We start from the raw sequence: 121896 nt of genomic DNA, 5'->3' as shown, positions 1-121896 counted from the left end.
CCTCTCATGGGAAAGGGAGTGATGTTCTAAAAGTAACCAAGATGGAAAGAGCTAAATGCAGGAAAAGGTGGGACCCACCACCATGCCATGTGGACAACGATTTCCTTGGAGGACCCATGTCCCACGGGAAAAGTGGCCCCTTTCCCGCAGGAAAGGTGGCATTTCCCGTGAAACAAATGGTCTACCTGATCATTCACTTTAAACTCGTGTCCCATGGGAAATTCTGGGTTTCCAAACCGAAATATACAGGGAAAGCAACTATGGATACAGAAAATTCAGTCAGGTTCAAAAAGCTGCATTCAGATACTCTCTTGATTAAAGCATGGTCCAAAAAATTCCAGTCCATGAGCCACTGTACACCTTGCTTATAGACAAATATACAGCACACGAGGAAATGCAGAAAATGGACAGAACATCATCATGACCACAAGCCAAGCAACTTCCATAAAAGGCACATATAAGTAGACTTGTCTGTCTGATGACAGGTGCAACGAAAAGTTGCCTGAAACCATGGAAAACTCTAAACAGAAAAACGAGAAGTTGCCTATAGAGTCGTACAAAAAGCCTATTTCTGCCGCCTTCCTGCTCGTGGTCCCCTTCTAAGTCTTTTCAGGATAGGATTCTCCACGGTTTCTGATGAATCACCAAACAAACAATTTTACAATGGAAACCTTTCTACGTGCAGAAATAGACTGTTTTCCATCAGAAAGAAAATGCAAACCACGAAATATGAACCTTATCTGAAGAGAACACACAAAATTTGTTATAAACACACCTATGGAAATCGCTTCTGGATCTTGTAGCTGCAGATCTTCCCCACCACAGGTGCGCTTTTGATCCACTGTGACTTCACCAGGTTCAACCTTTTCCTCAGGCATGCTGCATAACCCATTATATGGTTCCATATTGCAGAACCTGCAGGTAAGCAGACAACTGCAGATTTCAATAACGTGAATATATGAACACTGAATTTTACATGCATGGGAACAATAATGCACCCATCCATCAAACAAACATCACAGAAATGACGTGTACTAGCTTTATTCTAAGGATACATTAAATATATGTAATTATTAAGAAAATTATAAATTCGGATCTGGCAAGGAAGGAAGCAAACTTCATTGGCTAACCTTTTAGGTATCTGATGTGTAAGACACATCTACATGGGTGCAACCTTCAGCATGCATTAGCAAGTTCACCAACTTCTTTTGCCAATAACAAAATTTGAAACTTCACATGCATTTTTACATTAATTTTCAGCACTAGACATATTTCAGAAATTTTTAGAAGTCCACTAGAAATATGTCTCACATATACAACTTTGAGTTCAACTAAAAAAACCTGATTGCCCATGGTATATGTCAAGATAACTGGGTCAAGTCTTCAAAGTCCTGAATCAGAAGGTAATGAGGAGATCCATATCAACACTCTAGAAAGACTCAACTTTGAGTTGTTCAACTAAAATAACCTGATTGGCTGATTGCCCATGGTATATGTCAAGATAACTGGGTCAAGTCTTCAAGGTCCTGAATCAGAAGGTAATTTGGAGATCCTTATCCACAGTCTAGAAAGACACATATACAACTTTGAATTGTTCAACTAAAATAACCTGATTGCCCATGGTATATGTCAAGATAACTGGGTCAAGTCTTCAAGGTCCCGAATCAGAAGGTAATGAGGAGATCCATATCCGCACTCTAGAAAGACTCCAGCAGGCCCCAAGAGGATAAGGAGATTGCAAATGAAGGAAAGGTGAAAACAGATCAGCATGAAGATCAGTTGCATATCCAGGAAAATATGAAATCTCTTCCATCGCTATAGCAATCAAAATAGAAAGGAACTCTTGAATCTAGCAACTTGTAAATATGGATACCATAACACTGTAAATAATATACAGACACTTCCATCGTCAATATAGAAAGGTAGAGTGAGTAATCCATTTATCTTGGACAAAGGCAAGGAGCAGCCGAACAATGTAAAATTGTTTTCTGTTGTTGTTTGTGTGCTGATAGGCTCTATACCATTTTTTACATGGTATCAGAGCCAGTGAGCTCTCACAGAAAGTTAACAATCTGATCTTTTGTTTTGAGTGCTCCTACATTGATTGTTGTTATGATGTCCTCATCAAACACGAGCTGAGTTGGTCTTGCTCCTAATCTGGCTGTGCAGTGGAACGCCAGCTGTGGAATGCATTTTTGTCTTTGGTATCCATCAAGCTCAACAGCAGCAATTATTTTCTGTGGGGATTAAATATGTAGACGAAACCTATCCTGCTCCTGAACAGTCTATCAAAAAAGGTGATCAAATGAAACCAAATCCAGATTTTTGTCTGGAAATATGCAGATCAGATAGCCTTAAGTTGGACCCAGGATACAGTCACAGTCATTGTTGGAGCAGATTATTCGCATTCCTACGGCTTGAGGAATGCTTGCTCTTGAACATGCCTATGCTCCAAATCCAGTCTTTGAATCATGCAAATGAAAAAGGAGGCTGCAGGATGTCAAGAAAGAAAACAAAGCATGGTTGAGTAACTCAACCATGTCAAACTCTTATCTGACTCGAGTGCTGCAAATGAATCGGTGTTGGAAGAGGACTTGGTACATTATACTTTGAATGGACGGTCTAGTGAGTACAAAAGCTTTATTACCACCATAACAACCTTGAAAAAGCTTCCGACGTACATAAAAATATATGATCTCTTAATTCAAGAGAAGAGGATAGATTTGCTGAAACCTAATCATCCATCATCACAAGTGAAAACTCCTCCACTGCCTTCTTTTCTCAAGAGGCAGAGGTGGTCTTGGTTTTCAAAATTTCTTTCAGAGTAGTTCAGGTAACAAAGATGGTCAGTCTCAAACTTCGCGCCCCAACAACCAAGTTGTTTGTCGATTATGCAGCAGAAAAAATCATACTACATGCACCTGTTATAACATACCTAAGGACTTCGTAGCCATGGCCTTGAACACTATGTAGGACTCATCATGGTACCCCGACACGGGTGCCACTCATCACATCAATGTTGATGATCAGGGCATGACAAGTAAAACCGATTATCAAGGGCTGAAAATGGAGATGGTTGGAAATGGCTCTAAGCTTCCCATTGCTAATATTGGTAATGTTTCCTTGTGTTAAAATGTAAAACTGTACATATATGTATATATAATAATATTATATTATTATATATATATATAAATACATTTTTAATTTCTTTCTTTTCTGTATTTTTTTTCCTTTATTTTTATTTTTTGTCTTTATGTCATCTAGTTCAGTTTGAACTAGAATGACTGTTGCTAGTCAAGTCCTGTCCAGACTTGACTAGCAATAGAGCTGTTGGACTGACACAGTCCAACAGCTCTTAATAGAGCTGTTGGACTGACACATTCCAACAGCTCTAAATAGAGCTGTTGGACTGTGCCCAACAGCTCTATTGAGTCCTCTTTCAGCTGTGTATATAAAGGGGTGCAGCCCCTCTTGTATTTCACTCCAATGCTTCTTAAGCAATTGGTTTTTCATATCAATAAAGAATACATTTTTATTTTTATTTTGTTTCCAGTTATACCCTTTTTAAGGGTTATGCTTTAGTGTCATTCTTGACACTTGCTCTTGTTAATCAAAGCTCGTGTTTCGAAGATCCCCATTTCATTTCATGGTATCAAAGCCGCGGAAGTACTAAATCTTGAGGAAAAGCTGCCTCGGTTTCCGTGCCCGTTTGCAAAAGTGTTCGCCACTTGAAGAGAAGTGTTTTATCACTTCATTGGAGAAGATTTCACATCTTGTTGTATTGTTTTTTTTTCTTTCTTTCTCATTTTCCTTCTTGTTTCTCTTCTATCCCTATTCTTTCTCTCCTTGTAATCGATGGATGACAATGATAAAGTCACCATCATGCCTATGAAACTAAGCGATACGAACTATGTAACATGGGCTTCAATCATGAAGCACCATATATGGGGAAAAGGCTTATGGGGGATTGTGGATGGTTCCGATTCGGAACCTAAGCTATCTCTTACTAAAAAGGAGGGAGATAAAGACGTCCCTCTATCGGAAGAAGAGAAAATCAAGGCTATTGCCTCATACGAGAAGAAATGGAAAGAATGGAGAATATCTCATGTGAAGATAATGTCATGGCTTATCAATAGCGTTGACATTAAAAAATGCTCAAGTCTTGCCAAATTTGATCATGCCGATAAGGCATGGGAATACCTTAAGAATATGTATTCCCTTAAAGATATTGCACACGTGTGCAACCTCCAAGAAAAAGTTCGAATGATGACACAAGGAGACAAAACTATTCGTGAATATTACAATGGGTTGTCCGAACTTTGGGAAGAACTTTCCCTTTTAGAACCAAAGTGGCATTGTGCCGAAGACATCGAGCTTCGTTAGAAACAACTCGATGTTGAACATTTTTACCAGTTTATCACTGGATTAAGGCCGGAATTTGAAACCACTAAATCGGCCCTACTTCACCGGGGAAAAATTCCTTCTATTGTTGAAACTATTGAAGAGTTAACAATGAAAGAAAATCGTCTCCGGAAAGGTTCTTTAAAAATTGAAGATGATTTCGTTTTAGCCGTGTCTAGACCAGGGAATCATGTTCGATCATATAGGCCTCCTCACTTTAACCGACAAAATGGTGACTATGATAAGAAGAAAGTTATTTGTCATCACTGTCATGAACCGGGACACTACAGGCCACAATGTCCCAAACTTAAGGAGCTGAGAGAAAAAAGAGCTGCAATTGCTAGATCGGAGCCTAAAGATCAGGATGCACTAGTTTCCCTGGCCCAACTAATGGAGATCCTTCAGCCTCTCATCAAAGGTACCTCTTCTTCATCTGAAGCTTCAACCGGCGCAGCAGCCTCATCTTTTTCTGATTTAGGTAAAATTTCTTGGCTTCTTGACTCTGGTGCATCTTTTCATATGACCCCAAATAATCAAAGTCTATCCAAATGTGTTAAAAATAAAACAAGTGTGTCAAAGGTCTTTACTGCTGATGGGACTTCTCTTGAAATAGAATAGGAGATTTTGAAAAAATTTATAAAACAATTTTTTTTATTCCAGAAATTAGACATGTTCCCAAATTAAATTTAAATCTTTTATCTGTATCTCAAATTTCTGATTATGGGTGTAATATTTCTTTTTCTTCTCATGGTTGTTGGGTACAGGATCGCCAGTCAGGCAAGCTGATTGGGGAAGGCCATAGAGAAGGAGGACTCTATTACATGGATTTTTTGGAAAAGCCGAAGAAAGCTTTTTGTTATAATATTCAAAAAATAGAGTTGGAACTGTGGCATAAGAGACTTGGTCACCCACATATAGCCAAAATCCAACATTTTCCAAATCTAGGGAAATTTTGTAACTCTGAATCATTTGATTGTAAAGATTGTATTCTCGGCAAAATGAAAAGATTACCATTTCAGAACAGAACCTTTTTCTCTTCAAGACCACTTGAATTAATACACTCGGATGTTTGGGGTCCTGCACCAGTAATTTCTAAAGGAGGATTTGTTTACTATGTTATTTTTGTCGATGATTTCTCCCGACATACGTGGATGTACTTTCTCAAACATAAGTCTGAAGTATTTTCATACTTTCAAACTTTTCATAATATGGTTAAAAACAAATTTCAAAATGATATTACTATTTTTCGCACAGATTCAGGGGGAGAGTTTTTATCCACAGATTTTCAAAATTATCTTAAATTGCATGGCATCACACATCAAAGATCTTGTCCTTATACACCTCAACAAAATGGACTGGCAGAACGAAAACATCACCATATTATAGAAACCACTAGAACTTTATTAATAGCAAATCAAGTCCCTAAAGACTTTTGGGCAGAAGCTGCCTTAACTGCCACCTATCTCATTAATAGGATGTCATCTTCTTCGTTACAAAATATCACTCCCATTGAAAAACTTATGAACATTTCTCCAGACTACTCTAGATTAAGAATATTTGGGTGCAAATGTTTCATATTTACTGACAAAAATGATAAACTTTCCCCTCGTGCGATTCCCTGTGCCTTTTTAGGATATGCTGAAAACCAGAAAGGTTATAGATGTTTTGACTTCAAAAATAATAAACTATATGTGTCTAGAAATGTTTCCTTTCTTGAAAAGGAGAGCTTCTTTGATTTTAGAAAATTAAAAGACGTCACTGAGTACTCCTTTTTGCTAGATCTAACATCAACATCTGATGAATATGACCTTGATTGTAACTTTGATGATGATCCAAGAATTATTGATCTTAATGTTGAAAATGAAGAAGTTCATAGAGATACTAGTATTCAATATTCCAGGCGACAAGAGTCTAATACTCCATGTGCACTTGAGAAATATTCTAACATTCCAACTAGACAATCATCCCGGATCTCGAGGCCTCCAGAAAAGTTTGTATCATACGAGTCTTTCTCACCCACATATAGGGCAGTTATTGCATTAATTCACTCATATGAAGAACCATCCACATATTTTCAAGCAAAAAATGATATCAAATGGATAGAAGCCATGAAAGTTGAATTAGATGCACTTGAAAAGGCTTCTACATGGAATATTCAAGATCTTCCTCCAGGGAAGAAAACTATAGGATGTCGATGGGTTTATAAAATTAAAACCAAGAGTGATGGTACTCTTGAAAGATATAAAGCCCGTTTAGTAGCCAAAGGTTATGCCCAAGAATATGGGATTGATTATGAAGAAACCTTTGCTCCGGTGGCTCGTATGACTACTGTCCGAACCTTAATTGCCTTAGCTTCTATCAAAAAATGGTCTATTTTTCAAATGGATGTCAAAAATGCTTTTTTAAATGGAAAGCTAGTTGAAGAAGTATATATGGAACCCCCTCCTGGTCTAAGTATTCCTAAGGGTAAAGTCCTTCGCTTAGAAAAAGCTCTTTATGGACTTAAACAAGCACCAAAAGCTTGGTATGATAGGTTTAGTCGTGTTATGATTGATATTGGTTTTCAATTCTGTTTAACTGACACTGCTTTGTTTATTAAGAATTCTGATGCAGGGATCATTGTGCTTCTTCTCTATGTGGATGATATGATCATCACCGGAAGCGATAAACAGGGAGTTGAAACAATCAAAACACTTCTTAAATCTCATTTTGAAATGACTGATTTGGGCTTGTTGAGATATTTTTTAGGCATTGAAGTTGCTTATTCTCCTAGAGGATATTTATTATCTCAGACTAAATTTGCTTTTGATATTGTTTTCAGGTCTGGTATTACTGATGATAAGAAAGTTGACACTCCAGAAGTTGTTAATGTTAAAATGAAGATTGATGATGGAGAACTTCTTGCAGACCCTACTCCTTACAGACAGCTTGTCGGGGCACTTTCCTATCTATCCATTACCAGACCAGATATAGCACATGCTGTTCATACAGCAAGTCAATTTCAACATGCTCCTACTTCTGTTCATATGGGAGCAGTCATGCGTATTATCAGATACATCAAGTCCTCTCTTTCACGAGGACTTTTCTTATCTTCCTCCTCTTCTCTTGATTTAATTGCATATACTGATGCTGATTGGGGAGGTGATCCCAATAACAGACACTCAACCACTGGCTTTTGTGTCTTTTTAGGGGAATCATTAATCTCGTGGAGGTGTAAAAAGCAGCAGAAGGTATCTCTCTCATCCACCGAAGCTGAATACAGAGCCATGGCAACCACGACCATGGAAGTAGTTTGGCTCCGACGACTGCTTGCTGACATGGGAGTTGAAGCAACAAAGGCTTCACAAATGTGTTGTGACAACAAAAGTGCGATCTACATTGCCAGTAACAGAACATTCCACGAACGCACCAAACACATCGAAATGGATTGTCACTACGTCAGAGAGGAATATCTACACGGGATAATTGATCTGCCATATGTCACTTCAGAATATCAGTTAGCAGACTTCTTTACAAAGCCTCTCGCTGCTCCCCGATTTCACTTTCTCTTAGACAAACTTTCGCTCATTGTACCGTAAGTTTGAGGGGGAGTGTTAAAATGTAAAACTGTACATATATGTATATATAATAATATTATATTATTATTATATATATATATATAAATACATTTTTAATTTCTTTCTTTTCTGTATTTTTTTTCCTTTGTTTTTATTTTTTGTCTTTATGTCATCTAGTTCAGTTTGAACTAGAATGACTGTTGCTAGTCAAGTCCTGTCCAGACTTGACTAGCAATAGAGCTGTTGGACTGACACAGTCCAACAGCTCTTAATAGAGATGTTGGACTGACACATTCCAACAGCTCTAAATAGAGCTGTTGGACTGTGCCCAACAGCTCTATTGAGTCCTCTTTCAGCTGTGTATATAAAGGGGTGCAGCCCCTCTTGTATTTCACTCCAATGCTTCTTAAGCAATTGGTTTTTCATATCAATAAAGAATACATTTTTATTTTTATTTTGTTTCCAGTTATACCCTTTTTAAGGGTTATGCTTTAGTGTCATTCTTGACACTTGCTCTTGTTAATCAAAGCTCGTGTTTCGAAGATCCCCATTTCATTTCACCTTGAACTCAACTGGAAACTCTTTTATTTTGAAGAATATTCTTCATGTCCCTAAGATTAAGTGAAACTTACTTTCAGTTGCTAGATTTACTAAAGACAATAACTCTTTCTTTGAATTTCACTCACGGTTTTTGTGTCAGGGATCAACAGGGGCGAGATTATTTGCCAAAGAGGACCGAATAAAATGGTGTATACCTTTGTGCTGATGGAAAAGGTAACAGTTCAAATAAGTTTGCTGAAGCAAACATTGTCTATGGTTGTCCTAAAATAACTGTGGAGACTTGGCACTATCGTTTGGGTCATCCTGGATTCAAAGTTATTAATTCTATGATGAAAATGGTGATATGTCAAATAGATTATGTTCAGCTTGTGTAGTTAGTAAGATGCAATTTCCCTTTGATAAGTCAAATTTTGTCGCTCGGTCTCCCTTAGAAATTATTCATGCTGATCTATGGGGGCCAACACCCTTTATGTCAACAGAGGGGTATCAATATAATCTGCTTCTTGTTGACCATTTTCTCTCGATTTTCTTGGTTGTTCCCATTGAAAAGAAAATCTGATGCTCTATCTTGTTTTACAACTTTTAGAAGCATTGTTGAAAAACAAATTGGGCATGACATCAAGGTCTTCCATAGTGATGGAGGGAGCAAATTCATAAATGATGAATTTTGTCTTTCGCGATCAACATGGTATCAAAAGGCAGTCCAACGACTAGTTGGACTGTCTCCCAACAGTCACATTGTGACAAAAGAAAAATAATAAAAATAAAAGGTAAAAAGTACATTTCAGTCCCTAGTGGACTGTACTAAATACAGGTTTACAAAAAAACTAAAATGCCCTTGGCAGAATACCCTTGACAGGTATTTGTATACACCTAATTTTAACATCCGGATGTCGAGCTATACTATTGGTATAGTTTTCAATCCCAACCATGGTGCACGTAAGCTTAGAAAAGCAGGACAAAGCCGGTGGTTAGGTAGACGCCCAGTTGTTCGTGCAATGAATCCAGTGGATCATCCTCCTTGTTCTCCTTCTTCGCACCTAGAGAGAGAAGCGGTGGGGATGGGGTCGGCTCTTTCTTCTTCATCTTCTCCTCCTTGTTCTCCTTCGTGGAGAGAGAGAGAGAGAGAGAGAGAGAGAGAGAGAGAGATTGGGGCTGGGATCAGTTCCTTCGTCTTCTCCTCGTTCTCCTTCATGGAGAGAGAGAGAGAGACGGTGGGGAAGGGGGTTACGAGATACCCCTTCCCCTTTTATAATAAAAAATTCATTCCCCCCTTTTTCAAAAATTATACTTACATATATTTTTTTCAATTGTTAATATGAACCCTAATATAGATATCCATATATGATCCATACCCAAACTCTCTCTCTCTCTCTCTCTCTCTCTCCATATATATATATATATATACATATATATATATATATATATGTGTGTGTGTGTGTGTGTGTGTGTGTGTGAGGACGTATTATCGGATGCCTTTGGCATCAAACCAGGTCAGATGCGCCAGAGGCATCTAATTCTCTTTTTTTTGTGCCTTTTGGACCCTTTAGAGCCAGTCCAGGACCGCTGCTAAAAGTCCATAAAAACGAAAAAAAGTGCAACATTGATCGTGCGTGATCAACAGTGGTGCTTTCGTCTGAACTGTTTGATGATACACTCTACTCTCTATATATATAGCCATGTCCCTGTACCCTCATTTTTTAAAATTGTTGTGTCGTACCCTCTGTACTCTATATATATAGCCATGTCCTTGTAACTGTACCCGCAGCCGTACCCGTACCCATGTGACATAGGTGATTAGCTTACCATGGAGGTAGGCAAAGAGCAACTGAACCACGTAAAATCATTTACTGTTCTTGTTTGTGTGTGTGCCCATCAATTCTATACCATTTTTATAGTATAGAGCATCATTGTGGAACATTATACTATGGCCTTTGGCGGACTATAATAAGCTCACCAAATATTCTTCCCCTAACAGTTATGAAACCCAATCTATTTTCACCAATAGGCACCATCTGGTTGAGTCTAGCAAACTTAAATAAGAGGCATCCCGACCATCTCAAATTCCGGTTCACATCTATGCATGCTTATTCTCAAAATATATAAAAAATGGCTTTGTTATTTCAGTACATTATTGCTACAAATCAAGCAAAGGACATGGGGAATTTGGTCAGTAACAATAAGTTGAGGCAAACTGAGTCCTTGCAAAGACAGACAAACACGTCCATTTATGAAATAAAGCCATGAAAAACGAGAAAGAAGGGCAATAAGAAGGTGATATGTATAAATGTATCCTCAGAGGGAAAAGCCCAAAAAACAATTAAGAACAATGCAATGAGAAAGAGAGCACCAACCATTCATTAGGCAAGACCATGTTGTCAAAATGATTATCTAGCCTCCTCCACTTTAGACATTTGTTGCATTGGACCCACTTGTAATCAGGCTTTAATTTGGCATTGCTTTTCACCTAAAATAGCAAAAAATGATCCATTACATTAGCAGAAATAGCACACGAGAATGAATATGCTGTGAAAATGTCTATGAAGAGACAATACGTATACAAGCACAAATACTTTACAAAAGATATGCACGAAGGCACTCACACAACACTTGAACAACTACGCACAAATGCGTAAAAATAGCAAACATGCATTAAGGCATGTGTTTCAATAAAAAAAGAGAATGCTTGAGACTCTCAAGTTGTTAGTTACAAAGGGGGAACACCCCTATTTATACAAGCAAAAGGGACCACATGGGGGGCTCCCAAAGGAGTCGTTGGGGAGCCCCCAATGGTCACATTTGTGACCGTTGGGGACCCCCAACGACTCTATTGGGAGGCCCCCAATGTGACATGACACTTAAAAAGAAGAAAATAAAAATAGAAAAAATAAAAAGAATAGAAAATAAAATAAAGAAGAAATTACAAGCATTATTCCAAGTGGAATATGCGTAAAAGGTAAAATTACAGAAATACCCTTTCGGTTATTATGGACAAATAAAATATATATATATATATATATATATATATATATATATACTTACAATGTTGGTTTGCAATTACATTTTAACACCCCCCCTCAAACTTACGGTGCGATAACCGCAAGTTTGCCAAGAAGGAAGTGAAATCTGGGCGAGCAAAGAGCCTTAGTGAAGAAGTCCGCCAGTTGATACTCAGACGTCACGTATGAAAGATCAATGACCTTCTTTAAGTATTCTTCCCTGACATAGTGGCAGTCCATTTCTATATGCTTTGTTCGCTCATAAAAAGTGTGATTCTTGGCAATATAAATTGCACTCTTGTTGTCGCAGCATAACGTGGTTGGTCCTCTAATGAAAACGTCCATATCTTCTAGAAGACGCCAAATTTATACAATTTCCATGGTGGTGGACGTCATGGCTCTATATTCTGCTTCGGTGGAGGACAGAGAGACCTTCTGTTGCTTTTTACATCGCCAAGAAATCAGAGACTCACCTAAGAAGACACAAAAACTAGTGGTGGAATGACGATTATTAGGGTCACCTCCCCAATCTGAGTCAGTAATAACAATTAGCTTTAATTCAGAGAAGAAGACAAGAATACTCCCTTATTTACAGTTTTCTTTAAATACCTGATGATGCGAAGCACATCACTCATGTGAACGGTTGTGGGAGCATGCTGAAACTGACTGGCAATGTGAATTGCATGAGACAAATCAGGCCGAGTGATGCTAAGGTACATCAACGAGCCTACCAATTGCCGGTAAGGAGTAGGATCAGTTAGAAGGATCCCGTCATCCATCGTCATTTTTTAGCCAACTATTTTAAAAGTTTCGCAAACTTTGTCATCAGAAATTCTTGACCTGTCATTAATCTCACATGCAAGTTTAGATTAAGATAAAAAATAACCACATTGAGAATAAGCAACCTCAATTCCAAGAAAGTATGTTAGAAAACCTAAATCTGACATCTCAAATTTCGAAGTCAAGACAGACTTAATACCCTTGACACCTTGAACATCATCACCTGTAATTAACATATCATCAATATAGAACAATAATATCATAATCCCTGCATCAGATATTCTAGTAAATAATGTAGTATCAGTATAACAAGAAGAAAATCCATTTTCTAGCATTACACTGTTAAATCTATCATACCATGCTTTGGGAGTCTGTTTCAAACCATAGAGGGCTTTTAGAAGGCGAAGAATTTTATCTTTAGGAATCTTCATGCCTGGTGGGGCATCCATATAAACTTCTTCGTTAAGATCACCATTTAAAAAAGCATTTTTCACATCCATTTGAAAAATATTCCAGTTTTTGATAGACGCAATAGTAATAAGACATCTAACTGTAATCATTTGGGCTACAGGAGCAAAAGTTTCTTCATAATCAATACCATATTTTTTGCCATACCCCTTTGCGACTAAGCGAGCTTTGTATCTCTCCAGAGATCCATCGCTCTTAGTTTTAACCTTAAATACCCAACGACAACCTATAGTTTTCTTTCCAATAGGTAGAGTTTGGAATTCCCATGTCTCAGCTTTTCTAAGAGCATTGAGTTCATTTTACATAGCTTCTTGTCATTCTATACATTTTTTAGCTTCTTCAAAATTTCTTGGTTCAAAGTAAGAATGAATAACATTAAGACAAGCCCTATATCTGGGTGAAAACGAATCAAAAGCGACAAATCGAGTTAGAGGTCTCCTATTTCTTTCAGATCTTCTGTGATCAGGAGTGGGAACAGACTCACTATATTGATCAATAGCACTTCTGAAAGTATCTTAATTTCTACGAGAATAGGTTATTGGGTCACTTGAAATTCTGCCTTCTTAGATATTGGGTGAGTTAAGTTCATCAATATCTACCCCATTTTCCCCATGATGATTTGATGATACTTCATCTCACTAGACATATCATCGTTACTAGACAATAAGTCAAATAAGAAAGAATAATCAATATTTTTCTGGCGGGAAACATTTCTTTCAAATCCGCTCTCATTTTCTAAGAAAGTCACATTTCTTGAGACATATAACTTATCAATTTTAGGGTCATAACATCGAAACCCTTTTTGAGTTTTGGAATATCCAAGAAAGACGTAGGGAATAGCCTTGGGAGAGAGTTTATCATTCTTATCAGTAAGTATAAAACACTTACAACCAAAGACTCTTAACCTATTATAATCAGGTTCCATCTTATGTAAAACTTCAAAAGGTAAGCGATTATGAGATATAATAAAGCAATGGCTACTTCAGCCCAAAAGTTTTTAGGAATATTTTGGGATATAAGAAGGGTTCTAGTGGTCTCAATGATGTCTATGTTTCCTTTCGGCCAACCCATTTTGTTGAGGGGTTTTAGGACAAGACCTTTGGTGAACAATACCACTATCCTCAAGATATTTTTTGAATTCATTGGAGAGATATTCTCCTCCAGAATCACTTCTAAATATCTTTATGTTGTTGAATTGATTCATGATCATTACATGAAAGGATTTGAAGCATTGTAAAGTCATCCACAAAGATTACATAGTAAGAAAAACCCCCTTTTGAAACAATTGGTGCAGGTCCCCAAACATCTGAATGAACAATTTTGAAAGGTAAAGAATAGAACATAGTTCTTTGCTTAAGAGGTAAACTTCGCATTTTCCCAAGAATACAATCATTACAAGAAAATGAACTTTTAGAGAGATCTTTTGCAAAATGTAAATAAGACAACTTGGTGATGTTAGGATGACCAAGACTTTTGTGCCACACATTTACATCTTTGTGTCGAGCAATATTACAATTTTTTTTTGGAATTTGAAGAAAGTCCATATAGTATGAGTCTCCCTTCCTAAAGCTTTCTCCAATCAATTTTCCGGATCGGCGATCCTGTATTGAACATTTATCAAAAGAAAATTTAATATCGCAACCATGGTCCGAGAGTTGAGAAACAGAGAGAAGGTTTAAGTTTAGCTTAGGTATAAATCTGATTTTTAGAATAAAAAAATCTTGAGTTTCAAAATTTCCTATGCCTTTAATTTCAAGAGAGGTTCCATCCGTAGTGAAAACAAAAGATGGTGAAATATTTTTTGAATAATCGGAAAGAGAATATATGTTTGGGGACATATGAAAAGATGCATCGGAGTCCAAAAGCCAAGAAACTTTACCTGGAGGGGAAGAGGTAGATACAGTGGCACCGGAGGTAGCTCCCTTGAGGAGAGGTTGAAGAGCTTCCACTATTTGATTTAGTGAAAGAGATCAACTTGAAGATGCCTTCTTCGTTTGCGGTATACCGGTGGTGGCCATGGCTAGAAGTCTCTTCCATTTAGGGCATATAGGTTTGATATGCCCCGGTTCTTTACAAAAATGGTAAATTTTTTTGCTATAGTCCTTTTTTCCCCCTTGCCCACTATTTCTTCCTTGATTTTGTGGTTTAAAATGAGGTCGATAGGCTTTTACATTGTTTCTAGGTCTTGATACGACATTGACCCCATTATTTTCTTCATAATTAGAATGAACGGCAAGAACATTTGATCCTTGTTTACTTATACTCATACGGGTCTCTTCACCACTTAATTTGGTGAGAACATCCTCAAGAGAGGGGGGAGTAAATGAGGATAAAAGAGACGACCTTATTTGCTCAAATTCGGGCCTTAGCCCATTCAAAAAGTTGAAGAACCAGTCTTCTTCAAGACTTCAAGTTGCTTCTGACGGAGTTCAATTGCTTCTCCACTCCATTTTGGTTCAAGCATAGCAAGCTTATCCCAAATAGAAGAAAGGTCGGCGAAATATTCTCTAATAGTCATGTCGCCTTGTTGAAGAGTAAGAGCCTTCTTTTGAAGGTAGTATTTATGGGAAAGATTCCTTGAGGTATACATTTTTTCAAGATAATGTCATGCTTCCGAAGCTTTCTTGAACTTAATAATATTGGCATTAATCTTGGTTTCAACCGACGAAAAAATCCAAGAAAGAATCTTAAAATTCTCCATTTCCCATTCGTCATGTTTCTTGGAATAATCCTCAAGTGCTTTTGTTCTTTCATCCCCTTCAAGAATCTTGATTTCTCCATCTTTAACAATAGTAATTTTCGGTTCGGGTTCCGGGATTGTGCCTTGCACATAACCCCATAAACCCTTCTCTTTTACGTGAGCCTCCATATTCCCGGCCCAAACATGATAGTTGGAGCCATTTAGTTTAAAGCCGAGAACAAAGGAGGACTCTTTTTCGCCCATTAGAGAGTAAAGATAGAGGGAGAAATACGTACCAAAAGGATATCTTTAAGTCTTACTTGCACAAGATTCTTCTAAAATATTGGAGAAGCAAGATCCACCACTTCAATCTTCAAAACACCGAAGGCACGCTTTTTGAGGCACTCAAAAAACAAAGAATCCCACGATCTTCTATTACCAACTTGGCTCTGATACCATGTGAAAATGTCTATAAAGAGACAATATGTATACAAGCACAAATACTTTACAAAAGATGTGCACAAAGGCACTCACACAACACTTGAACAACTACGCACAAATGCGTAAAAATAGCAAACATGCATTAAGGCATGTGTTTCAATAAAAAAGGAGAATGCTTGAGACTCTCAAGCTATTAGTTACAAAGGGGGAACACCCCTATTTATACAAGCAAAAGGGACCACATGGGGGGCTCCCAAAGGAGTCGTTGGGGAGCCCCCAATGTGACACGACACTTAAAAAGAAGAAAATAAAAATAGAAAAAATAAAAAGAATAAAAAATAAAAAATAAAAAATAAAATAAAGAAGAAATTACAAGCATTATTCCAAGTGAACTATGCGTAAAAGGCAAAATTACAGAAATACCCTTTCGGGTATATATATATATATATATATACACACACACACACACATAGAGATACGTATACATACATACATAGTATATATGTATCTCTCTCTATATATATATAAATATATATACTTACAATGTTGGTTTGCAATTACATTTTAACATATGCATCCACGCATGAATACGAGAGAGAGAGATGAAAAAGGAGCAGAAATACAGATTTATCCTTTATCATTAAAATGACACGAAAATATTTGATGCAGGTATAAAAACATAACCCACAGATTGAAGTTGAAATGTAAGCTGATTGATACATTTTTTTATCAAACTTTACAAAAAATCTAGTGAAAAGAAAACTTTATCATTCTTGAGAAGAATCCTATTCTTGGACATTATCAGCTTACTCCTAATGGAAGAGGATAAAATGCAATTTGACAGGCTTCAATATCAATATGGAATTAAAAGCCCCTAGTGCAAAAGTTAATCCAACTCCATGCTTGAAAGAACTAGGAAGCAAAGGAGGTGGATGTATGATGGTGGGGATGAGAAGCATAACATTATGGAAGACTTTTTATGTTAACTACATCAAACAGTTTCTAAAATTTCAAATATAGAGGTGCACCTGAAATGGGAGACTTTGTAGTTGTGGAACTCAATGTTTGTTATGCCTCAACATCATTATCATACTTTTTAGGTTTGATTATGTAATGTGAGAAAAGTACTCCTGCCAATATGTAGTCCTTCCCACATGAGGGCGCCCCCTTTTCTTATTTTTTTGATTCATGGTTATAATTTTTCTTTCTGATAGAATTAGATTGTTTTGGTCATTTCTATTCTATTATAACATGCATCATTTGTATATGTGACTAGTGAATGTATCATATCTTGCTTTTTGCATTTCCAAAGGAACAAAAATATGCTCAATCTTCTTTTCTCATACTTCATATGGTACCAAACATTGGGAGAGGGAGAGGGAGAGGAAAATACAATATCTGCCAAGTGTAGTATAATTAGGGAGCCATTGGAATCCACTGGAGTTCTAGTAATTGCAGCTTGTATAAAACTTAGTGCACGATGAAAGGCCTTATATAGGTTTTTGGTCTTTCATTTATGATTCTTCTATATGCTCGAATAAGAACTGTTAAATTCCATGAAGGTTCTTTTACCAAGATAATTCATGTCCTAGATGTGCATTGAAACAAAAGATGGATAAAGTCGCTAAATGCTAAACCTATAGGAGAAACTCTAGCAGCCACAACACTGACTTTGTGGGAAGGTGGATCATGAACTATGTGTACGCTCATCTTGCATCAACAAAAGCATCATAACATGCAATTACTACAAGGAATTAAAACATATGGATTAAACTTGTCAAAACATGAAGAAGAAACCATTGACTGTTTCCCTGTAAAGACCGTTGATCAATTTCATCAATAAATTCAGCAGTTTTTATAGCAGTTTTCTATATGCCTCTACCCATACATATAGAAGCATGGCATTCTTATGTATCTCACATAATTTCTCCAGTTGGTTGATAGTTTGATACTCTCAAGACCTTCATGCCATATGCTAGTGACTTTCACGGACAGAACCTGTAGTGCAGCCTTTTATACTGCAAGTGGTGCTATTATGCCAGTCTCAAAAGTTAGTTCTAATACTCCTTTATTTAGTTCATCTAGCAAGCAAGTTATTTCAAGTATGTTGCACATTTTCTTTTACTAACAATCAGATTTGGGTTGGTCAAATAATCACATGTGAATTTTGTATGTCATCCTTCCTATTGGTTGCTAATATAGAATCAACAATTTGAGAGGACAAGCAGCTGTCAAAAGGGAGGGTGTAAATGCTACTTAAACCCATTAGAGTTGAGATACAACTTTCTTTAGCCAAAGGTGCAACCAGAACTTTCAGATCCTTAAGTTTTGTAACATCAGCGGCCGGCTCATAACTCTGGTTGGGGTTGTAGCATGTTTCTTCATTTGGAGCAATTAACAAGCTAACATGTTTCTTTACATGCTAGATATTAGTTACGTGAAGACCATAAGTGTTAAATTGTACCATGTTTATGTATGGTCATATATATATATATACATGTTTGTATATATGCATACAAGTATGTATCTTCATATTGTTGTAATAGGTAATACCCATTAGGGGTATTTTGATCTTTTCACAAGTACGTAATAGGCTGTGCCCATTAGGGACATGTGTCATTGTACACTTTTCTTTTTCTTTATTTTTTCTACTTTGTAATTTCAATCTTTGTAATAGGCATTATTGTAAAATGCCCAATATAGTCGTTGGGAGCTCCCAACGACTAATTTTATAGCCATTGGGATGCTCCCAACAGCTCCATAAAGGCTCTCATGTGTATATAAAAGGGGTCCTCCCCTTGTGTTGGGTTATGCTTTCTCAAGCACCCACTCTCTCAATAATATTCTTTATTTTCTACTTGTGTTTTAGCCCATACGTGGCTTATTTGTGTATGCTCTTGACCCATAAGTGGTTATTGTGTTCTTGTAAGTCCATAATATTAGAATATAGATTGGATATGGATCCAGTACTGGATCCATATCCATATAGAATAGGCTCACGTGGTTTGATACATCATAATGTATTTTACATTACTAACCAAGGGCAATCTTGCCATTGTAAAATTATTATAAACCTATTCTATATTAATGATGTTTTAGTGCAGCACGCTCGATTGAAGAGGCTGCCGACTCCAAGGAAATCCCCTCTCCTCTCTCCTCTCTTCCCACTCCTTCTTCTCGGTATTCACGATAGAACTGCCAATCCAAGCAGTTTTAACATGGTATCAGAGCAGCTGATTAATCTGGGCATAACAGTGCTCTCGTGAGGGATCGTGATACCATCTGCCAAGCCTTCAACCGACGTGATACCATCTGCCAAGCCTTCAGCCGAGCCTTTTCCTGCCAAGCCTTCAGCCGAGTCTTTTCCCTCATCAGCGATCGTGAACAGTCCCTCATCAGCCGAGCCTTTTCCTGCCAAGCCTTCAGCAGAGTCTTTTCCCTCATCAGCGATCGTGAAAAGGACAAGCCTTCAGCCGAGTTTTTTTTTTTTCTCATCAGCGATCGTGAAAGTGCCAAGCCTTCAGCCGAGATTTTTTTTTTCCCTCATCAGCGATTGTGAACAGTCCCTCATCAGCCGAGATTTACCGTGCCTAACCTTCAGTCCAGTTCACAGACGAGCTGAGTCTTCTAATCCTCTTCTTCAGAACAGCCGATTTCCTCTACTTCAGCCGAGTTTGAAACAGGTCACGCCTGATTCATTTCTTTCTCCCTTTTCAGCGAGTTTTTTTTTTCGCTCTCTTCCTTTTACTACTGAAATACTTCTTTTCTATCAACTGTTTCTTCTATTTTACTTCGCTGAGTTTCCTTTCAGCTTCATTCCCATTCATCGCCTGAAAACTGTTTCTTTTCTTTCCCACGCTGTCGTTATTTTCTGTTTTTCTTCTCCATCAATTCTGAACATCACGTTACTGCTGGTCTAAAATCTGTTTTGTCACGACTGCTTTATTCTCTTCTACTTAACCTTTTATCTTGAAATTGCTCTGTCGCTTTATTGCTTCAGCCACTAGAGTTTTCATTTCAGTTTCAGTCACTAATACTTCAGGCAAGCCGTATCTTCTCCTTGTCAACCAGCTACCAATGGATACTTCAGGCAATTCGGGTCTTTCTTCCAACTTCCTTGGACAACTAGTTTCAGAAAAATTGACTACCAACAACTACCTGACTTGGAAAAGGCAAATTGCTCCTTTTATTCGTAGTCAAGACCTTTCAGGCCACTTGGATGGATCTACTCCTATACCTCCAGAATTTATCATAACCGAAACCAAAGAAGATGGAGGATTGCCGAATACTATTCGCAATCCTGCATTTGTTTCCTGGATGAAGCGCGATCAAGCTCTTGTTGCATACATCACTTCCACATTATCTCAAGAGATATTGATTTCCATTCCTGATGATTGCACATCCAAAGTTTTGTGGAAGGTTTTAGCTCAGACATATTCTCAGATATCAGAGGCTAAAGTGTTGTTTCTCAAACGCGAATTTCAGATGTTAAGAAAGGGGACAATGAGCATTATTGAATTCTTAAATCAAGTTAAAAGCATTACGGACCAGTTAGCCATGGTTGGATATCCAGTATCAGATAAAGAAAAGGTGCAACAAACATTGAATGCCTTGGGATCAGAATATCATGTCCTTGTGACCTCCTTATTGTGCTTACCTACATTACTCAATTTTGAGGAATTACGCGCCAAACTGCTTCAATACGAAATGACTCTGAAGAGCATGTCTGATACTTCAGCTGGACAATCATCTACGCATGAGGTTCTTGCCACAGGAATGATAGTTGATCGAGCACGAGGAGGACGTGGCAGAGGCAGGGGAACTGCCATCCAGGGTGGACGCGTATTGTTACCCACACCAAATTTCATAGCCAGTTTTTCAAGGAATGTTCCCACATGCTATCAGTGTAATAAACGGGGTCACATCAAAGCCAACTGTTGGTTCAACCCGCAAAATCGAAACAGAGCGCAAAATAATAAAAATATTGCTACACCAGGAACTGCAGGTACCTTTCGGGTCAGTGATAGCATTAAGGATCTTCTTTTATCTGCAATGGCCAACTTGAACTTGAAACAGAATGATGATGGAATATGGTATGTTGACTCCGGGGCAGCGACTCATGTTACTGGCAATGCAGGTAAATTCTCTACTTTGTTTCCCTATTCTGGAAAATCTAATATTGTAACTGGAGATGAGACTCACCACCCTATTTCAAACATAGGCAATGTCCTTATTCCTTTGTCTGAGTCATCTATTTCTTTATCTGATGTCGTTCATGCACCAAATATAAAGAAAAACATTGTCTCTGTATCTAAACTTGTTGACTCTACCAATTCATCTGTGGAATTTACTCCTACTTCTGTCTTTGTCAAGGATCTTCAAACGAAGGAGATGTTCGTTAAAGGAGAACGACGTGGAAACATGTATATCTTCAATGAAGATCCAGCCTCCAGTGTCTTGAAGCCCAAGTCTGATCATGTCTCTGAAAACGTCCTAAGTTTATCCAAATGTAATAAGCCAGATCTCTGGCATTCTCGTCTTGGTCATTGTAGTCAAGTCTTTATTGAAAAGTTAGTGTCCAATGGTTTTCTTTCAGAGTCTGTTTCATTTTCATTAAAGAATAAAATGTGTTCCAGTTGTCAAGTTTGCAAGAGTCATGTACTTCCTTTTCATCAAATAAATAAAAGATCTTCTATTCCTTTTGAGATAATATGTTTTGATGTTTGGGGTCCAGCTCCCAATGCTTCTTCTTCTGGAAGTAAATATTATGTATCCTTTATTGACAATTTCTCTCGTTTTACCTGGATATTCTTCATGAAACACAAATCAGAGGTTTTTCTTATTTTTCGTCACTTTCATGCCTATGTTAAAAATCAATTCTCCCAAAATATTCAAATTCTCCAATGTGATGGAGGTGGTGAGTATTCCTCCAAAGAGTTTTTAGACTTCCTCCAAGATAATGGGATACATCGTAGAGTTTCTTGCCCGTATACTCCACAACAAAATGAAATTGCTGAACGTAAACACAGACATATTGTGGAGAGTGCAATGAGTATGATGCATGGTTGTAATTTGCCCATTAACCTTTGGACAGAAGCTTTTCATACTGCCACTCATGTGATAAATCGTCTTCCTATGCCTATTCTTGAAACTCAGTCTCCCTATTATGTTCTCTTTGGTATACAGCCTAATTATGATGAGTTACGAGTTTTTGGATGCACATGTTATGTACATGTTGACAAATCCATGAGAAATAAATTTCAGGACAAAGCCTCTATATGCCAATTTGTAGGTTATGCAGATGAACATAAAGGATACAGGTGTTATGACCCTATCAATAAGAAGATCAGAATTTCCAGAAATGTTGTCTTTGATGAAAATAGCTTTCCAGAAAATAAAGCCAACTATGGTCGTGAACATGGTGATATGGCTAATAATTGGTATAATCCATGGCTCAGTGCTGAACTTATCTCACATGCTGCTGAATGTATCGCTTTGGCTCCTGAAAACATACATGATGAGATGGTTTCAGATAAGGTGTCGGAAACAGAATGTCAGAGATACAAAGGGAATGTCTACACAAGAAGACCCAAAGCGCAAACAGATGCACCTGTTGGAGAACTCATGACATTCCCCAATAATGTGGAGGCACCAAGAAAATCAAGCAGGATAAGGCATCCAATTGAAAAATGGGTAAGTTACGATAACTTTTCTATGGATTTTCAGATTTTCCTATCCAAGGTTGAAAAACATGAAGAACCACTTGGATTTTGTCAAGCTGTTCAATTTGACAAATGGATTGAGGCGATGAATGAGGAAATAGAGGCACTTCATGAGTGTCGAACATGGGAGATAGTTGGTCGCCCCCCCGATAAAAATGTTGTTGGCTCAAAATGGGTGTATAAGATTAAATATAAACCGGATGGAAGCATTGAACGATACAAGGCACGTCTTGTTGCCAAAGGGTTCACCCAAGAATATGGTGAAGATTACGATGAGACCTTCAGTCCAGTAGTGAAAATGGGAACCATTCGCATTATCCTCGGCCTGGCCATTGAGCATGGGTGGAGCCTTAGTCAGCTTGATGTCAAAAATGCATTTCTTCATGGGGACTTAAAAGAAGAGGTATATATGGAGCAACCTCAAGGTTATGCAGAGGGAGACCGAAAAGCATATGTATGTAAAATAACCAGAGCATTGTATGGTTTAAAGCAAGCCTCCCGGTCATGGTTTGAAAGCTTCTCCTCAGAGATTCAGAACCATGGTTTTATTCGTTCCCAACTAGACCATTCTTTATTCATATACAGGGATGGAACCACTGTAGTTTTCTTACTTATATATGTTGATGATATAGTGGTCACTGGTAATGCTCCAGAGCGTATTCAACAAATTAAAGCTTTGCTGAGTATGCGATTTAAGATGAAAGATCTTGGAAAGCTAAAGTATTTTCTTGGTATAGAGGTGGACAGACAGGATGGAGAAATGTCATTAACTCAACACAAATACACTCTTGATCTTTTGGCCAAAGCAGGAATGACAGATTGCAAACCTGTGCCTACACCCAGTGTTGTCAATCAAAAGCTCAGCATTTGTGATGGCGAGTTGTATCCTGATGCAACCAAGTATCGCAGTTTAGTGGGCATGTTACAGTATCTTACTTTTACTAGACCAGATATTGTATATTCTGTAAATCAAGTATCTCAGTTTATGCATGAACCAAAGACTGGTCATATGCATGCCGTCAAGCGTATTCTCCGATATCTAAAAGACACGGTGGGTGATGGACTCAAATATGCTCAATCTTCATGGACAACATCGAAACATGACATATTGGCCTATACAGATGCAGACTGGGCAGGAGACCCAGATGAAAGAAGGTCGGTTTCAGGATACTGTGTTTTCATTGGAAGCAATCTTATCTCATGGAGTAGCAGAAAACAGAAAGTTGTGGCAAGGTCTAGCACGGAGGCAGAATATAGATCTATGGCAGCTACCACAGCAGAAGTAACCTGGGTTAGGCATCTCCTTACAGAAATGGGAGAGAGTATCTCAAGTTCAACCCTCATGTGTGATAATAGAAGTGCTGTACAAATTGCTTTCAATCCTGTTCATCACGGTCGGACCAAACATATTGAGATTGACCAACATTTCATCAGACAAAAGATAGCAGACAAAGAGATTGAACCGGTCTATGTGCCTTCAGAAGACCAAGTTGTTAATATGTTCACAAAAGGTCTCACAAGTAACCGCTTTTGGTATCTGAAGAACAAGTTGCACATGGTTCAATCCCATGTACAACTTGAGGGAGGGTATTAGAATATAGATTGGATATGGATCCAGTACTGGATCCAGTACTGGATCCATATCCATATAGAATAGGCTCACGTGGTTTGATACATCATAATGTATTTTACATTACTAACCAAGGGCAATCTTGCCATTGTAAAATTATTATAAACCTATTCTATATTAATGATGTTTTAGTGCAGCACGCTCGATTGAAGAGGCTGCCGACTCCAAGGAAATCCCCTCTCCTCTCTCCTCTCTTCCCACTCCTCCTTCTCGGTATTCACGATAGAACTGCCAATCCAAGCAGTTTTAACACATAAGAGGTATTTTTCCTCTTTCATTACATGGTATCGGAGCCTTGGAGCTCCTTGATTGTAATTTGTAATTGAAGACCGCATGGTGGACCGTGAGAACGGAGGAGCATTGGATCATTGCTTCAAAAAGTGTGCCATCATTCGACTTCATCTTCTTTTGCCATCTTCCTCTCTTATTTTTTTATCTTTCTCTTTACTTCCATGGCTGACAAAGAGGTTATGACGGTTATTCCTGTTAAAATGTACACTCAAAATCAATATTGTAAGTATAAATATATATACTTATATACATAGAGATACGTATACATATTCTATATGTATACGTATCTCTATATATAAGTATATATATTTATATATTTTTTTATCTTTTTTACCCGAAAGGGTATTTTTGTCATTTTACATTTTGCGCATATTCCATTTGGAATATGCTGTAATTTTTCCATTATTTTTTGCAATTCTTTTAATTTTATTTTTTCTTTTTTGCACTTTCAAAAAGTGCATTGGGGGTCTCCCCAATAGAGTCGTTGGGGAGCCCCCAACGGTCACAATTGTGACCGTTGGGAGCTCCCCAACGACTCCTTTGGGGAGCCCCCTCTTGCCTCCTTCCTTCTTGTATAAATAGGGGTGTTCCCCCTTTGTATTTTCTCAAGCTTGAGAGTCTCAAGCATTTGCTTTTATATATTGAAATACATGCATTATTGCATGTTTATTATTTATACACTTTTTGTGTATTTTGTTCAAGTGTTGTGAGAGTGCTTTCGTGCACTTCTTTTATAAGGTTTTTATGCTTGTTTATGTATTGTCTCTTCGTAGACAATTTCACATGGTATCAGAGCTCGGTTGTTGATTGGAGATCGTGAGATCCGCCTTTGTTCGAGTGCCTCGAAAACCGTGCCTTCGGATTTTTTGAGATTGAAGTGGTGGATCTTGTTTCTCAAATATTTTAGAAGGATCTTGTGCTAAGAAGTGGAAACATCGTATTGGTACGTTTTTTTTCTTCTTCTCTCTACGTCTTAATGGGTGAGAAAGAGTCTCACTTTGCCCTTGGCTTCAAGTTGAATGGGTCCAACTATCATATTTGGGCCGGGAATATGGAGGCCCACATAAAAGGAAAAGGATTGTGGGGTTATGTGCAAGGAACAATTCCGGAACCGGAACCCAAGATAACCATAATGGACGGAAGTGAAATCAAGATTCTTGAGGGAGAGGAAAGGATCAAAGCTCTTGAAGAATACTCAAAGAAACACGACGAATGGGAAATGAAGAATTTCAAGATTCTTTCTTGGTTCTTCGCATCCGTCGAAACGAAGATTAATGCCAACATTATCAAATTCAAAAAGGCATCGGAAGCTTGGCATTATCTCGAGAAGATGTATACATCAAGAGACCTATCTCATAAGTATTACCTTCAAAAGAAGGCCCTCTCCCTTACTCAAGGTGAAATGTCTATTAGGGAATATTTTGCCGATCTTTCCTCTATTTGGGATGAGCTCTCTATGCTTGAACCAAAATGGAGTGGAGAGGCAATTGAACTCCGCCACAAGCAACTTGAAGAAGATCGTTTCTTCAATTTTTTGAATGGGTTGAGACCGGAATTTGAGCAAATAAGGTCATCACTTCTATCCTCATTTACTCCTCCCTCTCTTGAAGATGTTCTCACCAAATTAAGTGGTGAGGAGACTCGTATGAATTTATGTAAACAAGGACCAAGTGTTCTTATGGTTCCTTGTAATTATGAAGAAAATAATGAGGTTAATGCCGTATCAAGACCCGGAAATAATGTAAAGACCTATCGTCCTCCTCACTTTAAATTCCAAAATCAAGGAGGAGATGGTGGACAAAGAGGGAAGCGGGACTATAGCAAGACTATATGTCACTTTTGTAAAGAACCGGGGCATATCAAGCCGGTATGTCCCAAATGGAAGAAGCTCCTTGCTATGGCCACCACCGGCGCACCACAAAAGGAAGAGGCATCATCAAGTGGGTCACTCTCGTTGAACCAAATAATGGAAGCCCTTCAACCTCTTCTCAAGGGAGCTACATCCGGTGCCGCCGTGTCTACTTCTTCCATTCCAGGTAAAGTCCCTTGGCTTTTGGACTCAGGTGCATCCTTTCATATGTCCCCAAACATGTTTTCACTTTCCGATTATTCAAAAAATACTTCTCCATCCTTTGTTTCCACTGCGGATGGAACTTCTCTTGAAATTAAAGGAATAGGTAATTTTGAAACTCAAGACTTTTTTATTCCAAAAATTAGATTTATACCTAAACTTAATTTAAATCTTCTTTCTGTTTCTCAACTCTCGGATCATGGTTGTGATATTAAATTTTCATGTGATAAATGTTTAATACAGGATCGCCTGTCCGGGAAATTGATTGGGGAAGGCTTTAGAAAAGGCGATTTATACTACATGGAATCTCTTCGAGTTCCAAAATCTTTTTGTAATGTTGCCCGAAACAAAGATATAAACATGTGGCACAAAAGACTTGGTCATCCTAATATCACCAAGTTGTCTTACTTACATTTTGCAAAAGACCTATGTAAAAGTTCCTTTTCTTGTAATGACTGTATTCTCGGAAAAATGAAAAGTTTACCTTTTGAGCAAAGAACTATGTTCTCATCAAAACCCTTTGAAATTGTTCATTCCGATGTTTGGGGACCGGCACCTGTTGTCTCAAAAGGAGGTTTTTCTTATTATGTTATTTTTGTGGATGATTTCTCTAGATATTCATGGATCTTTTTTCTTAAATTCAAACATGAAGTCTTTTCATGCTTTAGAACTTTCCATTCGATGATCAAGAATCAATTTAATAGTAACATAAAGATTTTTAGAAGTGATTCTGGAGGAGAATATCTCTCCAACCAATTTAAAATATATCTTGAACATCAAGGAATCATTCACCAAAGATCTTGTCCTAAAACCCCCCAACAGAATGGGTTGGCCGAAAGAAAACATAGACATATTATTGAGACCACTAGAACCCTTCTTATTTCCCAAAACATACCAAAAAAATTTTGGGCTGAAGCTGCTCTTGCTTCTGTTTATCTGATAAATCGTTTGCCTTCTAGATTATTAGGAAAAATATCCCCTTTTGAGATTTTATATAAACTTGAACCAGATTATAATAGATTACGAGTCTTCGGGTGTAAGTGTTTCATACTTACGGATAAGAATGACAAACTCTCTCCCAAGGCTATCCCCTGCGCTTTTCTTGGCTATTCTGAAACTCAAAAGGGATTTCGGTGTTATGATCTTCGAGAAGATAAGTTATATGTCTCTAGAAATGTAACTTTTTTGGAAAATGAAAGTGGATTTGAAAAAAATGTTTTGCAACAAGAAAATTTTGATTATTCCTTCCTTTTTGACTTATTGTCTAGTAATGATGATGTATCATCAAACCATGATGAGGACATTGAGGGTAATGTCGAAGAGCATAACCAACAAGAAGGCAGGAGTTCAAGTGATCCAATAACATACTCACGTAGAAACCAAGACACCTTTAGAAGTGCTATTGATCAATATAGTGAACTTGTTCCTGTTCTCGATCACCGTAGATCCGAGAGAAATAGGAGACCTCCAACTCGTTTTGTCTCCTTTGATTCCTTTTCACCCCGATATAGGACTTGTCTTAGTGCCATTCATTCTTATTTTGAACCTAGAAACTTTGAAGAAGCTAAAAAATGTATAGAATGGCAAGAAGCTATGCAAAATGAACTTAATGCTCTTAAAAGGGCTGAAACTTGGGATTTCGAAACTCTACCCATAGGAAAGAAAACTATAGGTTGTCGATGGGTTTTTAAGGTTAAAACTAAGAGTGACGGATCCCTTGAAAGGTATAAGGCTCGCTTAGTTGCAAAAGGGTATGGGCAAGAGTATGGAATTGATTATGAAGAAACTTTTGCTCCTGTAGCCCGAATGGTTACAGTTAGATGTCTCATTACTATTGCATCTATTAAAAATTGGAACATTTTTCAAATGGATGTGAAAAATGCTTTTTTAAATGGTGATCTTAACGAAGAAGTATATATGGATGCCCCACCAGGCATGAAGATTCCTGAAAATAAAGTTCTTCGTCTTCGAAAGGCTCTTTATGGATTGAAACAGGCTCCCAAAGCCTGGTATGATAGATTTACCAGTGTAATGTTGGAAAATGGTTTCTTCTCATGCTATACTGACACTGCTCTATTTACTAAGAAATCTAAAGCAGGGATTGTAATATTATTGCTCTATGTTGATGATATGTTAATTACAGGTGATGATGTTCAAGGAGTCAAGGGTATTAAGTCCGTCTTGACTTCAAAATTTGAGATGTCAGACTTGGGTTTTCTGACATATTTTCTTGGAATTGAGGTTGCTTATTCGCAACGTGGTTATTTTTTATCTCAGTCTAAACTTGCTTGTGAGATTATTGACAGATCCGGGATTTCTGATGACAAAGTATGCGAAACTCCTGAAGTTGTGGGAGCAAAAATGAAAATTGACGATGGTGTTCCTTTAACCGATCCTACCCCTTACAGGCAGCTGGTAGGTTCGTTAATGTATCTTAGTATTACTAGACCTGACTTATCACATGCTATACACATCGCCAGTCAGTTTCAGCACGCTCCCACAACCGTTCATATGAGTGCTGTTCTTCGCATCGTCAGATACTTGAAGGGCACAATAAATAAGGGAGTATTTCTATCTTCTTCTTCTGATTTAAAATTACTTGCTTATACTGACTCAGATTGGGGAGGTGACCCTAGTAACCGTCACTCCACCACTGGTTTTTGTGTTTTTCTAGGTGAATCTTTGATTTCATGGCGATGTAAAAAGCAACAGAAAGTCTCTTTGTCATCCACTGAAGCCGAATACAGAGCCATGGCATCCACTACCATGGAAATTGTATGGATTCGACAACTTTTGGAAGATATGGGAGTACCTATCCGAGAACCAACAAAGCTGTGTTGTGACAATAAAAGTGCAATCTATATTGCCAAAAATCACACCTTTCACGAGCGAACAAAGCATATAGAGATGGACTGCCATTATGTCAGAGAAGAATACTTGAAGAAGGTCATTGATCTACCATACGTGACGTCTGAGTATCAACTTGCGGACTTCTTCACAAAGGCTCTTTGTTCGCCTAGATTTCATTTCCTTCTGGACAAACTTGCGGTTATCACACCGTAAGTTTGAGGGGGGGTGTTAAAATGTACACTCAAAATCAATATTGTAAGTATAAATATATATACTTATATACATAGAGATACGTATACATATTCTATATGTATACGTATCTCTATATATAAGTATATATATTTATATATTTTTTTATCTTTTTTACCCGAAAGGGTATTTTTGTCATTTTACATTTTGCGCATATTCCATTTGGAATATGCTGTAATTTTTCCATTATTTTTTGCAATTCTTTTAATTTTATTTTTTCTTTTTTGCACTTTCAAAAAGTGCATTGGGGGTCTCCCCAATAGAGTCGTTGGGGAGCCCCCAACGGTCACAATTGTGACCGTTGGGAGCTCCCCAACGACTCCTTTGGGGAGCCCCCTCTTGCCTCCTTCCTTCTTGTATAAATAGGGGTGTTCCCCCTTTGTATTTTCTCAAGCTTGAGAGTCTCAAGCATTTGCTTTTATATATTGAAATACATGCATTATTGCATGTTTATTATTTATACACTTTTTGTGTATTTTGTTCAAGTGTTGTGAGAGTGCTTTCGTGCACTTCTTTTATAAGGTTTTTATGCTTGTTTATGTATTGTCTCTTCGTAGACAATTTCACAATTCCCATCAAATTGATGGACCAACTACAACATGTGGGCCATCGCAATGAAGAGAATTTTAGTAGGGAAAGAATTATGGCATTTGGTTGATGGTTTCAGTCCGGAACCTCAACCTATTCCCACTAAAGTTGTTGAGGGAGAAGATGGTGTATCTAAAGAGGAGACAAAGGAAAAGAGAGAGAGATAAAGCGCTCTTGGAATACAAAATAACTATGAAGCATGGGAAGTAGGCCATGTTAAAGTACTATATCTCTTTATGGGTAGCATGTGCAAAGAGCCATGCGAAAATATCTTAGAGTTTAAAAGAGAAATACAAAATAACTATAAAGCATGAGAAGTAGGCCATGTTAAAGTACTATATCTCTTTATGGGTATCATGTGCAAAGAGCCATGCAAAAATATCTTAGAGTTTAAAAGAGTGGATGAGGCTTGGATGTTTATCAAACAAACATATACTAAAAAAGATGTTGCTCAAAAATGGAAAATACGTAACAAAATTCATAAGTCTACGCAAGGTGACAAAAGTGTGCGAGAGTATTATGAATCTTTAAAGAGACTTTGGGACCAAATGACTACATTTGAGCCTATTTGGGATACCCCTAATGATGTTCGTCTAAGGAAGAAACAAATCTTGGAAGAACAATTTTTCCAATTTATGCAAGGATTTAGACCTCAATTCAAAAATGTGAGGGTCACCATTACTCATTGTGAGAAGGATGAACCTCCACCACTTCATGAAGTATTGGCCGAGGTGTGTATAGAGGAAACTAGGTTGAAGTCCATGACAAAACTTAACGAACCCAAAGACAATGTGTTAGCTCTATCAAGACTCGGAGCCAACACCAACAAGCCTCCTCATTTTACCAAGTCCAATTTCGAGAGGCAACGTAGTGATGAAGGGAGAAAGAAGATTGTTTGTCACAATTTTGGAGAACTAGGGCACATAAATCCTTATTACCTCATATTCAAGAGAAAGGATGAGCGAAGAGTGGCGAGTGTAGATGCAGCACAAGGGGATAAGAATAAGATCAATGGGTATTCAAAATCCATTGAAAACATGTCATTGTCCCAACTAGTGGAGGCCTTACAACCACTTCTCAAGGGTTCATCCTCCATCACGAGTATCGCAATCTCCTCTTCTTCTCCTTCAGATAAAATTTCTTGGCTTTTGGACTCCGGTGCTTTTTTTCACATGACCCCCAATATCTTTTACTCTCCGAATGTAGAAATAATTCAAGCAGATCTAATGTTTTTACTGCGGATGGCTTTTCTCTTGATATCAAAGGGATTGATAATTTGAAAATTCTTCAAAAATTTTTATACCCAAAATTAGATTTGTTCCAAAACTCAATTTAAACTTTTTTTTGTTTCTCAATTAGTCAATCATGGTTGTAAAATCTCCTTTTCATCGAACCAATGTTTTGTGCAAGATTTTCAGTTCATGATGCAGGGGAAGGTCATAGAGAAGGAGATCTTTACTACATGGATCGGTTGATCATTCTTCAAAATACCTTTTGTTGCAATATATAAGATTTGGATATTTCTTTATCGCATCAAAGGCTAGATCATCTTAGCATATCAAAATTATCCAATGTACCATATTTGAGAAAATTTTGCAATGAAATTTTTTATTGCATGGTAAAACGAAGGTTATTCCTTTTGAAGAAAGAACTTTTTTTGCTTTTAAACCACTTGAATTGGTAATTTGAATGTAGGGGGTCTGACACCAATTGTTTCTAAGGGTGGTTATGCTTATTATATGATCTTCATTGATGATTATTCTCCTTATACTTGGATTTATTTTCTTAGGCATAAAAACGAAGTGTTTGAAAATTTTAAATTTTTTCATAATTTAGTTAAAAATTTATTTAAAACTAATATTGTTGTTTTCACTCCAATTATCTCCTAGAGCTATTATGTGCAGTGTTGTACGTATTGTATCATATTATACGATACATATCATTACTTTTGGCTTTTACAATACAATACACACTTGCATCGCGATACGAGTGTGTATTGTACTCATATCGGGTGTATCGTATGATACACCCTTGTATCATGTTGTATCGTACGATACAGGGTGTATTATACGATACGGGTCTAGCGCACTTTATATTCTTTATTTTTTACTTGTGTTTTAGCCCATAAGTGGCTTACTTATATATGCTCTTGTATTGACCCATAAGAGGCATATACCTGTATTTTTCCCCTTTGCATAACTCAAGCTGACCAAGACCAAGAGTCATTCACTACCATTTGCTTGTAATCATAGTCACAAATATCGAAATCGACTATTTCTCGCAATATTATAGGTTTGGTGATAAATCTTGGGAAAATCTCAGGGCTTCAAAAATAAAAATATATAAAATGACAAAATAAGAAAATATCATGTTTTGATAATAAAATGCATATATAATAAAAGAAATAAGTAAAAAATGCAACATAAAGAAAAAAAACACATTTAAGATGTAGAAAGTAAATAAAAACAGTAACAATAATTGATAATATCGTGAATATCATGATATTATCAAATTGGCAGTATTTTCAAAATATTGCGATATTATACCTATAATATCGTTTGCTGAAAAAACAGTGATAAAATCATGATATTTTGAAAATAACACCGATATCTGTGATATGCTTAGAATAATGTACAATCTTGATATTTGATGTGCTCTTCAGTTGCTTTAAAACTGAAGCCACACATTTTGTTAAATTTGTCATGAACAAATATAATGAACTGCCTGACATTGCTTGTCATCTACATAGTACAATTGCAACTCAACTCTCAACCAAATTAAGCCTCCTTTTCCCAGGTTAGGGGGAGTATAAGTTGTCAATTTCAAACTTTTTGTAAAACAAGGAACCCCCATCAAGAGTCCCCTTCCAACATTACACAGGGATGGAAACTAAGTCACACGGACTCGGCTAAAAGGTCGACGCACCTCCGACACGGGTGCGGCTTCGAACACGGGGCGGACACGGTCAACTAAGTGTCAGACTCAGTCAACACACCGGGGCCGAGTCCGTCCACATTTTGGACTTGGTCAACTTTGACCGAGTCTATTTTCGTTCATTTTTAGGGCAAAAGACGTATAAAAACAAAAAAAAAAATTATCTTTGATTGTCTTCCTCCTTTATGTGTTATATTTTGGTAAGTTTGTGTTGTTACTTCAATAGAATTACTTTTTTATTTTTGCTTTAAAATTTACAATCTTATTATTGTTATATATATATATATAGCCGTGTCCGCGTGTCCAAAATTTTTGAAATTGCTCCGCACCCATGTGACATAGGATGGAAAAAAGGAAGAATAGACAGATTCTTAAAACATTCTGTGCTCCTGACATTTTTATGGTGGAACTTGCATGTATGTCAACATTCTGATCAATTATATTCCCTCTAATATTATTGCAGGAACTTCTCCTATTAAGAAACACTTCGGAAAGGTTTCTAATTATTCTAACATGCAAGTTTTTTTGTTGTGTCTAATATGTTTTGTTAGTAAGCTAGCTTTGTTAGTTTGAAAGCCTAAGAAAATACCACTATTATGACAATTTTGCCTAGCAGGTTATCATCTCCAGAGATGTTTTTTCAGGAAGCACCTCTCCCTGCAAAAAGAGGACATGGAACAGATTTTTGTCTTATTTCTCCAGGTGGTGCAACTGACCTACAACAATCAAACATACACAAATTGGAGACTTGGCACTACTATCTCAGTTGAAAACAGGTAATGCAGCAAATGGATGATCTCAACACTATTGATTTGTCTGCAGATGTACAACCATCTTGAGTACGATGCAGCTCGCCCCCTTAATTTCTCCTAACCTTCTTGTTTTCTTCTGTTGTCTCACAAACTAATATCAAGTTGCCTTAGTTCATATCCACGTTGAATCTCAATCAAGAAGCAACATCGAAGAAGAATTAAACTGCCCTTGACAGAACATATGCACAGGTTCACTTCATGTCTGGAAAACAAACCACTCTGTGCAAATGACTGTATAAAATCGTACGAGAATACAATGCAATAGCAGAATAATTGGGAGACATAACTGTCTAAAGGGATTCACAGTTACAATCTACAGGGAATTGTGCAAGCATCCTGTAGATTCCTTTTTCAAGGAAACATTTTGCTGTTGTCAGCAAGAATTTCAATCTGAATTAAAGGTTCTGGTAACTATGTACTCTACTTGAGTCCATGCTCTGCTCTAATTAGGTAGTTGGTTTGGCAACTTTGGCTCTATCAATATCTGAACCAAATCAATCATGAATAGAATAAGCCACCAAAAAAATTAGAACACCAAAGGCAACAACAACAAACATTCACATCAGATTAATAGAACTTAAAGGAAACATTTTGCTGTTGTCTGCAAGAATTTCAATCTGAATTAAAGGTTCTAGTAACTATGTACTCTACTTGAGTCCATGCTCTTATCTAATTAGGTGGTTGGTTTGGCTCTATCAATATCTGAACCAAATCAAGCATGAATAGATTAGGGCACCAAAAAAATTAGAACACCAAAGGCAACAAACATGTTCACATCAGGTTAATAGAACTTACCAACTTGAGATCATCATAATGACTATCCCAATATTCATCAGATCTGTAACCCAACCACTCCTCTAGCTTGGCATAAGCTTCGCAGTCTTCAAAACCTTGTTTATTGCAATGAACATGAGTATGGCCATCTCCATCACTCTACAACAAAATCCAAGACAACAAAGCAATTTGTAAGAAATAAAAAAGAAAATTAAAAAGATAGGTACCAAGAACAACCCCACCAAAAAATAATCTTTGGAACGAGAAAGAAGAAATGTTTTATTCAACAAAAAAGACAGCGCAAAACAAAGGAAAACAAAAAAATAGTGCTCATAGAAATGGCATGAGAAAATACCATGACATCTGTAACATCTATGACTCCAAGAACACCTCTTCCCAGATCTGCGCTGTGAATCATTACCCCAACCCTCTTATATGCCTTAAACAACAAAGAGAAGAAATAAGGAAATAAAACTAGAATTACTCAAAGCAACAAAGAGACAGCTCATGAGCTCTACAGAAATTACAGCAAATATATGCAGAAGTCAAGTAACAAAAATTGTTTTCAAAAATGATATTTCAATAAATTAAGGTGGATGAGCTTACGAGATCAATTCAAGAAAATGTACCGTGGTGTATGTTGTTTGCTGATGATATTGTTTTGATTGATGAGTCTAGAGATGGGGTTAATGCTAAGTTAGAATTATGGAGACAGACATTGGAAACTAGAGGTTTTAAGTTGAGTAAGAGTAAGACTGAATATATGGAATGTCGGTTTAGTAAGCAACGAAGTAGTGATGGGAGTGTAGTGAAGCTTGGTGAGCAAGAAATACCGGTGAATGATTATTTCAAATATTTGGGATCCATCATTCAAAAGTATTGGAGAAATTGATGGAGATGTAAATCATAGGATAAAGGTTGGGTGGATGAAGTGGAAAAGTGCAACTGGAATGCTGTGCGATCGTAGAATGCCATTGCGGTTGAAGGGAAAGTTTTATAGGACGACTATTAGACCCGCTTTACTATATGGTACGGAATGTTGGGCTGCCAAGAGACATCATATTCAAAAAATGAGTGTAGCTGAGATGCGGATGCTTAGATGGATGTGTGGAAATACAATAAAAGATAAGATTCGGAACGAGGAGATACGTAAGAAGGTAGGTGTTGCACCCATTGAAAATAAGATGCAAGAGAATCGTTTACGGTGGTTTGGACATATTCGGCGAAGGCCTAATGATGCTCCAGTTAGAAGGTTGGAGAAATGGGAAAATATATTAGTTAAAAGAGGTCGAGTAGGCCTAGGAAGACACGGATGGAGGTGATAGGAAAGGATATGAATGCTTTGAACCTCACCGAGGACATGGCATTGGATAGAAATGATTGGAGGAGAAGGATTCATGTGGAAGACCCAGAATGATTTTCTTTTTTGGTTCATATCGCCGACCCCAAGTTTTGGGATGAAGGCGTAGTTGTTGTTGTATTGAGCCCATTATTTTGCAAATGGATTGGAGAGATATTGGTATATTATATCACAGTTCTGGTTTTTGCTTTTTTTAATTTACTTTCGCATAGGCTACCAAACAAAGAAACATATCTGGTTTAGTATAGATGCTACATATGTTCAAGAGAGGATCAGTAAATTGAACCTAGAACCAACTTGAACAAAAGTATCTCATGAATTTTCAGGTATACCAGTGGCAAGTTATCTTTGCAGTTTGGCATATTACCAGATGCCTGCCTTGATCCTTAACTTTTTCTAAAGACTCTTTTCAACAATAGCTCCAAAACGCAAGCAGATAATCAGGCAAAGCAGAATGGTACAATATTATTCCTTCAAGTCAGGGGAAAGGTGAATTGCTGAAACAACTGAAGCTTACCTGCATTCCACCTTAACTACGGCTGCCTTGCCCTTAAGGGTCAAGGCATTTAGACAAACCCATAATTGACATTTCCCATCCTTTGGGAAGGAAACCATCTATTGCAGTTGGCATTGAAGATGAATTTTAGGTCAAAGAGGTCTTAAATGATGTAAAAATTATTTTGTTACTGAGAGGAACTGACACAATTTTCTAGGCTCACTACTTTTACTAATGCTCAAGTCAACGTGGACAAAGCTTTCCATCTCAGAGCCCATGCAGTTTACTGCACTCAATTTAACATAAACAAGATACAAGTACACATGAAGTACACTGGCACAGTAAAATACAGGTTACAGAAATATGCATATAAAACTGCAAGTTGTGCTTCGTATGTGAATGTGTGTGTGTAAGAGAGAATATGTGTGATTATGAACATACTAAATGAAACATGGTTGCATAAATTACAAAAAAAAGTACATCGATTCTATAGAGAAAATAAAACAAATATCATATGAATTTGATAAGAAAACATTATATGTCTTACCTCAATCAAGCGACCATGCCAATATAGAAATATTCCACAATTTCTTCTGTTCCATTCTAACTGACAATGGCCCAATGTTAACTGAACAGGTTTACCATTAATCAAACCTTCAACAACTACAGTCATGCTCAAAGATTTCGCCAAAGGACGACTTTTGACCTATACAGATAATAATAGAGGAGCAATCACAAATCACATTTTAGTAGATGATTTAGCCATAACAAAAAAAAATGAAATTACCAATGATCCTTGGACATGTATCTTCATTCGAGGTTCCAAGAAGATAACTTCCAAATAAGCACAGAGGGAGAAGTCAAGAGGAACCTGAACACCCACAAAAAAAAACATAATTTTAAATGAGAAGATTTTAACATATATATAAAGCATATTTATAGCTATGCATGCTCTGTAGAAACAACAAATTGCACATAATATCCATTTGAAGTTGTCAAATGGGACAGTAGGAAATAAGTTCAACACAGTAAAAAAACCATCTGATAGAGTACTAATGGAACTAACAGCCATAGAAAGTAATTAATAGACCACGAAACCTACTCAAGAAAACTTCAAAAATGTTATAGGCCCTAGGAAATGTAGAAATATACATGCCTCAGAAACATTGTCCAATGTATCAAAGAAACTAGTGCAATTAGCAATATCTGAAGCATTAGAAATAACTAACCTGTTTGCCTATTTGCCCAGATCGGTTACGAACACGCTTAGACCGGATCATTATGTCATCACCGATCCACTCCAAACTATAATTTGATCCCCATTTATCAAGGTCCCATATGTATATTTGAGTTCCTGTGCCATTTTTCCCAAACAGTGCAGATTTCTCACCTATAAAATACTCGTTGAATGGTGAAAAATCCTTAATAGATTTTAAATGAGCACTAGCTTCAGCTTCTGAATGAATGCTGGTATCGATTTCCATGAAGTTAGCTTGCCGAACATAACTCACAATAGGGATCTCAAAATCCTGCAGGATTACCAAATTTGAAGGGGAAAGAATAAAACAAAAAAAAATGATATAAGCAAAAGTATTAGAAAGAACATGGAGGCATACATCTTTATCTTGATTGAAAGATTGCGACAGAAAGGCTACTGATCTTGAGTTCAGTGCTTGGCTAATAACAAGAGTGTTTCTTCCCAGTCTCATTGCTCCAGTCTGTTGACAGCATTTCAATTAAGGAAAAGTAGATTTCACTTAGTAAACATATGATGGAAGGGCCATAAAAATCTAAATTAAAAGTATTAGAACAGAAAAGAAAAAAACCATAAGAACCTAAGTCACATGGACTCGGCTAGGGAGGTGACGCACCCGCGTCGACACGCCCCGACACGGGTGCGGCTTCGGACACGGGCCGGACTCAGTCAACAAGTGTCGGACTCGGTCAACGCACCTGGGCCGAGTCCGTCCACTTTATAGACTCGGTCAACTTTGACCGAGTCTATAAATGTCTGTTTTGAAATATGTTTTGGATCCGGGTCGGGTCCGGATCCAGACCCGACCCAGATCCAAACTTCATCTGCATCGTCGGGGCCGAACATTAAAAGGGGTTTACGACAGAGGGGGCTTACCCTGTCGATTTTGTTAAAATATGTAAAACAATCTTGTAATTTTGTATATATATTTTATATATATAAGGTGATACATATACATATATTATATATGTATCTACCTATTATATATATAAAATATATATATTGCTAAGGGTAGTTTAGGCATTTTACACATATTCATTTTCGTGAATATGGTTTGTATTTTTCCCCTTTTTCTTTTTAATTTTCTTTTTCTTTAATTAATACATTGTACTTGCATTGGGAGGGGCCCAACCCACTAGTCGTTGGACCCCTCCAACGGTCACATTTGTGACCGTTGGAGGGGCTCCAACGACTATGTAGAGCCCCTCCCAAGGCCTCCTAAATGCCCTATAAATATGGGCAGCTCCTCTTGTATTTTCTTAAGGGTTTTGGGATTATAGTCCAACCTTTTAGTTGTTTATGAATCTTATGAGTGCATTTGCACATTTGTAATTCCGTGTGTTGTGCTTGTTGTGTTGTTCCAAGTGTTCTTGGTGTGTGTATGTTCACACATTTATCCTCAAGGTTATTGCGTTATCGATTAAAGTATCTTGTTGAAGATACTTTCACATGGTATCAGAGCCTCGTTGAAAAAGAAGAATTGCGATTCGCCCTCTCTTGCATTCCTCGAAAAGCGTGCCTTCAAGTTTTTTCAAATCAAAGAGGATCATCTTCTTCGAGCAATATTTTAGGAGCCTCTCTTGTCAAGAAAGACGCGAAAAGTATTTGAGGTACGTATTATTCCTTGTCTTCTTTCCTCTCTAATGGGCGAAAAAGACTCCCATTTCTCTATTGGGTTTAAGCTTAATGGCTCAAACTATCATGTTTGGGCCGGTAATATGGAAGCCCATATTAAAGGAAATGGGCTTTGGGGTTACATTCATGGATCCATACCGGAACCGGAACCCAAAATCACCGTCATTGAAGGAGGGGATATTAAGATCCTTGAAGAGGATGAAAGACAAAAGGCTCTTGAAGAGTATTCTAAAAAACATGATGATTGGGAAACGAAGAACTTCAAGATCTTATCTTGGATTTTCTCATCCGTTGAGACCAAGATAAACGCCAATATCATCAAATTTAAAAAAGCTTCCAAAGCTTGGGTGTATCTTGAGAAAATGTACACCTCAAGAGATCTATCCCACAAGTACTTTCTCCAAAAGAAGGCTTTGACCCTCCAACAAAATGACATGACCATTCGGGAGTACTTTGCCGAATTATCCTCTATTTGGGACGAGCTCGCAATTCTTGAACCTAAATGGAGTGGAGAAGCAATCGAATTAAGGCACAAACAACTTGAGGAAGACCGGTTCTTCAATTTTCTAAATGGCCTTAGACCCGAATTTGAACAAGTTCGGTCCTCTCTTCTCTCCGCTTTCACATCACCCTCACTTGAAGATGTTATCACCAAGCTAAGTGGTGAAGAAACCCGTATGGGGATTGGCAAGAATAATTCTAGCATTCTTGTTACTTCTTCTACTAAAGAAGATGGTGAAATGGTTAATGCCGTGTCAAGACCGGGAAATAACATGAAGACCTCCTCATTTCAAGAACCAAGGTCAAGGAGGAAATGATCGGTATGGCAAAAGAGACTATAGCAAATTGAATTGCTACTATTGTAAAGAACCCGGACATATCAAACCTATGTGTCCTAAATGGAAGAAATTGATTGCAAAGGCTATGGCATCCCAAGCGGAAGAACGACCTTCTTCATCAAGTGAGACTCTTTCCCTTCAACAAATCGTAGAGGCACTACAACCTCTTCTCAAGGGAGGCACTTCCGGAGCCGCTATGTCATCCTCTTCCCCCGGTAAGACATCTTGGCTTTTAGATTCCGGGGCATCCTTTCACATGACCCCTAGCTCTTGCTATCTTTCAAATTTTTCTAAAAATTCTTTTCCATCCTTTGTCTCAACCGCGGACGGAACATCTCTTGAGATTAAAGGAATAGATAATTTTGAAAAACAAGACTTCTTTGTTCCAAAAATTTGTTTTATCCCAAACATTAATTTAAATCTTTTTTCCGTCTCCCAACTCTCGGACCATGGTTGCAATATAAAATTCTCTTCTAATAAATGTTGGATACAGGATCGCCAGTCCGGGAGATTGATTGGAGAAGGCTCTAGAAGAGAAGACCTCTACTACGTAGATTTTCATCAAGTTCCCAAAAGTCAATTTTGCAACGTCGTCCAAAACAAAGATATTCATATATGGCATAAGAGATTGGGTCATCCCAATATTGTTAAAATCTCTTGTTTGCCTTTTGTTAAACAACTTTGTAAAAGTGATTTTTTATGTAATGAATGTATTCTTGGGAAAATGAAATGTTTGCCTTTTCCTCAAAGATCCATGTTTACGACAAAACCATTTGAATTTGTCCATTCCGATGTATGGGGACCGGCTCCTGTAATGTCAAAAGGAGGATTTTCATATTATGTGATTTTTGTGGATGACTACACTAGGTTTTGTTGGATTTATTTTCTTAAACATAAACATGAAGTTTTCTCAACTTTTAAAAGTTTTCACATGATGATTTCAAATCAATTCAATGGATGCTTAAAAATCTTTAGGTCCGACTCTGGAGGAGAATACCTCTCAAATGAATTTAAAAGTTATCTTGAAAATTTTGGTATTCTTCACCAAAAATCTTGTCGGAAAACCCCTCAACAAAATGGGTTAGCCGAACGAAAGCACAGACACATCATTGAAACAACTAAGACTTTACTCATTTCTCAAAACATTCCAAAGAATCTCTGGGCTGAAGCAGCCCTTACTTCTGTCTATCTCATAAACAGACTCTTATCGAAAAACTTAAACAAAATTTCTCCCTTTGAAAAATTATACGATAAGGAACCTGATTATAGCAGGTTAAGGGTCTTTGGGTGTAAATGTTTTGTTTTTACTGATAAGAATGACAAACTTTCTCCTAAAGTCATTCCTTGTGCCTTTCTTGGCTATTCTGAAACCCAAAAGGGGTTTCGTTGTTACGATATCAAAAGTGATAAATTATATGTTTCCAGAAATGTGAGTTTTTTGGAAAATCTTAGTGGATTCGAACGTTGTGACCCTCATAATGAAAATGTGGATTATTCCTTTTTATTTGATTTACTGAATAAAGACGATGATACTAGTGATGATGAGTCAGATCAAAGTAACCCAAATGAATTTGAAACTGAGGAAAACATCTCCTTGCTTCCTTCGTCACATCAACATATTGATGAAGAATTACCTAGAGACCCTATCACCTATACTCATAGAGATCGAAACAACTTTAGAAGTGCTCTTGACAGATATAATGATGCCAGTCCCAGTGCCTCTCAGAATGAAGTAATCCCTCGTACAACCGAAAGAAGTAGAAGGCCTCCTTCTAGGTTCATTTCCTATGACTCCTTTTCACCAAGATATAGAGCCTGCCTTAGTGTCATCCACTCCTATATAGAACCTAGAAATTTTGAAGAAACACGTAAGTGCCCTGAATGGATTAATACAATGGACAATGAACTTGAGGCTCTAAGAAGAGCCAAAACTTGGGAGTTTCAAAATCTTCCTAAAGGCAAGAAAACAATAGGGTGCAGATGGGTTTTCAAAGTAAAAACTAAAAGTGATGGATCCCTTGAAAGGTATAAAGTTCGCTTGGTTGTAAAAGAATATAGTCAAGAATATGGTATTGACTATGAAGAAACTTTTGCTCTTGTAGCTCGTATGGTCACTGTCTGATGCCTTATAATCGTTGCCTCTATCAACAAATGGAACATTTATCAAATGGATGTTAAAAATGCCTTTTTAAATGGCGATTTAAGCGAAAAAGTTTATATGGATGCTCCTCCTGGAATGAAGACTCCTAAGGGAAAGGTGTTTCGTCTTCAAAAAGCACTCTATGGTCTAAAACAAACCCCCAAGGCTTGGTATGATAGATTTAACTCTGTGATGATTGAGAATGGTTTTTCCTCTTGTTTTACTGACATTGCTCTATTTGTTAGAAAATTCAATGCAGGGATTGTAATTTTACTACTGTACGTTGATGACATGCTCATCACCGGGAGTGACTCTAACGGGGTTAAGAGTATAAAATCTATCTTAAAAGATAAATTTGAAATGTCTGACTTGGGTTTTCTAACTTATTTTTTGGGAATTGAAGTAGCATACTCTCTTAGAGGATATTTCTTATCTCAAACTAAGTTTGCTTCTGAGATCATTGACAGGTCAGGTATTACAGATGAGAAGCTTTGTGAAACTCCTGCGGTAGTAGGGGCAAAGATGAAAATTGATGATGGGCTTCCCCTTTTGGATCCTACCCCTTACAGACAGCTTGTAGGATCATTGATGTATCTGAGTATTACCAGACCAAATATATCTCATGCAGTCCATACTGCAAGTCAGTTTCAGCATGCGCCTACATCCATTCACATGAGTGCCATCTTACGAGTCGTAAGATACATAAAGGGTACTCTAAATAAGGGAGTTTTTTTGTCCTCGTCTTCCGACTTCAAATTGATTGCTTATACTGACTCTGATTGGGAAGGTGACCCAAATAACCGTCATTCCACCACTGGTTTTTGTGTATTCTTAGGAGACTCACTGATATCGTGGAGATGCAAGAAGCAACAAAAGGTATCGCTCTCTTTCACAGAAGCTGAATATCGTGCCATGACAACTACTACCATGGAGATTGTTTGGATTCATCAATTGCTAGAAGACATGGGGATTACAATAGAAGAGCCCACTAAGCTTTGTTGTGACAACAAGAGTGCAATCTACATTGCGAAAAATCACACCTTTCATGAGCGGACTAAACACATCGAAATGGACTGTCACTATGTTCGTGAAGCATATCTCAGAGGAGTCATTGATCTTCCTTATGTCACGTCCGAATATCAGTTGACAGACTTCTTTACTAAAGCCTTGTGCGCTCCGTGGTTCAGCTTCCTTCTTGGCAAACTATCAGTCATCTTGCCCTAAGTTTGAGGGGGGGTGTTAAAATATGTAAAACAATCTTGTAATTTCATATATATATTTTATATATATAAGGTGATACATATACATATATTATATATGTATATGTATCTACCTATTATATATATATATAATATATATATTGCTAAGGGTAGTTTAGGCATTTTACACATTCATTTTCGTGAATATGGTTTGTATTTTTCCCCTTTTTCTTTTTAATTTTCTTTTTCTTTAATTAATACATTGTACTTGCATTGGGAGGGGCCCAACCCACTAGTCGTTGGACCCCTCCAACAATCACATTTGTGACCGTTGGAGGGGCTCCAACGACTATGTGGAGCCCCTCCCAAGGCCTCCTAAATGCCCTATAAATATGGGCAGCTCCTCTTGTATTTTCTTAAGGGTTTTGGGATTATAGCCCAACCTTTTAGTTGTTTATGAATCTTATGAGTGCATTTGCACATTTGTGATTTCGTGTGTTGTGCTTGTTGTGCACAAGTGTTCCAAGTGTTCCAAGTGTTCTTGGTGTGTGTATGTTCACACATTTATCCTCAAGGTTATTGCGTTATCGATTAAAGTATCTTGTTGAAGATACTTTCACAAATTTTGCCTCCCCCCCCAGCACATGCAGCTTCCTCCTACACTCACGCCGGCGATCCAGACTCCGACGATGGTAGTTGTAGGCGACGCCAGCCACCGTCTCCCCCTTCCATCAGTCAACAGGTATGCCCCTCATTCCCACTCTCTCCTCTTCGTCCGGTAGGGGGCTCCCCCTTCCTCCTTATTTTCCGGCAGGTGGCGGAGCCGCCTGCCTCGTTCTTTTTTTTTCGACAGGGGGCGGAGCCTCTGCCGAAAAATAAAGTATGGCAGGGGCCTCCGCCCCCTGCTGAAAAAAAAAGAACAAGGCAAGGTGCTCTGCCCCTTCCGACAGCCCCCACCCCCCCTCCCTGCACCCTCTGCTCGCAGAAGAGGGGCTCGACCCCTCCCTGTGCCTCTGATTCATAGAGGAGGGGCTCGACCCCTCCTCGTTTCCCTTCTGTCTGGCGGGCAAGGCTAGGCTCGGCCTGTCAGCCGAGCCCCCTCCTTCCCCCACTCCTCCTTCTTATGGCACCCCTGTCGGAAAAAAAGAACGAGGTAGGGGGCTCCGCCCCTGCCTCGTTCTTATTTTCCGGCACCCCCCCCCCCTCTGCTCGCAGAAGAGGGGCTCGACCCCTCCCTATGGCTCTGATTCATAGAAGAGGGGCTCGGCCCCTCCTCGTTTCCCTTCTGTCTGGCGGCCAAGTCTAGGCTTGGCCTGTCAGCCGAGCCCCCTCCTTCCCCCACTCCTCCCCTCTTTGTCCTCTCCTTCACTGTCGGCAAGCACGGCCTGCCAACCCTCCTTTTTGCAGGACAGGCAGGAGCGAAGCCCTTGCCACCTCTGCTTTTCCAGCAAGCGTCTTCTTCGCCAGGCAGGGGCATTGCCCTTGCTGCCTTTGGCTTTTTGGCAAGGGCGAAGCCCCTGCCACTGATAAGGTTCGGCAGGAGCTTGCCCTACCCTCCTTTTTGTGTCAGACAGGGGGTCGGCCCCCTGTCTCGAACCTGTTTTGCAGAGAGGGAACGAACCCCCTCTCTGCATCATCCCCTCGTAGAGGAGAGCCTGGTTTGAACCAGGTTTGCATAGAGGGAACGAACCTGGAGCTCCTATTACTATTATTTTGAAGTGTTTATTAACTTTATTTTATTTACTTATTTTCATTAGTGATGCTACATTTAGGCAATTTCATGTAATACTATTTTCACAGGTATCCTATCAAATCAAGAAGGTGCATTACTAACTTAGCCCAGGATGGTGTATTCATGAGCACATACATCAAGCCATTCAATGTTCCTGGCAAAAGTTGGTTGCTTCTTTGTACTAGCCCCATTAAATGCACTCTAGTTAATTTCACAAGCTGAAATCTACATTGTTGGAATAAAATCACTGTTAGTTCTAAGTTCTGTAACTTGGAACAGGTCCATCAATCATTTCCAACCAAACTCTTGAAACAGGCCTATGTAATGTGGGTGCTTCTATACCCTTGAAGCACTCGCATTGACACTGCTGGATGTGGGTGCGGAACCCGAAACGGCTGGGTGCAGTCAACTGTAATGAAATATATGTCACACTTTACATTTTAACATCAACCCTGAACCAGACCATTCCAATTTTTTGACTTGGTCAACTTTGGCCAAGTCCAAAATTGTCCAAATTTGAAAAACAAACTTAAAACCTAAAGAAACTTATAGCAGTGTCACTGATATCAGTGATATTTAGAAAATGTCGAATAACATTGGCAAAAGTATGCAAGCTGATAATATCGGCAAAATAATGTGATAATATCATGATATTTTTGCAATGTTTTGAAAAAGAAATCTTATTTTATATAATTTAAGCTTATTTTTGTATTTTAAAAACTTTTCAAACTTATTTCCTTATAATTTACAAGAAAATTGATAGAAAATCTATTATTTTTTATATTTTTCTAATTTTTAAAACTCCAAAGATTCTCCCCAGAGAAATTACCATGAACAATATAGTTGACTATGACTTATAGTTGTATGTGTGTAAATTTGCTAAAGTTGTTTATACATGCAATCTAATAGAAAACCCCACTTTTTTCACAAGTTTTTCATTTTTTTTGTAATTTTTACCTTACAAATGTGATTTATATAGTTTCTTTGGTAGAAAATAGGCTTTAAATCATGTTTTTGCAAAACCTAAGTTGGTCTTTCAGGGGCTTTAAAAATCAGTGGCCCACAATGTACCAAAATTTCACAACTCATAAAATCGTGTTTTTACATCAAAAAAATTATCCATCCCTAGCAAACAAACCAAGTTAAACATCTTAGGTTTAACATTTAAACAAACCATGTAGATCATATCCGTAACATTTGATCTACAAAAAATTGAAATTTTTTTAACAAAAGAATGATTTCTACTTATTAGTTCCTTACCTTCATTATTAGCCAATGTTTACCCTATATATATAAATATATATATATAGAGAGAGAGAGTGTACATATTTATGTATACAATATCGATAAAACTGGACTTCGTTTGGGTTAACGAGTCCAGTTTTGGACAGAAATGGATCCTGGTGTGGTTGACCACACCTGACACTGCAGAAGTTGTGTCCAAGTGTCCTACCCACGTTGGTGCGGGTACGACATGGGTTTGTTAAGAGTATGCTGGTTGGATCAGATTTGGATCTGATCCATGTAATTCCATATAATGTGTATATCATAAATACCTAACTAAGTGAAGGGTATTATTGTAATCTTTGGTATTATACTATAAATACAATATCACGCCACCCATAATGGGTGACATCTCCATTGAGAAACCCTTTCCTCCTTTTCTATTTCATTCTCTTTCTTTCTTGTCTGTTGTTTGTTCAGGAAAACTTATTCCCGAGGCATTCTGACATGATATTACAACCTGCAAAAAGGTAAGTCTAGCATCAGATCTAATTTATTTTCTTCCCAAGATCTGTCTCTTTTCTTGCAGATCTGATCGAAATCAGATCAGATACACCACAATCGTTTAGATCTATCATTTTTCTCTAAAACAGAATCGCGTGAACAATAACGCATAAACAATAACAAAAAAAAAGGGGTTTTGACAGACGTCCCTGACTGCCTTAGAAAAAAAAAGTCATTATTGTTCTTATGATATTTTATTATTGTTCTTCTGATATTTTATCCCTCTCCCATATTTGTTCCTTGTTTTATCTTTTTTTTATTTGTTCCCGTGATTTCCATTGTTCCCATAATTTTCTTAATGGCTGGGCTCAATGCTTCTTTCCTCAGCCATCTCGTCACTGAAAAACTCGATTCCACAAATTTCATTACCTAGAAAAAGTGAATCATTTCTTTCTTGTGCAATTATGATTTAATGAGATACTTTGACGGGTCGATCCCTGTTTATTTTTCAAACAACTTCAATGCATGAAGGAGGTTCAGAAAAGCTGGTGCAATCTCAATGGATGAAATTTTGGTGGTGGTAGTCGAGGTGCGGGTATCTTACCCACACCCCAAAATAATTCCAATATTGTGTGTCAAATGTGTGAAAAGAAAGGTCATATGGATTCTAACTGTTACTGGCGATATGTCCCTACTTATATACCACCCATGGTGCCTATACCTCTCCGTTTTCGTGCTTTGACTGCAGAGCAACTTCATCAGTTGCATCTCCTTATGATATGGATACTCTTAGCATTGGTTTTGGACAACTAAATATTCAGCAGCCACATAATCCTACAGGGAAGTCTTGGGCAACGCAGCATGGCGTGTCAACTCCATCAGGGTCTCATCAAGGTTGGTTATTGGACTCTAGGACCGCAAATCATGTTACAAGAGTTTCAGGTAAACTCATGAACCTTATTATGAAAATGGACGTATAATCACTGGAGATGAAAAACATCACCATATTGTTCGTATAGGCACTACTATTGTCCCTACCAGTAGAGGTCCCCTTCCTTTGCCAAATGTTTTCTTTATTCCTAATCTTCAGAAAAAATTAATTTTTGTTTCTCAATTATGTCAAGACAGTAATTTCTATGTCACCTTTTCTCTGTCCTCTGTTTCTGTGAAATGCATTTACATGAATCAAACGTTTGCTAGGGGAAGAAAATGTGAGAATCTATACACGCTTGATGAAGCCCCAACCTTATCGTCTACCCCATATTTTTTAGCTAGCCCTGCCTTGTTTTCTTCATCAAAGTCCGTTGTTGGCCAGATGCTAATATTTGGCATCGTAGATTAAGCCATTGTAATTTCAGTTTTCTTGATAGTTTGTGTAATATAGGTCTTATTGATGTTAAAGACCGAAATCTCTTCTTATGTTAGTTGTCGAGTTTGTAAGAGTCATGAACTTTGTTTTTAAAGATCTAATAAAAGAGCTTCATTTTCTTTTGAAATCATTTATTCTGATGTATGAGGACTTTCACCTATTGTGTTCTTATCAAAATCCAAATATTATTTGATTTTTGTGGATGATTATAGTCGTTATACTTGGATGTTCTTCTTAAAATCAAAAGATCAAGTCTTTCCCATATTTCGTCAATTCAAATCGTATGTGAAAACCAATTCTCAAGAAAAATCCTTACCCTGCGAAGTGATGGTGGTGGTGAATACATGTTAAATGAATTCACATGGTTTCTACATGATAATGGTATTCAACGTGAGTTGAGTTGTCCTACAACTTCTCAACAAAACAAAGTCGTTGAATGCAAGCATCGACATGTGGTCATAACCAGAGTTACCGGAAACGCCTAGCTAAGTGGGGAAGTGTGTTTCCCTTTTATGGAAAACGCGCTTCCCCTTCGCTTCCACCTTTTTTCATTTTTTTTGAAGCCAAAAACCATGAAAAATGGGTTGAAGCTATGAAAACAAAATTGGATGCATTAGAGAAGGCCAACACTTGGTCCATTCAAGACCTTCCTCTCGGAAAAAAACCTATAGGTTGTAGATGGGTCTATAAAGTCAAAACCAAAAGTGATGGGACCCTAAAAAGATATAAGGCACGACTCGTAGCCAAAGGTTATGCTCAAGAGTATGACATTGACTACGAAGAAACCTTTGCCCCTGTGGCCCGTATGACCATTGTTAGAACTTTAATTACTTTGGCTTCTATCAAAAAATGGCCTATATTTCAAATGAAAGTCAAAAATATTTTCTTAAATGGGAGTCTTGTTGAAACAATCTACATGGAAGCTCCGCCTGGTATTACTATTCCTAAGGGTAAAATACTTTGTCTTGAGAAAGCCCTTTATGGCCTCAAACAGGTACCAAAAACCTGGTATGACAGATTTAGTCATGTTATTACTGATATTGGATTTCATTCTTGTTTGACTGACACTACCTTGTTTATTAAGCAATCTGATGCAGGTATCATCATCCTTCTTCTTTATGTGGATGATATGATTATCACTGAAGGCGACAAACAGAGAGTTACCAATATCAAAACTCTTCTTAAAACTCATTTTGAAATGTCTGATTTAGGATTATTGAGATACTTTTTAGGAATAGAAGTTGTTTATTCCCCTCGTGGGTATTTGATATCTCAATCTAAATTTGTTTTTGATATTGTTTTCAAGTCTGGCATTACAGATGATAAGAAGGTGGACACTCCAGAAGTGGTCAATGTGAAAATGAAAATTGATGATGGAGAAAGTCTTGATGATCCCACTCCGTTCAGACAATTTGTTGGAGCACTTTTCTATCTCTCCATCACTCTGCCAGACATAGCACATGTTGTACACACAACTAGCCAGTTTCAACATGCTCTCACTTCTGTTCACATGGGAGCGATTTTACGTATTATTAGATATTTAAAGAGTTCTCTCTCACAAGGATTCTTCTTGTCTGCATCGTCATTATTAGATTTAATTGCTTATACTGATGCTGACTGGTGAGGTGATCCTAATAATATGCACTCAACCACTGGTTTCTGTGTATTTTTAGGTGAATCTCTAATATCATAGAGGCGCAAGAAGCAGTAGAAGGTTTTTCTTTCCTCCACTGAAGTTGAATATAGAGCCTTGCACAATGGAAGTTGTTTGGCTCAGCCGACTGCGCGTTGATATGAGAGTTGAAGCAACACAGGTCTCACGAATGTGTTGTGACAACAAGAGTGCAATCTACATCGCAAGCAACCGGACTTTCCATGAGCGCACCAAACACATTGAGATGGATTGTCACTATATCAGAGAGGAGTACTTGCATGGAACCATTGATCTGTCATATGTAACGTCAGAATACCAATTAGCAGACTTCTTCACCAAGCCTCTCGCGGCTCCCAGATTTCACTTCCTCTTAGACAAACTTTCGCTCATTGTACCGTAAGTTTGAGGGGGAGTGTTAAAATGTAAACGACACATATATAATAATAATAATATTCTAATAATATTATTATATATTTTTGTATTTATACTTTTTATTTTTTTGTAATCTTTTTTTTTGTTTTTGATATCTAGTTCTATTAGAACTAGATACATCTAGTTTAGTCAAGTTCCGGTTGAAACTTGACCAACTTTCTAGCTGTCGGAACTAGTCCAACGGCTAGAATTATAGCCGTTGGACTAGTTCCAATAGCTAGAAAGGGAGAGCTCCTTATGAGCACTCCTTAATACTCTTGTATAAATAGGGGTGCATCCCCTTGTGTAATTCATTCCTCTAAATGCTTTTTAAGCATTTTGCTCTCATAAATAAAGTGTTATTTATTTTAATGCTTTTCCATTTATACCCTTTTATGGGTCTTGTCTAAAGTATCTTTTAGATACTTTCTTTTGAGTAGATTCAAGTGCATTCGTGGAGCCTACCATTTCATTACAGAGTCAAGCATGACCCATAAATTACTGATATGAGCTTTTTATGGATTATTTGCTTGGAACCAGAAGATTGGGTCAGGCCAAAGTTCAATCAAGTAACATGATTCACAAACAAGTGTTGGCGTGTTGGACCTGATTGGACTTAGCTTGATTATCCCATAGCTAGAATCGATTTTCATGTTAGAACTGCACAGCATAGAACTAAATTTGATAATGAAACTGTGGAGCTTTTTTTATTTTGCATGAGTTTTCTGTTATTCCTTGCATGTTACCATCTTAAACTTTTCTCTCTCTCTCTTATGTGATAGCTAGCAATGATAGCAACAATTTTTTGGCATTATTATTTTAAAACTTTTTTTCTTCTCTCTCTCCCTATGCCACATTGACAGGACAAATTGACAAAAAAGGCAGGGGATACAACATTCTTGCAATTCTCATTGAAAATAATATACAAGACGGGGGTACAACATGCCAGTAAGTTGAAGCGTTTCTGTGACAGCTCTCAAACCGTCCAATGGATTAGTTTAGTTTGGAATCTTTGGATTGAGGTTAAGCCAGATCCAACCTTAAGATCAATGTTGCTCAAGTATAAGGGTCATATAGTTTATTATGTTAGTAAACTTGGGTTTGCCAACCAATTTCCTTTTTGAAGTCTGCATCTGTGCTAATGAAAGGTGATTTCATTGATGTCTCTGTTGTTTTTTATGAAGCATATTTTTAGTGATCTTTTGGCTATAGCAGCAACAAATTCGGACTATATATGAAACTTATGATTTTTCAAGTGATTTTCCCTGTATTGCGATGTGCTGTGTGTTGATGAATAAAATCACATATGGATGCTAAGAAGGGCAGTTCTGATACCCTAAAATCGGCACTGTTGAATGCTGAAAGGCACTTGTATAAGAGTGATATAGGCTGTAAGCTATGTCACATGGGTGCAGGTGCGGCATTTTAAAAAAACTTGGGTGCGGGGGTGCGGGGGTGCGGGAGGGCAAAAATATAAAAAATTATATATATATATATATATATATATATATATATATATATATATAATTTTGAAGTTTTAACAATTAACAACAGTAACACTAATGAAATAAAAAACAATTATCGTGAGTACATTTTAAAAAACAAAAATTATATATATGCTAAAATTCATCATTATAAGACTGCATTAACCAAGCTTAATCGAGTTTCAAAGCTTCATTAAGCTCTACTGGTCTGAGCCGAGTTTAATAGTTTGATGCATATATGGTTTAAATTTTTTGCTATTGAATCAGACAAATATCAGGATTTGATGGATATCTGATTACATGTAAAAGAACCAAATATGGTACGAACACCGGTCCAAACGGGGCGAGACCCCATTTTCCCCCTGGCCAGGACATATATGCTTGGTTTTCCATCCGACTCTTTTAGTTATTCTCTCCTAGTTACGTAACTGAGCTGCTTTTGAATGGTAACCAAGCTGGTCATCCCTGAAGAAAGGTTGTATTGTCTATGATCATTACATCCTGCTCCAAAATCTGGCAGCTCATTGACTTTAGATATTTTGTATTCATTTTTCTAGTACGTAACCTCCAGCCCAGCGCACATCTCTGAAGGAAATCAAAATCTAATTTAATATTTGCAGGCAGGTACAGTGGACTGCAATCTGTACGGGCCAACATGGGGCATCATTACCCTTTCGCCTTACTGAACCCTCTATTTTAACAGAATGATTGTTCTCTCTTCAATTTTCAGGGTACAGTATGGTTGTTCTCTGAGACCATCCAGATTTTCATGAAAAGTTAAGCTCTTATCAACTACAAGAGATGTCAGATCTTCAGTAAAAGGTGAGAATGACGAAGAAAGCCACCAGGTGCAGTATTAATGCATTGCCTTATTCACTCCCCATCAAAATTGCGGTGAGGACCAGCATCCTGTCCAAGAGATGGAGGTATCTCCTGACTGCAATCCCCTCTGCAGAATTCGATGAGGATCATTTCCCTTCGACCACGAAGCAACTCAAGGACCAGTTCCTAAGTTTTCTGGCTGTCATTGTTAAAATATATATGTAATATATTTATATATATATATATATATATAAATATATTCTGCCCGATAAAGGGTAATTCTGTAACTCGCCCAATAGGGGCATTTTAGTCTTTTTCCTTTTCTATTTTTTTCCTTTTTCCTTTTCTATTTTTTTTTCATTTCTTTTTGCCTTTTTTATTTTTCTTTTTGTGCATTTAATGCACAGCCATTGGGGGCCCCAACAAAGAGTCGTTGGGCCCCCAACGGTCACAATTGTGACCGTTGGGAGCCCAACGACTCCTTGTTGGGACTCCCAATGGTCCCTCTCTCTTGCTTTTCTCAACTCTCCCTCACTCCTCTCTTGCCTATAAATAAGTGGGGTCTCCCCTTTTGTATGTAGTGGCTTCTACAAGCCCTTTAGTGCATTTATAAGATTTTATGCTTTCTAGCCATTTTTGGCTTTTGTGTATGTCCTCTTTTGGACTTGTTCTTTGATTTCTATGTGTGAATGTCCATTGTAGGACATACATTTCTTTTCCGCATATTTCATTACATGGTATCAGAGCCTTGGTTGTGCTCTTGTTTGAATGGCAATTATAGGAAAGATATTTGCCATCATTGTCAAGAACCGGGTCATATAAGACCTAATTGTCCAAAGATAAATGAGCCTCCAAAAGGTAAAGTTGCTACTATTGAAGAAATTCCCCAAAAGAAGGAGGAGCCAATGAAAGGGAAAGAGTCCTTCTCCCTTGCTCAACTATCCGAAGCACTTCAAATTCTACTCAAATCGCCATCAACTTTGGGAGCCGCCATTGCCTCTTCTTCTTCTCCAGGTACGCCTTCTTGGATTCTTGACTCTGGAGCATCTTTTCATATGACCCCTATTGAAAATGGACTATCCAATGTATATAGCAACTCCAAAAATTCTTTTGTCTCCACCGCCGATGGTACCTCTTTACAAGTTAAAAGCTTTGGAACCTTAGATTTTTCAAAAGATTTTTTTGTGCCAAATGTAAGAGTAGTACCTCAACTTAATTTAAATCTTTTATCTGTCTCTCAAATATGTGATCATGGATGTGAAATCTCCTTCTCAACCAAGGATTGCTTTATACAGGATCTCCAGTCCGGGAAGCGGATTGGGCAAGGCCATAGGAGGGGAGATCTCTACTACATGACCAATTTGAAACTTCCCACCAACTCTTTTTGTAATCATGTCCAAGATAAAAATATAGAAACTTGGCATCAAAGACTTGGACATCCAAGCTTCTCAAAAATGTACTCCTTTCCTTTTGGAAAGAAATTTTGTAATGAGAAACATTTTGTTTGCAAGAGTTGTATTTTTGAAAAAATGAAATCCACCCCCTTTCCAAAAAGAACATTTGTGTCAAAAAGACCCTTTGAATTAATTCATTCGGATGTTTGGGGTCCTTCTCCGGTCATATCAAAAGGAGGATACTCATATTATGTTACTTTCATTGATGATTTCACTCGATATGTGTGCATCTATTTTCTTAATTTAAAATCCGAAGTTTTTAACTTTTTTAAAAAAATTCATATGATTGTCAAAAATCAATTTTCAACTAATATCTCCATTCTTCGATCCGATTCCGGTGGAGAATATCTATCAAATGAATTTCAAGAATATTTGGAAACCAATGGAATTTGTCATCAAAGGTCATATCATAGGACTCCCCAACAAAACGGTCTAGCCGAAAGAAAGCATAAACACATTTTGGAAACCACTAGGACTCTTCTCATTTCCAAAGAAATTCCAAAATGCTATTGGGCCGAAGCCGCCTTAACCTTCACTTATTTGATAAATAGAATGATATCCTCATCCCTTCAAAATATATCTCCATATGAAAATCTTTTTGAAAGAACACCCGATTTTAATAGATTAAGAATTTTTGGGTGTAAGTGTTTTGTCCTTACACATAAAAGAGATAAATTATCTCTCAAAGCTATCGAATGTGTGTTCTTAGGATACGGAGAAAATCAAAAAGGTTTTAGGTGCTTCGATCCCAAAAGCAACAAACTATATGTATCCACAGATGTTACTTTTTTAGAAAATGAGAACGGCTTTGAGAAAAATAAAGATATTGATGAAAGTGAATATGCTTTCTTATTTGATCTTCTCTCTCAAGAAGATGTGACTCCTCACGTAGAGGATGTTCTTAATGATTTAGAGGATACTCCTCTTAGTAATGATGAAAATGGAAGTAATGATGTTGAAAATAGGTCAATTCAAACCTATACTAGGCGTGGTCAAGAAATTCCCATAAGTGCTTTAGAAAAATATTCTCAAAGTTCCAACATAGAAGAAACCTCTTTAAGGAGATCTAGTCGAATCTCCAATCCTCCTAATAGGTTTGTTTCCTATGAATCCCTAACACCTAAGTATAGGGCATGTCTAATTGCATTACACTCTTATCATGAACCATCACACTATAATGAAGCCAAAAACATTCCTCAATGGGTTGAAGCCATGAAACTAGAACTTAGTGCCCTTGAAAAGGCTAAAACTTGGGAAATAACTTCATTACCCACTGGAAAGAAGTCTATTGGATGTAGATGGGTCTTCAAAATTAAAACTAAAAGTGATGGGTCATTAGAACGGTATAAAGCTAGGTTGGTAGCTAAAGGATATGCTCAAGAGTACGGAATAGACTATGAGGAAACATTTTCTCCCGTAGCTAGAATGACTAGTGTTAGGACTCTTATTGCGGTTGCATCCATTAAAAAATGGCCTATCTATCAATTGGATGTTAAGAACGCATTTCTTAATGGCGAACTAAGTGAAGAGGTTTATATGGATCCTCCACCAGGAGTATCTATTGGTGAAAACAAAATTCTTAAACTAAAAAAGGCACTATATGGGTTAAAACAAGCTTCAAAAGCTTGGCATGACAGATTTAGCAATGTAATGACTAGCTTAAATTTTCGTTCATGTTATACTGACACTGCGTTATTTGTGAAAAGTGCAGGGTCCTCTGTAGTTATTTTACTACTATATGTTGATGATATGATCATCACTGGAAATGATGAGCAAGGAATCCATGATATTAAGAAAATTTTAAAAGAAAATTTTGACATGTCTGACCTTGGTTTCTTAAGATATTTTCTAGGTATTGAAGTTGCATATTCACCCCGAGGGTATATTCTCTCTCAAATGAAACTTGTTGCTGACATTTGTGCCAAGTCTGGAATTTCGGATGATACAAAGACAGAAACCCCTGAGGTTATCAATGCAAAGCTAAGGCTGGAAGATGGGACACTTCTCGAGAATCCTACTCCCTACCGTCAACTCGTTGGGTCTCTGACATACTTATCCATCACTCGGCCAGACATAGCTCATGGAGTTCATTCCGTCAGTCAATTTCAACATGCACCTACAACTGTGCACATGAGTGCAGTCTTAAGGATTGTCAGATATATTAAAAACACCATAACTAAGGGAGCTTTTATTTCCTCTTCATCATCACTTGATTTAATTGCTTATACAGATGCTGATTGGGGAGGAAATCCCAATGATAGAGTCTCAACCACTGGTTTTTGTGTTTTCTTAGGTGACTCTATGATTTCTTGGAGATGCAAGAAGCAGCATAAAGTATCATTGTCCTCAACTGAAGCGGAATATCGTGCAATGGCCACTACAACCATGGAGCTTGTGTGGCTTAGAAGCTTCCTCTGTGATATGGGCATCGTCATCTCAATTCCTTCGAAGATGTGTTGTGATAACAAGAGTGCTATCTATATTGCAAGCAACCACACCTTCCATGAGCGTACTAAACATATTGAGATGGATTGCCACTATGTTCGAGATGAATACCTAAAAGGAACCATTACACTGCCCTACGTCACATCCGAGTACCAGTTGGCAGACTGCTTCACCAAAGCTCTTGCTGCTCCTCGTTTCATGTTTCTTCTCAACAAGCTTTTCGTTGTATCCCCGTAAAGCTTGAGGGAGGGTGTTAAAATATATATGTAATATATATTTATATATATATATATAAATATATATATATAAATATATTCTGCCCGATAAGGGGTAATTCTGTAACTCGCCCAATAGGGGCATTTTAGTCTTTTTCCTTTTCTATTTTTTTCCTTTTTCCTTTTCTATTTTTTTCCATTTCTTTTTGTCTTTTTTATTTTTCGTTTTGTGCATTTAATGCACAGCCATTGGGGGCCCCAACAAAGAGTCGTTGGGCCCCCAACAGTCACAATTGTGACCGTTGGGAGCCCAACGACTCCTTGTTGGGACTCCCAATGGTCCCTCTCTCTTGCTTTTCTCTAACTCTCCCTCACTCCTCTCTTGCCTATAAATAAGTGGGGTCTCCCCCTTTGTATGTAGTGGCTTCTACAAGCCCTTTAGTGCATTTATAAGATTTTATGCTTTCTATCCATTTTTGGCTTTTGTGTATGTCCTCTTTTGGACTTGTTCTTTGATTTCTATGTGTGAATGTCCATTGTAGGACATACATTTCTTTTCCGCATATTTCATTACAGTCATGCCCATTTCAGCGGGCCTCTTTTTTTTTCAAGTCCAAAAGTTGGACATAAATGACCCTGGGTGCGTTGACCGCACCCAGGGTCAGGTTGACCGCACCCGCACGCGCACCCGCATCGCGTCGACGCGGGTGTGGCACCTGGTTGACCGAATCCCTGTGACATAGGTTCTAAGCATGTGATAGATTTATAGTTGACACAAAGACTATAGTTGGGATGAACCTAAGGATTCTAATGTGAATGATTTGGGTAAAAAGCCACAAGAAATGTGTATGAATCCCTATGTAAATGTCTAACTATATCCAATAAGGCATTAACAATCAAAAGAATCTTCCACTGATCTTCTAACATTGAAAATGAAATCAATCCTTTGTAGTCGGAAGAATAGTAGATGCTTATAGCTTGTGAAAACACACACATAAAAACAGAAAAAAAAAATCTCAAACATCCACAAGTTGAATAAAGCAAATAATTTGTCTTGCAGACGATGATCAGAAAATCAACTAATCCCAATTCTTAAGACTATGAAAACACAAGCAAACTGAAAAATCTAATAAGCTTCATTAATAAAAATTATTCAAGATAGGACTGGGAATTGGCTGGCCTGCCTGTGGGCTGCTCGTAGGCTCATAGCAGAGCCCAATTCAGCCAGCATGGGCTAAGAATTTTAGGACCCAGCCAAGCAAAGACCAAAGCTTACACCCAGACCATCCACAGGCCATGGGCCCATCATTATGGTCAAATATGAACTTACGCTGGGCTAGCCCAGGTCTATCCATTGAACATGTGTAGGCAGCCCATAGGATGCCTGTGGCCTGCCTGCCTGATCTGTGCAACAAACCGTGCTTATGCCAGCCCAACTAGGTCAAAACAGGTGGGGCTAGGAAGGGCAGCCTGTTACCCCTACCTAATCCAAAATCAACAATTTTTTCATGGGATCTTTAATATTGTAAAAGGACAATGTTAAAGAATAATGAAATTAAGCTTTAGAACATAATAAGCACCTCCATGGCATATTACAATCAATGTACCTTAAACCCGACACCAAATCTCCCTATATGATTTGGATCATCCATTTCAGGTTGCTTATGCCCAAAAGAGAGCATTCTCACAATCTCATGGTGTGACATGCCACAACCATTATCCACAAGTGCCAATACAGGAATCTGCTTGTCATCTGTCTTCGAGTACATGGATTCAATAGAAATGTCCAATCTGGGCAGAACATTTAACTGGATTAATTATCTACTTCTGAATATGCTAGCGCATAACGGGATTAAGATGAAAACTGACAAGCAGAGAATTCTATGAAAGCAAGATAACAATGAATTTTACATATGAAATTGCAACACAGAGCACATCCTATTCAAAGCATCCAAAATACTAAACAAACCTTTTTGCATTAGCATCCCTGGCATTGTCAACGAGCTCTGCAATCGCACCAAAAATCCATCCTGAATGAGTCTGACCAAGTGTTCTAAAGTAACTTGGGTGTGTACGAATGTAAGATCCAGGGAGACAGTTAAGCTGCTTCAATGTGTTGGGCTTAGATCCTAGAGCCCTGTCTGCACTCTCAATCAAAGATTCCTTTGTATGACCTGAAGCATTCACTTGAGCTAAGCCACCAGACCCATTATTTCTCAAGTGAGATTTTCCATCTATTAGAGGTCCTGTTGTACAAGATTGAAAAGAATTTCTCCCAGAGGAATCTTTTGTAGGAGATATTCTCTCTTCTTTGACAACAGGCCTACCAGAACTTTCCACTATTTTCTCCAGACAATTTGCAGGCTGTGTGCAGACAGTATTTCTTTCTTCAGCAAATACATTCAAAACCTCATCCGCATCCTCCATGCAATCAGAACCATCTAATAAACTATCTCCACGAGATATGCTGGATACATCACACGTTTGAACCAACCTCGATGAGCCCAACATGTTATCGCCTAGGTGTTTGTCCACAACATGACCTTTGATGGGAACGACCATCTTATTATCAGAGTGTTGGGGATTTCTGGAAACGACCATCTCTTCAAGTATACAAGGCTCCAAGTTCTTATCTATACAGATGACAAGTGTCCAAACAATACAAAATGTCAAAATAACCAGAAAATTGTTGATAGAAGAGATAGAAACCATCCAATTAGCAGAACATATTAATACAAACCAGTAAAGAGATACGTAAACCAATGATGAAGGTTTCACCAGTAATAATAACTACTAACTACTTGTCAAGAAACCTTGTACAGTCTACATAATTGATTGTTGCATTATTAATTGAACCAAAAGTACCTGGCTTTTTATTTTGCAACTGAAAAGCAGATGGCCGCCTCTTGTATGCAACCTCAACTTGGCTAAAGTCTGACCCATCAGGAGGGAGTATAAAGAAATCATAAATGGCAGACTTCACAACAGCAACCTTAAAAAAAAGCAGTTAAAAACACAAATTTGTCAACGCATATTAAATAGCTTAGGTTAGAAGGAACATTTCCAACTTATATAATTTATTTTATTTAGTTGAGCAGACACCGAGTCAAGGTTTTACATGTAAACGTAAACACTCCATTTAACTGCTATGATATCTAGATAAATAAATTCAAACTCTTTAGGTAGAGGTACCTTCATGTGCGTCCGAAGAAAACGAAGAAATTCAGTCCACTCCTTTTGTTGACGCTCACTTTGGAAATCAGGTTTCAGAACTAACTTATAGGATGGCAATGCTATCCTCGTCACAGAGGGTGTGTCCATTATAGACCAATGGCTGCTCCTGCATAAGCAGAAAAATTCTTTTAAATAGTCATTTTATTAAGAAACCAATATCCTGAAATTAAACTTTCAAAAAAAACTAAAAATCAGAGAAGCCAACTTACTGCATGAACTATTTAATGATGTAAAATGAAAGTGCCAACAAGTTTTCCCAGTGACATAGGACACAGATTTATCAACATTGTAAAGAATGCAAAGCAGACCATTATTTTATGAAGAAAGGTAAACAAATTCAAGATAATAGAGCATGATAGAATGAAAGTCAGCAACCAGCATGAGGAAGGCTCAATAAAAATGTTTAATAAATATAAAAAGAAATAATAAATTAACAATATAGAATAGATTGCAACAAAGGATATAAATTAGTTACAATGCCTTAGACCCACGATATTAACTCAAACCTATGTCACATGGGTACGGGTGCGGAGGGTACAACACGGCAATTTCAAAAAATGCAGGTAGGGGGACACGGCTATATATAGATTAAATATCGCATAAATACAAAATAAATTCAAAATAAACTGTATAATCTAAATATATATGCTATATCTAAAATATATATTATATACTGAAAATATAATTATAAATTATAAATTGAATACGAACTTGTATGTACAGAGGGTAAAATGGCATGTCTAGGTGTCAATGTGTGTCGACACTGGTACGGAGGGTAAAATGGAGTGTCTGTGTGACATAGCCTCAAAGTTCAAACAAAACACAAAGTCCAAAAAGTATCGCATACATCTCCATGTGCTCCTTCTATTGTGTAACAGTCCATATGAAGTTTTGCTACAATCTGAGCACTCTCATAGTTCTTAATGAGCTCTACAAATTTTGAAAAGGAACAAGTTCAAGAATTTCTAAGTTATAAGCATCCCACTTCATTTCTTCCTTGACCTATGTAAGATGACCTTGAAGTCAATTTCCTGAGATATTTGTTTTTATATTATTTATGTCTAAGCTTGTCCTCAGATCACATGATCTATGTAAGATTTAAGGTGATCATTAAGATTTTCTCATAGGATCATCCTATTCAGTAAAATATATGTTTGGACAATTCTTTTCAAACTTTAAATTTACCATCTTCATCTTTACTCCTTTTTCTTTTGTTATCTTGTTTTACCCCACTTCTGATGTTCCCTCAATTTCACACTGTTTGACCAAAATGTGCAACTTTTAACCTATTTTCTTTCATCTTTACTCCTCATGAAAGATCCAGCTTGTTGAAACTTATTTCTCTCAAATCAGAGGAAACCAACCATGCCTAATAATATTCTCACAAGGAATGAATTTCATTAACAAAGATCAATCAGTGACATATATATATTGGGATTAGGACTAAAAAATACATCTGACAAGTCATGCTATATATGAATAGTTGTGCAGTGAGGTATAAAATAATGCTAAAGCTATGTTTGCTAAAGGAATAAACAGTGCACAGCATTGGGTGAGCGAAGGAAACTTCATAGTGTCTCCAATATCAAATGTTTTTTTTTTAACAGATTTATAATCAAAGTAGTCATGTAAAGTTAAAGTTTGTGCGGTAGCTTCAAGCAACCAAGAATAGTGTGACCGATACACTCAAGAGTCAAGATGTTTACTCATTTGTGAACAGATTTTGAATGTCCATACACCCATAGATCCTAGCACTTGTGCTGTTTGTGGAAAATTCCCAACACAGTCAGCATCTCTTTTACTGCATTAAGATCAGAGCTAAAGAGAACTGAGAATTCCATGCGTCAACAAGCACCAAGCATCAGTTCTGACTTTGAGGCTACAAATAAATGCATACTACAAATATAATAATATATGTGTGTGTATACACACACCCACATGTACTGCATGGGTGTGTGTACATAATAAATACATAGACACATAATCGTACATATATTTATATATGTGTGTGTGTGTGCATGTATGTATGTATGTGTGGGCATGCATGTATCCTTTTGCAACATTTACTATTTTTAATGAACATGGTGCATATTGTCTCGGACCGATCTTTTGGAATAGGGCAAGTTGCAGTGTGGAGCTCTACTGAGTGAAAAATGCATCGAGTGTAAGAACGCGCGGTGTGTGTTAGCTTGATCGATGATGTGCAGTGATAGCATGGCACGCGATAGGCAACAGTGTCATCATTAGTGCATCGTTGTTTGGCAGCACAGACATAGAACATTGTTTGGTTAAGCAGTGCCAGCGGATCAGAGGATGTTGCTTTTGAATATTTGGTTAAGAACCTCTCGGCTTGCAAGAAGTCTCACGCATAGCGGTGGGACGCACGAGGGTGTGTGTGGGTTAGGGATAATTCTCTCAGGGATCACATTAGGTAATTCCAACCGAGTATGGTGACTTGGGGCTAGGCGAGTGAATGCCTAGGCACCAACGAATAAGTCTTGGTGGTGCTCTTCGCTATGGTGTTCAATCATCAACAGGTCTTTGGACTGTGGGTCACAAAGTCTTGTTCCTTCAGTGGCGAGGTTTTGTTGTAACGTGTGCATAGAGTCACAATACACTTCATATCATGTAAGGCTAAGGCAAGTTTGTGTCCCTTTCGGAAGTGATAACTGGTATGACACGGTTGTGCACTAAGTGATATGGACTAGATGGAATTCGCATTTGAAAATGCGCTTGATCAGCTTTCGCTAGGCAATTGCGCATGGGGTGGTGCGCAGGGCCAGCCAATGAAAATGATTCATGATTCAACACATGAAAATTTGTTGGTGTGTGGCGGCCTTTGGCCATTAAGTTGTTCACACTGGGCAGTCTGGCGCCATCGCAGGTTTGCGAGAAATTCTATGTCCGTGACAGAGCGACAGAAAGGCTTGCGATGATAAGGAAGGACTGTCGTGCCACATTGGTTTATTGAAAAAGTAAGCCTGTGACAAATTTGTATTATAGTAGAAAGATTCACGGAGATCTTGTTGTTCATGGAGTGCGACACTGAAGAGGACAGAGATGGTTTATCTTGGTTAGGCAAATTTGCGCAGCTAAAGTATTGTTAACCGAACATAGAAGCAAGATGTTGGCAGGATGGTAATGGGACATCTTGATCATAATAAGCAAAAGTGTAAGGTTGTTGTTCAGTTGGCTAAAGAAACGTAGATAAACCAAAGATTTCTACCAGTTGTGCATTAGGCTCGCAGGTAGAGCGTGACGTTTGTCTTGTAAATGCAGAGAATGCACGTTGGATTCAGCTGGATGGATTTGCACCTTGGGAATGGGAGACTCAACTAAACTTCTATATTCTTTCCCAAGATTACGAGTTAGCGTAGTGCCCATCTTGAGCAAAATGTTCATTGTTTTGGTCCCTTGATTTGGCAGTTCCTCTATAAATTGTGTGTGTGAAAAAAGTTGTTCGTGGCTCGTTAGTTTAGTTCTTGTGAGAACATATTGCTGACTCCAAGAGAGAGTTACAGTGTGCTAGCTCTAGATGAGAGTTGCAGCGTTGGACCAATGTGCCTTTGTGAGGACGAGTGTTCAGGAAGACACTTTGAAGGACCGCTTTGAAGTGATACGTGAGTAGGCATCCCCTACTTGAGGACTAATTTGGACCGTTAAAAATCACAAGTTGGTGCTTAAGGGAGTTGATGTCCCTGCGGCATGCGTTGGTGGTCGTCTTTCTCTGCGAGGACCACAAAGGGCTTGGAATTGCCCTTTCTGAGGTTAGAAAGTACCTCAGACGACAAGTTTGTCGTATAGGTGAGAATGACCTGCTAGTGTATGAGACTGCACTAGGTCTCACAAGCGAAGAATGCTCGATGTTGATGGAGTGAAAGACCGTTGTCTAAGTGATCGAAGGCGCGTTAAAGAATGAGACTTGGCATGTTAAAGGTTGTGGCGATGATAGATGAAAACTAGAACAAGTTGAGTAGGCTGAAGAAAAAAATAAACCAAAGATAAGTACAAAGGGAAACTGGCATATCTGTGAAGACTGTGTTCTTACCTGTACCGGCATAGTCGAGGACAACAATGGTTTGGGTGTGGGAGAATGTCACAGACCGATCTTTCAGAATAGGTGAGACTGCACTAGGTCTCACAAGCGAAGAATGCTCGATGTTGATGGAGTGAAAGACCGTTGTCTAAGTGATCGAAGGTGCGTTAAAGAATGAGACTTGGCATGTTAAAGGTTGCGGCGATGGTGGATGAAAACTAGAACAAGTTCAATAGGTTGAAGAAAAAGAATAAACCAAAGATAAGTACAAAGGAAAATTGGCATATCTGTGAAGACTGTGTTCTTGCCTGTACCGACATAATCGAGGACAACAATGGTTTGGGTGAGGGAGAATGTCACAAACCGATCTTTCAGAATAAGGCAAGTTGCAGTGCAGAGCTCTACTCAGTGAAAGATGCATCGAGTGTAAAAACACACGGTGTGTGTTAGCTTGATCGGTGACATGCGGTGGTAGTATGGCAAGCGATAAACAACAATATCATCGTTAGTGCATCGTTGTATAGTGGTACAGACGTGGAGCGTTGTTTGGTTAAGTAGTACCAGCGAATCAGAGGATGTTGCCTTTAGAGATTTGGTTAAGAACCTCTCACGGCTTGAAAGAAGTCCCACGTGTAGCGGTTGGATGCATAGGGGTGCGTGTGGGTTAGGGCTAACTTCCCTAGGGATCACATTAAGTGATTCCAACCGAGTATGGTGACTCGGGGCTAGGCGAGTGAATGCCTAGGCGCCGACGAATGAGTCTGGGTGGTGCTTTTCGCTATAGTGTTCAATCAACAATTGATCTTTGGACTGGGGGCCGCAAGGTCTTGTTCATTCAGTGGCGAGGTCTTGTTATAGCGTGTGCATGGAGTCACAATACGCTCCATATCATGTAAGGCTAAGGCAAGTTTGTGCCCCCTTCAGAAGTGATAGCTGGTATGAGACTGCTATGCACTAAGTGGCATGAACTAGATGAAAATCGCATTTAAAAATGCGCTTGATCACCTTCCGCTAGGCAGTTGTGCATGGGGTGGTTGCGCAGGGCCAATAAAAATGATTCAGCACATGAAAAAGTGTTGGTGTGCGGCCTTTGGCCGTTGGGCTATTCAGACTGGGCAGTCTGGCGCCATCGCGTGTTTGCAACAGGAAGGCTTGCGACGGTAAGGAAGGATCGTCGTGCCACACTGGCTTATTGAAAAAGTAAGCTTGTGGCACATATAAAGGTGTGATTAAATTATAAATGGCTAGCCCTGCACAACCCAGAGATCAATAAATGATCCAATCAACCCCAGATAAAGCTAGATGTTTTGGTCACTTGCTAGTGTCAAAAAGACCACAGCCAAGTGCTTTCAGGCAGGTCACACTAGATAACCTCTGCCACACAATCATTATTGCCCTAAACTTAGTAAGTATAAGACAAGATGCCAAAGAAGGAAACATAATTGAAAATTGGTGCCGAAAGCGGAAGTGCAAAAGAAGGAGCTTATGAATACATGTAATGTGAGAAGTGAGAAATGGAGGGAAGCAAACAAAATGCCAAAGTAGTCATAGTATATTATACTACTATTCATCTCAGATTTATTTACAAATTTTTTTAAGCATTAAATATAAATTTTTTTTTTTGGTTCATATCGCCGACCCCAATTGTTTTGGGATGAAGGCGTAGTTGTTGTTGTTGTTGTTGTTGTTGTATTAAATATATGTTAATGTAATACTTATTGGACCTAAAACTAAAAATAAGTTTCTTATTTTTTTATTATATGGTTATAAATAGGTTTGCTACATATATCAGAAATGAAACAAAATCTGATTTGAATACATACAAGCAAAAAAAATATATTAACATTGTAAGCTTGTAACAACTGATAAGCAACAAACAATAGATGAAGATTAGCATAACACACCTATGAAATATGTACAAGAGAGTACATAATAGCATACATGTTCTTATAATGAGAAGAAATTTTTGAACACTTGTGCCTTGACTTTTTTTTTAAACAAATAACCTTAAAAACCTTTGAGACTAATAAATAAAAAAATGTTGTTCATATTTTAATAAACTATAGAAAATATTTTGCCATTTATTGTTCATTCTTTAATCTACTTAAAATAGACCAACTATAGTGCAATTACCATAGGAATCACAATTCATTAATTATGTACAAATATTTTTCTGTAATAGAAGTTCTCTCATGGTGAAACTTTTAATGTCCATGAAAGCACACCTCTCATGGTAAGGGAACCTAAATTAAGAAGCATTTAGCTTTCTAGGAAGCAAGCTTCCCAAGATGGGTAAATGGCTTTTGGTAGGCATGGTGGGAGCCACTCAAATTGTCAAACGGTTCCCCTGTAGCGCCTATGCTGGTCTCATTGCTTCCCGGATGTTCTGAAGTGCAAGAGTCCACCAATATCTACTCTGTCCAAATGGATATCGCCTAATTTTTGTTTAAAAGGATGTCATTATAACAAAGTTCTTTTGTTTAAGCATCTAGCGCCAGACTTGTGCAACACCCATGTCTAATTCCAATAGTGCATCCTAGAGAGAGAGTCGAACTCCCATATACCAATAAGGAGCCAAAAGAATATACGAATAAGTTTCCCACGAAAACATGCAGTTCCTCAACTTAGTGAAAATAAAAACCAGAGACAATGTTCTATGAAAAATAAAAATCCATATGATTTAATTCCCCGCAACTAAAATGGCACTCGTTCTCATCTCTGAAGCAACAAAAAACAATTTGCATCAAAACCAACACTACATACCACGTTCAGTTATGATAGAAACAGAATCCACAGCTTGAAGCAAAAACTACTCAAAATTTCAGCATAAATGACCCCAGACAAGAGTTTGTTTACGTACATCTCCGGCACCGGATTGTGGCATATCGCCTGCGATATCCTTTTCGCATCCTTCAACAGAATCACCCGTCGAGAGGTCGAAAGCACATCTAGAACCCGATTGTTCAAAACACAAATTCCTCCCCGTTATTACATTACGAAGATCAACCGCCAACAATACTCAACTTAGTCACCTAGAAACGCTAAAATATACGACTATGAAACGAAGAAAACAAGGCATCCAACAAGCCAATGCTTGGAACAAGCAATATACCTTTCTCTGGGGGCTCGTTTAGGTTTAAACCTCCCATTATGTCATCTGCAGAGAGCACCCAACATCAATTTCTAATACTGCCAACTTCACACATAAAAGCTGCACTAGAGAGAGAGAGAGACCCTCGCACCTACAGAACAAGCAGAGAGACTTGGGCTCCAAAACAACTAAAAAACGTTCTCTATCGCTCCGTCTCTTTCCTCTTCGTGGGGAATGAGGAAACAAAGAAAAGACGAAACAGAAGAAGAAGAAGCAGAAGAAGAAGAAGAAGAGAGAGAGAGACACCCTCGCACCTACAGAACAAGCAGAGAGACTTGGGCTCCAAAACAACTAAAAAAACGTCCTCTATCGCTCCGTCTCTTTCCCCTTTGTGTGGAATGAAGAAACAAAGAAAAGACGAAAGAGAAGAAGAAGAAGAAGGAGAGAGAGAGAGAGAGACTGAAATTGGGTGCGTATTCAGAGCAAGCACGAAGGGAAACTATTTTTTCAACCGTTCATCGTGAAATGCCGTACATCCAAGGCATCAACAGCTCCGGACAAAAGTGTGACACATCTAAAAGGCGTATAATCCATCCATGGTATTTGGGATGCCGCTCATTCATGGAGCAAGACTGACCTGTACGGCACTATGTGAAAATGAGCCCTGCCTCTTGGTTTCCTATACGTTTGTCTATTGGGTCAACAGTGTTCTAAAAATTTGGTACAAAAAGAAGAAGGGAGGACTAAAAAAGGTAACATAGGACCTGGACAATCTGTAGCCGTACGGACGAGAGAGAGAGAGAGACGGTCACTGTGACCGGTGCACGGACTTTCAACATTCGAACTTGTATCACACGATTTGTTAAATGAGACTCCGCGTTGCTGCAGAGTCCGGATCGGGTGCAATCACATGGCACAAAATTTGTGCATTAAGCACCTGATTGCCCTCCATCAGTCTTTGAGTCCTACAACTGACAAGCATATCCCCAAGATTGGGGTCATCAGGTATTTAATGCACAAATATTTGTGCAATCATATTGCACCTGATCTTTTCAGGTGTTGCTGAGGTGTCAAATGTGTTTGATTTGATGTGGACTCAACACTTAAATAAGGTCAGAGTTTGATGATAAATAAGGAGGTCCGATTAGAATCCCAGTCCACTCAAAGAGTCTGATTAGTATGTTAAGTATAAAACTCTATAAAGAAGAATGTCCGATTAAAGTCCTAGTCGGACTAAAAAAGTCTGATTGGAATATAGTCCGATTAGTATGTTGAAGTATAATACTCGATAAAGAAGGTGTTCCAATTAAAGTCCTACCCGGACTTCAAAAGTCTGATTAATACATGGAGGCTCGGGTATGGTTTTTTAAATTTTATACCAAACTTGGGTCCGACTTGAATTTGCAAGATAAAAAGTATTGATTTATCCGATGTGGACACAGGTCTCGATCATGTAATCTTTATAGGACCAGGGCATGATTTTTCTTATGGTGAGTCGGATCAGACCTAGGTCAGAATTGAGAACCAGTACCTCAGGTCAAATTCAGGTTTGGACCCACTTGAGTCCAAACTTAGCCCAAAACGTTGACACCCCTACACTTGATGGATGTCAATGCATTGGGTTTGGGTCAAATATCCTTTTGAAACCAAATTTAATCAGATCCGATAAAGCAGGTAGTGTCTGATTAGTAATCGGATTTGGATTTGATATGCAACTCTGATTTGAATCTGAATTGGATGGATAATATGACTGGATTATTTCTAACAATGTCTAATTAGCCAATTGGATTCGAATTTGGTATTTGTCTTTTTTCATTCAGACTTTGAATCAAATTATTGAGTTCGAATCTATATCAGATTGGGCAAGAATTGATGGAAACTAGGGTTGGACAGCAAGCCAAGTTAATAAGGAAGTTGAGTTCCCATCAAACTGGCACATGATATCAATACAACGCGACCCAGCCCGTATCATTTACTAATCACACTTAACGGGCATGACCTAGACCCAATCAACAAGTCCTAAGCCGAACTCAAACCCAAGAAGGTCAAGTCAAGATTTGGGCTGGTTAAGGCTTGGCTCAGTCATGTTGGTATCTAACAGGCTAGCTCCGGGTAGGACCGAGCCTAGCCAGCCTACCCCTAATGAAATGTCAAGATCTTAACCAAGTTTGACCCATTTATGCCCCTACTCACTCTTCGGGCAATCACCATGTGGAGTCCATTGGACCTAGACAAATATCCAAGTTCCAAGTGTGTTACCAGATCTGGACTTTGTTGGCTCTTTGATTTTTAATGAATGGAGCACTAGGTCCAATAAGGAAAATTCGAACTAGGTGGAAGAAATGCATTTACTAAGACCATGATTCAACTACTTCCGTTTCCTGCTAATTTTAGAATTGTAGATGTTCACGTTGATTTTGTGGGTATTGGGTTTGGATAAAACTATGCTTGAACTTGATCCTGTTCACTTTCCATGGTTCATGATCCAACTTGTTTCTTATTCGGATAAAGCCTAGGGTTGTGCAAGGCTAGCCGGTCAAGTATAGGTGTTATGACCATAAAAATGGTTTAATGATAATTCATTTTGAGTCATGGAAAAATATTTGATACTAATGAAGGTAAGAAACTAATGAACTAGAAATCATAGCTGCAGGTTATCTCAACTCAATCTAACCACGTAGATATGTTCAGCATGGTTTATTGGCTAAGATTCAAGCCTTGGATAATGCTTTTCTGATGTAAAAAATGTAATTTTTGAGTTACTAAAATTTGGTACATTGTGGGCCATTGATTTCTGGACCATTTAAAACCCTAATAATTTATCATAATCACATGATTCAAAATAGGTTTCCTACTAAACAAACTTTGTATATCACATCCGAAACGTTTGATCTACAAAAAAATGATTTTTTTTTTAAGAAAATAGTGATTTCTAATCATTTGTTTTTTACCTTCATTAGTAACCAATATTTACCTGTAAAATAAAAAGCGGCCAAAATTAAATTTACTATTGCAATAAATTTAGGTTTGCATTCACCAATAGAGCATCATTTGGAGGAGGCCTCAGATTGCACAAATGCAATGTACCCCTGATCACCTTCCATTTGCTATTGTACACCCTGTCCAACAACAAATGGATAGTCATCAGGTGCAGCAGCACATTGCATTTGTGCAATGTGATTTCCCATCCCATCACCATTTGGATGATGGGAGGCAAAACTTTGGTTTTTGAGAAAACAACTTTTTTCACCCACCAAATATTTGGATGACAAAAAGCCTAAAAAACTAGGTCATTGGTGGCTAAAAACTCAATAAAATAAAGAAAAAAAGTAAAAGGCTGTAATTTCAACTTTCTAAAATTGGGATTCAACCTCTTTGAGAAAGTTAAGTGGTAGGTCTATGTTCATAGGTGCGGTTTCTCAATGTAGATACAAAAAAAAAAAAGGCAAGGAGAAGCTGAAAGACTACTAGTTTTATAATCCATTTGGATCTAATTTAGTTTTATTTATTTTAGATTGTTTAGATTTTTGGATCTATCAAGGTCCGCCGTAAGACTAAGGTTTTCTTTTCAAGTATAAATATGTTATTTTGAGGGCTTTTATAATTAACTTGATTGATTAATTATTCTGAACTTGATTTCTCTTTCCCCTCTCTCTCCCTTCTCTTCTTTCTCCGAACTCTATTTTCTGACATCTTTCATAGTTGATAGCGTGAATCGAAATAACGTAGATCTTCGTGAATCGAGAAACCAATTTGCATTATTACAACACCTAAAAGGGGGTTGGCATAGCGGGGTTGGATCTTGGCTATCAGACGAGTGGTCAAGGTTCAAATCTTGTGGGTGTCACCTCTCTGCATAAGTGGACGACTACCATGTGTCCTTGGGGTGAGGGTCCTAGTCATGGAGTTCCCCCTCGGGGGTTGATCTATGATCTACCTATTACCAGGCTGTGTAACTAAACGAAAAAAAAGAAAGGGAAGACCACAACTCTTGTAAGCTGCATAAGCTTTTACTGAACGGTTGTTTTATAAAGATGGTCTCTGTAAGCTTGATCATGTAGAATGATTAGCTGAATGTGTTGGGAAAAGCCTTCTCACTGAACTAACAGTGTTCACTTACCTTTGTAATGGTTTCGGCCAAATATGTTTTGACGTCAAAGTTATGTCAGCAACTTCACATACCTGTACACTTTAGTGCCTCTCTCTCCCTCTTGGATTTTTTTTTTGTTCTAAATTAACAATGCACAATTTGTGCTCTTGTTTTCTATAAACATCAAAATGGAAGAAAAGGAAAGAGATGCTTAAAGGGCTGCCTATCTCTTTCCTAATTATATTATGGGCAAATTATGAGCTTTTGTTGTATTTGTTTACTTTTTAAATTGAAACCTCCTTTAGAAAAGTCTTTCTTTTCATAGCTCTAGATAATAAGAAATAGGGCAACATAATTATATATATATATATAAACTTATCGTGTTACTCCGGTCGGTTATCGTATCTATGTTATCGGGTTGCGGGTTACTCGGGTCGATTATCGTGTCTATGTTATCGGGTTGACCCATTTAATAAACGGGTTACCCGTGTCGTGTAATCGTGTCATGTTAACCGGACCCATTTATTAAACGGGTTACCCGCTTGTTGTTTTTGTTTACTTTTTAAATTGAAACCTCCTTTAAAAAAAGTCTTTCTTTTCGTAGCTCTAGATAATAAGAAATAGGGCAACTTAATTTCATATTTTCCGTGTCAATGTGCGTTTGTTTTCGTGTTCTGCACTTGGGAGTTCACAAAACGGGCTAGATGACGTAACAGTTTTCTCTTCTTTTTTTGAACAGGATAGATGACATAACAGTCTCTTCTTTTGTCTTTATTGCATTATGACTAGGGGTGTCAGCTGACCCGACCCGTACCTAACCCTCCAGGTATATGGTGATATATAAGAAGACCAATTGAGACCCGAGTCCGGACCCGAAGGTCCAATTAATACATGGATGCGGGTATAGTATGTGAAATTTTATATACCAGACCCGGACCCGACCCGAGTTCTGATTAAGACCTGCAAATTTTCAATGTAAAAATGATAAAAAAATATTATTTTACCGAGTATGGTCTGGGTCTGGTTCATGTAGTTCTTATCGGGTCCGGTATGGTTTCTCTTGTGGTGGATCCGATTAGACCAGATCTGGACCTGTGGAATTTGGACCCATATGTGGGAGGTCCATATCCTGACATGCTCGCAATCCTCTAGCCTCTGGGTGACACTCAATATATATCCAGTAGGATACATGAACCAAATATCATCAGCATCGTCAGTCTCTTCAAACTTATTTGCTGCTTATGTAGGATCATGTTGCCCCTGTGGAACTCCATGTTGTGGAGTTGCGGATCTCGGCGACCAAACATACCTTGGGTTCTTGTAGGTTCAAATTCTATATTTGGGTCATGATGGGGTGGTCTAGGTATGGGATTCAACTGAGGATGGGGCTGTATTGGGTTGGGTTGGAGATAGATTAGGTTTGGGTAGATTTGGTTTTGTATTTGGTTTAGGTTCAAGTTAGGATTTTAGTTTGGATTATGGATTTGGTTAGGATCCGATTGGATCATGGTCGGGTCGAGATTCACATGCATCAATGGACCCAGATATGGTGGGGTTGCATTATGGATCAGGTCTGGGGTGTAAAAGGCCTAGTTTAGACATAATCCATTTCTCAAATGATATTGGGTCTGGTGGTTTTGACCTAGCCCGAGTAAAAACTAGGGTTCTATCTGGGTCCAATAAGGTTCAACTTGGGTTTGGGTATGAAGAAGTGGGTTAAAATTTGAATGTTGGACCCAACCCAATGGGTTTGGAACAAAAATGGGTTGATTCGGGTTGGATTGATTGGGTTTTGAGGAGAAACCAGATCCAAAACTCCAACAAATGGGTTTTGGATTCCAGATACGGGTTGAACCAGGTTCAGGTTCCCAGGAATTGGTTCTTGTAACTCAGTTACCTGTTGCTGCATAGTTCCAAGGAAGAACCAGCCTCTCCACCCAACCCCGACGAACTGGGTGGCAAAACCCCACCAGCATGAGGCTGAGGTGGAGCAACCCCGACCCATCCTGTAGGTGGGGGTGCTCTGACAGGGGCAGTAGCCGGTAGCCACGGTTGTCGTCGATCAGGGAAGGCCGACGGTGCCTCGCCGGTCATTTCTCAACCGATGGTTAGGCCGCTGACCGGCAGTTAGCTCACCTAACCAAGAACAGAGAGGAGGTTGACTCCCCCTCCGTCAGGCTCCCACGAGGGTACCCCGATGAACCACACAATAGTCCTGGGCACCTCCCATCGATTTGGGTCACGCGGCGGAGTGTCACCGGACCTGGGTTGTCCGACAATGGGGGTGTGGCAGGTTAGAGCAACCCATAGGGGGTTAACCCTAACGGGAAAGGGATCCCGTCAGCGTCGCTGCCACAAATTCCCTCAACCGCTAGGGCGCCTTCCAGACAGGGAGTTACTGGTGGAAACCTGTCGGTGACAACCTGGTCATCAGTGGCTTCTTGCTATTGTGGGACGTCCGCCGATAAGTCATTGAGGTAAGTCTGCAGGTTGGTTTCCATTACTTACTGTCATCTTATTGGACACTAATTTTTCAGACTGGACCAGAACAACGTCTTTGCTGCCTGATAGAGAACCCAAGATCCTAATTGTAGTGTTTGTCTGCAAGACTCCAAACTGGGCTTTGAACATCTTTACCAACGATGCGACTTGTCTCATCTCATTGATTTGTTGTTTTACATCATATATATCAGTTTCTGCATGATCTATACGCACTTTAATGGCTTCCCCCATTCGCTTTTCGAGCTACGTGACATCAAGAACAGTCGATAAGGGTGTTACTCTGATACCAATTGATGCACATCGGTTTTCTGATTCGTGAAGATCTACATTACTATTTACAATTCACGCTATCAACTATGAAAGAGGGCAGAAAATAGAGTTCAGAGAAGAAGGGAAGGGAGAGACCGAGAGAAAAGAGAAATCAAGTTCAGAATAATTAATCAATCAAGTTAATTACAAAAGCCCTCAAAATAATGTATTTATACTTGAAAAGAAAACCCTAGTCCTACGATGGATCTTCAATAGATTCAAAAATCCAAACACAATCCAAAGTAAATAAATCTAAATTAGATCTAAATAAATCTAAATTAGATCTAAATAAATCATAAAGCTAGTAGTCTTCCAGCTTCTTCTTCTTGCCTTTCTTTTTGTTTTTTGATCGTCTTGGATCCAGCTCTGCCCCTACATGAATTTGTGAAGGAATTGTGATAATAGAGACCAGAGCAAGGATACTCCATCTTCTTTCCCATAGAATCCCTATGTATTGTTATTAGTGGAAAACTCCACTATAATAGCCAATTTTCTTATTTTGAGGTGGCATCCAGGCAAATTCATACAAACTTATAAACCGAGTTATGCAAAGAATAGACTGAAATCAAAAGCAAGAAGCAGGAGCAGGTTCTAGCAGCAACAATTATATTACCATTCATAAAGTAACAAAATAAGATACCTTCAAAACTTGCAATGCTGCAAAGGCCTGCCCTTGAACCTGGTCAATGATAAGAGGAACCACTATTTTCTAGGTTGTGGAGCTGCAGAAACTAAAGATGGAGCAGGTATTCCAGTGTAGGAAAAGGTATTTCCAGAACTTGGTGACATAGGGGAAAGAGCTGCTTCTATCCGTTTCAGAAATAACATAATTGTAGGGTTCATTCCATGTAAAGAAGATTTCAAAGCATCAATTGTCTCCTCTAACTCATTCCCATCTAAAGTGCTCCCATTGAGAGTTGCATTAATATCATCAACAGTAAATTCTGACATTGATTCATTTACATCAAAATTTGCTAGCTTGATGTGGATGCCTGCATATCCAAAATTTGACTCCAAAAAAGAAGTTTGATGACCACTTGATTCAAGAGGTAATGTGAATTTAGAAGTTGGTGGGTTTTGGCAAAGTTCATTACCATAAATACAAGGCACATCGACATGAAGATTGGAATGTTCAATCTTCTCTGAGATGACAATTTCTTCCTGAGAGTTAACTAGATTAATAATAGGTATAGAAAAGACTAGCTGGATGATTAGTGTCTATATTTTCTTTGTTCGTGTCTATGTCTACCATATCAGAGGACTCATGTTTGCTAATTGTTTTTAAGCTATATGTATCAGGACACTCATGAGTAACTAAGGCAGATGTATAAGATGTCCTGAAATTTGAATGGGGTAGTACAAAAAATTCATCAACATCATCGTGCAGTTAAACTTGTTTTCTCACTTCATCACTAATGATGGCAACATTGCCAGATTCAACCATGTGAGATTTTGACTTATCAGATTCAACAGTATGTGTTGAGGGCACCTCATCAGGTCTACTTTCAGAACAAGCTTCACTATATCCCTCAAATGAAAAAGAGCCCTTGGTTGCATTACATTCTGAACCAAACAAGGTTTTGTCTGTAAGCTCATTGTTCTCATCTTATGACATAGACTTACTCAAATTTCCCATTTGATCAACTTCAACCTATGACATAGGCATAGCTATTAGATAACCAGTGTCCAAACATCATAAAATGCCAAATAAGAAGAAAAATATTATTAGAACATCCAATTAGCAAAAAATTACATGAATGTTTACAATGTGATCAACGTCAAGTGGTGTATCAGTTTTGCTATCAGGGATAACACGGGCAGATTTCATTGGATGGGCTGGATTGTGAGATGCCATTCAACAGGATAAAGATAATGAATGTAGTGAAAAATTTTGCTTGGCAAGGTGGAAGCACAACGACTGATCATTGAGTCCTCACGGTAGGATGTAATGATTGTTTTCAATCAAGATATTGAAGGGAGATCAACAAATGCTAGAATTGACATGTGGGTGATTCAAGTTTTTGTCGAAAGGCAAAAATGTTGATGCATTTGGATTCCAAAGGAGTATAATATGGTTCCTAGGAACCTTGCCATATATGAAGTCCTTGGTTATGATAGAATTTGGAAGGACAAACCACCAGACTAGTTTACTTTCGGTAATGATGTTTGAACGATTTTTATCAAATGTAACTACTAGGGTCTACCTAACCCTAGCTTATCAATCCCAAAAAAAAGTACATGAATGAATATGAAAATGAGTAAAGAAACACATGATCCAAAAAATGGAGATTTCATCATAAATACATCTACTAACTACTCATCAGAAAATTAAAAAGAAGAGAATTTATGAAAGGTAACTAGAAAAAATATTAAGTTGTGTCTTCCAAAATTTTAGGAATTTTGTTAGGATATTATAACTTGATAATACTCTAATAATTTAAACAAAGTTCAAGAATTCTAGATTTTCAAAATGCTCCAGGAAGGTATCAAGTCTCCAATGCAACTTGCTACTTGCCTATATTCTAAATACAACTTCTTTTAGGGATATCAAAATTAAAGAAACTCACTTTAATTATGTATTATATGGGAGTCAACCTCTTTCCCCATCAAGACGGAGTACAAATACATAAATAGTAAGCTCTATAACCAAAACCTTTAAAAGTAAGAAATTCAAAACAAATTCATCAAAACACATTAAAAAACTCAAATTATGGACATTATCTGAACTTAAACATTGTAAAAAATCCACATCTAAATAAGTTTAGAAATGATACTCCTCTTCATGACCGTCCTCTCTATGATATTTTACTAGTCATTAGTAGCGGCAAAAAGTAAAAATTAAAATATATTGCTTTACAGGAATCATACATCATAAATTGATTTTTTTACATTTTTCACATGTCCATAATCTCTATCCTTCTTATCAAGTTGTACATTACAATTATCACGTGTGGATCACCATACTTCATTGTCTTTGCATTTAAAATAAGTAAAACCTACATAAGAATAAAAGGCATTAGAGAATGGTTACATTTGTTAAGATGCATGAGCATTCAAGAAATGTCATTATTAAGATACAACTCATTAAAGATGCTTGTCTTTTGAACCTTTGCTCACCTGAATAACTTTACTCATGTTAATATATGTGTCATCAATGAAAAGACCATGGCGGGGCACAATAATTCTGTTTTGTGCCTCAAAATTATCTATATACATTTTAATCAAATAAAAATTAGGTACCCATTCATTAACATTACATGTTTGTAGAGATGCAATAGGCGCCCATGCACCTGATGTTGGGCTTTAGATGTGATATATCACCCTCTTTTTCCCAATAATAGGCCTTAGTTTTACTTCAAATATAATTATTTACAAAAAATTCAAACCTATGTCTTTATCTGTCAAATTATTATGAAAAGTGTTCAAAAAAAATTTGAATAATTAAATTCTGAAAGATTTTTTCATAGGCTTCTTAGACAAAGTAAAAATATGTAAAGATAGAATTTTTAAAAATATAAGACCAAAGAAATACTTCAGATTTTAAGAACCACATTTTTTAACATAATCACAAAATTCTAAATTTTTTAATGAACCTTAAAGTTGATGTATTATTCTTCAGGAATTTGACATCCTTCCAAGGCCACTTGGAAATATGCATAGTTATAAACAAGATAAATACATATTTTAAAACAATAAAAATTACATGTAAGAATCTCTTATAAAGTTTTTAGCTTGGTAATAAAAAAAAGTAAAGCTCACCTTATTAACATTGCATTGCAAAAATTTAGCACAAAGATAATACAAACCCGATGTGTTTGTCTGATTTGTTTCAAGTGTAGATGAATAAGTGTCCTTATTTCATTTTGCATCATTTGATGCTTGACTATCCCATTCTCTAAGCTCTTCTGCATTTGGACATAACATCTTCGTATGTGCCAACAAGGATTGAAGATCTAAATAATTTTGAATTAGTAATTTTTGTAATTAATAAACTAAAGATCCGATACATTTTGTCAATAACAATCATAAATAATGGAAAATATGGTAGACAATACTTACCTTAAAAGTAAAAGGGTAAATTTTTAACATCCTTACAAGGTTGCTGTGAATTTTTTCCCTCAATTTATTTTGTAACAATAAACTCTTTATCATCAATTGGCGGATTTAAGGGTGCATATAGGCCGATCAATTTAAAAGTTTTAACAATTTTCTATCTTGCATTAAGAAATTTTAACTAAGGAATAAATCAATCTTTAATAATAAGAAAATCAAACAAATAAGAGATCATAAAAAAATTAGTGAGCTTTTCAATTATATATTTTATTAAGTCATATATTACATACTCGTAATTCTCTTTTCAATAAAGCACATCTCTAATTCAAGCAATAACATCGTTAATGGCATAGTTCAAAAAATCTATCGCGATGAGCTGAAAACTTCTCCTTTGGTCCTTACAACTAAATAATAAATTGAATTAAAAACTTAGACAAAAATATGTAGAAATATAGAAATACAATTAAGAGTTGAATTTAAAGGTAAGAAGTTGACTCTTCTCCGTATAAGGAAGATTTCATCCATTATAGACACCATTGAAGAGCTTAGTGTGGAGGAGAATAAACTTAGAAATCAAGAAACAAAGAGTAAAGCGAGGTCGGTCTTGGTTGTATTTAGGTAAGGATGAAACAGGTGCACATGCGCTTGTTGTGGGGCTTTAGGTGTAATATATTACCCTCTTTTCCCAGTCATAGCCATTCATTTCACTTCAAATATAATGATTTAAATTATGAAAGATTTTCTCTCATACTTTTTAGACAAAGTAATAATATGTAAAGATAGAATTTTTAAAAATATAAGAACAAAGAAATACTTTAGATTTTAAGAAGCGCATTTTTGTACCCAACCACAAAATTCTAAAATTTATAATGGAACCATAAAGTTAACTTTTTATTCTTCAAGAATTTGACATCCTTCAAAGGTCGCTTGGGAACATACTTATGCATAAACAAGATAAGTACATATTTTTAAATAAAGTACATTATATGTAAGAATCTCTTATAGTTTTTTTTTTATCTTGGGAATAGCAAAAAAAGTGTAGCTTACCTTATTTAACATTACAGTACAACCATTTAGCACAAAGACAGTACAAACTTGATGTGTTTGTTTGATTTGATTCAAGTGTATATGAAGAAGTCCTTACTCCCTTTACATCATTTGATGCTTGATTATCACATTCTCTAAGCTCTTGTGCATTTGGAAATAATGACTCCATATGTGCCAACAAGGAAAGAATATTTAAATATTTTTGAATTATTGGTTTTTGTAATTAATAAACTAGAGATCAAATACATTTTGTAAATAACAATAATAAATAATGAAAAATGTGGTAGATAATGCTCACCTTAAAAGTAAAGGGCAATTCTTTAACATCCATCCAAGGTTGCGGGGATTTTTTTCTTTCAAAACATTTTGTAACAAGAAACTCTTTATAACCAATAGGTGGATTTAAGGATGCATACAAACCAGCTAACTTGAAAATTTAAACATTTTCCTGTTATGCATTAAGAAATTTCAACAAATTTATCATAAGAAATAATCAATCTTTAATAAGAATAAAATCAAAGCCCTTAAAAGAAAATTCTAGTTTTTTCAATTATATATTTTGGTCTTCGATTTCACGATCCAAGAGGTCCTATTTGAGGTATATTACTTTTACCTATAACACGAGTATAGGTATAGTTTAAACCTTAAAGCAATCCATAAATTAAAAGTAGAACACAAACCAACAAACTGAGACATCTTAATCATTTACAGAAATGTGCATCCGAACATAATGAGAAGAATATTTCTTCACTGACATTATGAATAGACCCAGTTATACCTTGGTTAGATTGCATATGATTAGAAAATGTGAAAATGATAATATTTCTCTAATTCTCTTTTTGTTGTTTCCAGTGATTGTTCTGAGCAACCAAATCGATGGCTTCCAGCGATGATCGTAGATCTCGTACATACTAGCTAAGTGGTTTTGATACCATTGATGGGTCTTTTTAGGATCGATTTTATGTGTGTAAAAGTAGAAAAACAGAAATAATGTAGAAAGGCGATTTGATTTTACAGCCTTCTTCAAAGGGGATAGATTAGAGTGGTTTCATATGTATCATCTATGGTGTGCAGAGGCTGGTAGATATAAACCTTTCACGGATAGTCCATTTAAGAATCTCTCAACATGTAAAGCGGGTTTACCTTTTTGAAACAATTTGGAAACAGTATGTTTTGATAAACACTGCATTTTGAAAAAAATTTAACTGAAGACCATGAGTAAATGAGGGAGTGGGCACATCCAACTCTTTTATATGCGTGCATGGCCACCTTGATTCATTCTTAAGCTTTATTTTAGTCTCTCTTTCTCAACACTGATCTACTTATGAGGCTGAGGAGACTACGTCGGTGTGGGAGTTGAAGAGGATGGTGGGGAGGCGGCCATAACAGAACTTATGATTATCCAGAGTTTTGACATCAAACTGATCAAAAGCAAAATTCAACAAAGATATTCAGAAACTCTATAGAGTGATGACCCGAATGGTGATGCCATGCAATGGCATCTTTAATAACTACAATTAACATATATTGATCATTTCTTCTCATCAAAATTGGATTCAAAAGTAATGTTCTCCATGATGCTTCCTCTTAATGGATATGCTTTTGTGCACTAGTCTGTCAAGAAAATGGGGTTGCAATAAAAATAAATATTATACCTTGTCTTATATAACTAAGAAATAGAAATTAAGTTACCATAGAATTTTAGAGCAAGAAAAGCACTGCTCAAATATCGTAGGTCCATGAGAAGAAGATAGACAAATAGAACCTTTATGAGTGAATAAGGTGGGAGGACCCTTCTCTAATAATTACTATATGTCTACCTTTATATGGATACAAGAAGGAAAAATACCTGTTTTTTTTTTAAAATGACTGATTTTTTCCACTGTTCACTGCATAAGTGAGATTATTAGAGATGATAAGAAGTAAATGATATTGTTGTTGCACATCTTTACTAGGGGCAGCCTCTTCGATGCTGAAATTAGGGTTGAGGAGATCCTGTTGATCACCTTGTTACTGGACAAGATGTCATTAGTTCCATATTTGATTCATTGGATCCTGCTTGTAATAGTCACAAGATTTACTTGTGCGTCAATTCCATGCTCCTCACCCACGACTTTGTTAAAATTTCCTCCACTAATGGTGCTGCGGTAGTCACTACCATTTGGAGTTTCTTCATATGACATGAAATTCACATTATTGTCATAAGAACCAAGATTGTCACCTCGATGGGCATTAAAGTCTTTTTTAACATTTGAGTAGCGAGCAGGCAACAGGTGCCATTAAATGTCTTTTTACCATGTTCTTGACCATGAAATCTGTTACTTCTATCGTGACTACCATGAAGGGAATTCATATTATTGTTATTTGCAAACAATATATGATGACATGCATTATTATTGATAGCAGCCTCTCATTGTGTACAAATAATGTCTCATGATGTAATGAAAGTAGTCCAAGTTCAGCAAAGTAGGGTATTTTACTCTTGAAGACAAACCACTGACAAAGTTTTAGTTCTTGCTGGGTAATTCATGTATAGCATTGTAAACCTTGTCATCACCATCGAGTGACCGTCTTATCAAAGCCTATTGTTAATAAATATTTTTTACATTTGCCAAATAATCAAGGACAATTTTGGTCTTCCATTTCACGAGAGGTATATTACTTTTACCTATAACACGAGTATAGGTATAGTTTAAACCTTAAAGCAATCCATAAATTAAAAGTAGAACACAAACCAACAAACTGAGACATCTTCATCATTTACAGAAATGTGCATCCGAACATAATGAGAATATTTCTTCACTGACATTATGAATAGACCCGGTTATACCTTGGTTAGATTGCATATGATTAGAAAATGTGAAAATGATGACAATAGCCTACAGATGACATAATCAGAAGTAATAGTTTTCAATGAATTTTTCATTAGGTCCTGCCTTAGCTTTCAGTCGAGGGCATACACTCATTCTGCTAGAGAGAAGCATGCAATCATGCTGCACAAAAGGTAGAGCATTTCAGCCTTGTATCCTTGTTCATATCAGGTCACACATGAATTCATTTTGCTGGAAACTAGGGTTTCAAATCGGTTGGATCTAGGATGCGTGTTTTGAATTTTTTCAGCTGTTCTGATCCTATCCGGATCTGACTCTCCCATGTATGTAGCTGATCTTGATCCAATCCTTTTGCATCCCTACCTGAAATAGGTTAAAATTGTATGCTTATGTTGATCCAGGGTCATGATATCTTTTTTGTAAACCTAGCAGCAGCATCTGTTTGTAGACTGTCCCACTCTGCATGTAGGTCATGTGGAAAGGAGCTGCGACTATCAAAAAATTGAAACTTTGTAGCCTGGTGGGTCTACATTTGCACTAGGAGTCATGGTTCTGATGTTGATCCATTCAATAATTCAATCTTTTCTTTTTATTGTAAATACTATGATCACTTCAGCAATTGGTATGAAATCTGAACCAATTGTTTATATGGTTCATGTGCCTTAGATAAATTTTTTTGTTGGATTGCAAAAATGATAAAAGCAACTTATTGAAGACTATAAGAGTCTAGGGTCTGCAAGTTAAACTGTCAACGATGTGCTTTAGACTAAATAAATTCTAGTGGTCAAGTTGATATTATGTTCTGGAATACTTTTGTGTGCTGTTAAGTTTCCGCGGTTGTCAACTGTCTTAGTATTAAGATGATCTAAACTTTAAACTTAGGTGTATGATAATGTTAATCACATTTTCTTGGCTTGGGCAGTTCAAACAAAAAGTTCCAGTTCATGACAAGTTTGGGAATCCCACAATTACTTAAACAGACAGTTCCAACCCATGGTGGATGCTACTGGATAGAGCTGTGAAGAAGGCTGATGGAAAACTCAGCAAACCTGAGATATTTCCAGCAGCAACAGACGCTCATTATTTTCAAGAGAAGGGAATGCCAGCTATCGGTTTCTCTCCCATTGTTCATGGCAAACACTCCGATACTGCTGCATGACCACAATGAGGTATGACTATCTTCACATTAATGTCTTCAGCTTTGGATAATGCATTTCTGATTTATCTTAATGCATATTTGCATGTGGACGCATTCTAGCTTTAGTCCGCCAGATATTGTATGTCTGATGCCAATTCATCTTTAATGCAATTGCAGTTCCTTAACCAGGAAGTGTATCGGAAAGGGATTAAAGTCTATGAGGCCATTATTGAAGCATATGCATCTTATGAAGAGCACACCAGGGACGAAGAATCCATGGTAGAGTTGTAGCCGTGAGAGGTCTCTTCAGATTCTTTGTCCACATGTCAGTTGAAATTGATAATCTGAATGGTATGTATTTATGGTGTAAAGGGAACTTGTGCTGAAAGAGACCTTGATTGATCCGTAGAAAGAAAGGACGAAGAGAAAATCAAGTAGCAGTGCTAATATTATATTTCATATCTCCCCACTTATTGAATACTGTTTTTTTGATGAATTATCATATATACTTTAAGAATAAGATTCTGAAGTTCTACTGTTCCATCTATCTGTATGAACCGGCATAAATCTGCTCTCTGGTTCTATATTTCTTTGAGAAAAATAAAAATATCAACATTAATAATAGATGGGTGATGGGGTACTGCGGTGATGATGTGCTATTGTGATCAAGATATCGCCTAAAAATTAGCTTCTCAATGGTTTCATTTTTTTTTATATTTATCAAGGAGAAACCCCAGTTCAAGTGGTGGGACCAAGGAGAGATTAAGGCTACGTAGTATAGCTTACCCCCAATCTGGCGGGCAGGTTATATGTTCCCCCCAGGAGCACGCACTGTAGCTACAGTGCATGTTCCTGGGTCCCCACTGAACGCCGCATGGCGTTCAGTGGGGTGTATGGGGGAGCTGTACAGCGTGGCGCTCAGTGGGGACCCCGGAACAGCTACAGTGCGTGTTCCGGGGGTGCACACGCAACACCCTCTCATCTGGCGGTTAAGGCTGTGTTTGGAATCTAGCAGTTGAAGGTAGCGGAAGAAGGAACTATGAAATCCACAACTTCTGTAGATTTGCTACTTCCCACCTGCCTGTTTGGGAGCACCATCATAATACCGGCGATTACTTTGCAAATCCACTTTTCAAGTTGTTTGGATGATGTGTGGATTTTATAGTTGCCTCTTCAGCTACAGAGTTTCCAAACAGACAGAGAAATGTAGCAAATGTGATTAGTACGATGATAATGTGCTGTCTTTGGTGTGAAAATGAAAAATGTGCAGCTACCAACTACCCAGAGGCAGAGACATCATAGATACCCTCACGTTGAAGAGGTTGAACTGTTAGTTTTGTTGATGGATTTTGGGATTTTAGAAGAATTCTAGGCTTATCCCATGTATACTGAGATTCTTACCTGTAATTATGTAAATACAAAAATTATAGTGGTACTTAAGTTCGTAAACAGTGATGAAATTCCTTACAATAAAGCAACCTCAAACATGACCACCCGGAAATAAAGTGCTACTCAGATAAGCGACACTGCCAAATTTATTCTTCTATGATCAAATAAGGGATTTACTTCAAACTTATTTAGACTCCAAACACAAGCCCAAATTAATAAAAATTCAACCAACTGTTCACCAAATTATATGACATGTTCAAGATGAAACCAAGGACATGTGGCTTGAACCATCGTGTTGATTCAACCAAGCAGTAGCCTAAACGTCCAATCAAAGCACCACTGATGGGTTTGTAGAAGAGGTAGAAGGGTAAGATTGTTGCAGCAGCCAACCTCTCAAGAGGTCTGTAAGTTCAAAGAGCAGGCGCCTACATATGCAGAGGTCCGTAAGTTCTGTTGAGCTCTAGAACAAGCTTCATAAAACAAGTATATTGAACATAGTTTCTTGTGAGCAACAATTTTTTTTTCCGATACTCTCGTAGGCACCATTTTATCATTTATTACATTGTGGAGGAAGACGTCAAGTCGCCCACAAAGGGCTAGGCTCATCTAATAGGGGCAACTTGTGAAAGTCACCAAGTTGACGGGATGTCATGAGTTCGAAACCCACAGGGGAGGTCCAAGGCCAGCCAATGTGTAATCGGTGATGGGTGGTTTTTCCTTGGCATGGGCAAAAAATAAAAACCAAAAAGACCTGGAGTCAGGAGAGCTGCAGAAGTATAGTTGTCACGCCTGACAGTGTAAAACCCCAAGGCTGCAGGCTTCTCCCTCGCCCATCAGGTAGCATACTGCTTCACCCTTGTGACAAGGGGTGTGCACCTTGGGTATCAAACTTTTAACATTCTTCAGCTTGAATGTCTTAAGCTAAGCCACCGAGCCAGGTGGTGGAACCCTTGTAGGCACTTTCATAAGCACCATTATTGTTGGGTACAGTCCAGGAGTCAGAGGGTCAAAGACTCTTCCTGCTTTGAGAAAAGTAGTGTTAATGGGAAGGGTAAAACTCCATGAATGGTACACTCTGTGTTAATCAAATAACTCAATTGCCTTGGATTTTGTTGAGTCAAAAGTTAAACCCGGTTTATTAAATAAGTAAAGCCTTCTTGTACTTTTTTTGGATTTATAACCCGGCATGAAGACCTGTTTGCACTGGCTCAGCCCGACGGTCGTCATGCTGTCAGTGTAAAACTCCAAAACTAGGACCCCTAACCCTGAGGTTTATGCTACAAGCCCGTCTAGCAGTCAAGGCCCCACCTCACTATGCCAACCTCCCTTGGGGCAGCTTTCTTATACTTAGTTTAGGTAAAGCTAGCCTATTAAATTAAGAAATCGCCATAATAAGAGTGAGAACATGGTTGCCCCCAAAGGGTTTGGCATAGTGGGAAGAAACCTAGCTAGGTTCAAATCTCATGTACAAGCGGATGCGTGGTGACTTCTTGAGGGCAAGGGATATTACTCCCACAGAGTTTTATGCTGCTAGAACGAGAGGGTGTTGCGTGTTCTCCCCGAAACCCGCACTATAGCTACAGTGCACGTTCCGGGGTCTCGACTGAGCGGCGCGTGGCGACTTCTTGAGGGCAAGGGATATTACTCCCACAGAGTTTTATGCTGCTAGAACGAGAGGGTGTTGCGTGTTCTCCCCAAAACCCGCAAGTCGGGTGTACACCCCGAAACATGCACTGTAGCTAGAACAGCGACCATAAGTATGGCTAGGTCTATGATATTGGGAGTGGCTTTTTCGTGTAAATATAAAAAAAAAAGAGTGAAAACATGGCTCAACCAAACTAAGCATTGATCCTTGGGGTTTGCCTTCGCGCAAACAAGTTCAAGAGAAGAGATTGGATATTTGGGTGCATCCAAATCCAGCAACAAACAATTATGGTTCAAGTTTCTTTAAGAAAATCAAGGACCGAACCAACCGTATACTTAAAGGAGATTTTAAAGTACGTATTGTCTTTTCTACTATGAAATACTAGAGTGATGGTAATTAGGTCAGGCATCAGGTGAAAATCACAGTAAAAAATGACCGGAAAGCATTCTGGCCAGATTGGGATCGATCCGAATATTACGAGGTCTTTATTTTTATTCCTATATTTTAGTAGTTCGGTTCGGATTGGTTGAGATACACAACACAGATACGGTTTTCACCAAGTTGACAGGATAACATGACTCATGAGTTTGAAACTCATGAGTGCATATCTTTTTTTGTAAGCAATGTTGTCAACGATTGAGGTGAATCGGGGCCGATACCGATTCTCAAGTGAATCGTTTCTGTGAATCGGCTAAAAATAATAATAAAATATTTTGTGTTAATCAGAATGTCACACATGTTAAAACTATTAAAATAATATTAAAAAATAATTTTAAGTATTTTTTTACATTTATTAAAAATAATCAATTCAGGTTAGTATCGTATCGATTTTCGGATGATACTGACATTGGCTGTAAGGGAAGCTGGGGAGCAACAAATTACTTTTAGAAAAATGATTTGGCATCCTCACCATCCACAATGTACACAAGGACCATGAGATCCTTGTGGGATGATGCAATAGGCGGTGAAGATGTCAAATCACTTTCTTAAAGTGATTTGGCAGATCACCTGATCTGCTCTAGAAGCTGGGTGTACTCCATGATGAGCAAGAGGAACATGGGGCTTCTTCATGCTAATAAAGCCTTGAGGGAAAAAAAATTCTTTTGTTATAAAAGAAAAAGTAGAAAATTTTGAGGCTATTTTTTATGCAGCTCCACTATTGCTGACCATCCATCCTAACTTTTCTCGAGAAATGCTAAGATGGACGGTTGTAAGGCAGGTGGCTACATGCCTACCATGCAGCGATGCTGCACATATATATATATATATATATATATATATATATATATATATATATATATATATATATATATATATATATATATATATATCAAAATTCCTTTGACTCGGGGCCCTAAAATTGCAGGAAACCAACTAGACTTTGGATGTTGAGTATTCCTTTTCATAACGCACGCATGATACGAGTGATGATGCTTTTCTTGTGCATAATTTGGAAAGTTTCCAATGGAGAGACAGATCACAACTTGTTACTTTTTTCTGTTAATGTTGGAATTAGATTTTTCATGTGGAGAAAGCAAGCATTGGAGTAAACGGGTGAGAGCTCTCAAGTATATGTGCCTCAAAAGCAACCCCAATTGATCATGCAATTTGGTCTGCTTTAGCTTTGCTCTAAAGAACAATCTTGGTTTAGGTCCTATGTGTTTGGACAACATGCATGATTGTCCATTTTATAGATTATTTTGCAGATCAATTTGTCAAGTGGGCCACACACATTTAGGGTTTGATAGAATAAACACAGCAATATAATTAGAGTATGCCTGTTAATATAAATCGTACTAATTAATTAGGTAGCACGAGCAATCAAACAAGATGTCAAGATATTCAAAACTTAAACCAATTAGAAGATGAACTGTGTGTAGCCTTCATGAGATTATTTAGAGCAGCCTATTTCTTAAAGGAACTTTTTTTTTGGGGTGTGGGGGTGGGGTGGGGGGGTTAGTTTCATGGACATGTTGGTTTATAGTTAGGAAAACTCATCCAAAATGTGTATTTTTAAGTAGATTTTTTTTTCATGAAGGACGGAGAAACCACCCTCAGGATCATAGACCTAGTCGTGTTTCGAGCTGCCTATTTCTTAAAGGAACTTTTGGGCAGGTTAGTTTCATGGACATGGTTTATAGTTAGGGAAACTCCAAAAATGTGTTTTCTTTTTTGGTAGAACCTTTTTTTCATGGATGGGGAAACCACCTTCGGGATCAGAGACCTAGTCGCGCTGGTTCACCCTACCATACTTAGGGTCGCATTCCTGGCGATACACACACCTTGCCCCCAGGGAGTCACCCTGTTTCGGCTGAGCAAGGGTTTATCCATTGCCCTCATTAATGCAAGGGGTTTGACATTCACGAGAATGGAACCCTGACCACCCCTCTAGTGGCCAAGACCCCCTCCACTGCGCCAAACCCCTTGGGGCATCAATGGAACCTTGAAAACCAAATAACAAAGCCTTTTCAGAATGCTGCCCAAAAAAACATCTCAAAAATAATTCCACAATGGATTCTAATTTATGAATCTTTGGATCTAATTACATTTGAATCTTGGATCCAGATCCTACTTGACTTTCAAGGAAAATTTTCACCTACACACACATTATATGTGCATATACATATATGATCTCATGTATATAAAATTAAAGCTGAATTGAACCACATTATTTTTGTCAATTTTGAACCCAGTTTATGCCTTCTCTTCATCTGAATTTTTTAATGCAAACATTTTCAATCATGTATTCATTCTTTAAAAATTTGTTCCATACAATGCTTTGCTATGGTTGGCTTTTTTTTCATGACAAAAATGTAGATATTATCCCTAGGGCATGATGGCCATATAATGCCTTAGGGCTATAGGACTAGCTATCTCAATGAGCAGTCAACTTGTGAGAGGGTAATACCTTTTAGGGGCATGTGAGGATACATTCCCTTCCTCAATAGACTCAAAGAATCCATAAAAAGAGGACCCTACAAAGTGGAAGGAAATAAAGAATCCATTTAGAATCCTTTCCTTCATAGAGAATTCTGTTGTCACATGACCTTGCAATATTTTCCATTTTTTCAAGGTTCTTTACTTCATGTTTGGTACATTGGGTCCTGATATCAAAGGAAAACATTCATGCCTCATGTGCATTCTTAAGTAGATTTGAGACCATGTCAACCATGTTAGTGATGCCTAACCAGGACCCATGGCAAGTAGGGTTTGGTCTAATCTAGGCTAATTTTAATTAGAACCCAATGCATAGTGGAGAGTTCTGGCTCCATAGGACAATTATTTTGAAACAGTCATAAATATCGGCAATTTTTTTTAATATCAGGATTTTAACATGAGTTTTTCAAGCACCAATACAAGCACCAAGAAAAAAACTGGTTGATCACGATTTATTATCACATTATTAACGTGATGTTTATCTTATATTTTTTATGGTTTTTTTATATTTCTATACGTTTTCTGGTATATTTTTGACATTTAAATATACCAATATTTTCTCAAAAAAACTTATTTTTTAATGTATCACGATATTTTCCTTTACTGAAAAAATCTAGATAACGAGATATGTGACTGTGTTTTGAATACTCAATGACAAGCAATGACCAAAGATGGATAATATTTTACTCTTCTTGAACCCATTTAGCTTATTTCCATCTTATTCTTCAATCTAGCAAAGCCCCAAATGCTTAGCTACAGGGAGAAGCCCATACCAATATTGTCAGTATCAGCCTACCTATACCTATACGTATCGTATTGGTAGAAAATCGATATGATACCAACCTGAATCTGCTATTTTTAATAAATATTAAAAATACTCATTGGAAGCAAGGGGTTATAAGCCCACGAAGTTTTATATGCTGTCAAGACAGTAACCCTTATAAGTATGACAGACAAAGCCAATGCGGTTAGGTCTTTGTTCCTTGGGGCGAATATCAAAAAAAAAAAAATACAAGTAATAGAGGTTGTAGCTGGATTTGGGAGATGCAAGAAATTTGGGAGCTGACAAATCTCATTCCCTCTTTTGAAATTTATCATGTTGAAGCTCCCAAACTAACTGTGGTGTATGTTGGGACTCCATGAAATCCCTCCAACACCCACCAACTACAGGCTCCCAAACACAGTCTTAAGTGTGATGTTCTCACTATATTCCTGACTTGAACCCTGGGTGAATGATGCATACGACGAGCTAAACTTGATTAAATTCAAAGATCCAGTTTACATTAACAAACATTTGAATCCATTCTAATGGGATGCATGGATTTAGATATGTGTCAAATTCGTGGTCTAATAAAGTGAGTCACTAGAATATGAGAACTATCATGCGAACAACGATTTTCATAGATTTTTTATTTATTTTCTTAAATCTAACCATACAGATATGATCTGCATGCTTGGTTTTATAAGGATCGGCACTTAAATCATCTGATTATTATTCATAAACAGGAATTAAGTTTTTAGAATCAATGGCTCATAATCTCGTAAATATTCAAGTATTAAAAAATTGTATTTAATTTTCATCAAAAATACATGATCCAATAGTTGATTCCTAGTAAATTCTCCACACCAAACACATCTACATGGTTGAATTTGTGAAAAATAAAGTGTTGAAAATGCCCCATTTAACACAGTAGTTCTCATAATTTTAACTTTCATATCATAATAACTCTTAATAAAGTGATTAAATTAGACAGTTACCAAATTGAAATTAGTCTTGACTTAATAAGTCTATTATGATTAGAAGCTCTTATTCCATACATAGATCGGAGCAAAGAGAGTTATGAGCAAATTTTTTTTTTATAACCTTCGCCGAAGCGAGGAAAAGCTCGGGTGAAGCTCCATGATCACCCTGCCTTACCTGGCCCACCTCTATGAACACACCCGCACGCTAGCAGAATTTGATCTGGTGCCTTCATCTCAGCACCCTCGTAACCACCCTGATGAGCAAAAACTTGTGGGGAGTTACCCCACATGAGTTGATGACATAACAGTTCACCAAGGGCCATCTTTGTCAATATTTTATGCATAACTTTGCATCTACCACTAACAAACGATCAACCAACCGACCAAAGAAATGTGAGAAGAAAAATAAAGGTGAAAAAAAAAATGCCATGTTTGATCATCCACATACTATTACCCGATTTACCTCTTTTCCTTTTCCTTTTCCTTTTGCCTTTCTTCTTTCTTTATATTTATTCTCAGATATCGAGATAACTGCTGCTGGGTTTCATTCTCTCAAGCCAATATACCTAAGGCTGAAATTACAAAATTGCAGCTAACTTGCAGATATCTCCCTTACCCACAAGGGCTTCACCTTCTTAGTGAAGGGCAACTGTATAGTGCATCACCTAAAACAAGACAACCATGATTCGAAACTCGTGAAGAGCACTCCTTTGGAGCAAGGTTGAAGCTGGATGTACTTCCTAGTAAATAGGAAAGACCTCGAGGATTTCAGTGATGGAGGTTTTTCCAATGTTGTTAGTATCGGTATCGGTACTATATCGTTTGGCCAACGATTCAGGTGAATCGGCCCATACTGATACTCAAGTGAATAGTTCTCAATCAGCCAAAAAACAATTAATAAAATATTATTTGTCAATCAGAATGGGACACGTGTTAAATCTATTAAAATAATATTAAAAGATAATTTTAAGTATTTTTATATTTATTAAAAATATAGTCGATTCAGGGGTGAAGAATATCCATTTTCTGCCTATACTGACAACATTGGGTTGTCCACTATGTATATATATAACGACCAAATTTTGCAATGAAAAAAAAATCCAAATTTTGCATAAAAAATAATTCGGTTCAAAGCATGTTTTCTACTAAACAAATAGTGATAAACATATCTACAACCTCAGATTATTAAAAAAAAACACTTGCATCGATGATTTTTTAAAAGTGGTTGATACCAAGTCCATATATACTCAAAATAAGGACAGACCAATTACTCCTTAATTTAAAATATTATATTTTTACTGCTATACTATTGCAACAAAAAAAAACCCATTATATTTTCTATCTTTTTTATATTCTATTTATGTTTTATACACATGGCGTTATATCTTTAATTTTCATATATGCTGATATTTTCCCAAGAAAACAAAATGTTTACCTTATGGAAAGATTTTCCTCTATTTGTGACATGCAATAAAAAACACTAATCTCATCAGGTCAAACCCAACCATATTCATGTTGGTAGTAACTGCAAACCATATTATTGTCCTTTGACCAAGAAGCTAAGGGCATTTTGGTAAAATGGGGCATAAAAAAGAAAAGACAATTTGGACCGTCAACGCCATGATGACTGCCTAAACAAGCTCACCTGCTTTTCTTTTCCTGCCCCCAAAGAAAACCAACCTCGGACACTGAGCTTCTCAAAACCCTGCTCATGAAGGGATGCCAATATACCATCTATCCCTTACTATTATTATTATTTCCTTCTGTTTTTCCTTTTAACGACTGACTCCACATTCTCTTAAACCCAACGTCTTTGAAAAAGAAGAAAGAGAAGATTGTTTCCACAGCCTTTCTTTCCCATTCTTTTATGTATGTATATGTATATATATAGCGACCATTGTGTACAACCATTTGCTAATTGGCCTCTTTCTCCCTTGCCTGCCTTTCATGCATGAAGCTTCTCCTTCCTCCTTGCCATCATCGCTCTCGTATCTTCTTTCAAGCTTTGGTTCTGTTTCATGGAGGTCAGTCAGTCTCTCTCTCTCTCTCTATATATATATATATAATTGAACAAGCTCGAGATGCCATCACAATAAAATCATTTCAACAGGTCACTTGAGAGCAGTTGTGTTATAATTGTATATGACATTACATTCCATCACCGCATCCATCTCACTTGATAGAGGTATGGGCAGGACCAACAGGGACTCGGCTTGTCTGATAGGAGCAACTAGTGCAAGTCACCTTGTGTTGGAACGTTGCAAGTTCAAATCCCAATGGTATCGTTGTATAACTGATAGGGTCTGCCTAACCACAGCTTGCCTTCCAAAAAAAAAAAGGTATGGGTAGGACCCACTCTTACGGTTCCCGAGTGATGTGCTGTGACGATAGAATATCATCCATCATCGGTTATATACAACATGACAGTAACTGCTCTCCGGTGGTCTAAAGTAGCCTCCCAATGGACCAAATAAATCATTGGGTTGTTTATCATTTTTTGGCCAGACCAAACTATTCTTGGGATTGAATATGACCGAAAAAGGTTGGCATATATGGTTATATTCAATTTTCACAGCACCTCACTTGAAAATTGTGCATTTTACTGGGGAAGTCTGAAAGTGGGGCACAGGCATATCTCACTCAAGGTGAGATGAGCGCTGAGGATTGAATATATCTAAAGAATCAGTCGTATACAATAGAGAAAGGACGCCTTGGATGTGGTTCATCTTAAAAACAAATGACACCCATCAGAACAGTGAAACAAGCTCATTGTGAGCCATTCATTTTAAATCATTATGATGCAGGAACTATATCAAGAAAAAGAGTAGGGCCCATCCAAGTGATGGGCATGATCCCAGTTTTGGATGTCATTCATCCTGAGATCAATCATCCAAAAGTGCTCTCACGGAATACCATCAGAGCACACTCTCACCTGATCCCATCTCTATATAATGTGGCCTGGCCTGGCCTGCTCTGTTGTTGGGACGCATGTGGTAGTAGTCATTGATATCATCGAATTAGAGGTATTGACTGGTTTGGCCATGACCCAGTCAAACTGCTTCGCCCTCTGGGCCTGCCGGGCAAATAAGGCAATCCCATGGCCCGGCCTGCTGTCTGAGCTGAGCTTGAGCTAGATTTTGGGGTCCCCTTGTACAGGCAGCAGCCGGTCAGGCTGGCCCAGTGCATGGGTCATATGAACAAATTACTGGTTCGGGTGTGTCCATAGATTTCAGAGGTGAGTAACTTAAGACAGGGTGGTCATGGGGCCACAGCAGGAGCTTTCCTGACAAGAGTTCCTTTTCATCAAAACCAAAAACTCAACTAATTACTGGTTGTATTCAGTCACCATCACCCATCTCAATTGGCACTCACAAGAAAAGCACATAACCACCAGCTTTGATTGGTGATAGGGAATGCCCAAAATTGTCATCAGAGAAATGAAATACTTATGCTAAATGGCACCAAATAACTCCCAGTTTTCTAAGCCGTCGCATGGCTATTCCCTGGAGGCAAGGGGTAAGCCCACTGAGTTTTACGCTGCCACACTACAACAACCTTAAGTACAGCAGACAGAGACAGCACTGCTAGGTCTGGTATCCTGGAAGCAGTTTCTTTGTGCAAATATCAAAAAAAGATGGTTTAAGTTACACTATCATAACCGAGGGGTCTCTGATTCGAATCTCACTGAAGTTATCCCCAAGGTTGCCGATAAAAACTAAAAAAAATATAAAAAAAAAGAAGTCCAATTTTCGGCTGAACTAAGGCTGATCTTCTGCTCCCAACAGTTGTATGACTGGTGTAAAAAGGCATTCAACCCGTACAGTGTAGGTGGCTATTCTTTTTAAAATTCTTATTTGCTTTGTAAGAATCATAGAACATGACATGAATGGTGCTTTTTATTGCTTTAATTTTCTTTGTTAACCAAGGAGGGAAAGGCGTTTGTTGAATTATTTCAATTTGTTTTATTTTTTATTTTTTTAAAGATTTATATTCAAAAACAAACATGCAGTCTTTTGATGTTTCAGACAGTAGAGCTCAAAGTGGAGATGGTAGGGATACATTGTGAGAGAAGAATAAGGAAAAGCCTGTCTAAAATAAAAGGTATGTTGAATGACAAGTGTGACATAAGTGATATTTCTTTATTCTTTTAGTTAAAGCAATATTGGTATATAGAGGTGCATAAAAAAGTGCTCAGCTGGGGGCAAAAAGCACAACCAGTGATGGATCTAGAGTTGATGTATGCCTCAGTCATAACCTCTGTAACAAATATCTTGAGATTTATGAAAATCTCGCGATAATATAGTAATTAGAAGTTGACTGAAAGTTTAAAATGGCAATTTCTTGCGAGATTTTCAAAATATCGTGAGATTTCTGAAAAAAACATAAATACCACAATTTAAACGCGATATTTAAGTTTTAAACAGCTATTTGTCATGAAAAAACTGTGTATTTTTATTTTTAAATAATTTTTATTAATATTTTCTTATAAAAAATTTTAATATTTTTTTATTGCCAAGATTTTGCCAAAAAATGCAAGATTTATGAAAAAATTTCAATTTCTCGTGAGTTTTTGACAAAAAGAGATTTTGCCAAAAAAAAATGTTTGTCACTATAGTCATAACTAACAATTAGTAGAGATGGTTTTTGTGTTAAAAAAAGAATATATATATATATATATAAATATTTTTTTAATTTCTTTCTGTGGACCCCAGTGGGAGCTGAACCTGGGACCCCTGGGCTAAGATGGTATTGATTTTGCTAGGCTTGTTGTCATGTTCTCTAGATGAAACTGATGTAAGTAATTTAGTTTCACATTCTTCATTTCCTGCATAATGTGCACTAAGGGCCACCTTATACAATAAAGTCAATACAAAATAAGTTTGTCTGGACCAATGTTATCAGTATCGGTGCCCATCTGCCTGTACCGGCCGATACGCATAGAAAATCAATATGCTGTACTCATGAATCAGCTATTTTTTAATAAATATAAAAAATACTAAAAATAAATTTTTAAATATTATTTTAATGGCTTTAACACATGTCATGTTATGATTAATGACACTTAATGTTTTTTATTAATTTTTAGCCGAATCAGAACGATTCACTTGGGTATCGGTACGTATGGGCCCATACAGCTGCATAGGTGGCCAAGCAATTCAGGGCCAATTCCGATACCGACAACATTGGTCCGGACTAGTCCAAATTTTCAAATTAGAACTATGCTCAAGTACCATTTTAGGTGACAGCCAATATCTTAACGACCAATCATAAATAGGGCCTCAATCAAAATCAGTCCCATGTTGCTGTTGCTATTCCCTTGCTTGAGAGTTCATGTTTGGAATATTCCAACTCCAATATTAGGATCCCATTTACAAAAAAAAAAAAGATGAAAAATTTACAAAAACATGCTTCACTTTTGATCTATTCACAAACACGGCTTAACTTTTTAAAATATTACAAATACAAGCCCAACTACTGAGGTTTTCATTGTTAACTAGGGGTGTATTCATAATACCTCAAAAGTTAAGCATGTGGTCCTAAATAAGCCAAAAGTTAGGCATGTTTTTGTAATTTTTTCAAATAAAAAATCACAAAACAATGTAGCAATTTATGCAGCAATTTTAGCAATACCACCAGCCCGTCTTTCTTATAGGATATGTATTTTTACTGTCTACAAGTGGGGATGAGAGTGGATCGGGGCAGGTACGGGGAACAAGGTCTCCATCCCTTTCCTGTCTCAAAATAGTGACCTCCATCCCTGTGGGAGGACTTTTGGACCTTCTCCCCCATCTCATCTCAAAATAGTGACCTCCATCCCCGGTCTATCTCTGGGATGGGAGGTCTTTGGACCTTCACCCCCGCCCCATCTCAAATTTATCATCCCGGCCGCTGCCTCCATCCCGTCTCTATCCTCGTCCTCATTCCCGCGCTCACTCCCATTCTCATCCTCGCTTATATTAAAAAAATATATGAGTTATATATAATTTTATTAAATAACTAAGAGTATTTTAATCATTTTACTAATGAGAATTGAGCGCGGGGCGAGGCCGAGAAAAAATGTAAGTCCATTCCTGCCTCTATCCCTGCAAGAGTTTTTATTTTCACCTCCATCTTCAGTCAAATCCTTGTTTCATGTCCACCATTCCTGCCCCAAACGGGGCGGGTTCGAATGGATCCCCACTTTCTCCCCATCCCTGATGTAGTTGAAAGATCATGTGCAAGTTATATCCCATCACTGAGGTGTTGGACTTTGACACCTTTGGAAAACCAACTTACATGCTACAAAAACAAGATTCAAAACCTATTTTCTACTGAACAAACTATATATACCTAGGGGTGTCAATGGGTCGGGTTTGGTTTGGATCCAGGTGAAACCAGACTTGGACCAGATTTTTTAGTATGGTATCGGGTTTGGACCCAGGTCTAATCAGGTCCACTATAACAAAAACTGTACCCGGACCCGATAAGAACTACATGAACGAAACCCGGCTGGGAAAACTATATTTTTTTTATCATTTTTACATTGAAAATTTGCAGGTCTTAATTGAAACTCAGGTCGAGTCTGGGTCTGGTATAAAGTTTCACAAACTGTATTAATCGGACCTTCGGGATTGGACCCAGGTCTTAATCAAGTCTTCTTATTTATCACCATACCCGAACCTTATAGGGTTTGGTTCAGGTCAGGTCCGGGTAAACAAGGCCCGTTAACACCCCTATATATACCACATCTATAAGGCTAGATGTATAAAAAGAATTTGAAAAAAATGTGAAAAATAGCGTTTTCTGCTCTATTGCATGTACAAACGACTGCAGCAATTTTTTTATTTTTTTTTTATAAAACAGCAACTTGCCTCTGGAGTTAAGTTCTTATAGAGTTAAATTACCACATGGAGATGCATGTGTGCACCTCTTGGTTTTGTTTTTTTTGTTAAATTTACAAAATTGGAGCATGAGCACTGTATTTCTGTCTTGCAGCTCTGCTGTTGATGACCATCCATCTCAATATTTCTCAAGATAGACACCGGCCACACCCATCTCGAGAAATGCCAAGATGGGTGGCTGTCAAGTAGGTTTCTGCATGTCCACCATGCAGCTATGCTGCATGCACACCTCTTGTTCTATTTAATTATAGTTATTTTTTTTTCACAGGGATAGAGAGGGTGGAAGTGGAGGTGAGCACACAAAAGGTTGTAGTCACTGGGTACGTACATAGGAACAAGGTTCTTAAGGCACTAAGGAGGACAGGGCTGAAGGCAGATTTTTGGTGCACACAGAATGAGTTTCTCCTCAATGCATATGCTAGTGGGAGTTATGGAAACTTTAGGAACCACTTCAGTTTTTTCTAGAATCTTCTGCACCGACTTTTTAGCATGATCACTCTCATGTATACTTTTCCTGCCTTTTCTTGTTTGTGAATTTCAAGTTTATTTTATTTTATTTTATTTTATGTGTTTTGTGTTTTAAGTGTTTGGTGAACTAGAAGATGTCCATAATGGAAAATGATGGGTTTCAATTTCCATTCCAAACATGTTGAGCAGTTTAAGGGGTTATATTCTTCAAACTTTTTGCATAAGAAATAGATAATTATCTCAAGTTTTCTGTTTTTGTAAGGGAAGGCTGGGACCAAGTAAGAAGCTTGTACCAGGACAATGTAGGGTGCCAATGGGTTGGGTTTGACCCGAACCTGACCCATACCATATCCTGTAGGGTCAGAGTTTGGTAATAAACAAAATGTCCGATCAGAATCTGGGTCAGACCCAAAGGGTGCAATTAATATAGAGAGCCAGGTATGGGTAGACCTAGGCCTGACCCGAGTTTCTCGACTAAGATCTGTAATTTTTTAATATAAAAAAAGATAAAAATTATTATTTATCGGGTATTGTCCGGGCTTTGTTAATGGAATCCTTATAGGATCTGGGTATGGTTTCTCTTATGGTAGTCTGATTAGACCTGGGTCCAGACCCATTACCATCATCACAAATCAGGTCTGGGTTTTGTTTCACTTGAGTCCAGACCTAAGTCCCATTGACAGCTTGCTGCCATATGAAAATTTGTGACTTGTTTTTTCATAGAATTTTATAAACTCTTTCTCTCTCCCTCTCTAACCTGCAACTTGTGAGTTTACCGTTTAACTCACAATTACTCTCCAGACTAGGGGTGGGCAGTGGGGCCAGCGGTCCGATGGGCCAAGCCGACCCGGTTCATCATACGCCAGGTTTTAGGCTTGGGCTCATTAGCTACCGGGCCAAAACCTGGCCCGTTATATACACGGCCTAAGTTTGGATCGGCCCGTGGGGTACCAGTTCGGACTGCGGGCCGGTCTGATTTAGTTATTATTTATTAATAATATAAAATTATAAAAATGAATTAATTGCATAGTAACTTGATAACTATTATTATTTACCTAATTAATTTTATTAATTTTATAAAAACTAGAAAGATAATTAGTTGGGTAGATGAGAACCAGTTAATTATTTATTGTTTACCTAATTAGTTGCACTAATTTGTTGAGTTTGGGCCGTGCTGAGCATGCTTCACATTGGCCTATTGGGCCAATGGGCTACTCCTCAAACCAGAGCCCGTTAAGAACAGGGTCAAAGCTTGGCCCGTTAGTAAATGAGTCGGGCCACACTTAAAGCCCAGAGGTCCAAGCTCTAAACGGGCTAGGACCGGATTGATGCCCCACCCCTACTCCAGAGTATTGAGTTGGTAAGGTTGAGGCAGGAAAAAAGGCATTCCACCATTTTCCCAAGGAAACTTTAGGGCAAATTGCCAACCAATTTAGAAGTGTCAACTGGTCGGGTATGACCCGATCTCGGCCTGTACGGATTGGATACCATCTAGGTTTGTTAATGAAAGAGGTCTGATTAAAAATTCAGGCATCCTATTGGTATATGGAGCTGGGTTTAACTTATGAAATTTCATACCAGACACGAATCTAACCCAAGTTCTGACTAAGATCTGCAAATTTTCATTGTACAAAACATTAAGAAAAAATATTATTTATCAGGTATGGACCAGGCCCGTTTAGAGCTCGGCCTGCTTGGCTTTAAGTGTGGCTCGGCCAAGAGATAGCCCGACCTGTTTACTAAAGAAACGGGTTTTGGCCCGGTTTTATACGGGCTTGGGTTTGAAGAGCAGTCCATGGCCCGGCTCATTGGCCCAATGGGCCAATGTGAAGCGGGCTGGGCTCGGCCCGGCCCGACCCAAACCCAATTGTAGGTTATTTTTAATAAAATTAATAATTTAATGTTTAAAATACCAGAAAATTTTAAAATTGAATAAATTAATAAGTTTCCATGTACCCAACTAATTATCTTTTTAGTGTTTATAAAATTAATACAACTAATCAAGTAAATAATAATAGTTACCAAGCAATTAATTAGTTTATTTAATTTTTATATTATTAAAAAATTAATAAATAGTTCAGGCCCATCAGGCCGGTAGCCTGTGGGCCGACCCGGACCCGGCCCACGTATATAACGGGACGGGTTTCTGCCCGGTAGCTAACAGGCCCGAGCCTAAAACCTTAACCCAACCCCGGCCCATGGCAGGCCGGGTCGGCTTGGCCCATCGGGTCCCCTGCCCGTTGCCCACCTCTACTACCTACTATGCAGGCCTGGATACAACAGGTAGGGCTGGTGGGCCGGAACATCCTCGGCCAAGGGCACTGCCAGGGAAGCTCCGACAGGCATGTTTCTCAGGCTGCCTACAACTGACAGTTTCCATCTCCACACTTTTGTAGTTCCCCTACAACGGGACCCAATTTTGCCTCTCCATTCCTCTTGGTGGAAAGTCCACCAGGTAGCAGATTTTGTATCGCTTTCAAGATGAACAAAACCCCACTGTCACCGATCAAAGCACGTATTGCTAAGCACTCTATTCAAAACAATGATAATGACCATTGAAAATTCAATTCTCTCTAAGTCCACCAATCTTTGGTGACTCAGCAAAACAAATGTTTTTGTGTCCAAATGACACAATCCAAAACCAAATCTCCAACAAACCTAGATGGATCTATGAGACCGGATTCGTTAAATAGTGCTCACATTCTTGATTTGCTGTTGAAGGCGCCAAATTATATGGAATTATTGAGCCAAAAATCATAGGTTTTAGATTTTTTTTATAAATTATATTTTATCAATGTGATCTACAATGTTTAGTGGGAAATGAGTTTTTAATCATATGATTGTGACACAAGCGGGTTTTGTAAGGGCTTCAAAAATTAATGGACTCCAAAGATCATATTGTTGGATCAAAACAACATGATCCAAGGTTTGATCCTTAACAAACAAACCTTCGTGAACACACACATATATATATATATATATAGAGAGAGAGTGATGTATATCTTCCATACCCTTTATTTCGGAAACCGCCCCAAACCCCTTTAGAAAACATACTTGCATCCGCTTTATTTAGTAGAAACATGTATTAGTTTAATCATTATTTATGTTTAGATGTGTTTTTAGCTCAATAAAAAAATCAGCAGTATATATTGCACCAAAAACTTGATTAACTAAAATTAAAAAATTATTGTTGAATTGACTTGATCCAAAGCATGAAATTGTTGTTAAATTGATTTGATCCAAAGAATGATTTTTAGTAAATAAGCAATGATAAACACATCTACGAGAGAAGAAACACCTCTCTCTCTCTCTCTCTATATATATATATATATATATATATATATATATATATATATATATATATATATATATATAGAGAGAGAGAGAGAGAGAGAGTATGTTAACTGAAAATATGCAAACGAATTGGGCATTCACGATACATTTTTTGTAAATCAGCCCCTGCATGTGTTTAGCATGTTTTATTTGTTGGAAATAACTGTTGGATCATGTGTTTTATTCAAAAAAGCATATATTTATGAAAATTTTAAGCCATTGATTTTCAATCCTTAAAAAATTTTGCTTATGAATTATAACCGGATGATGATCCAAAAGCATGTTCTTATAAAACCAAGCATGCAGATCACATCCCTGCAGTGAAATTTATCAAAAAAAAAAAAAGGTCATAAAAATCTCACGCTTTAGTTTACATATTTTCAGTTAACACAAGCAAGTGCACACACACACACACACATATATATATATATATATATATATATATATATATATATATATATATATACAGAAGGGAGTACTGTCCGACCCCCTTCTCATCGATGGGAATCGGATGCGCACGAAACACACACACCCAGTTTTTTCAAAGATTTTTCACTTTTAGCAGCAGTCCAGGACCCTGCTAAAACATCAAAACACGCAAAAAAAAAGTGCGCCTTTGACCTCTCTCTCTCTCTCTCTCTATATATATATATATATATATATATATATATTTGCTACAATTGATTGTACCTACAATCTAATTGGACTATCACAATGCAAGTTTTTTTTTACCCAAATAAATGTGCTCAAAATAATCCATTTAGTGGAACTTTGGGATAATGTTTTGGGATGAAAAACATGATTTTTTGAGCCAAGAAAAATTGATGAATTCATAGCCATCGATTTTTAGATTGCCGAAAATAACTGTACAAGGTCGTATTCCACCAATTCAAATGCCTTTTTCCTAAATAAAACATGTAGATCACATCTATGATGACAGATGTGACAAAGTAGGGCCAAAATGTTAATAGGTTTTGCTAAGTCGATTCTGTAGCAAACTTTAACTATATATATATATATATGTATATATATATATATATATGAGAGAGAGAGAAAGAGAAAGAGAGAGGATGCACATACATAGCCATCTTAAGGAGATATGGTTTAACCTCTGATTCAGATTAAAGTAAAACAAAAAAGAAACCTAGTCTTTGAACTGACCAAGCAAGTAGGAAGATGACAGAAGGCAGAAGGCTCTGCACCTTAAGCTCAGACAGGGTTGTACATAAGTTACAGAGGTATGCGTCCTTTTAGGCAAGAGATATAGCGGATTCTATTTCTACTCCTGCTTATAAATTACACGAACAACAAAGAGAGATGTCATGACGAGCACCACAAGACTATTTCCACGGCATGTTGGGCATTCCTTGTTGAGAGTTATTGCAGGCACCAGTGCTTTGGTTCAGTGGGCTGCCAGGGCCACCACCAGACGACTCACTCAATGTTCCTCTTGAAGGCGGACTACCAGCCGCTGTGGCACCACCTGAGGATATTTTTGTGGGGCCAGAAAGATCTGATGCTTTGGGTTCAGGTTTCCTTCCTTCTGAAATGAAGCTGCCAACGACCACCTGTGGAAAACACCCAAATGCTTCAAGGATTTTAATCTTAACTAACTTGAGATGCAGTAGAAATGCCAGACACAGAAACATCCAAACTGAGAGGGAGAGAGATGGGTCGTAAGGAAAACCTGTACAGGGGATGCCGCCATTAATAGCCCAGCCACTCCTCCCCCTAGTACTCGACCATCGGGTCCAGCAAGAGATACGCTTAATCCACCAGTTCGGCTACGTTGTCCACCACACTCGGATAATAGAAAGGAACCAGAAAGAGAGAGAATCTCAAACCTTCCCTGCATAAACATTGATTACCAGTCAAGCTAACAGAATTTTACTAAAACTAAGCATTATTGACCCTCTAAAGTCGGGCAGCATAAGAAAACGAACCTGTGTGCATGACAGCACGTGCTCTCTCTCTCTCTCTCTCTCTCTCTCTCTCTCTCTCTCTCTCTCTCACACACACACACACACACACACCACTCCCATGATAATATGAGCAAGGCTTTTCTTGAGAGGGAAAAAAACAAAGAGGTTTTTCATGGGAAAATGTTAAAGCTTTTTAAAATAAAATTAAAACGTTTGTGTGAATGCAATCGCATCCGTGTTGACCATCTGTGACATCATCCAGACAGTTCAGATATAATTTAAAATTCAAACCCTTGTGAGAAAACTATCTCATTTAATATCATTTATGAGCTACCCCATTCATAGCAATCAATTTATAGCCATCATTTAGGAGAGTTCAGTTTTAAAATGTTAAACCTAAATCGTAAAATTTAATCATCCAACGGTCTAGATGATTTTATAAATGATCTGCATAAAATTGGTGGCATAATCCCCCTTCACATTGTCAACTAGAATATTCAAGTTCATCCCCTGAATAAAAGAATATAAGACAGAAAAAAGAAATAGGCACCACCACCGAGAATGAAAGATAAATCACGTTTTCATTTTATTTGAAGTGTTCTCAGTAAACTTTACCCTAAAATACCTTATATTAAGTCCCAGAATTCCTTGAATTGTAAAAAACAACATGAAGCTTACCCGAATGCTTCTGATATATTAGTTATCGGCCCCACAAGATTTCCGCTATGAACAGGTTATGCTTCTGATATATTAGTTATCGGACAATTCAAGGATTTCCGCTATGAACAGGATAATGTGATCTCTAAGGAATACCACGACATTTTATCAAAATAATAGTTTTGAATGAATGAGAATATTTTCTTTTAATGAACAAATTTCTATCACAATATAGTTACAATAAACATCAATACAAGCACCGAAAAAAGCACATCTTCACCATCAGGTTAATATTAGGAATAGAAGAGATCTAAGAAATACTTCAACAACACTACGAGTCCCTTGGACAATAGGTTGGGCTGGACATCAGACCAAAGCATCAAAAGAAACTGGGTGTTCCACATTCCACTCCAAGTTGAAACCAGAGAACTGGGGGAACCCTGGTTCCTCAAAGCTCTAGATCTTAGTGGGAATTATGCTTCTAGGAAACTCTTTTGGAAGCATCAGGGATGCTTCTGGGAAGCATACGTATGAGGGCAAGAATGTTTGGTCAGTAACTGGGATTGTGAATTCCAATAACTGGATCCATGTTTTGCACAAAGGAAGCAGCTCGATTGGCCCTAATTGAGAAATGCAACTTTCAACTTGCTTTGATATCACAAAAAGGTTTTTCTTTTTAATAATAAATAGATGTAGCAACAAAACTTATGATTTTCGCTTGTTATGACATATTTTCCAACACTGTTGCTTCCACAGAAGGAAGCTCTCTTAGTTAAGATTCCTCACCACCTTTACATTGCTTCCCATTGAAATCTTTAGTGGTGTTACTTCCAGATGCAAATCATTCCAACTTCCACTTCCTGCTACCATAAATAGGCACACAATGACCAGCTGCCCCACTTCCCATTTTTCATTTTAATTCCTGAACAAAGTAGGCAGTTTGCAATTTCCAACATGTTCCACTGAATCTCGCATGCAAGATAAAAAAACCCTCAGATTATAGGGGCCAAGGACATTTACCAACAGGAAACTCAAGATCTCAGGTGGGACATCCACTGGCATTGGCCCATACTTGTGAAACTCTCTAATTCCTAATTTACAGGTTCAATTAACAGTTCATCTATTCAAGGGGTCTCAACACAATTTCTAGAACTTTACTAAAAGAGCCCATATTTCCCTTTGAGAACAAAACAGAAACATGGATAGTAAATAAAACACATAAAGTCGACACAATTCAGCACTTTTCAGAATACAAATGAGCAAGTGATGATATGGGTTTAAAAAGTAGAAGATACATGCACGAGGCCTACATCTTTTGATGAAACGAAAGAAAATTAACATTGCCATGAATAAGAGTCAAAAAGAAGATGGTGAGAAAGAAAAGCATATTCAAAAGGTGGAATCCGATTGTCACAACTGCTTTTATTAAATCTTCACTATTTGAAAAGATGCAATCAATTACAGTTTTCTTGCAACACAAGCAGGACAGAGTTGGTAGAATGTATCAGTTCTGTAAGATCTCAAAAGTCACTAGGGCAGAAAACTGATCTACCCTCATAAGGGCATACCAGCAGGTTAGAGTGGAAGATCAGGAACTTCCCTCACTTCAAGTTATAAAACTGCTTATTATTTTGAATTTTACTGTCATGCTTTTTCATTTGAAGATGTATTATTCATGTGTAAATAAAACCAGCCTAGAATTTAAAATTTTCAATCCTTAGGAAATTAAGAGGAAGACACTGTGACTGTGAGGTCATTCAGTTAAAAAATCTTTCCATCTCATATAACCCATAAAAAGAATATAAGAACATGAAGAGAAATTGAGTGACAATTAATCTTTCACAGGAACTGAATCTTTCAACAAAAAGCAAAAACACCATAAGCTTTCACTACAAGAAACAAAGTCAATAGCAGCAACTCTTTAACGACAACAAAAAAGGTCGCCTCTATTGACTTAGCAATAACAGCAACTTTAGATATCTCCGTGAATGCCTTGGCCAAGCACAAATGTCGCCATTAAAGACTTGTCTATAACGGCACCTTTATATATCGCCGTTATAGGTATGTTTATAAAGAAGACATTATATGGCCGTTAAATATGTTGCCATTATAAACGACCTATAACGGCAACTTTAGATATTGCCGTCATAGGTATGTTTATAACAGTGACATTATATGGCCATTAATTTACTACAAAGAACAGTGTTTCTGACGGCGACAAAAAAATCGTTGTTAAAAACAAGACAATAACGGCAACGTTCGTAGTGTCGACGTTATAGAGTAACTCTGTAACGGTGACATTCAAAGTCACCATTATAAAGTAACTATATAATGGCTGTTAAAATATATGTAATCTATATTTATATATATATATATATATAAATATATTTATCATACACTACCCGATAAGGGGTAGTTCTGTAAACTCGGCCAATAAGGGCATTTTAGACTTTTTCTTTTTCTTCTATTTTTCCTTTTACTTTTCCTATTTTTTTTTTCTTATTTCTTTTTCTGTTTTTTTGTACCTTTTGTGCATTTAATGCACAGCCATTGGGGTCCCCAACAAAGAGTCGTTGGGCCCCCAACGGTCACAATTGTGACCGTTGGGAGCCCAACGACTCCTTGTTGGGACTCCCAATGGTCCCTCTCTCTTGCTTTTCTCTAACTCTCCCTCACCCCTCTCTTGCCTATAAATAAGTGGGGTCTCCCCCTTTGTAAGTGCTTCTTCAAGCCTTTTAGTGCCTTTATAAGATTTTATGCTTTCTAGCCATTATTGGTTTTGTGTATGTCCTCTTTTGGACTTGTTCTTTGATTTCTATGAGTGAATGTCCATTGTAGGACATACATTTCTTTTCCGCATATTTCATTATATGGTTGAGCTAGTTGTCTAGTTTTACCTCTCTCTTGGTTTGTCCTCCATTCTTGATTATAGGATGGAAGGAGAACAAAAGATTGATCTCTCCTTCAAGCTTAATGGTACTAACTACATGATGTGGGCCGCCGCCATGGAGAACAACCTCAAAGGTAAAAAGCTTTGGGGATATGTTATGGGCACCATTAGGGAACCTCAACTTCAACCTACGAAAATAGACGGTGATCAAGAAAAAGCTCTAGAAGGAAATGCTCGCATGAAGGCTATTGAAGATCACCAATCCAAAGTAGAAGATTGGGAAAGTAAGCATGCAAAAATTCTTGCATGGTTCATGAACAACGTGGAGCTAAAGATTTGCGACAACATTGCTAAATTCTTCCTAGCCAATGAAGCATGGTACTTTATGAAAGGTATGTATACCCAAAAAGACCTTACTCGTCAATTCTTTATCCAAGAAAAAATCTGTACCATTAAGCAAGGTGAAATGAGTGTAAGATATTACTATAGCACTCTTGGACCTTTATGGGATGAGCTATCCCTTTTTGAACCCAAATGGGTATCTAGTGAAGATGTGGAAATGCGAAGAGAACAAATGGAAAAAGAACAATTTTTCCAATTTTTACATAGGCTTAGGCCCAAATATGAACAAGTTAGGTCCTTCCTTCTTCATAGATCAAAACTGCTTCCATTGGAAGATGCCATAGCCGAAATAATGCCAAGAAGAAACGCGTCTTGGCATGATTAAAGGAGGAGATGAAGTTTTTGCCGTGTCTAAACCCGGCAATCATATGAAAGCGTATAAGCCTCCACACTTTGGGACGCAAAACAACTATAATGGCAATTATAGGAAAGCCATTTGCCATTATTGTCAAAAACCGGGTCATATAAGACCTAATTGTCCAAAGATAAATGAACCTCCAAAAGAGAAAGTTGTTATTATTGAAGAAATCTCACAAAAGAAGGAGGAGCCAATGAAAGGGAAAGAGTCATTTTCTCTTGCTCAACTATCCGAAGCACTTCAAATTCTACTCAAATCGCCGTCAACTTCGGGAGCCGCCATTGCCTCTTCTTCTCCTCCAGGTACGCCTTCTTGGATTCTTGATTCTGGAGCATCTTTTCATATGACCCCTATTGAAAATGGACTATCCAATGTATGTAGCAACTCCAAAAATTCTTTTGTTTCCACCGACGATGGTACCTCTTTACAAGTTAAAAGTTTTGGAACCTTAGACTTTTCAAAAGATGTTTTTGTGCCAAATGTAAGAGTAGTACCTCAACTTAATTTAAATCTTTTATCTGTCTCTCAAATATGTGATCATGGATGTGAAATCTCCTTCTCAACCAAGGATTGTTCTATACAGGATCTCCAGTCCGGGAAGCGGATTGGGCAAGGCCATAAGAGGGGAGATCTCTACTACATGAACAATTTGAAACTTCTCACTAACTCATTTTGTAATCATGTCCAAGATAAAAATATAGAAACTTGGCATCAAAGACTTGGACATCCAAGCTTCTCAAAAATGTACTCCTTTCCTTTTGGAAAGAAATTTTGTAATGAGAAACATTTTGTTTGCAAGAGTTGTATTTTTGGAAAAATGAAATCCACCCCTTTTCCAAAGAGAACATTTGTGTCCAAAAGACCCTTTGAATTAGTTCATTCGGATGTTTGGGGTCCTTCTCCGGTCATATCAAAAGGAGGATATTCATATTATGTTACTTTCATTGATGATTTCACTCGATATGTGGATCTATTTTCTCAATCTAAAATCCGAAGTTTTAAATTTCTTTAAAAAATTTCATATGATTGTCAAAAATCAATTTTCAACTAATATCTTCATTCTTCGATCCGATTCCGGTAGAGAATATCTATCAAATGAATTTCAAAAATACTTGGAAACCAATGGCATTTGTCATCAAAGGTCATGTCCTAGGACTCCCCGACAAAACGGTCTAGCCGAAAGGAAGCATAGACACATCTTGGAAACCACTAGGACTCTTCTCATTTCCAAAGAAATTCCAAAATGCTATTGGGCCGAAGCCGCCTTAACTTCCACTTATTTAATAAATAGAATGATATCCTCATCCTTACAAAATATATCTCCATATGAAAAACTCTTTGAAAGAACACCCGATTTTAATAGATTAAGAATTTTTGGGTGTAAGTGTTTTGTCCTTACACATAAAAGAGATAAGTTATCTCCCAAAGCTATCGAATGCGTGTTTTTAGGATACGGAGAAAATCAAAAAGGTTTTAGGTGCTTCGACCCCAAAAGCAACAAACTATATGTATGCAAAGATGTTACCTTTTTAGAAAATGAGAACGGCTTTGAGAAAAATAAAGATATTGATGAAAGCGAATATGCTTTCTTATTTGATCTTCTCTCTCAAGAAGATGTGACTCCTCACGTAGAGGATGTTCCTAATGATTTAGAGGATACTCCTCTTAGTAATGTTGAAAATGGGAGTAATGATTTTGAAAATAGGTCAATTCAAACCTATGCTAGGCGTGGTCAAGAAACTCCCATAAGCGCTTTAGAAAAATATTCTCAAAGTTCCAACATAGAAGAAACCTCTTTAAGGAGATCTAGTCGAATCTCCAATCCTCCTAATAGGTTTGTTTCCTATGAGTCCCTAACACCTAAATATAGGGCATGCCTAATTGCATTACACTCTTATCATGAACCATCACACTATAATGAAGCCAAAAACATTCCTCAATGGGTTGAAGCCATGAAACTAGAACTTAGTGCCCTTGAAAAGGCTAAAACTTGAGAAATAACTTCATTACCCATTGGGAAGAAGTCTATTGGATGTAGATGGGTCTTCAAAATTAAAACTAAAAGTGATAGGTCATTAGAACGTTATAAAGCTAGGTTGGTAGCCAAAGGATATGCTCAAGAGTACGGAATAGACTGTGAAGAAACCTTCGCTCCCGTAGCTAGAATGACTAGTGTTAGGACTCTTATTGCGGTTGCATCCGTTAAAAAATGGCCTATCTATCAATTGGATGTTAAGAACGCATTTATTAATGGCGAACTAAGTGAAGAGGTCTATATGGATCCTCCACCAGGAGTATCTATTGGTGAAAACAAAATTCTTAAACTAAAAAAGGCACTATATGGGTTAAAACAAGCTCCAAAGGCTTGAAATGACAGATTTAGCAATGTAATGACTAGCTTAAATTTTCGTTCATGTTATACTGACACTGCGTTATTTGTGAAAAGTGCAGGGTCCTCTGTAGTTATTTTACTACTATATGTTGATGATATGATCATCACTGGAAATGATGAGCAAGGAATCCATGATATTAAGAAAATTTTAAAAGAAAATTTTGACATGTCTGACCTTGGTTTCTTAAGATATTTTTTAGGTATTGAAGTTGCATATTCACCCCGAGGGTATATTCTCTCTCAAATGAAACTTGTTGCTGACATTTGTGCCAAGTCTGGAATTTCGGATGATACAAAGACAGAAACCCCTGAGGTTATCAATGCAAAGCTAAGGCTGGAAGATGGGACACTTCTCGAGAATCCTACTCCCTACCGTCAACTCGTTGGGTCTCTGACATACTTATCCATCACTCGGCCAGACATAGCTCATGCAGTTCACTCTGTCAGTCAGTTTCAACATGCACCTACAACTGTGCACATGAGTGCAGTCTTAAGGATTGTCAGATATATTAAAAACACCATAACTAAGGGAGTTTTTATTTCCTTCTCATCATCCCTTGATTTAATTGCTTATACAGATGCTGATTGGGGAGGAAATCACAATGATAGGGTCTCAACCACTGGTTTTTGTGTTTTCTTAGGTGACTATGATTTCTTGGAGATGCAAGAAGCAGCATAAAGTATCATATTACTCAACTGAAGCGGAATATCGTGCAATGGCCACTACAACCATGGAGCTTGTGTGGCTTACAAGTCTCCTCTGTGATATGGGCATCGTCATCTCAATTCCTTCGAAAATGTGTTGCGATAACAAAAGTGCTATCTATATTGCAAGCAACCACACCTTCCACGAGCGTACTAAACACATTGAGATGGATTGCCACTATGTTCGAGATGAATACCTAAAAGGAACCATAACATTGCCCTACGTCACATCCGAGTACCAGTTGGCGGACTTCTTCACCAAAGCTCTTGCTGCTCCTCGTTTCATGTTTCTTCTCAACAAGCTTTCCGTTGTATCCCCGTAAAGTTTGAGGGAGGGTGTTAAAATATATGTTATCTATATATTTATATATATATATATAAATATATTTATCATACACTACCCGATAAGGGGTAGTTCTGTAAACTCGCCCAATAGGGGCATTTTAGACTTTTTCTTTTTCTTCTATTTTTCCTTTTTCTTTTCCTATTTTTTTTCTTATTTCTTTTTCTGTTTTTTTGTACCTTTTGTGCATTTAATGCACAGCCATTGGGGGCCCCAACAAAGAGTCGTTGGGCCCCCAACGGTCACAATTGTGACCGTTGGGAGCCCAACGACTCCTTGTTGGGACTCCCAATGGTCCCTCTCTCTTGCTTTTCTCTAACTCTCCCTCACTCCTCTTTTGCCTATAAATAAGTGGGGTCTCCTCCTTTGTAAGTGTGGCTTCTTCAAGCCTTTTAGTGCCTTTATAAGATTTTATGCTTTCTAGCCATTATTGGCTTTTGTGTATGTCCTCTTTTGGACTTGTTCTTTGATTTCTATGTGTGAATGTCCATTGTAGGACATACATTTCTTTTCCGCATATTTCATTACAATGGCGACCTTTTTTAGCCCGCTCTTCTTAAGGTCAACATTGCTCTCCTCCTCTTTCATCCTTTTGCCCTAAAACACCCAACCCTCTTCCTCTCCCCTTCACTCTTCTTCCTCCAACGACTGTCCGGCCATCTTCGCCATTTTTTCAGTGCCGCTAGTGGTGTGTCACCACCTCCATCGGCATCCTCTCCTCAATGAAGGGCTGCAACCATGAGAGCAGCTCCTTCCTCTTATTTGTTGCTGCCATTGAGGAGACTCCCCCAACCGTGAAGCTTCAAAGGGAGGATGACCTAGCCGTGAGAGCAGCTCCTTCATCTTATTTGTTGCTGCCATTGAGGAGACTCCCCCAACCGCGAAGCTTCGAAGGGAGGACGACTTAGGGTAGGCTGGTCCCTCCGTCCCTCAGCTTCTTCATTTTTATTTCATTTTTCCCCCAGCGTCCTGGGCGATGAGTTGAGCGCGTGATCTTCTCGCCGATTCTCATCCCAATCCCTGTCCCTTCTCCTCCTCTACCACTATCCCCACCAACTCCCATCCCAACCCCCTTTTGTTTTCTTTGTCAGTTTTTCTCTGGCGTGGTGAAAATTTGCCCATTGCCATGGATCCTTCGATTGTGTAGTTGCTTGAAAAAGACGAGCTTCGCACAATTCTTCTTCATCGTTTTGTTTTCTTCTAATTCTTTCTCGTTTTTTGGGGTGTGATGAATCGATGGTTTGGCACCTCTTCTTTTTTCCCCTTTTCAGATTTTGGGTTTTGGAGGTGTTTGATTAGGTTTTCTTGATCAGGATGAGGAGCACATGCACTCAGAGGCAGATGTTGAAGCGCTCATCACAGAGCTCAATCAAGATAATGGAAACCGATGTCACATGATCATCGGTTTCCACCTACAACTTGGAACCAATTACAGTACACATCCAGCCCAAATCTGATCCGTTTGCATGCCTATCAAAGTAAGAGTGGTGAAACACATAGAGTATGGACTAGATCATGGTGGATCCAGTTGCAAATCCAACCTAGCAGTAGACCCAAACAGCTAAATTTAAAGGAAGAAAATTAGCCTAAGATATCTATGTATGCATGTGTTTATAACTTGCATTCATGTGCATTGCATGGGTTCTGTACCATATACAAAACAGAGAGAGAGAGAAAGAGAGTAGCGTTTGGTAAGCTATACTATATTTTCACAAACCTCATATGTAACAGTACCACCAGATGTGGCTGGTTGACGAAGGGTCACATTAGAAATAGCTCCATTTGCTGAAAGAATGCATACAGCCCTTGGTCCTTGTTGCGAAAATGACATTATCTTCGAAGCAATATCCTAAACGAACAAGATTCACAATATGATAACAAGTCAAGAGGTTATCAAATTCTGGATTGCAAAGCAATAAGCATCTAATGGAATTAGTTTGTAATATGACTTAGACAATATCTGATTTATGGACACTACTATTAAATGCAAAATACAAAAGACCTAGAAGAAGCATGGTAAAAGCATATGCTACAGAACAAAATAACAAGGCTGTGGTAAAAAAGCATCAGCATCTTTCACCACTTTGTTGCTATGAAACTTTTGTTATTCAGTTTTGCATGTCTGCTTTCTGCTATTAATGACATATTCTGGGCAGCAAAGGATAAATTAACCATGCAGTATATGAATCCTTATAACAAGAAATAATCATGTCAGGCTCGGAATAGCATATTTAATTAATTCCAATGACTAGGAAGCTATCGTAGATGTGTTTCAAAGATCGAACCAAATGCAAAATTATCCATCATTTCATGATGCCATTTGCATAATCTTCAGGGTTAAACCTGTAAATAGCTCATGGTGACTTTAGGGAAAAACTTTTTTTCTCAGTGCCCATTGGGCAGCAGTGAACTATCAAGACTTATCTTTCGTGTCCTAGATGTGGCTCAAGAAAATTAAGAACATCAGTAACCAAACATGCTAAATTTTAATATTAAAAAGGAAATACAGTAACAAAATGTCATAATATTTTTCATGTAACTATATATCATAATATATATAGGGTTTGATTCACAGTCCATATCCTCAGAAATATTAAACACCCGTGGAAAAGGATAAAAGAAATAAGTTGAAAAGGGGTAAATTATAGAGACTTTCAACCAGATAGTTGTTTTTCAGATCCCTCATGGAATTTGTTCCTAAAATATAGGATACATGCCATCTTGCCAAGAGAGAGAGAGAGAGAGGGCTTTCCAGTTAATAAAACATTTGATTCATGATACTCCATCCAAAAGATATGTAACTGGCAGGATTGAATAGAAAGAATTAACCAGGTGTGAAGTCAAGGAAAGACTTGAAACTTTTATATTTTTAGGACTAACTTTATGAAACAATACGCTACCACTGAAGCATTTTACAACTTTTTTTTATCTACATATTTTGAAAGCTCATTAAATCACCAGTGCACACAAAAATGTAGAAATTGGTGGGATTGGATACAGGTCACATCATGCTTGAACTGCCACTATTGCTTTTACCAAATTGGGTCCATTCTGAATCCCGTTCCTGACCAATCCACATACTGCGTCCCATATCCAGATCCCATCAGAAGTTCTATAGTACCAAATATGATGAAACAGCTAATCTCCGCTTTTTTTATATAAAAAAAACTAAAATGGTTAGTGTAGACCCGATTCTAATGCACCCAGAGCTAAATAACCACCTGATTCAAAATCTGGATCCAATTAGAAAAAAAAAATACATAATTTGCAGATCTGAACCGGATTCAGATATGAATCACACATTTAGCCATTTACGACAATATGGATCGGATCCAGTTTGAACCTGCATCAGAATCCCTACACACTTGCACCTCCAGAAATTGGCAGTGCCGTAGCAGTACTCCCCGAAGAAACAAGTAATTAAGAGAACTGGATACATCTCAAAATACAGACTCAAGAAACAAGATGATTGTTACATTTATCAAAAAATAATTCACTTATTACTGACAAAGAGCACACACTGAGACCATGGGAATTTTTGACGGGGTGAGCTCAAAAAGATGCATCCAATACTCGGTGGCACCCACTCTCACAAACTATTGTGCAAGTATATCATAAGATTAACAAATGAATGCAAGAGTGAAACCAAGGCTTATCAGTACAGGAACAACGCAAAAAGATCACTCATGTCACTCAGAGGCAAAGAGTACAAAACCTCTCCAGCTTTAACCGTAATGACATGGGGCATAAAACCGATCCCAGGAGATCCTGTCATCCATTCAAGAAGAAAAATTAAACTCTAAGAACAGCACATCATATTAGTTAAGTAAAACTATTGAGAAAAAGAGGATCAAACAGTGTTTCAAACTTCACAAGATACAGTAGAAAGGAAATCTTCTAACACAGCAACCACTGGGCTTCAAAAAACTGTCAGGTCACTCACTCTCAGATAGATGCTTACGCATGGATCACTTTGAAATCTGATGGTATCTTTAGTAGTATTCCAAGGGGTTTAAAATAGAAACTTAAACACTAGTTTTACCAACAAACCAAACGAGTGATAAAGCTACACAAAATGGTTTGCTACCTACAATGACGACCATTTAGGGCACAACACATCTTTATATGGCTCTATCATGTCTTACTGTGGAACAACTCTTCTGTGAGACACCTTTCTGTTCAAATGTTGTAGCAAAAAATAGCCACTGATCAGTATCGCTATTGACAAGGTCAAAGCAGAAAATTTCAGCAATCTCAGAGTAATCCCACATCATAGAAAAGTAGACAACAAAACATAAGCTAGAAAAATAACCACTACCGTAAAAAAGAGAAACAAAAAAAAAAAGAAATGTACGGGTTCTATTTGGGCAAAAATCCTTTCATGAAAACTTCTCACAAACCAACAAAGACTCTTCAAAAAAAAGGAACAATAAAACAAAATAAATTAACATAGTAAAATCAGTTGAACACCAAAAGATAAAACATTTGCCATGGGCAAAAGAGTGGACGGATGAAGCAAAATCAAAATTTGAAAATATTTATAAACAAAAACCTTTTTCCCTATTTATCCACTGATAAATATATTTCAACAACTCATTTTTAATTTGATCAGAAATTCTAGAAAATCCAGATTTTATTATTATTATATAAGTATATTAATATTTCAAAATATATATGTAACATTATCAAGTCACCATACCGCTCCCCGAGAAACATTTACTGCACAGTATACTATCTCACAAAAGCTTCCACAATACCAACAAGCACAACCCGACGGCGATTCCCCACAAAACACGCTATGGCCACTACGCCCGAGCCCACACACACCCCCAAACCCAACCCAACCCAACTACAACCAGATGAACCCACCGACACACACAGAGACTCAGTCAGACAAGAGAGAGAGAGAGAGAGTACGGACCGAGAGCTGCGAGTTGCTGCTTCTTGCCCGAACCACGCGGGCGGCCCCTCGGCTTCTTGACGGAGGGCGACGTCGGGGAGGTGGAGGAAGAGTACCCGCCTGGCAAGGAGGCGGAGACGGGGGTGAGTGCGAGCTCCACGGTGCCGTCCAACCCGTACTTCCTCGGCCGGCCGCGCTTCCTCTTGATCGACCCCCCTCCCCCCATGCCCATCCCGAGTCCCTGCTGCTGCTGCTGCTGCTGCATCATGGCCGCAGAGCCGTCCGCCTGGTAGGGCGGCGACGCCGCGGTTACCGGCTTGTAGACGGCCGTGCCGTCCGAGCTGAACGCGAGGCGCATGTTCTGCACCACCGCCGCGGGCGGCTGTGCCGATACCGGGACGCCGCCCTTCTGGAGGCTCACGTTGAACGACGACTCCCTCCCCGCCATCATCCTGTGCTCAGATGCGGACAACCGAGACTGTTCCCTCACTTCCATTCATCCCACTCCCTCCTCCTTGAAACCCTAAATCCCTACCCCCCTTCTCTTCCTCCGCTACAAAGCAGAGACGAAGAACGAATGAAGAAGAGAAAGTGGTCGTCTTCGTTGAGCACTGGACCAGAGAGAGAGAAAGAGAAGAAGCTCCAAGCTGAACTGGTTCAGGGGAAGGAAACCATAAACCGCGTAAATTTTTGTATGCTATTTCTTCACAAGGAGAGCATAAATTTCTGGACCGGTTTGAAAACCTTAAGATGAGATTTTTCTCTCCTATTTTTTGTCCAAACTTAGTGACGAAAATGAGGAAGACAAACGAAAGAGGAAGAAGAAGAAGAAAACAGTGTCACGAAGCAAGTTGAGAGAGAGAAGGAAAGACGGAAAACGGGCTAAAACCTTAAAAAAAACTGAAATTTTGTTCACAAAAACACTAAAAAGAGGAAATTTTGCTCCGGAAGCAAGAAAAATCGATGGAAAAGACACCGATTTTTAACAGAAATTTATTAAATTCCGCGTTATAAAGAAGACAAAAGCGATTTTTCTTTCGAAGAATTCCCGAAGGGTACAAAAAAAAAACCCGAAACAAAAAGGCAAGCACAGAAGAAACCCTAACCCTAAATAAACCCCAAAAACCAAAAACTCGAACCCTGATTTCCGCACCTGCACCAAGAGAAAAAAAAATCCCAATTTCCAGATTAAATTCCCAAACAAAATCAAGAAACCAAGACTAAATTCCAGGAAAATACATAAAATAACAAAAAAAAGGGGGGAAGAAAATCCTCAAGATCTTACCTGAGAAAAATACCAAATTTCCAAATTCGCCCCAGCGAAAGAGGAAGGAGCAAATTTAGGGTTTGCAGAGACGAAAGGAGAAGAGAGGGACCAAAAAATAGTGGGTTTTCCCGTATTTCCCTTTTATTTATTTATTTATTTTTCTCCCTTTTTATCTCTCTCTGGGTCTTTATTTTAAAATGCAGGCAAAAGCACGCCGAAATGGCTTCGTACGAAATAAATAAACAATAATTAAATTAAAATAATTAAATAAATGCATTAAGTCTAGCGCCTACCCTGGAACTTTATTTAACTCTTTTCTTCCTCCCCACCTCTTTTCTTTTTATTTATTTATTTCTGTTAATTTATTATTTTTTTGGTTCGTCGTTTTTCAAATTAAATTATTCATTTAATAGTTAAGGGGGAAAAAGATGGATGTGACGATAAGCTACTGAGCGGGTCAGTCTTTTCGGATCGCCAAGTGGGAATTTGGATCGGATCTTCCGCTGACGTCACCTCCGGACGGCGATTCTGTTCGTCTTACAGAAATTAGCGTTATTTTATTTTAGTAACGATAAAATAAGAAAAAAAAAAACAGGATCTTAAGCTGCATTGTGGCACAATTTGGAAGTGTGATCAAGATCATGAGACCTTTTTTTTAAGGCAAGTTGAGGTTAGGCAGACCCCTACCGGTTATACAACGATACCATTGGGATTCGAGCGTACAACATCTCAACACAAGGTGAAGTGCACTAGCTGCTCCTACCAGATAAGCTGAGTCCGTTTGGTGTTTTTTTCCTTTTTTTAAGGCCCCAAAGATAAGGGTAGCATCCCTTAAGGTCAAATTAGTTCGTTCAAAGCCCTGAGATAATTGACCACCGAAGTTTTCTACGAATTGAGACTAAGGATGTATACGGATCGGATTCACTTTGGATCTTAGCATTACTAAAGCTGACTGAATTAGGATGCTGCCTAATCGAATTCAGAGCATAATAATTCTGAATCGGCTGAAGAAAGCTAATAATTTGATCCAACCAACTTAAATATCCGAAGATTTTTCAATCACAAGTGTAAAAGTGTACCTTGGTTTTGAAAACTTAGTAGTCAAGCATGCAATTTTTTAGTCCTAAAGGGGTTTGGTGTAGTAGAAAGCAAGGTTGTTAAATGCAGTGAGGTGGAGCGAGGCCTAAGCCTGGAGGCGTTGGAGCGTAAGCTTCATGATCAATCGGGGTCCAATCGAACCCTGATCCATTTTCACCCCTCGAGTCCCGAACCCCTAGGGCATCCTCATCCATCTCTCTCTCTCTCTCTCTCTCTCTCTCTCTCTCTCTCTATAGGTCTTCGGCACCGTCCGCTCCCTCGCCCAGTTCTGCTTCACCGGCTCCCAGAAGGACTCCAGCTGCAACAACATCCTCGAGTACAACAAGGAGCGCAACGCCTTCGACAAGGTCCACCAGGAGACCTTCGGCAAGTTCGGTTGCCGTCGAATCGTCCCGGGTATGTTCCTCGCCGTCGACCCCAAGGGTTGCGCCGTCATGATCGGCACCTGCGAGAAGCATAAGCTCATCTACGCCCTCAACTGCGACACTGCTGCCCGCCTCCCCATCTCCACCCCTCTCGTCTGCGACACTTCTTGTAACAGAAGAACCCAAAGAAACAACGTACATAATCAACGGTCTCAACGATGCGATCCGACGGTCAGGATAGTCTGTTAGCAAGATTGGATAAAATCAGCTATCACACTTGCGACATACAGACGAGCGAGGGGGCAATGACGGTGATGTCGTTGCCGTTGCAGCTCAGCACCCGAATCAATTTTCACTGCATCCTCGCCTCCACCTCTGCTTCCCTCCTCCTCCCCCCCCCCCCCCCGCCCTCTATGATCCCTCCCTCTGCGTACGGACCCGATGGAAACCTCCTATTTTGCCGGAACCGAAGATCCTTGAGCTCGATCTCCTGCGCCTTCATCGGCACTAACAAGCGCAACCACGACCTTGATGGCATCAACCACTTTTCGAAGCTCCCGGTTGGCATAACGCGCTTGAGTTTTTGGTTTCCTCCACGCCAGTGGCTCCGTCCCGTCCTAGCTTCAAAACTCATCCGATGGAAAGAACCCGAGCTCGAAGATTTCGCTCAGAACTCCTCTGATCGACTTTTCGATGGAACCCGGTGCTTGATGACGGAGTTGTTACTCCAAAGAAGAATCTCTCCGGACGAAGAGAAGACTTCGTCCGCTGCGCACAGTTCGTCGTTCCTGTAGTTCGCGAACTCGAAGCAATCGAGATCGGCGATGGATGTCGAAGATCGGCGCTCCTCCGGCGGGGCTTCTACCGATCCTGACGAGATCAATAGATCGCGCAACGAGAGGGCTTCTTCGGCATCGGAATCACATGGCTCTCCTCCTTTTCCCTCCATTTGTAATTCCTTTCCCTCTTGCTTCATAAAAGGCAAATCTCGACGAAAACTACTGAAAACCAGGTGTCCCGAGTAGGGACTACACAGATGCGTACGCTTTAGGAGCGAAGCGCGTTTCGACTTGAGGCGTGCGCTTCCATAAGTGAAGTGTGCGTTTCAAGCCTGAAACGCCTCAATACCTTGAGTGTGCGCTTCGCCTATGAGGCATACGCTTCAGGTATTGAGGCGTACGCCTCTCACAACACTGGTCGAAAGAGTCTTAGGTCGCTAGATAAGTTGTTGGGGTTTGCGGGAGCGAAGCAATGCATGTTTGGTCGAAAGAGTCTTAGGTCGCTAGATAACTTTTTATAAATTTTTGAGGCTTCAAAAACCATTTTTTCCATTCAATCAATCATGCTGAACACATCTGTAAGGTTAGAATTTCAAAAAAATACCTAAAAAATATTAGTGGGTAGCGTTGGTATCCAGTAGGTTTTCATCTCTCTCTCTCTCTATATATATATATATATATATATATGGGCTTTATTTGCTAATATCGCCATTACCTATCATCACCTCTTTTTTTTGTTTTTTTATGAAACAGACGTTACAGATGTGTTCCACCAACAAGGGGCTCCGCTTGTCTGGCAGGAGCGGTTAGTGCGCGTCACCTTCAAATCTCAATGGTATTAATTGTATAACAGGTATGGGCCTGTCTAACCCAGCTTTCTCTGTAAATTATGACATGTAGGCAGGACTTTATAAGCCTTGAAAAATCAACATCCTGCAATTTGGGGTACTTTCTCACTATTTTGAACATGCTGAATCCGATGGTTGGTTTGGATCAAAACAACTTGTGGATAAGAGATTTAAACTCATTTTGTACATCATGGCACCATTACTAAAACATTACACTCATGGCACCATTACTAAAACATTACACTTATATATACATACATATATATAACATTCACAATATTATTGCAGCTATGGCTATCATCTTGATAGTAAAATAAAAGTTTAGATCTTAAAATAGCGAGGTTCATTTCTGTCCTTGGCCAAATAATTCTGGTTTCATGTTGGTAGCATAGTGACAAACGTTTTAAACGGCAATTTCTCGTTTCTCAAAAAACTCGTGAGAAATTGATTTTTTTTTATAAATCTCGCATTTTTTCGGCAAAATCTCTGTAATAAAAAAATAAATTAAAAAATATAACATTTTTTATAAGAAAATATTAATAAAAAATTATTTAAAAATAAAAATACATGTTTTTTTGTGATAAATAGCCATTTAAAATGTAAATATCACATTTAAATAACGGTATTTATGTTTTTTCATAAATCTCATGAGATTTTGAAAATCTCGCAAGAAATTACCGTTTTAAACTTTCAGGCAATTTCTCTCAATATTATTGCGAGATTTTCATAAATCTCGTGATATCTGTCACTATGGTTGGTAGGAAGACTTTGACCAATACCCCATCTTTGTGGGGGAAATAAGCATCATTATTGAATGTGACAATAAATTAATAACTAATAATTTAACTAGATACTTATTTAATGCTATAATTAAATACATCTAAATAGCCAGTAGGTGAATTTTTTTGCTACATTCGTGGGTTCCAAACCTTCCCTGAAAAACTTTTTCTTTTTTAATTATTTGAGCCTCCACATGCTAACTATATATTTGATTTAATAGAAACCAGCCTTTGGTCATGTTCTTCTGATGCTTATGTCGAATTTACCAGAGAGAAAAATCAACAGTCTACATTGTGCAAAATTTACAATATTAAAAAATTATATTTTTTGCCTTTTAAAAAAAGTTATATATATTTTTATGTCAAAAATTTATAATTTAAAAGTCAATTCTTATTATTTTGACAATAGTGAACACTT

The 121896-nt window shown here is 37.9% G+C and overlaps 2 protein-coding genes across 3 annotated transcripts; both read right to left on the bottom strand.

Annotated features, from left to right (window-relative positions):
* Window positions 1-369: 369 nt before the first annotated feature.
* LOC149830418 (uncharacterized) lies at window positions 370-67630 on the bottom strand. Of its 2 annotated transcripts, XM_090016504.1 has the most exons (16): window positions 67559-67630; window positions 67429-67473; window positions 67177-67264; window positions 60239-60386; window positions 59912-60038; window positions 59016-59679; window positions 58654-58837; window positions 38281-38382; window positions 37894-38193; window positions 37452-37535; window positions 37212-37370; window positions 35164-35247; window positions 34830-34967; window positions 10874-10986; window positions 776-915; window positions 370-633 (listed from the first exon to the last, which is right to left on the bottom strand). In XM_090016504.1, exons 2-16 carry the CDS (start codon window positions 67463-67465, stop codon window positions 566-568), a joined length of 2436 nt encoding a protein of 811 aa, XP_089872630.1. In that variant the 5' UTR covers window positions 67466-67473; window positions 67559-67630; the 3' UTR covers window positions 370-565. The 2 variants fall into 2 exon arrangements, with proteins under 2 accessions (XP_089872630.1, XP_089872631.1); XM_090016505.1 differs by lacking the exon at window positions 67559-67630 and having other exon boundaries at window positions 67429-67502.
* A 35232-nt stretch (window positions 67631-102862) lies between these two features.
* LOC149830417 (AT-hook motif nuclear-localized protein 10-like) lies at window positions 102863-117821 on the bottom strand. Its single transcript, XM_090016499.1, has 6 exons — window positions 117628-117821; window positions 116364-117495; window positions 115158-115210; window positions 113160-113291; window positions 103461-103622; window positions 102863-103341 (listed from the first exon to the last, which is right to left on the bottom strand). Exons 2-6 carry the CDS (start codon window positions 116836-116838, stop codon window positions 103114-103116), a joined length of 1050 nt encoding a protein of 349 aa, XP_089872625.1. The 5' UTR covers window positions 116839-117495; window positions 117628-117821; the 3' UTR covers window positions 102863-103113.
* Between the last annotated feature and the right edge of the window lie 4075 nt (window positions 117822-121896).

This window comes from Nuphar pumila, chromosome 8, assembly GCF_984573655.1.
Source record: "Nuphar pumila chromosome 8, dmNupPumi1.hap1.1, whole genome shotgun sequence".
NCBI classification, from domain to species: domain Eukaryota; kingdom Viridiplantae; phylum Streptophyta; class Magnoliopsida; order Nymphaeales; family Nymphaeaceae; genus Nuphar; species Nuphar pumila.
Note: the sequence above shows the minus strand (reverse complement) of the source record. Positions and strands in the feature narration are given on the sequence as shown.

Bases quoted from the DNA above. Each gene is read 5' to 3' on its own strand.
- LOC149830418 (XM_090016504.1), bottom strand. From the start codon at position 67,465: ATGGGAGGTTTAAACCTAAACGAGCCCCCAGAGAAAG. The intron at 37,536-37,893 runs GTTAGTTATTTC...GTGGGTGTTCAG, and splicing joins CTGGGCAAATAGGCAAACAG to GTTCCTCTTGACTTCTCCCT. The intron at 916-10,873 runs GTTGGTGCTCTC...GCTTACCTGCAG, and splicing joins ATGGTCTTGCCTAATGAATG to GTTCTGCAATATGGAACCAT.
- LOC149830417 (XM_090016499.1), bottom strand. From the start codon at position 116,838: ATGGAAGTGAGGGAACAGTCTCGGTTGTCCGCATCTGAGCACAGGATG. The intron at 115,211-116,363 runs GTCCGTACTCTC...AATGGATGACAG, and splicing joins GCAGCAACTCGCAGCTCTCG to GATCTCCTGGGATCGGTTTT. The intron at 103,342-103,460 runs GTTTTCCTTACG...TGTTTTCCACAG, and splicing joins TGGCGGCATCCCCTGTACAG to GTGGTCGTTGGCAGCTTCAT.